This window comes from Gymnoscopelus microlampas, assembly GCF_963454915.1.
Source record: "Gymnoscopelus microlampas genome assembly, chromosome: 5".
Taxonomy (NCBI): domain Eukaryota; kingdom Metazoa; phylum Chordata; class Actinopteri; order Myctophiformes; family Myctophidae; genus Gymnoscopelus; species Gymnoscopelus microlampas.
The window spans coordinates 21,857,966-21,995,039 of record NC_139942.1 but is presented as its reverse complement, the minus strand read 5'-3'; the positions used below and the strand labels follow the sequence as shown (position 1 = coordinate 21,995,039).

The following is a 137,074-nucleotide window of genomic DNA, read 5'->3' as shown; positions in this document are numbered from 1 at the left end:
TCTTGGCCGGGTGGGCGAACTTACACTCCTGGTCTGAGCGCGAACACGTGCCCCTCTGGAATTCCCTGCACACCTCCAGAGTGAGCCACTTGGTGTCCCGCATGTGTGCCATGCTCATCGCCATGGCAACAAATTGGCACAAAAAAAGTATTCCCAGGTGAATTGGGTTAAAGGGTGATTGAAGTGCAGCTTTTTTTAATCCACAATCAACTTTGTGAGTTTGCCTCTCGCTTTATCTGCGTGGCGTACTGTTCGTGGTGCTCGCGTTACACAAATGTGAAACGAAAAAAGGTAGGTCGTTCTTATTGGCTGAGCGGACTCTCGCTCCGCGAATGTACCTGTCCAAAGGTGAAATGTTGCAGGACGACGTTTCTGCTCGTAGCGCTTAATGGGTCATTTTCCTGTTCAATCCGACTGTCAAAAGGAGAATAGATCCAGGAGACTGTCTTTGGCCTTGACTTGTCTCTCTCCCTCTCTCGTTTTTTAAGATTCTCTCTCAGTCTCACCTTTGGCACCAGACGACCCAAGGCCACAGACACAGAGAGAGAGGCGAGCCGAAGCGAGAGGAAACTGAATGGCAAGTTCGAGGTTCAAAAGGTTGAAGGCGAGAGTTAAAACAAGGCAGGGCGGGTGAGATGCTGCTGCTGCTGCTGCTGCTGTTGTTCGCTGTGGTAAAGCTGGCCTGGCCTGGTGGAGGTGGTGGGCAGCGTGGGGGGCTTGTCTGGCAGCGAGCGCTGGAGGCCTGGAGCCTGTCTGCGGTGATGGTGGGGCAGTGAGAGGGTGATGAGCGGGGCAAGCAGGGTCTGGGCGTTGGCCGCGCGCGGAAGGGTGTGGTCGCTGTCCTGTTGCGCTCGTGTTACTGTGGGCAGCAAGCGAGCGAGGCAGGCTGGGGCAGGGGTTGGGGTGGGGTGGGGTGGCGGGTCAGGAGTGGGCGGAGCTTCGGCTGTAGAAGCAGGTCAAAGCTGCAGCAAACGTCAGGGAAGGCACTTCCTCTGGGGAGAGAGAGAGAGAGAGAGGCAAAGAACAGAAATAGAAAGACAGGAGAGAGAGAGAGAGAGAATGAAAGATGGAGGCAAACAGAGAAAATGAAGAGATTAGCCCAGTGTTATCGCCTTTCAAAGAATACTTATGCAGTTTATTTCTTCTTCCCATTCATTTCTGATTGATGGTTGTGCTCGGCTCCCCTCTGACCTGGCAGCGGTATTCTAAGCTGTTCAGCTCATGCCATCGCAGAGCAGAGCTATGCAGCTGTGGGAACGAAGAATATTTAAAAATGTCAGCAATGTAGGGGTGTCTGCTAAAACAAATACAACTTTCACCCGCCCTGCACTCTAAACACACACCGCATGCACACGCGCGCGCGCACACTCAACACGCCACGCCACGCCACACCAACACACTCTCTCTCTCTCTCTCACACGCGCAGCAGCCAGAGACACAAGTGCACAATGTGGCCCATTCACAGCTTTCCACCACTTGCTTGGTCAAAGCAGGAAAAATCTAATCAAATCCCATATCACTTACAGTCGAGTATGGCAAAGCCGGCCACGGCAAATCTATTTAGAGAGAGGAGAAAAGAGAGAGAGAGAGAGAGAGAGGGGACGGGAGACGGAGAGAGAAGGAAGGCAGAGTGAAAGTAAAGGGGGAAGTGGAGGCAGGGCAGGAGGGAGGGTTTGTCATTTCCCTTCTTACGAAGCGGTGTGTGCTGAGCGGGAACCAATGACAGGCCGCGGAGTTGCAGCAACATTTCTGGGCTTAGCGCCAGGTGAGGGCAAGGGGGAGGAGCAAAGAAGAGGTTGACCTGCCTTGCCTGCTACTAGGAAGAAAGAGAGAGAGAGAGAGAGAGAGAGAGAGAGAGAGAGAGAGAGAGAGAGAGAGACATGAAGGAAAGTAAATGAGAGAGAGGAGAAAGTGAGAGAGACAGATAGAGAAACAGAAGTAGAGGAAGACCAAACAAACCACGCGTGTTGCTCTTGACAACTATCTGCTTTTTGGAAGCAGATGGTAATACACTATCTCATGTTTTCCCTCTTTGTGTGATCAACAGTTCACAACCTTATTTGGTGAGCGACACGCCACATTTCAGGTAAAAAAAAGTTACAGTCAAAGTAAATCCTTTGACAGTGAGACGTGACCTTCCTTTTTTGTCTTTTATTTGAGAAGTAGGCAGTTTCACAAAATACAGAATCCTTCTTTTTTCTTTTTTGAATATCCCATATACTTTTTTTATTTAAAACAAAAAAAAAAGTTTTTTCCTTTTTTTTTTACCCCTTTTTATCCCAATGCAGTCAGTGTGCCAATTCATTTCTCCCATTGCTTAGCCACTGCTGTTGTACCTTACTGGCTCACCTGCCAGTGAGGAGCCCCCACTGGGACGTGCCCCCACCACCTCCATCCTATACTCCTCCCGTTCAACATTCCCTGCTGACAGGCACCGTCCCAGCCCGTAGAAGTATGTGCGGTGACAAAGATTCCCCTCCCTTCCCCAGCTTCCCTCCCCCGAACATGGACAATTGTGTTTGTACTGTATAGATAGATGCTTCGGCAAGCCGGATGCACCATGCTGAATTCGAACCCCTAGACTCCGTGCTGGTGGACTGCTACTTTACCTTTTTTATTTTTACTTTGCTTGTAGATCTGCTAATGTTTCTATTAGATGAAATTTGCCCAAAATAGAGATGCCATTAATAAGGTTAATATGGTTAAATATCAACCATAATGTTTGTGCATACCTCTACTTAATCTGTTAGATTATGCCATTGACGCAAACGGCAAGTGAACCTCCAATATGATAATATGCAGTACAATATGTTATCATATTTACTATTCTACCTCCATTTCAACACCCTTAAATAATTCACAGATGAGTTGACGGGGAGAGGAAGGTATAGACAGTACAGTACAGTACGTTTCTCACCCAGTATGTCGTATACACACCAGTGAAAATATTGCATGGGTTTGGCGTAGGGGAATTTGAACATTTCGGGTCCCAGGGGGGCCCCTCTCTCTCTCTCTTATCACAAGGCCAGGGTAAACCACACCCTCGCCAGACACAGTGCTTTCCTAGAACACCATGTGTGCCTTCAGCAGCAGTGGTGGTAAGTATTAGTATCAAAAAGTACTTAAAGTACCAAAAGTAGGAATTACTCATTATACAGAATGTCCCATTTCAGTTAAGTTTTCAAAAGTATAAAATGTATACAAATCTTTTGGCTATTTTATTTCAAATGGCCGAAATATATATAGGGTTGAAATGATTAACGTATGTTTTGTAATAATAATCAAAATCTACAAAGTAGCTAGTAACTAAACTTTTCAAATAATTGTAGTGGAGTAAAAGTACAATATTTGCCAATGCGATGTAGTGAACTAGAAGTAAAAGTACCGAAAATTGGAAATACTCCAGTAAAGTAAAAGTACCTCAAACTTGTACTTAAGTACAGTACTTCAGTAAAGGTACTTAGTTACTTTACACCATTGTTCAGCAGCGCTATGCACCACAACCCAATACTGAATGCAACACAGTATATATATCGCCCTGCAGCAGCTCAGCCCCCGTCATGATGACCCAGCAGCGTGGAGGATATATGTTTAGGCAGAGAGAGAGCGAGAGAGAGAGAGAGACAGATGGACCTAGCTTACCTTGTGTGACCCATAGAAGTACCCCTAGTATATAGCAGCTGTACTGCTTGAAATGACCTTTTAGAATGATAAGAGCTGACACTCAGGCAGACACACGTGCATGTGTCCTTGTACACACACACGCACGCACAGGCACACACACACACACACACACACACACACACACACACACACACACACACACACACACACACACACACACACACACACACACACACACACACACACACACACACACACACACACACACACACACACACACACACACACCATATTATTTCTGTATCACAGAGGGGAAACTAGGCCAATCAGTATATAGTTGCTATCGGGCATATCTCCATATTATAACTTTTTGTTCCTTTCCTTTTTTTTCCGTAAATTAACGCCCTACTTGATCATACTACAGCGTCACACAAACACATCAAAAGTAGCAGATCCACAAGCTCGTGGTGAGTGGTTAGTGCACGTACTGTACAACACAGGCTCTAAAACATGACAGCAAGTCCCCAGTTCGATTCCTGGCCACGACCGGATTTGCTGCGTGTCAATTCAATTCAATTCAAAGGAGCTTTATTGGCATGAGAAAACATACGTTTACATTGCCAAAGCAAGTGTCAAAATATAATAAAAAACTGTTGAAAATGGGTTAAGTATATTGTCCATGTCACTCTTCTACTCTCTCTCAATGTTTCCTGTCTCTCTCCACTGTCCCTGTCAAATTAAAGGCTCAGAAAAGCCCCGCCCCCCAAAACACTTGCACTAAACACTATGGAACCATTGTGCATATCGTCTCACTGTCCTATATATACAGCATAAGAAAGTTATTCATTTATTTCACGGATTATCACATTCTCTAAACCGATTTCAAAGTCATTAAACAATTACTGTGGTCATTTTCCCTGACGGCTTCTCATTTTCACGGCAGAAGCATTAGAGTGGGTGTCAAGTGTTCCTTGTTGTGGACATTTCATTTTGAGAGCGGAACTCTGCAAACACAGACCGATACCGCTATTTGCTTGTGTTACTCCGGACATGCGTCTGAACTCCCCTGTTCATCAGTTGAGATGAATACGTCATGTCGGCCCATAGTCTAAAAACCTTCTGTGTGTAGACCTATGAGCCCCATGGTTTGTGGTTTCAACCTCAGATCATGTTGATGATGTGAAATGTATTTATTGCCATAAGCTACTCTCATAAGGCCTGGTGGATGTGCACCTTTCACATTGCCCAAATATACCAAATATAGTCATAAAATAGGGCTGCAATAGTTAATCTTATGAATTAATTTAATCGATTATATAAAAAAATACATTTTAATTATCTTTAACCAATTAAACCCTAAATACTTTGTTGACCGGAGTCCCACAGGGGTCTAAACTAGGCCTGATCCTTTTTTCCCTCTACAGCAGATATCTTCGCCAAAAATGGTCAATCCAACGGGTAGCGTTGCAACGCATTGTATGCTTGCAGATTATGCTGCTTTGCTGGATGACCCCCCCAGAAAAAGACGCTAGGCTAGGGTTCAATTAGTTAAATAGTAAATAATAACTTTTTGCTGGTGAACGTTACAAGACTGCATTATGGTGTGTGATAAGAAACTCAAGCTTGTAAATCATTCATCCATCCATCCATCCTTCCATATTATGTTAAAGAGCTTCTGGAAAAAACAAACAAACATTTCAGTCACTTCAGCTTTGCACATAATGGACAGTCCATTATGAGACCTTTGACATGATCTAAATGTCTCAACAGAAAAAAATACAACCACCCCAAAAGTTATGTTGTATTAACATACTCTACCATACAGATTGGACCAAATTACATTTTACTCATTAAAAGAAAGTGACTTAGTGCCACTTTAAATCAAACCAGAGAAATTGATGGCTTGATGAATAAAAGGCTGACAGCCGACAACCCCCCCCCCCCCCCCTCTCCCCCCAACCTTTCCTACTTCTTGTGTTCTAGCAGACCGTCTAATCTGTTGCCATGGTTTCTACATTGACCACTTGAACCCCAGCATCCATATTCAGGGGGGGAACATTAGCCAAAAATAGCCCATCTACAAGTAGATCGGCTATCTTTGGCAAAGAGGTTTGGTGTAGATGGGGGAAAGAAGCCATCCAGGTACACAGAGCCTATTCAGGTCCAAGTCCAGAGGGTTTAAGTGCTTTAAGCCCGCAGAACAGGTGTGTGCTACTGGCAGGCGGAAAAATGGCTCGGCCGCAGCACGAGGCATCTTCAGAGCAATACAAGGCCCCCCATTAGGATACATCATGTATGGACACGAGACGTGGATCCTTCTTCCTCTATTGATTTATTCATCGCACCGGCCTTTGCATGTCAGAAAGCCGCTCCCTTCATCTAATTTGACGTCAACTGTCTCTGCCTTCTGTCTCCAAGGCATCCATTTTCAAAGAGATTACTTTTATTCATACTTGATCGGTCTGGTCTGTTTTTTTTGTTTTTTTGTTGCTGTCTTCCCCTGGAGGTAACACCGTTGCCGCCTCAATCTTTCCAGTTCTTTCCACCCTCCCTCGAAGCTCTTCCTCCTCCACCCCACTCAACCCCCGTCCTTGTGCCCTCAATATGACTGTCTGTCTGGCAAGCACTCTTTCTCTCTCTCTCTCCCAGCATCCTTAGCAGCAGCAGCAGCAGCAGCAGCACACTCCTTCAGTCTCCAAGGTCTAACAAGTTGGTGCAAGGTCAATAAGACTGCTAGAGGATGACAAGACAGATAGAGATAGAGGAATAGATAGAGACACAGAAAGAGAGAGACGAGAGAGACAGACAGACAGACAGAGAGATACGTGGAGGAAGGGAGACAGAGCGATCAGAGTAAGGTGGGACAGACCGACTGAACAAGAGACCACCGTTTCCAGAGAAGCCCGTTGTTTTCTTCTGACCATGTGGCAAGAAGATGGTGAAATGGATTCAGAAAGAAGGAATGAACCGAGTGATAGGGGAAGGTGGAGAGAGAGACAGGCAGAGGGAGGAAGGGAGAGGAGAGAGAGAGAGGGAGGGAGAGGGAGAGGGAGAGGGAGAGAGAGAGAGAGAGAGAGAGAGAGAGAGAGAGAGAGAGAGAGAGAGAGAGAGAGACTGTGATTTCTGTGGACCATGTGGCAGGAACATGACGCGTCTGGGAGGAGAGGAAAGCATGTCGACAGAGCATTGCCTTCAGCTCATCATGGTCATCTGACACCAGAATCTCTCCGTACGCCTCAACGGCACAAAAACAAATTCTGACATGAAGCACAGGACCGCATGACTTTTACTTTCTGGGTTATGAGTCACTATCCGCTTTTCGCAACGAGTCACTAATAAAGACAGCGTGGTCTGAATCCACCCTTTGCCTACTATTGCGAAGGCACTTGGCCAGAAGTTTCGCACACAGTTGACGGTGATGAATGATGCACTAGATATTATGAGGTATCCTTGAACATAGAGAGGGGTTTTGTTTTGAAGGCACACAAGCCACGGCCAACGGAAAGTTACAGCTCTGCGGAGGCTGCTAGCTAGCTAACTAATCCTGGGCTGGTCTCAGAGTTGTCATTGTGACTAACTGCTACAGCCCGGCTCCCAGACAACAAGAAAGAGGGTGTGGTTCACAGTATGATAAGGCTTCCTGAGGAATGACTGAATCATGCATTATTAGCCTAGCTTTAACAACACGTTGCAGATGGGAATGTGTCGAATAAGTGTCGTATTCACCCAAAAAAATGGAAAACTGGTCTCTGTGGATGCAGTATAAGTTTAAAAATCTAAGTGAATCTCATAAAAGCAACATTAAAAGTTTTTTTAAAGTTTTTATTTCAATCACTTTAAACCTGGCTGGCATCCCTATTTTGGGCATGTCATTATAGGCAGAAATGTTCAAACATTTTCAAAAATGCAGACAATAACGGATAAGTTCTAAATCGGCTATTTTCGCTATTCATCGTACAATGAAGTATAGCCCCCCTTTTAGGGGGCTATACTTCATTGTACGTTAAGTTAACATAAAAGGTAATAGCTGGTATTGTCTCATCCCTCACAAAAGTAGCGCTAGCTGGCTTCACTAACAAAAGCCCGTAGCTGCTATTTTCAGCCTGACTGCAGAGAAAGAAGCCACAGTTTAAATCTCCCCTGGCTTTGGCGTTGTTCAGTAAAGCAGTGGTTTCAGCATATTGACAGAGGTGGAGTCAGGGTGACAGTGTGCTGAGACAGGTCATCACTGTGGAGGGCGTTGGAGGTAATGCAACACCGAAGGCCTCAAACTGCTGCTGCAACTGGTGCTGGGAGAGAGCGCTGCTGCGGTTCCATGTGTTTGCAATATCACATGCCAATAATGCCCTCCCTGACCCTGTACATACACATGTGAGCATGCATACACACACTAATCCACAGATTTACAGACAACAGCACACTATCTCTCTGTCTCACTGTCTTTCACGCCCTCACGCCCGGCGCTCGCACCCATGCACACACACGCACACACACACACACACACACGCACGCATGCACGCACGCACACACACACCCGCACGCACACACACAGCAGGAGCTGCCAGCCAGTCTATCCACTATTCCTCTCCTGTGACACACAGCTATACATCTCAGAGTAAACAGCGTTTCCTTGACAACGGCACTTCCCTTGTTGGTGGAGAGCTAAGAGACAGTGAGGTCCAGAAAAATGACCGCAGGCCAGGCCAAGGACAAGGGCTGAGGCTATACCACACAGCACAACGCCCTAACAGAGAAGAAAAAACACACACACACACACACACACACACACACACACACACACACTAGGGGTGGAGAGACCTCATAAAGGATTGATGTGCACTTCTCATGGATATGCTACTTATTTATTCACTGGGAATTTTTCCTATAGATAGGTCATATTGGCTCGTGGCGTCAGCAGGGAAGCACGCTATCAGTCCTCATTCAGTTTTTGTAAACCATAGGCAATGCTATTGTTGTCACTGTCCTCGTCGTCACCATTATGATCATCATTAACCAACCATTCCTTGGCAATTGCATTAGCCGATTGGTTTGTCACAGGATTAGCTAATGTGTCGGTGAAAGAGAGTTTGTGGTCAGGAACGCGCAACAAACAATGGCTATTGATGCGCCAGAGAGCTAACCTCTGGAGACAATGAGATCTGTTGTACAGCAAAATGGTGCGCGTGCACGCACACACACACACACACACACACACACACACACAGGCCATGCAAACACACGCATACAACAATGTGTTACTGATATATGCTTAGGCTTCTGTGTGGGTGTATGACTGTGTTTGTGTCAGTGTGCCCCTATAGCATCTGTGTGTCTGAGACATTTTGTGTCTATGCATCGTGTGTGTGTGTGTGTGTGTGTGTGTGTGTGTGTGTGTGTGTGTGTGTGTGTGTGTGTGTGTGTGTGTGTGTGTGTGTGTGTGTGTGTGTGTGTGTGTGTGTGTGTGTGTGTGTGTGTGTGTGTGCGTGCGTGCGTGCATGCATGCGAGCGAGCACGTGCGTGTGTGCGTGTGTGTTTAACTCAGCAAACATGGAGGATAATTGACCATATTCACTCGGCGGCCATTTTGCTCCTATGGTCAATAGCTTTCCTGATGGTTTAATGAGTGGGTCATTGGCTCACATTCATGTTTTCTGAATCATTATGATGAAAAATGGTCCAGTCTCCGCAGCTCAGCGACTGCATTCTCAATAACAGAGAACCTAGCGCTGCTGGCTTGTCTAGCTTGTGTAAAGTTAGCTTGTCTATCTAGGTTGCCATCTTCATCTTCTATATTGTTCTACAACAGAGAACAATTAAGCCCTGATTTATACCAACTTGCATGACGGTGTTGTGCATCGCAAATAGCAGATCTAGAAGCTCACAATGTGTCCAACTATAAATCAGGCATAAGTCTATTATACCTCTACGCCATACGGCAAATCTATATCTCTAGCTACTTACTGTACAGTACACATAATGTAACATGGGGACTTAACATAAAACCGCAGTTCTGTGCAATGAGCACAGAGCAGTAAGCCCACATGTGTGTTGTGACTGTAGCAAGTGTTATAATGACATGCCCTTTTAAACATGAGATCTATAGCTTTGTATCTACAGTGAGGATTTCATTTCCATATTGTACATACAGCCCGGGATTGAAGGCGATTCATTCATAGGCTTGTAGGCTACATAATTTAATCATGTATACCATATGCCACTGGGACATATTGTATAGCGTAGCACAAAGCCAAGCATCACTCATTGATGTAATAGTGGTCAATTTAATCTAGCGTCGGCCAACGTAATCTCTCGGACATTGGCGATCAATAGAATTTTCATATCAGACAATGTTTCTCTGTGAGGGAAGACTATGATCACTCTTGTATAATGTGCCACTGAACCGCCTGCGTAGCGCCACGGGCTATAATATATTTCTGTGACCAGAACAGGAAACGTGGTTTCCATGATAGAATTGTACCGTTTACTGCATCATAACAGAGAACCAGACAGAAAGAGAGAGAGAGGGTCCAAAGTGATGGTATCATTAAACTTTATAGGCTTCTGTTACTTTCCCTCAAAGGTATAGGTTTGATACGTGTGAGGTTTACTGTGGGGGGGGGGGGGGGGGGGGGGGGGGGGGGGGCGTGCAGGGGCTGATGTAACCAGGGTCCAGGGAAACAACGGTAGGCCTGTGTTGACACACAGAAAGAAAAACACTGACAAACCACTTAGCGCTGACTTCCATAACCAGCAGCACAGACATGACTTAATATTGCTATGCTATTCTTCAGTGTATAGCTCAACATTGTCATTGTGTCCACTATTAGGTGATGGCCTGCTGCAATGTTTATTTGTGACCCAAAAGTGTCTCGCAATAGGCTCTGACAGGGTCACTGACAAAAAGCCAATGTCAAAAGATTCATATTGTGTTATACTGTTATGTAATATGCTGGTTCTCGACTTTATGATCAAGTTGACCGGTTGTTCGCTAATTAATCTATTTAAAAAAAAGAATAGATACAGTCAATTGTCATAAGAGCATAGCATAATAGCAGCATATGCTAATAAATAATAGATTGAATTGGTTGTATAACAACATACCATAGTAGTGTCACAGATACAATTCAATCCGGTCTGTCAACACATACTGTGTGACAGACTACAATATGCATGTATAATTTAGGCATTTAGCAGACGCTCCTATCCAGAGCGACTTACATGTGCGAGATCAGAGTAAAGAATAGTTTAAGGCTGTAATGTGGTCGGTGACATGGATGATGGGTGGTTGTAAAGACAGTAGGAACATATCTGTAGAAAAGGAGTCATCTTGTTATAAAGGATTAACCTGTCAGTGAGATGCAGCCATCCACATAATCCTGTCTGTAGGGCAGAGCCCGGGCCGAATGTATGCAGAGATATATGCACAGGAAACACGTATAGCAGCTATATATCTTTCAGCCACACTGTCTTTGTGGTGTATTTAGGAGTTAGCATAGTCATTTAGCAACACGCTCCACAAGCTGTTACACAGACTTATGTCCGATTTATATTTAGCCGTGCGAGGGTGCCGTGTGCCGAAAATAGCAGATTTACAAGCTCACAACATGTCACAGCAAGGCGCTGCAACGCATTGTGAGCTTGTAGATCAGTTATTTTCGGCACGCGACGCCGGCGTGCAACTGAGTATAATGGGACTTTAAGTGGGACAGAGCTAGCCATCACTCAACAGCGCAATCAGTAGTACACCTGACCGTGAGTGTGTGTGTGTGTGGGTGTGTGTGTACAGTATGTCTGTACTGTATGTCTGGTCTTGTGTGGACAGACACTGTGTACTGTATGTCTGTCTCGTGTGGATGCGTCTGCTACCGTCTGAGCCACACACCAATCCCCTTAAGTCACAACAACAACATTCCTCATCATGGCCCCAACCACCGGCTCTCCACCGAGAGAGGAAACCCAGGGGAGGTGAGGGGTGTGTGTGTGTGTGTGTGTGTGTGTGTGTGTGTGTGTGTGTGTGTGTGTGTGTGTGTGTGTGTGTGTGTGTGTGTGTGTGTGTGTGTGTGTGTGTGTGTGTGTGTAGGGGGGGGTAGATCAACAAAGAGAGGGGAGAAGAACGAAAATGCAAGAAGCATATGAGGAAACAGTGTCACGCTAATGAACAGCCTGCACTTTGCCACAGTAACAACTCCATCTCTGGACAACATTAAGTCTCTCTCGTTATTCAAATGGTAGGTGAAGGAAGGCGTTGTCCGCTGACACAACAAAACCATGCGTCTGTGCGTGTGCGTGTGCGAGTGCAAGAGTGTGTGTGTGTGTGTGTGTGTGTAATATGAGCATTTTCACATGATAAATCTCTGTACTCTTGTATCTGCCAAATGAGCAACTATCGTTCCAATCAGTTTTTTATCTTGGACTCGCCAATACCATGGAGTAAAACTGAACTCAGAAAACCCATAACTCACACAGACACAGATAAGCAGGAAGGGACAATCTTCAAGAAAGTCGTTAATGTACTTACTTGTTTTACTGCTGTTTATAACACCGACAACAAGTAAAAACTTTACTCGATCTGCTTCTCTTTCTTTCTCACCCTCCCTCCCTCTCGTTCTTCCTTCTCTCTTAAACTTTCCTCCTCTCTCTGAGTTACTCCCCCTCTGTGAGACGCACATAAACACACACACACAAACACACGCACGCGCGTGTGCGTGCACACACACACACACACACACACACACACACACACACACACACACAGTCCCACAGACAGAGCCACCCTCTCACACTCACACTCTCTCATACACACACACACACACACTTTCTCTCTCTCTCCTCCTGTGACCCGGAATGCTTGGCGAGGTTCTACTGTACTGAAATACTGTGCTCGCCATATAAGGCAGTGGCAGCTTCACATGTCACACATAATTTACATGTGGCAGGCGGGAGTTCACCTTACATGGCACACGTACACACACAATTGCGAAAAAGCCACGCCGCTCCTTCAGGCTGACAGAGTTTCTTGAAGAGAAAGAAAGAAAGTCTTGTAGATCGAGAGAGTAGTATCAAATTATCCAATTATTCAAGTAGTTGAACTGTTTAACTAGTTAAACAAGCCCGAGCCGGGATAACTCCCAACACGTCCCAGAGTGAGTCAGACAGAGGGAATGAAAGCTGAGTGGGAGATCTATCGATCCACTTCACTGCTTCCTGGAACAACCACTGCCCTCACACACACACAACGCAACACACACGCACAGGCACACGCACGCATGCACCCACGTACACCAGTAAAATGTTCTTGCTAACTAGCACTACCCTCAGGAAGTAGCTATTGTGTGACCTTCTGCTTTCAGCCAGGAATGTGCCCCACTGCTGTGTGTGTGTGTGTGTGTGTGTGTGTGTGTGTGTGTGTGTGTGTGTGTGTGTGTGTGTGCGTGCGTGCGCGCGCGTGCGCGTGTGCATTGACATGTGTGCCTTTGTATGTGTGCCTGTGTCTAAAAAGACAAGCCACAACAAACAGATGTTAGCCATCACACTCTCTCTCACACACACACACACACACACACACACACACACACACACACACACACACACACACACAGACATACAGAGAGAGAGAGAGAGAGAGGGAGAGAGCGAGACAGCGAGACGCAGCAGACACTAAAGCAAACAACCTCCATATCTCTCCACCTTCTCTCCACCATACGGGCTCTACAGTACTTTGGAAAGTAAAACACTGCAGCACGCAGCGGAAAGAAAGATCTGGATGAATGACGAGAGCCTCAGAAACAGAGAGAGGAAAGAAAGACGAGAGAGAGAGAGAGAGAGAGAGAGAGAGAGAGAGAGAGAGAGAGAGAGAGAGAGGAATTTACACAGAGAGAAACAGGAGACCAGACAACGGTACAACTCACAGAACCCTTACCTCTCACATCGCTTTTCAGTTTCTGAGCCTGCTTCCGCTTGTCTGTCGACTCTGTGCGTGTGTGTCTGTGCGTGTGTGTGTGTGTGTGTGTGTGTTCAGACAGGCCGCGACAGCAGACCCCCAGGCACCGGCTGGACCATTCTGAGGCAGGAAGGCAGGCAGGCAAGAGCGCAGCGACCGACCGGCAGAATTACAAGAAGAAGAAGGGGACGACGAGGAAGAGGCAAGGCGATGAGGAAGAGGCAGGCAAAGTGAATCGGCGGTGAATGAGCACGAGAGCTGACCGCTGGAGTGTGTGAGAGAGAGTGTGTGTGTCCGTTGCAGCGTTGGCTCAGCGCGCTAGCGTCTCCCCCTCCCCTGCTCTCTCTCTCTCTCTCTCTCTCTCTCTCTCTCTCTGTAGTGACTGAGCTGTGCTGTGCCGTGCTGTGCTATCCTGTGCCGGGCTGGGCTGCCTGCGTGTGTGTGTGTGTGTGTGTGTGTGTGTGTGTGTGTGTGTGTGTCTCTCTGGACTCCCCAGCCTCTGGATCGTCTGTCTGCAGCCTGCAGGAGAGCAGTGCTCGCTGGGCGGCAGTAGCAACAGCTGTGGACGAAGAGGAGGAGGAGGAGGAGGAGTGGAGGACAGGAGAGGAGAACGAGGCAAAGGAGGAGGAGGAGGAGGGGGGGCTCTGACTGCACTGGGCATACAGATCCTGCAGTCTCCCCCGCAGAGCCCCCCCCCCCCCCCACCCCACCCTCCCCTCCCCTCCCCACCCCTCCCCTCCCCTCCCCACCCCTCCCCTCCCTCCTTTACTGAGGGCTGTGGCCACGCCCCCTAAAACAACACCAGGAAGTGCTGGCTCAGTTACAGCAACACTGGCCTTCCCTATATCCAGTCAGGCCGACGAAGGAGAGAGAGAGAAAACACACAGAGGGAGGGTGGAATGGGAAAAATAGAGCTAAGACAAGGGAAAGAAACTGGGCAGATTCCGAAAAAAAAAGAAAGAGAAAAAAAGAGAGAAACAAGGAATGAAGGGAGGGTTAGATGTATCATAAAGTGCCAGCAAAGACGGGGCGGAACGGAGGAAGAGAAAAATGAGGGAGGAGAGTGAAAGAAATGGGCGATGGGAAGGGGAGAAATGGTAGTGGGGGGAAGGAGTTGGAAAGAATCAAAAGATTTAGGGGAGTGAAGGAAATAATTATGGAAAAATTTACAGGGAGCTTGTGACAGATTACGTCTGGCTTCTCTCTCTATCTCCTCTCTCTCTCTGTTTTTCTGCTGTGGCATGCAACCCTCAGACACCTTGGCTCAGCCTCACTCACACACACACACACACACACACACACACACACACACACACACACACACACACACACACACACACACACACACACACACACACACACACACACACACACACACACACCTCCTGCCCACATGGTGGAAACGAATATATATATATAAATATATATATATGTATATATATGGAAAGATGTGGGCCAGTTCAATTTGCAATTACAGCTGCAGGTCAATGCTAATGCATAAAAGCTAAGTGGGACCACATTGAGAGGGAGTACTGCCTGCTTCTGTCTCAGTGTTCACTGCCTCCAGATCCCCCCCCCAGCCCCCCCCCCCCCCCCCCCCATTCGGAGGAAAAGCCACATGAGCTGGGGGAACCGACGGGTGCTAGATTTGGACCTGATGCCGCAATATCCGGTAGCCATGGAGATAGTGGCCTTGGCGTCCACGAGGATCGAGTCAGATTGTGAGCTGCATGCTAAAGCCAAGTTGTTGATCTGATCGCGTTGTCTCTTTGCTCTCTGAATATGACCGTGTTTATTTATTGGGAATGAGATTATAGTTACGAAGCAACACACTGCGATACTGCAGCGAGTTTAACGACTTTGTGAAACAGGCGGGAGAGTGACACTTTGCTCTGCGGTTTCATTTCCGATGACATCACACGCCAAAAATAAAAATTCAGTTCACTGCCCTGGCTCTATACTGCCACAGTTCTGACCTGTATTGAAGTGCAGTGCATATCTTGATGTTTAACCCATTTAGACCTGAGGCCGATTTGAAAAACGCTGTCTAAATCCTAACCTAAGTCGACTTTCAAAGAATTTGAAAAGAATCCTGTTGCTATACATAGCTAAATTTAAAATAACACAGATACTTTCCTGGTTTTAAAGGTATAACAACGTATAGGCTTTCCCCGGTCTTAAAGGGGCATACCACTCATTTTCAACATTGAACTATGTCTTTAATACACCTTAGAGCTGTTGTGTGGAAATAAGAAAAAAGCCCCCCCGTTCTATGTAGCCTAGAACTGGATAATATACGTTTTTTCTTATTTCCACACAACAGCTCTAAGATGTATTAAAGACATAGTTCAATGTTGAAAATGAGTGGTATTCCCCTTTAATGGGTTAAGCCTGATTGCAGGAGGATACATACCGTAATGACTCTTCACATCACATCATGTCTTCTTATTGAGTTATACTGAGTTAAGAATGAATGTTCATTGTTCAAAGAAGACTTAGGAAAATGTATCCATGCCTTTATCTCCAGCAGGTTAGACTATAATTGCCTTCTCTCAAGTCTCTTCCAACAAAGATATCAGACAGCTACAGCCCATTGAAAATGCAGTTCTCTAGAGTTCTAACTAGATCTGAGAACGCTGGACACATTACACCAATTCTCAGATCTATTCACTGGCTTCTGGATAGACATAGAATTGATTTTTACGGCATGGCACCTAAGGGGGCGAGCATCTATAAAAGGGGGTGTGAGTGTGTGTGTGTGTGAGTGTGTGTTCAACAGGGACGCCACGCCATTATTAGAACCCATGTTGACAAAATATTGATCATCATTAAATCACTCAACAGTTTCTAGGGCCAAATAAACTTGCCTTGCCTTAAAAAATGAATTGAAATGCATATAGAGATCAATATTTCTAGCTCATTTTCCAGCAGTGCGCAGCGCTATGCAGCGCTCCCAAATGCAGAGCTGGTGATAAGTCAGCTCAAATTCACACAGCTCGCCCCCTTAAACCCTGGGTGACAATGTGAGCCCCAGCTGTAGCGCTTCCACTTCACCCTAGATGATGGGCTCAAAATGTCTCCACGCAATAAAGGAACACAGTGCTTCTTAAATTGAATCAAATAAATAAAGGTGTCAAACAGAGTCAAGGGAATTTTTGGTTTCCAGTAGACGGTAAGAACACAAGCAGTGCAGAGTTCGATCCGTTTTACATGGAGCATACAGAGACAGGTTGAGAGATCACCTCCTGTGGAAATAAGCCCACTGGGCACAAAGATGGCTGTGTTTCAGATTAGCGCAGATACAATTCCGCATGACTACTGGTGTGGTGGGGGTCAGGGTTGGGGGGGGGGGGGGTGGGGGTGGCAGGGGGACAGGTCACTGCGACCCCCAAAACCAAGCCGATTGCTTTGACCCCAAAACGGAGAAACAAGGTGATTGATGTTGCTCTCCGGCTCCAAGGGGAGACACACAAACAACACACCCAAAGATCTGGGCTCGCTGTGAAACTCAGACATTGACGTGGAATTTCCCCTCTTTTTTACGCTGCTGACATCACACCAGTGCTTCTCTCTCTCTCTCTCTCTCTCTCTCTTTCTTTCTTGCCAGACCTTATTTCCTACTCATAGTAACTCATCTTTTGATACCTCAGTGCTTCTAGTAGCATCTCTTCACTCTCTCTCATATTTCCCTTTCTTGATATGGCTACATGTATTCCCCTAACGAACCACAACCACTGGTCTATTTGTCACCAACCACAGCGCTGTATTAGTTTAGTCTAATTAAGGGCATGAGTGAGTGTACTGAAAAGCTTCACAGTTACCAGATGGTTTACTCGTTCGGCTTTATAAGTGTGTCATTCCATATGTTTTATGATTAAATGTTAAAACAGAAGCCACTTTATAGGGAACATATTTTAGACTTCTTTTTTTTTTTTAATCTCAAGTGAAGTTTGTCATGTTTTTACTTTACTTTACTCGCTATTCGCCTTGTTCCTGGTTGATAAGATGGCAGCGTGACAGTTGTTCTAGAAAAGACCAGTGATCTCACAGGGCTGTGTTTCAGTATGAGAGGAGAGCATGCAACAGGACGCGTTGAGAAAACTGTTTTCGAAACCAGCAGGCGGTCACACAGATGAACGTTAACTGATAGAGAACAGGAAGAGGTGTGTGTGTGTGTGTGTGTGTGTGTGTGTGTGTGTGTGTGTGTGTGTGTGTGTGTGTGTGTGTGTGTGTGTGTGTGTGTGTGTGTGTGTGTGTGTGTGTGTGTGTGTGTGTTTGTGTGGTTGTCTGTATAGATAGGGCAGTGTGGTTGAAAAAGCACCTCAGTGACCTCAAAAAATAAGTAAGAAAAATCTCGCTTCATGGGGAAGCAGAGAACATTCTAGAACAGACTCCTCAAAATAGCCAACTGTCACTTTGATCTCACCGACGACTCATTGAGTATAACCCCACACTAACATGGTCAGTTATAACCTCCCCTCTCTTTTTGCCCATTTAAATCCTCCGTCTCATCCTCTTCCTCTCGGTTATTTTCTCTCCGACTTCCTTGGTTGAAGAACACAAGTCTCTACCCTAAGCTCTCCCTATAGTCTCAGCGTTTGACTATTTCCCAGCCTTCTGCAAATGACACTGGCTGGCTGATGTGAACTCTCACTCTACTGAGGAAATGTCCCAGAGCCTTTATGAGCCAAGCGCTGACGGCCCATCTATCACCAAGGCCACAGATACACATTACACTCCCATTACAGACCATCACAGTAACAACAGTACGCAGCCTCACAGTAAGGCCCCAAAGCACAACAACCGCAGAAGAGGAGCTATATTCAACGTCAGCCATTTTACAAACAGTTTGTGTTGGCGCTCACAGAATGACACAGCAGAATAAAGAGTAGGGGTATTTACTAACTACACGTACAGTAAAATGGCCACTGAATGTGTCATAACTCTTCTCAGTTCCACGCAGAGTTGCGAGTAATCAAGTTTTAAGCTCATATTATTTCCAGTTGAGGGTTAGGAAATGAGTTAAGTTATGGTTGCATAGATAAACAAAGCCAGCCAAGTGAGTTAAACGATTTAAGAATGTTAAGTAATAATATAAAAATGCAATTTAGTTATAAATGTGAGAGAAATAGGCAATGTTCATGCTAATTGCAAACAGGCATGTTCAATTTTAACAATAAAAGCTTTTGTTGATCTTTTGTAGACTACATCATGCCACAAGCACTTCTTTTGTAGTTTACCAGAATTTGCCGGTAGTTGTGTGAGTCCTTGCAGCCTACTGTGTGGTTCTCACTGAACGTTTTCCACTTTGACGCCGCGAAGGGAAGCAGGTGCTATTGAAGCTGTCAAGTTTGAAATACGGAGGGAGGAAATAGCATGCTGTATTGTCCCCGTCTGACACCACAGTATGTGTACTGTATGTGCCTGTTTCTCAGTGTTCACGCTTAGAGCTTATCTTGTAGATAAAATGAAAATTGATGGAAACACCCTAAGCAAAGAGGCCTTTCACTTGAGTTTCTGCCCTCGTGCCGTCTGCTGGTCAAATATAAAAGATCAAATACTTACACGAGCACACTCATATCTTTCACCACAAGACACAAGTTTACAGCCATGCACCACAATATTCCATACAGTGGCTTTACTATTGCATAAAAGGTAAACAATCATTTTTGAATGTCGGAAAAGTAAGTGCAACAACGTCGTTCAAATCCCTTGATTAAACACGCGATCAACAACAGGAAAACACTCAATAACTATACACATACAGTAACGATTATGAGTTGTTTCAAATAGTTTTAGCTATTTGAACGTAAGTAATCTTAGTTAGAGACATGTCTTACCTGGGGTGTCTGTCTAGCACTGACGTGCAACTGGGACAGACAGAGCTACTTCAACACAGGTCACGTTGCGGCAATGCATTGTGGGAACAAACATCTTGATCTCTCTGCAACTTCCGCTAACCAACCCCCCCTCACTCTCCCCTCCCCTTTTCTTGTTAAAACAGCGCCATTTGCTTGGTAACGGCCATATCACAAATGCGGTCGGGTTGACAGCGAGTCATCACTGCGCAACACCAAGTCGCCATGACAACGACTCCTAATCTCATTTGCATCTCCAGGCTTGTATTATCTGCCGATGCCAAATATGGTAACCCCCTTATATGTCCTGCCCCTTTACTGTTTCTCCTTTCTTGTCACTTCCGCTTTCCTTCCATTCTCAAAACATTGCGCACGCGTGCAAGTGTGTGTGTGTGTGTGTGTGTGTGTGTGTGTGTGTGTGTGTGTGTGTGTGTGTGTGTGTGTGTGTGTGTGTGTGTGTGTGTGTGTGTGTGTGTGTGTGTGTGTGTGTGTGTGTGTGTGTGTGTGTGTGTGTGTGTGTTTCGCAGGCACATATGCCACTTGTAGTCTATATGAGTGCGTGGAAAAGAGGAAGAGGTTGTGACATCTGACCAGCTTGCAGCCTCTCAGATAAGCTGTGAAACAGTTAAGTGAAACAGGAAGTGGGGTTCGACTACTGTGGAGAGAGACTGCGAAAGGGGAAGGGCATTTAGGTTATCCTAACCCCCCTGCCAGGTGCACTGTTAAAGGGTCTCACTCAGTGTTGGCACATTTTCGCAAGAGAAACAAGCGGTCAGGTCGACGGAAACAAGCCCAAAATAAGCTACTAGGACACACACAGCTATTTAAAAATAACCAATCTACTATTTTCAGAAAAATCTTGTAAAAGAAAAGTGAAATATTTGGAGTATTTTTTTAAACCACACAAATCTTGTATGGGAGGTCCCTGGCACAAATAATTTTCAGATGGCGGTCTACAGCCAAATACATATTAAAGCGGCACTATGTAACTTTTTTAAATGAATAAAATGTCATTTTATGTATGGTAGAGTATGTTACGTAATACAATATAACTTTTACAATTGGGGTGGTTGTATTTGGTCTCCCTGCTCTTCTATAGAGACATTTAGACCGTGTCAAATGCCATGTCTCACCTAGATACAGGATCTGACACGAATTTTGACCTGATGGTCAAGATCTAATTTCTTCCCTGAGCAAGCAGACAGGCTCTATTAGCTCAATGGTAAACGTTTCAGCACTTGTGCAGGAAACCGGGTTCAAATCTGGGGTAGAAGAGGAAAGTTACATTGTGCAGCTTTAATTTGGGGGTCCTTGACAAGAAAATGTTTGAGAACCACTGGTTTAAGGAAGGAAGCCCAAATAAGCAACTGCACTTTAGAAACAACCCCCCAAAAAAACGCAACCGGCAACTATCAATATTTAACAAGCAACTTTACAGAAAAACAAGCCCAAATGTCACTTATAATAAGCAGACTTGGCAACAATAGTTCAGCCCCGCCACCCCACACACCTTAGTTCCTCTTCAGTAGGGGTGGTGTGGGCAGATGGTCTCCTCCTCTTCTCCCCTCTGTGCCACGTCAGTCAAACTGTCACTGGTAGGTTGAGACGGGCTCCCTGGAGCCCAGACTCAGCAGTGCTCTGCTCAGCACCTGTCTGCCACTGCCAACACACACAGAGAGAGAGAGAGAGAGAGAGAGAGAGAGAGAGAGAGAGAGAGACAGACAGAGAGAGAGAGAGAGAGAGAGAGAGAGAGAGAGACAGTCAATCACCAAAGACAGGACAGGACAGGGATCAGGAATGGAAAATCAAAATCAATCAATCAATCAGAAGAGAACGGCATACAAAGATAACATCAGGAGAGCGTTAGATATGGTGAATTAAAATGATGTAAGCCACGTACCGCATCTGCATGCGGTACGTGGCGCTGTTTACTTAAGCCCTGTTCGAAATGTTCAAACATAGCTGACCTACAAGCTCACAAGGCATCATATCACGACAGCTTGTAGATCTGCTACTTTTGAAACTTTTTGGAAGTTTTCGCCCATAGTGACATGTCCCAAAAAAGGATGCCAGGTTGAAAATGGTTAACCACTTAAACTCCAGCATCCAAATTCTGGAGGGAACATTAGCCAAAAAATAGCCGATCTACAAGCGGGGAAGAGATTTCGTGTAGATGAAAAAAAGCAGCCCGAGTACTTTTGCAACTCAGGTGCGTTTCACTAAGAACAGAGGGTTAAAGTGGTGAACAAATCGCATCTAATGTCAAGGTTGCTCTTCCTCTTCGCTTTTAGCCTCTCGTCAGGACCGTCCGGAGCAACGCCGTCTCTCTGACTCTCTAACTTACCGTAACAGCTGGGGGAAAGAGCTGTGAAGCCGCAGCAGAGGCCCCCAAGTGATGGCCGGCCTTCGCTCCTCCAGGCTGCAGGGCTGCCAGGGCTCAGGGGACTGAAAGTCAATGAAACTGGGCCCAATTTAGCCTCCCTTCCTTCGGGGGCTGCCAAGAACCTGAGTGAGACTCCTTCCCTTTTCTAGGGCTCTCCGGACACTGCGGCTGGCCCGTGCTACAACAACCCTCCTTTAGCCTGCAACCCCAAAAGAACTGGGGAAAGATAGAGACACAGGGGATAGAGATGGGGGGTGGGGGGGATGATTAAAGTGAGGAGGGAATGCCAGAGTAAATTACTACATGAGAAATACAGAGCCATTGAGAAATACAGAGCCATCGTTAGCTATGTAGATCGTCACGTGAAACAATATCAGGCAGACACATCTCAAAGATTTAACCACTTGAACCCTAGCGTCCCTAATCTGGGGCGCACATAGCAGATGGACAAGCTCACAATGCGTCACAACATCAGAATCAGAATCAACTTCATTGTCACATCACAGGTTTACAGGTGTAAAACAGTGGGTGAAATTCGTTTTCGTACAGGCTCCATCATTTTTGCCATCCATTTCCATAAAAAAGAAAGAGAAGAAGAAGATGGAGGGGGCCAAGTTGGAAGAGAGAACAATCAACAAAAAACAATCTAATTTTCTACATATTTACACATAGTACCTGAGTTAAGACATAAAGGTGCTGTACATGATATGGACATTAGTGCGAGAAAGAAAAAACGAACATGGGATTAAGGTACATAGGTGCAACATGACACGCTGTGAGCTTGAAGATCAGCTATTTTTTGCATAGAAATTTGGTGTAGAGGCAAAAAAGGGAATAGACCCTCGTACAGAGCCCTGAGGGACTCCGGTCAACAAAGTATGTAGGGTTTAAGGCAGGGGTCTTCAACCGGGGGTCCGGGACCCCTAGGGGGTCCTCAGAGTTACTACAGGGGGGCCGCCAAATCTTTGTGTGATAGGATATTTTTTTGCATTAACCACTTGAACCCTAGTATCCCTATTCTGAGGAGAACTTTAGCCAAAAAATAGCAGATCTACAAGCGAGCTTGTAGATCGGCTATTTTCGGCAAAGAGGTTTGGTGTAGAGGGAAAGAAGAACAAACCAAGTACAGAGTGAAAGGTTAAGTTAAGTGTTGACAGTTTAAGTGGTTAAATGTCTGAAAAGACACATTAACATGAATCCAACACAACGCTTGACAGTACTGTCAAACAAGTCTATGAAGCGACCTATGAAACCTATGAAAACGTTTAATCAGACCCCTAGTTTAATGGATTAATCTTGTCATGATGGGACGTGTCAGTTCATTGATAATGAATTCCAACCTGAGGGATATACAACAGACACACCGCGGTGCTACTAATGAGTCAGACACTGGTGTCCAGGCAGGGCCCACTGTCACAACAGCTTCACAATATCACACCATTAATTAACTGTGAGCAATATACTGATTAGAGAGCCTATTCTTACACTAGCCACTCATCCAGCCTGACACAATGCCACGTTATGTTAAACACCCTGGCACCGAAACTAGATGCCGCTCAACTACCAGTGGGGTCATGTCTCCACTAGGGGTCGGGATCCGGAAACCTGAGGAACCGGATCCAACATCGAGGAACCGTAATCGATTCCATCGCATTTGGAACCGTTTCCGGAACTGGTTTATCACACCGTCAGAGCTGGTATGTGGACTTCACGTCTGCTATGCCATTACAATACCGTTGGTTCACAAACGTTTTCATTTCAAGGACGACCATAACTCTGCGAGTGTACAATGGTCCATTTGGTTCCATTTGTACACTCTCAGAGTTACAAACCTGTAAGGGTTCCTTAAAGGCGAACATTAAAATAAATCAAAATCTCATTACTTTTCAAAACATTTCTAAAATAGCGAAAATAGCATCGCATCACATCGCGACACGTTGTGAGCTTGTAGAACGGCTATTTTCATGCAACACAGTGGTATGGTGAAGTATAAAATAAGGCTTAAGTGGTTAAATTGAGAAACAGGGAGAGAGAAAGACAGAAAGAGGATTATTTAAATTGTATACATTTCATTTAATTATGTTTCTTAGAAAGGAAATTTGTTCCAATTACACCAAAAAGTCCAAATGTAATTATCACTCACAAACCACTTGATTCAATTCTTTGCCTCATGAAAACAAATCAGATTAAAATGCTTCACTGCAACATTAGTGATGGACACTTAAATTGAAAAACTGCACTCAGAAGGCATTTCTTTTGCAGAGTAAAGCCAGCTACGCAGCCAAGCAGCAAGCTGATGAATATGAGACATATCACAGCACAGGTGTTTTAAATAACTGGATTAGAGGAGGATTACGTTCTATTGTTTCTGTCGCCTTCCCGCCCCCTGCATTTCAAACCATTGGTGTGACCCTACATTTCTTATTTAAGGGGGCGATCATAAACCATAGTATGAACACAGAATAGGATTATCCACGTCAGCGCGCTTAAATCTCATCTTCTGCCCCCAACGCCAGCCCCCATGTGGAATCTACGAAATGTGTCTGCCATGTTATCATAACCCAGTGGGATGGCCCCGACAAAGCCCTAGTCACACTCACACACAATCCCATTAGCTACCCAGTGATCCCCATTCTGACCACCCTGCATAGAGAACGAGGAACCCGCATTTCATGAAGTAATCTCTTTTTGCCAGTGTAATGCACGCGACTAAATGTATACGTGATTTGCTTTCGTTCAAGAGTCGCAATTTACATTTTCAGAGAACTCTGCTGATTCATGAATTCTTTGGGGTCAGAGTCAGCCTCTTTAACAACAGTTATGACACTTTAAGCCCTGCTTATTCTTTCAAACAATGTGTAGCTGACCTCCACAGCCACACTGTGTTAATCCAGCCTCTCCACCCCCATGTGCACAGTGCAAACCTGATGTATCTATTCTCATTTATCAGTGAGAATCTCCAGCCATCATAGGGCTGGAGGATATAGACAAAATCAAATATAATATTTTGGACCAAATACCTTGATATAGATATTGTGACGATAATATTTGGTTATTTATTTTTTCAAAAATGTTCAAAAATAGCAGATCTACAACAACACTCACAGTGCAATGCATTGTGAGCTTGTAGATCATCTATTTTAGCTATTTTAGAAAGTTTTTGAACTTTTGTAGAAAATAGGGCTTAAGTGTCTAAAACCTGGAAAAAATAACACTCATGCCATATCACGATATCAATATAACATTGCCCAGCCCTAAGCCATCATCATCATCAGCTCAGCCATCATCGACCTGATCTGCAGTAACATAAAAACATCTGGGCCAGCAAGCTAGGAGCTATTGGAGTTAAAGCAACATCAATAAAACATGAAATTACAGACCTATCAACAGTGATCCCCGCTATGTTGAAGTTGGACGGGTTGTTGTGGGCTCATTCAAGATGAAAGCCTATTGATCCTGCGGCACACAACTGCATTGGTAATGGTTGTAGGCGGCTAAACTACAAGCCAGGAAACCAGGGTGGGTCATTTTGGGCCATGTTGACTTTAGCCCTGCATCAATTGCTCTGGTAAACATCAGTCAGGGTGATGGCAAAGGCTGAGTGACAGCTGCAAAGCACACAAGATACGTTTGTTTCCTGCTGCATAGCTTTACCATAATAGGGAAAATATAGCCGGGGGAGCCTGCTATTCCCAAATTCCAATGTTATAGAGGATTTTGGATTCCATACGCCTTACGCTGCTTCCTTTACACTCCCTACACACACAGGAGAACATATTTGGCCATGTCACCATGCGTGTCTAGTCCCTGGCCTGGCCTGTGCCATAGTTATGGTTTGTGTTGCCGTAGGGTGTGTCAGGGGTTAGCGTAAAGGAGGAGCAACAAGCCATCAAACATGTCGCTTGATCAAACAATTAATAAATAAATAAATAGAATTCCAAGAAGCAGAAGACTATTCCACTTAGTAACCTAGCAACTGGTGAACTCAACACTGCATCTACTGTAATGCTAAAACTAGCTAAGCCGAGCCGCAGACATAATTATATCTCTCCTCGACCAATCACATAAGGCCTTGAGCCATAAATAACAGACTGCTCCCCTACAGAGCTCCAGTCTGCACTGGAAAGTCAACAAACACTTTCTCCGGTAGCAGCATTAGCTCACTATTGGATTCCCCTCCCACCGAGGAAGACGTAGCACAGTGGGGGGAGAGAGAGAGAGAGGGAGGGGGGAGAGAAAGAGAGAGAGAGAGAGAGAGAGAGAGAGAGAGAGAGAGAGAGAGAGAGAGGGGAGGTAGGAGAGAGAGAGAGAGAGAGAGAGAGAGAGAAAAGAGGGAGGAAAACAGAGAGAAATGTAGCCTATGATTACTGGGTCATAATGAGAGCTGCTGGATGGGACTGTGGCTATGAGGTATGTCATTAAAGACATAGTCGAGTGCCTAGAGCCTTACATATCTCTGTTCCAAACACTGGCATGCTGGATAACAGAGAAATACACAGAACCCCATTCAAGACAAATCACTTCGGTCTGAGGAAAAGGAAAAAAAAGATCACATCTCACTAATGTAATACCATACATCACACAAATGTTATACCACTGCCGAAAATCCAAAATGCTTTACAGTGGCAGAAGCATTGCCATAAATGTCATACACTTTTATGTCTGAGGCTCATGTCGTGGACCTAATTACCTTGCCAGCCAGCCGCCCCGAAGTTCTGCAAAACAGCTTGGTCACTAAGGCCCTATATTTAGACTTTACGACCAATATTGAATTCCAATCCAAGATATTTCGACCAGGGTGATTTACAGTGTCACTTTCGGTGGGGCAAGGAGTTGCGGCCAGGTTACGACCACTACTTTCAGATCACATCTCATAAGCTGCTGCTCGATCCGAGGGGAGGACCTGGGGTAACGTCCTCACCCCATTAGGGTGAGGGTGTAAGGACAGTGGGTGTTCCTTTGTTCTTAATAATTATTTTTATCCAAAGGCTTTCCATAACTTCAATTTTGACATTGTATTGTTTAATGAAACTAAACTGATGTTTTTATTTCACACTGCATATTTTATAATTGTTTTGATTCTGTTGTTTGATTTGATTTACTTATTTATTCCGTTTTATGTAGAGCACTTTGTGTTTGTGACTTTGTTTTTGATAAGTGCTCTATAAATAAAGTCTAGTATTTACATTATTATTGCCCCTGGGTGATGAGAGAAGGGATTTTGAGATGTGTGTCTCTCAACACAGCACATTATTAATGTGTTATAACGGGACAAAAGGCTATTTTATGAATTTTATTTCAGTAATTTGTTCTAATCTAATCTACCCTCTCATTTTCATATCTGTTACAAGTTACAATGATGAAAGGGCAGCAAAAACAAAATGAATGTATCCATGAACGGCAGTTTCTTTTTGAGCGTCTCTTAACCGCCTAAGTCTGATACTGTATACTTCAATGAACGACAAATAGTGAAAATAGCCTATCTACAAGCTCACAACGCGTCATATTGCGAGTTGCGACGCGTTGTGAGCTTGTAGATCTGCTATTTTACAAACTCTTATGAAAAATGTTTTCGCATATAATGACATGCCCAAAATAGTGACGCCAGGGTTAATGTGGGGGCATACTGAAAATCATTCACTTCACCACACCAAGAGTAATCTATCTGTAATAGGATCGTCCTGTTATGTCCTCCCTGGATGAGCTAATCATGACTGATGGAAGTACCCGGACATGCCTTTGGTACTTATCAGAGAGCCTAATAAAAACAGATGTGTCGTGTCCTACATTTCTATTGCCTTACGTTTTGCGCTCTGTCCTTTTTATTTGGTGCCACTCAGACGGGTAGGTGACACTTTGTGACTTCAGCAGGATGCATCCAATGAGTCCCTGCACTGTAAAAGCCTGAGTATTAATTTGTCTCGGATTGTCATTTGTACACTACAGTAAATGAACACTGGTGATTTACTGGGTACAGTGCTCATAGACTATGTTTTATGATATGGGACAGTACATAAACATATTCTATTACATACTTGACACTAAGTCTGTGTATGGTCTCTTTGCCCATCCTGCAAAAAATGTATGGAATCTTTCAAAATATACCAAAACAATTGCCACCTATATGGCAAAATGTATGGTAACGCTATCTAAGAAGGCCTTATAATGCATTATAAACATACTGTATAATTATAGTTAAGAACTCATACATACACATCATGCTTAATAACAATAATGATTGATAACACATTATAAAGTACTTCATAATAACTTATAAGGTTTAACGTATAGCAAGTACCGGTAAGTAAGCATAATGTAATCTGTATTACAGCATTAAATCTATACAAGAACAACACTAAAGGTTTTTGCCTACACTTTGAGGAAGGTCATAACTTCACTTAAAGCACCTTAGCCTAATGACCACTTATGCAGTGATATAAGATTCGCACTATAATGCATTGTAATACATTCTAAAATTATTATAATATATTACAACTATGAGAATTATAATACACTATGATCCTTGCCAAAGAAATGTCTGAGTGTCCAGCAATTATATATTGTATTATAATAATTGACCATAATATTATGTCATTATAAAATGCTTCATGATGTATTATGATTATTATTGTTTACAAGTGCAATATGGGCTATTGGGCAAGTGCAATATCTAGTGGAAGGTTTCTCGTGGTCTAACATATTATTTTAAGATGTATTATTGTATGTATTATGGATGTTTTTATTTAACAGATTATGATGACTATGTTGACTATATGACGGACCTAACAGTGTATATGGCATAATGCTGTATCTGTATTTCTTTGTTGATGCTGCTATTTGATTTGATTTGAACGACATTTCGTTGTATGTTCCATACAGTGACAATAAACATCTTATTTTATTGTTTATTAAGAGTATATATGTGCGCTTATAACTATTATACAGTGCCAAAGGCAGATTATAATGCATTACAGTATAAGTAGCCTATGTTTAATGCATTATAGACGTGGGCTTCATAAGAAGTGTTACCAAATGTATAAGCAGCGAAAGGATGTGTATTCCTTTAACACTTTGAGATTTTCACAAAAGTGCATTATAAATAAAATCCATAATTATTATTATTATTATTCTAAAGCACTGTTTCGGAGACAATTTTTTATGGGTCTCAAGTAAATACCCCTTTATCTTTTGTTTCCTACATTTTGTTTTTAATTACTGTTATTTCAAAACATTCCCAAAACAATTAATGAATAAATAAAACATAAATCAAAGAAATTCCACAAATTAGAAAACAAATGTTTTAGAAATAGTGAAAATATCCGATCTACAAGCTCACAACGCTTAGATTTGCTATTTTCACTAGCTTGGGTCCTGGGGAGAATCTCTCTCGGGTCTTGAGCTATAAAGTTTGGGAACCAGTGGTCTAAAGCATAGAAATAATTATATCAACAATCCTATTTGTGTATATGCCTATAGGCCCTATTTTGGCTCTGTTGACATTATATTTTGGAACTAATAATAATAATAATAGTAGGTCTACATGTCAATTTATATGTGAATAGAGGGGGGGGGGTAGCTTAACAGTAATGTATCACTCCTTAACCTGGACCATAGAGCAGAACAGTGATGGAAAAAGTACTCAAATGTTTTACTAAAAGTATCAATACTGCAATGAAGAAGTAATAGTCTGGAATTCAAAATGTACTTGAGTAAAAGTACAAAAGTATTAAAATTATCAAAATGTACTTAAAGTACCAAAAGTAAAAGTACTAAAATGTTTGAAAATAGCGCGTTGTGAGCTTGTAGATCGGCTATTTTCAAATAGCCTAAGTGTAAAACAGGGCTAAAGTTGTTAATGTATGTTTTATAATGTAATAATTCATATCTGCAAAGTAACTAGTAGTAACTAAAGTTATACAAATAATTGTAGTGGAGTAAAAGTACAATATTTGCCTCTGAGATGTTGCAATGGGCCTGGTCTACAAGATACACTACACACCACAAACTGACACACCCATGTACCTGTCAAACTACTTCAAAAACGTCAAAGACGTCCATAAACACAACACCAGAGGGAGCTCCACTAATCACTTTCAACCCAGATTTGGCTCAAACAAGGGATTAAATTGGTTCTACTTCTATGCCACCAAAAATGTGGAATGCCCTACCAACAGTCATAAAAAAGTGTGAATCCTTACTCTCCTTCAAAACAGCTCTAAAAGAGCATTTACAGGTGGCTGCAATTCGGAACTGCACGGCCCCTGTAAAAAGTCCATGCCTATCACCAGAAATCCCCCCCCAGAACTGTTTACTGTACATATTATTCTTTCTTATTGAGTACATAAGGACCCTATTTGAAACAAGCAATTAGGCTTCCATGGGCTTTTTAATCCAATTAAGTTGGCCTTGTATTTAAACTGTACTATCATGTGCTTTTTTCCTGCACATTTCTAAATAGAGTATTCAATCAATCAATCAATCAATCAATCAATCAATCTTATTCCTACTCGTTTAAATGGTGTTTTTGCATAGTATTGTATATTTATCTGTCATTAAATGTTTCGATGAATTGAATACACATGGACCCCAATGGAAACAAGCCATATAGTGCTTTCTTGGGTTGTAATCCTTTTAGCAGACCTTGTAGGCTATTAAACTCCTACTTTCTGTGCTTTTTTGGGGGCAAACTGTTAATAAAGTATTCAATCAATCAATCAAATGTAGTGGAGTACAAGTAAACTAATTAGAAATACTCCAGTAAAGTAAAAGTACCTCAAAATTGTACTTAAGTACGGTACTTGAGTAAATGTACTTATAGTTACTTTACACCACTGGAGCAGAATGTAAGAAAAAAGAAGAAAAAAACGCAGAACAGGGTGACACATCACTGGTTCTCTCTCTCTCTCTCAGCTGCCTCAACCTTCTCTTCTAGCTTGTTCTCTGTCTATTGGGATTCTGTTAGCCTCAATTCTCCGCTTCAAGAGCTTCAAGGTCGAAGAGGAGGCTAAATTAAATTAGTCCTCTCCTCCTGTATTGTTGTGCTGGCGCCATGACAAAAAGTAAAGTTGTGCTGAAATGATGAGTCCAGGATTCTGTAGGAAGTAGCCTAGCATTTGTCCTCCTGACCCTCTGGTGTCATGTTTGCAAAGACAATTGCAAACGACGAAAAAAGGCTTGAATCAAAAGCAGTGCATTAAATTCTGCCTCTGTAATCATTTGCCGTTAGAAAATCCATTACCATTGGCTTTAAAATGCATTGCTTCCAGTTTTCTTTTGGCCCTTACCTGAGTTGTGCTCCTGCATACTGCACTCTGATGGAGGTTAGCTTGGCAAGTAGACTCTCAGAAACCAACACTACGCCGCCACCTGCCGGCCAAAGTAGGTATCACGTGATTAAGTAAGCAGAGAAGACCATCTATGAGACTGACTTTTTTTTAATACACAGAAATTGATGCAAGAGCAGGGATCATCGCCATGCTGTCTTGTGGTGGACATTTTTGTCAAAATAAGATTTCTGCCATTGACATGCAAATGAGTGGACAATAATACTAGGAGAAACACATAAAAAGCTAGCCCTAAATGACCATTACAGGTCTGTAACTCTGAGAGTGTACAAATGGACATTTGGTTCCATTTGTACACTCTCAGAGTTATGGGGGACCTTGAATATTAAAATAAAGTTTGAAAACCACTGTACTAGTGGACATACTTACAACATATTCTGAAGAAAACCGGGAGACTGACATTCAGTAATTGGGTCTTATGATCAAATAAATAAGAACATTATGGTGTTATGTAAAAATAAAATCTAAAATTTGCCACAGACAAGGCCAAGTCTTGCCACAGACACATTTGTCCGTGTATGGACATATCTGTGCAAGAGCCTCACTTGGTGTATTATCAATATGTGTGTTTGGCATGACATATCTCCTCTTCTGGCAATGTGATGCCTCTTACTACTTACTGTGAAAGCAGTTTATCTGTTTATCTGCTCTGTTGAATGGAAGGAAAGACTATCATGCAGTGCCAGTGATGTGTCAAACTTATCTTCTCAGAATCAGCCAGCTGAAACAGCCAAATCTCACTGCTCTATTCAAAATGGTGCTATGTGAACATTATAAAGAGGAACAAATGAAGGCAAGTTGGAGGCACTGTTGCCAACATGTCGATACAGATGTTTGAGAGTGATGATGCTGCATTCTCATTGTTACTGAGAGATAGTAATCTCTCAAGACACATTCTGCTAACAGCAGAATCTGCCAGCACCACTGCCCTATAGTGTTAGTAGGAATAAACACAGAAGCACCCGGGGGGAAGTGGACTAAGAAAGGGGAGGAGCCAAACCAAGTTCCCGTTTCTACACATAAAGGAGGTGGTGCCCCAGAGGCAAAAATAAAGTGGAGGGGGTATATTTGTTTCTTTTTTTTACCGAATGGGTTCCCAGATTGCTGAGTCAAACTGAATCTGGTAATCTGAACCCCCCCATCCACATATATTTCAGATAAATCAAGTCCTTGTGTTAGACACCACACACGTGATCGGATCTTTAACAAAACACTGATATGAAATTACCACTCTTCTTAACTGAACTGAATAGAAAAGATACAGACTAAGTCCCAGCTCATAAAGCCTTGGAAAGGAGCTGTCTGTCACTGCTGTCAATGAACAATACACACCACTTGTGCCCCCTAGTCTTTAAAAGCCTCTATCATCTATTTCTTCTGGTGGGAAAGGTTCTGAATACTCTCCAAGTCTGATTTAACAAGGGCAAACTAGGTAAAATGAATGGTAAATGGTGCATTTATATAGTGGCTTTCTCCAAAGTGCTTTAGAATGTGCATTACATTCATCCAATCACACTCACACTGACAGTGGAGGACACCATACATGCATGTAAGTACATTTTATTTATGTAGCACTTCTCACAGAGATCTCACAAAGTGCTTTAGTAGTAGTAAAAAATAAAGCATATAAGGCATTAAAACAATGAAATACAATGGAAAAAAGACAAGTGCAATTCATCTCAAAGCAAGACAGCAGACAAAATACACACGTGGAAGATCAAATCAAGGACCTTCCGCAAATGCTTGGTTGTCCCACAGCTCTCAAGACCTCAGGAAGTGCATTCCAAAGTTTGGGGGATACGGTACAGCCTGAAAGGCTCTGTCACTTTTTGCTTTTAATTTGGAATGGGGAGTGACTAGCAGACCCTGTTCATCAGACCTTAGGGTCCTGCTGGGCACATGACGTTAGAGCAGGTCAATGAAATATTCAGGGGCCTGACTACGCATAGCTCTATGTGAGCACCAGAACCTTGAATTGGACCCTAAAATGAACAGGAAGCCAGTGCAAGGCCAGGGCCAGAGGGACGTGGCACCTTCTGCTGGACCTGGTTAACAGTCTGGCAGCAGCATTTTGGACTAATTGGAGGCAGTCTATTTATGTTTTACTGAGGCAGGTGAAAAGTGATTTGCAGTAGTCCAGGCATGAGGAGACAAAGGCATGAATAATCATCTCTAACTCTGGGTGTGAGACAATTGACCTGAGCGTTGCAATGTTCCAATGCGGGAAGAAACATGTACAGGTCACTGACTTGATTGTGTGTGTGTCGAGGTGCATATTGATGCCCACCCTAACACTGGCAACCTTGTTCAAGGACATGACAAAATGATTGCAGTACTTGACAGAGAAGTCAGGTGGGTCAGGTGTTTGTGGCCTGACAATATTATTAATGGTGTCAAATAGGACTCTCTCGCCACCTTACCCATGGGATTAACAGGGCATGACATGGCATCCACCTGCTCACCCCTAGCTCTCTAAAATGATGTTCAGTGTCTTGCTCAAGGACACTTTGACATGCCAGGGGATCAAACCGGCCGCTCTACCTCTTGAGCCACTACAGCCACATACCCAGCATGTGAGTTGACAGGTAGTGAGTCTGACAGGCATGATTCAATTATGACCAGAGTATGACCCCCCACTATCTCTCTCTTTCCTCCAGGGATTTTCCTGCATAGAGGAATTTGTGGTGCACCCAAAGCAAAATCACCAGCACCAAACTTAGAAAAACGTAGAGATTAAAATATGTTTGCTTGGTGCCGGAGAAAGATGAGCTATTATTTGACTATCAACAAATCATTCAATAGGATTGTAGCTAATCACCTGCCCCTTCAAATTGTTTATAACATCTCACTCCCCTCCCCCATTTCAATGTTGGAAAAACCCTGTTTCTCCACTCACTTCCTCAGAACACAGACCCCCCGCCATGGTGGCGACAGTGTGCTACCATCCTCGCCCCCTCGCCGCCACCCTCCTCCCCCATGGCCACTTTCATGTACTGTGGTAAACTGCTTGTAGTTTTACGTATATAGGCTGTAGTATTATTATCTAAGCCAGGCCGGAACGGACGGAAGGCGGATATTATGTTTTCGCTCCTGTCTGTCCCCCCATCAACCGCTGGCCCGAACACTGTGAAACTTTGCATGAGATCATTTGAAAATATTATGAGGAATGAGGTGTTACAACAGGTACTCTGGGCAATTGTCCTGGAGCATTTTCAGTTTGCCTGCAGCAAAGACACCACTTTGATCTTTTATTCAGACATTTTGAGGGATCGAAGACTCATTCCAGGTTTTTATTCATAGATTTCTCTTCAGCTTTTAACACTGTCCAGTCACATTTACATGCAGAGAAGCTTGTGTCTCTTTTTATCTCCAAAAGGAGATCATACGTTTGCCAATGTGAGTGTGTCTGTGTCTGTCCACAGACCGATCAACCTCATATTTCTTGTGTATGTACAGTATGCTGACAGCAGGCCAAAGACCTCAATTCTCTAATATTTTTCAAATTGGTCAACAACAACTATGTCTTTTAAATATTTTATTGCAGAGAATTGGACACTTTGTCAGCCTTTTGATTGGACCCTGACCAACCCACCAGCAGCTCCCTTCCGCCTTGTTCTGCCCTGGTTCTGCCTCCTTATGGTTGTTTATGCTGAGTTTGCCTAAATTGTAAATCTTACTAAATCTATCTTAACTTCTGCTTTGTTACCTTGCATGGACATCTTCAATTGGTCAGATTGGCAAGCAAAATCACTGGGATGAACCAAGCACCGCTCGCTCAGTGACCTGTACCAAAAACAGGTCTTCAGGAATGGACTGTCCTCACGATCCTCTTTAGGAAGGAATTTGAGCTTCTGGGTGCCTGCAGCCGAAACAATGGGACTAGACCGCTTTGTCCCTGCTGCTATCATGGTGTTGAACTAAAAAAAGCTGACATTGCTATGAGTTCTAGTAAGATTAAGCTCCTTTTCGCTATATGTTCCCTTCTTGTGTCCTACTCCTATATGGTGCTTAAGCTTGATATGTAATGCTTGTTTTATATTCTTTTATGCTTGTCTTTTGACCCCTTGGATGCAAAATGAATATCAATACAATAAAGTATTGATTTGAACTGTATGCGTCACAGTGAATAATAGACAAGCTGCACAGCATGAACTGTCATAGTGTCAATCAAGGTCACCTTGCTGTAACTGGGGAGGGGGGAAATACATGCTTCCTTACTCCCAATCAACAAACACGCACACACACACACACACACACACGCATGCACACACACAATATGAACAAAACAAAACAAAACACAAACATCAACCGTTTCAAATTATATTTATTTCAGAATTGTTTCAATTTTGAAGGAGAAATGATTCACCCTATTTCACTGCAGCAGACTTGTATTCTGTGCTAGGTCATACAGGCTGTGGGCCAGCATCTCACTGTCCCAACTGCCTATTGTTGCTTTATGTTGACAGACTTGATGAATATTTAACAGGAGGAGTGAGAGTGGCAGGCATCCGGTCTCAAAGAAGAAAACAGCTCTCTCCTCATCATGTGACTGGACAGAATCAATGGCGTGATGAAGAACCGATTGCTTATTATTTGATCGTTTACTCTTAGAGGTTACTTTGTTGGAAAGATGAAATCCCACGCTTTTGTCAACTTATTTACTTTGAAATCACCTTAAAATAGAGGGAATAGAACGTGTTGCTCTTGCTCCTAGATATCCGCTTACAGGTCAAATGAGGGTGTGTGGTACGTCGTTGCCTTATGTGGGGTACATATACATGAAGCAGGTGCAATGCAATGCTGTGTTTCGCGTCTCAACACGGCACCATGGACAGCGAGGAGAAGCTCATACAGGTGATCAGACAGATGCATTCGGACATCAGAAAACTGGAGTTGGAGAACATGGGGCTGAAGAGGAGAGCTGGACCTCATTTTCTTAGGATTGCAACAGTTCCTACCTTTGCAGCAGAATATAGAAGTAGGCCCATTATGGAATATTATATTAGCTTGTTGTTGACAGCAATACAGCAGCACCGGCATCTAGCCTAATTCATGTCTTTCTCTTGGTTTATTTAGAGAGCATTGTCATGACGGTGAGGAGATATTCGGTTTTCCAGCCTTTGGTCTGTCAGTGGAATCTTCAAATAACCAACACTAAGAATGAAAGGTGGAACACGCAGAGAATCCATTACGATACACAGACGACTGGACTGGAGGACAGAGAAGATGAGGAGGGGCATGATGATCATCTTTTCTGACACTGACACGATGGATGGCCAACAATACACCACCTATTTAGTGTAGCGCAGGCTGTTGGGTTGGCTAATAAGTATTAGGCTATGATAATAGGCCTAGCATATTAACAAGATCTGCTTGGACATTTGAAATATATGATTCAATAAATAATGAGTTTCTGTCATTATTGTTAATGCATCTTAAGTCAATATTAGGCTGATTAATTTATTGCCATGTATTGCAGCACATTAAATATACATATATTCATAATATGAAAGAAAAAAAAATATATATACATATTTTGATTTATATATATATATATATATATATATATATATATATATATATATATATATATATATATATATATATATATATATATATATATATATATATATATATATATATATACATATGAGGAGTTTCCAATACAGCTGCGCCCAAATATGGAGTGTGTTGTCTTACTTGTCTAACCTCAAACAAATTAGTCAGTTCCATATATGGGCACAAAAGGGGGCATGCCCATATGGCATATACTGATGACATCAGGGACCTCAATATATTGGCATAAAAGGGACATGGATTGACACAGATACAGAGATCTCCATCTATGGGCATATCACCATGCCCATATGGGCATATCAAATTACTATCAAAAGGTGCACATCATGAATATGATATATATATGAATATATATATATATGTAACGCCCAGGATTCTAACCCAGGTCTCCCACGTGGGAAGCCAACATCTTAACCGCTAAGCCAAAGGCATATCCCTGTAGTTCAGGGGAGATATTAGACTTTCAGGCCATCAGGCTGAGGTAGTGAACCACTTTGTTACATATACACATACACATATGTACATATATACACACACATATATATATATATATATATATATATATATATATATATATATATATATATATATATATATATATATATATATATATATAATCAGTAATAATTGGGACGAGGTCTTCATTATCTACCTGTAGAACGCACCTGTCAGTCTCTTTGCCACAAGTTTCTTCTTCTTCTCGCGAGAGTTCGTCGCTCCTCGGCGTTGCTTGCTGCTGCAGTGGGAAGGTTGTTGTCCGCCATCACTGTGAGAACTAGCTAACGTTAGTTAGCTAAAACATTCACAGAGGAGGAGGAGGAGGAGGAGTGTGACAACAACAAGAAGGAGAAGAACAAACACAACACAACAACACACAACCGGACATTCATTTGAACGAAGGGGGGTTAAAGAGCGGTCGTAGGGAGTCTACTCCCTGCCCCAGAGTCCCCAGCGTTTATTATAAACCGACACAGGAGCGCGTGTGTTTTTCCATGTAGTTCTTTCATGTTGACGTAGAGAAACGAAACGAACAGTCGGTTCAAAAAACAACTCAAACTCTAAACATGTCCAACCTCAAAGGCGGCACCAAGAAGGACACCAAGATGAGGATACGAGCCTTCCCTGTGAGTGTTTTTAACCGTGGAGGGCCAGCTTATTATTCTGCGTCGCTCCCCTTCCTTCTCTCAACGGCAAAAAAAGAGACGTTATTTGCAAACTGAAAAGAGGGTCGGCCGCAACGAAATTAAGCTAGCAAGTTAAAGCTAATTGAAGCCTGTTTAATACATATACTTCGTCGTACGACGGTGGTGGTGGTGGTGGGGGGGAGAGCAGATCTACAAGCTCACCGCGCGTCGTGGACGCGCCGCGCTGTGAGCTTGTAGATCTGCTTCCGCGACACCGTTGTACGACGGGAGCATTAAGTTGGTTTGAAATGAAACACAGTCAGCGGGGCCTCCTCTCCTCTCTGTCAAGTCAACACAACTAATGTTTAACTACTTCGTTTTAAACCTCGCCGCGGCCGAACTGCTTAAATGTTCGGCCTGATTAAAGAGGACAACACGGGCTTTAGTATTAAAGTCTCTGTTTTTTTTACAAAAAAAATGTCCTCGTCATCTAGCGTTAGTTTGCTATAATAGCAATTTGCCAGGAAACGTCTTAACTGATGAGAGGCTAGTGGGTAGCTAAAGCTAGCAGGCCTCACTAGCTTCAGCTGAGTTGCACACACTCACACACACAGTCTGCAAATCACGCTGGTTAACGGTCGTTGTTACCGGTTCAGTTTTGGGTTATATCCACAACCCACCCCCAGACAGTTAAAGTTAGCGAGAGCTAGCCACTGTTACACCACTATGCTTGTGTTAACTGTGTTGAGAAGAGTGCATTGGTTAAACCAGCTTGTTGTGAGCTAACGTTGCACCATCTCCCAACTTTTCTACTAGGCTATATACCCTTAATGTGACATGTTTACGTAATGTAAAGTTATACCAACTTGGCTTGGACGCATGGTAGACCTATTCTGCCAGTCCACACATGACTTTTGTTGGTAGACTAATATTTGCCAGGTTGTAGAATCCTGCAGGCCGGTGTGCATACTGTAGGTGTTGACAACATCCATCACTGTTGAAGTTGGGGGGTGTCGTTTCTGACTGTGTTGTGTGAAGGCAACAATCACTGTCATTAAGAAATTGAGCATTATACGTTGTTGTATGGTGATCTGGTTATGGTCAGTCTGACTGAAAGATAATGATGGTTTATTAAACAAATGTTGAGATTGTGAGATTGTTTTGCCGCCCTCTTTCCTGATACTATAATGTTTACACTCATATCTTAACTTGTGAGAGCAGAAGTGAAGTCATAACATGCCCCTTTCCTTGTTATCAGTCATTGTGAACAAACTGTGGACTGGAAGACATCCAATTGACCCTTTGATCCAATGAATAGACATACACATAACAGCAACTGTGAAGAGACTGGACCCCCCACAAAGAAACTGTTTGACATCTTCAGTCTACTGTTGGACATGTCAAGCTTGACATGTCTTATTAGCCAAATGTAAAAGTTCCATAGAAGAAAATATATTAGTGACTGACTGTGGAAGTTGTATCATAAAAAAATGGACCCCATGATCAGTTGTCCAAATGCATGATTCTCACTGGCATTACTAGCTTATCACCTTTTGATTTATCTTTCTTTGTTTCATCTGTCTGTGTATCAGATGACGATGGACGAGAAGTATGTCAACAACATATGGGACCTTCTGAAGAATGCCATCCAGGAGATCCAGAGGAAGAACAACAGTGGGTTGAGCTTTGAGGAGCTGTACAGGAATGCCTACACAATGGTTCTCCACAAGCACGGAGAGAAGCTCTACACGGGCTTGCGGGAGGTCGTCACAGAGCATCTCATCAATAAAGTAAAGAACTGCAATATCTCCCACTCACACATTTGTTGACAAATAGTGCTTAAAAACTGGAAGTAGTCCTATAAGGCTAAAATGCCTGTCTCTAATAGATTCAAAAAGAGAGATTTCATCATAGACATTTCCAAATAAAATGGCAAATAACAAATGCCACACAATTGTATTTGGACAATGTCTTCAACTCATCCTTTGAAAAAACAATCTGCCGTCAATTTAAATACTTGATAGTCCTATAATCAAAAGAGCAATGAGGCACTAGGCTAAGAGTCCTGTTGCTGTCTTTTGATTACAAAGCACAATGGTTGACAGAACGCACACAGCATCCACTCAATGCAGCACTCTGACACAAGTGAATGTTGGCAAAATAAGTGATGTGGAGTTATTCCTTACAAAGTAAATGGAACTTTTACAGAGGGTAAAGTGTTTCCCTCAAGCATTAAGCAGCATATGTTATGTGTTACCACGGAATTCATTAGGGATGCACAATATTGACATTTTGGCCGATTATTTGCATGGTAATACAAATTTCAATCAATCAATGGTCAAATCGACTGATACCGATATTCCAATAGAAGTTTCCAATAGGCTTTACCGTACACACCTGTTATACAGTAACTTTGATTCAGGGTGCAGATACAGAATGTTTATGAACAGTGCATTCTCATTACCTGATTTATTAGGACTACTGATACACATATTGGTACAATGTAAATGTAGTCTTTATTAAAAAAGATCCAACTTGTTGATTATGGAAAGCTTCTCCAGAAAACACTGACATCACAAAAGGCTTTTTCAACTTCACCTTCAAACGTAAATATACCCGTCTATGTTGTGTATATGTCTGTTGGTTTTTTTTTTTTTTTTAAAGGAAGCAATCCATATGTATGAACAGAAATGTATAATATTACCCTGTGCTTCACAATAAAAAAGATTTGAAACCAAACATAAATATTATAAAATATATTATTTTGATATTGGTTCTGTACCAATGTAGAATTTTTAAGGCAGATATTGCCGATACCGATATGATGACAGATTAATCGTGCATTCCTAGTATTCAGCATCAATTCTGCGTATGAACAGCACAGGTTGACAGTTCCAAGATGAATCTTCTTAAGAGTCAAACCGGGACTACCTTAAAGGGTGACTAAGCCAATTCTTATCCTGAATCCTAGCATTCTATTTTGATATGCTTTCACAGGTGCAGGAAAATCTGCCAGCCTACATGAAGCGCACTGTTTCATGTGGCTGGTGGAGAATTTGCCCTTTAATAGGATTTGACTTCCAGGTAGCCTCAACAAATTTCTGATGCTCTCTGTCTATCATTACAGGTACGGGAAGACGTGTTAAACTCTCTCAACAATAACTTTCTGCAAACACTGAATCAAGCCTGGAATGACCATCAGACTGCCATGGTCATGATCAGAGACATCCTCATGTACATGGTAGGTGGGCTACTGTGCCCTTGTCATACTCACTTGGGTGTTTGCATAGAAGGTCCTCTGTTTTACAGGGGCGGTGCCTCTTACATAAGTTGGTTCTCAGTGGGAAGAGATTACCTAAAAATAAGATAAATTCTCCTCTGGCTTCTGTTCATTTTGAGGAGGATTCTTGTCCTTTAGCCCTGGCAAGAAAAATTGTGAAGGAATGTCCAGCGCTGCCCCCCTCCCCCCCCACCTACCTCCATCCCAGGTTGGACTTGGACTTTAAGACATGTTTTTTTTTGTTAGCTAAACAAAGAGCCTCTGTTGCTTTATTTATTCTTTTCCTTGAGCAACTGGCAAGACTGTTGATTTAGTGTAGCAAGCAAAAAGGGCGAAGTGTTTGTGAGAGTGAAAGTGAATGAGGGCCCTTAAAGTACGTGGAAGCATGGTCCCAAACAATGACAAAGCCTGCTACTGAAATGCAGCGCTATCTCAGGGGGTTCTATTGTTCGTTCCACTCTCCCTCCTTGCTTCCTCCATTTTTTTCTTTCCCTCCTTTACCCCCCCCCTGCAATCAGCCTTGTATTTGTTGAACTGCTGCAGTGCTCAGGTCAGCTTCACTTGTGCAATGATAGCAGCTTGCTTGCTCTGGCGTGCTGAACTCTGGAGGACAAATGGATAATCACCTGCTCCTGCGCCATTGTCAGCCAGGCAAATTCTTGGATTTATTGTACTCTGGGAATAAAGTCATTCAGATAATCACAGGAGTGCGGCTGTGCTCCAGTGGCCAATGTATTTGTACAATTTAGTTGTAATGCGGTATCTCTTGAACGCTATGCTAGTTTGTTTTCTTTGAAAAGTGTGAGCCCCTTGGAAGCAATGTAGTCAGCAACTCTTGCACAACACAGTTAGGAGTGTGCGGTGGATCTCATTTATCAGCCAGATATGTTTTGAACCATTTGATGTATTGGCCAAATGCTTTACAATTGTAAATTGGACTGCACACAGTTTTCAAAACCATTCATGTTTACCCTTGAGTAAATCACTGGCACATTTTTTACTTTACTTACCGAGTATATATGTAAACGGTGAGCCTGACTTTTGCCACTATACACCCTTTTCATTCTTTAGTACTCTCTGATGTCATTCCTAACTCTAACTTTTTTTATTTTTATTTTTTTATCGCAGGACCGAGTGTATGTTCAGCAGAATAATGTGGAGAATGTGTACAACCTGGGCCTTATCATCTTCAGGGACCAGGTGGTGCGCTACGGCTGTATTCGGGACCACCTCAGACAGACCTTGCTGGACATGATTGCACGAGAGAGGAAGGGAGAGGTGGTAGACCGGTAAGGAAATGGGGCTGCTGCTAACTCATTGGATGTATTGAGTCCTACTGTTTGTTTTCTTCTTTTCCTCATCTTACATAAACAATGCCACCATGTAACACTTGCAGAGGAGCGATCAGGAATGCCTGTCAGATGCTGATGATTCTTGGCCTGGAAGGCAGATCTGTGTATGAAGAAGACTTTGAGGGACCCTTCCTAGATATGTCTGCTGAATTCTTCCAGGTGGGGTGACCATATTTTGGCAAATTGTGTCTGTGTTTTTTGGGGGGGATAGGGGTTCTCTGTCATTTTGGGACCAGTGAAAGTCCTTAGGGCTTAAAACAACCTCCCAACATCCTCTCCAACAGATGGAGAGCCAGAAGTTCTTAGCGGAAAACAGTGCCAGCGTTTACATCAAGAAGGTGGAGGCCAGAATCAACGAGGAGATCGAGCGGGTCATGCACTGCTTGGACAAGACCACGGAGGAACCCATCGTCAAGGTGGTGGAGAGGGAGCTCATCTCCAAACACATGAAGACCATTGTGGAAATGGAGAACTCCGGCCTGGTTCACATGCTCAAAAACGGCAAGACCGAAGGTGAGGAACTTTGTTTTTGCACTGCCTCGTTGATGTTACCTTGCACATCATGTTGAAACAATACCTTTTGGATAGTTAGCATGCAGCAGCTGGTCAGCCGTTCACCAATACGTTAACCATTTGCTAAATTGCCTTGTGTATCTTTCTCTTCCTGCAGACCTGGGCTGCATGTACAAGCTGTTCAGTCGTGTGCCAAACGGCCTGAAGACCATGTGTGAGTGCATGAGCTCCTACCTGAGGGAGCAGGGCAAAGCTCTGGTGTCTGAGGAAGGAGAGGGCAAGAACCCAGTCGACTACATTCAGGTAAATTAGTCCTTCAGTTGTTGAGGTCCTGAAGTGGATCTTTTGTTTAATTATGTGTGTTCATGTCTCAAAGGAATAATAACACATTGTGATGTGAAGGGCCCTGCTTAGAATTGTAACGTGTTGTTTTTTTTGTTTTGTATTTTTATTACCATATCCATATATCGATCCTCACTGAATGTTATTATAGGATGTTATCATTTCTGTCTACACGGTCTGTGGAAAACTCAAAGATGTTCTAGCCAATTCACATAATCTATGTAATTTCATATTTCATTTCCGACATACTGTATGTTTTCCTTATTAGAATATATAACAAACCATTTATAGAAAACATAAATGGTTTACATACTCATCAACTTGTTTTCACAGGGCCTGCTGGACCTAAAGACAAGATTTGACCGTTTCCTGCTGGAATCCTTCAGCAACGACAGACTCTTCAAGCAAACCATTGCCGGGGACTTTGAATACTTCCTGAACCTGAACTCCCGGTCACCAGAATACCTCTCCCTCTTCATTGACGATAAGCTCAAGAAGGGAGTCAAAGGGGTATGTACAAATGCATTCGCTACAGTCGTACATTTTGAGCTATAGAACAATGGTGAAACCATGCCTTAGCGATGAAAATATATTAATAGGGGCGGGACTATTAAACTGAAATTCTTTGATTCATTCTAATTAGCTTGAAAATAACTGAACAACGCCATCTACAGGCGCTAGTTCACTTAAGTTGTCACTTGACTTTCTGAGATGCCACCTTCAGCGTTGTCAATCGGTGTGGGTGTGAAATAAATCCACAATGGTCCTTCCACCGCAACTGTTCAATCCTTCCAAGGGAAATTCCTAATCTGATTTGTTTATTGCACAGAACAGTGACTGGATAAAATACTAGGCACAGAAACACGAGTGCTAGTCGCCTATGCTCCCACTGTTTAGACAGCACTCTCCTCTGTATATTACAAAATTATCCAGTTTCATCTGTGCACAGTGAATAGAAACCAGTCTCCCAATCCCACAAGGTTATGGTGACGTCTGATCAAACATTAAATCAACCATGTCTTTTCACTTCGTCAGTTAACTATGTTTGATTATATAATGTTAATGCCTCCAGCTATATACAGTATATAATTATCAGTATATATATAATTAAATAAAATATAATTTATATATACAATGAAACTATCAAGACTTTTTTTGCCCCCTGTACATTTTGATTTACATTTTGTCCCACATCCCCGTTAATTTTGAGCCCTGGCTTTAGATAGAGGTTTGAGAGACAGGAAGCTGAGGGTAGAAGAGGGGTAAGACCCCAAGAAAACTCTCCGGACGGAAATGAAACGGGGACTGTGCTCATTGTTTGTTTTGTGTCTCTGTCCTCTCCTGTAATATGTCCAGTTGACGGAACAGGAGGTGGAGTCTATCCTGGACAAGGCCATGGTGTTGTTCAGGTTCATGCAGGAGAAGGACGTGTTTGAACGGTACTACAAACAACACTTGGCCCGCAGGCTGCTCACCAACAAGAGTGTCTCCGACGACTCTGAGAAGAACATGATCTCCAAGCTTAAGGTATGAGGCAGAGATGTTAGAATTGAGTGGCTGTGTTTTGGCTGTGTTTTTGTGAGTCCTGTCATGCACTCTCCCCGTTACCTTGGTGTGTCCCTTTGTTTACCCTTTCACAGTAGCAGCAGAAATGCTTTGCAAGTTTGGTTTGTAAGGAAAAACATGCTAGTTGAATTATAAACTGGGTATGAAATCATGCAACCTGATTAGTTGATGGGTGTGGTATAATCATATACCATGGTTATGAATTCAAATGTCTTGTACCTTCTGTATCACTCACCTTCTGTATCACTCAACTCCCAAGGTAGGCTGAAATCATCAAAATGAAAACTATTTTATTTAGGGTAGACAATTCTATTTTACCCCCTTTTTCTCACGATTAAGTTCCAGACTATATAGCATTCAGATATTGTGAATTAGAGCAGATGCTATGCGAGACTACTAGCACAGTGACAAAGATCACCCTCCCTGCCTGGCTTCCCTCCCTGAACACATGTAATTGTGTTAATATAGACGCTCATCTAAGTCAGACGCACCACGGTGGATTCAAACCGCAGCATTCAGGTTTGCAAAAAATGACAAACAAATTACAACATTTAAGGTAAACTTCGACCTACGTGGAGGCTTAACTATGGAGGAGTAGTTACTGGCTCGAGAAATGCATGTCTCAGAGAAAACATCCACTTTAAAAAGATGACACGCAGAACTATAGGAAGATGAGATTGAAACCCCCCAGAAATGAAGCAAAGCAAACGCTGTTAAGCAAATGAAACGTGAAATTGAATGCTTAGGTGAGCGGCGTTTATTATTAGATCTTCATATCGCATAGAAGTTCAATGAAGTTCTGTGAGATTTCTATGCCAGTATCAGAAACCTGTGAGATTTCTATGCCAGTATCAGAAACGGCAAAGGACAACATGCAGAGCTGCACAAAGATGAGATTGACCAACTTGAAGAAAAAAATCTAAACATAAATGTTGGCATAGCAAATGCTCTGGGATGTCTAAAATGTTGTTATATGTTGTTAATATGTTGCCATATTTGGTGACCGTTTTATAAAGGCAATAACTCATGACAGAGTATGGTGTATATTGTGATTATTACAGCTAATGGGCAATGTTCAGCGCATCATGTCTTTCCTTCTCTGTCCTCTTTACAGACGGAGTGCGGCTGTCAGTTCACCTCTAAACTGGAAGGAATGTTCAGGGACATGAGCATCTCCAACACAACCATGGATGAATTCAGGCAACACTTACAGTCCACAGGGGTAAGACAGGCTGATCCATAAGCACTTAAGCTGCTATTTTCCTTCTTGAAAATTGAAATCTTTTGAACATTTTAGCTTATGACATGCCCAAAAGAGGAACACCAGGTTGAAAGTGGTTAATGAGCTAAACTTATGGAAAACACACTTCCTGTAAATGTTCAATGTACCAGTGTTGCATTCAGGAAGTAGCTATTATGTGACTTTGTGCTTTCATACATAAATGCATGTGTGTATAAATTGGAACCCTATACAAAGCTATACAAAGAATTGAACGAGTACGAGCAAAAGAAACCAGACGCATTGGTAATTGCTAATTATCTTAAGTCAGGCTGGAGGTATAATTACTGGTTAGTCTATTGAGTCTGTGTTGAATCAATAATGCTGGTGTCTTGACACTCATTCTTAAAAACCTTGCATGCTTGTGTGTTGCTCAGGTGTCTCTGGGTGGTGTTGATCTCACAGTCAGAGTCCTCACTACCGGCTACTGGCCCACGCAGTCGGCCACACCCAAATGTACCATCCCTCCCTCTCCCAGACATGCCTTTGAGGTCTTTAGAAGGTAGGAATTGTTGTTTTGGCTTAACAACTGAGCTCTAGAGTGTATATCCAGAGTCCCATGGCTGTCCATTTACATACGTATATACTGCATATATTTTGTGTTGTATTTCAGGTTTTACCTGGCCAAGCACAGCGGTAGACAGCTCACACTCCAGCACCACATGGGCTCAGCAGACCTCAACGCGACCTTCTATGGCGTTGTCAAAAAGGTGAATCCACATGTATTTTTAAACCCGCATGGCAAAACTGCTTCACTATTAACAGTTGCACACAGACTAATACAACATGCGATAATTCTTTGTCTGATATGGAAAGGGAGTGTGAAATCATATTTGAGACTCATTTCTCAGTCTTTGTGTTTTGTCTTTACTGTGTTCCCAGGAGGATGGTTCGGAGGTAGTCGTAGGAGGGGCCCAGGTAACGGGCTCCAACACTCGCAAGCACATACTGCAGGTCTCCACCTTCCAGATGACCATCCTCATGCTCTTTAACAACAGAGAAAAGTCCACTTTTGAGGTCAGAACATAGGATGTGTGCCGCTCCTGTCAATCGCTCTCTCCCCATTGAATATTTGTCATAATTGTTATTCTTTTTTCCTGTCCACAGGAGATACAGCAGGAGACAGACATCCCAGAGAGGGAGCTGGTGCGGGCACTGCAGTCGCTGGCATGTGGGAAGCCCACTCAGAGAGTCCTCACCAAGGAGCCCAAGTCCAAGGAGATTGAGAATGGCCATGTGTTTACAGTCAATGATCAGTTTACTTCCAAACTGCACCGAGTTAAAATACAAACAGGTAATTGTGTGTATGTGTGTCACGCCTGCAAACCTGTCAACTTTTGGCAGAATTTCCCATTTTAAATACAAAATGTCATCCACATGTATTATGAAAGAGTTCCTAAATTGGGGGGTGTCTTATCTTATCTGCTGCCTGTCTTGAGTGAGATTCTTCCTTGGGGGATTCCCCTCTACACCAGCAGTTTTCTGTCATTCAGCCAATTGGCACCAAGATGAACTACATGCTTTGTCCTTTCTCTCTGCGGTCCAACTCCAGTATGTCTAAGTTTCCATGGGTTACCGCTAATTAGCCAAACTTGAGGTTTGGGTGACCTTGTTTGCCTCCGTAGTGCACCACTTACAGGCTGCTACAAGCAATGTTTAAAAAATACATGTCTCAACTTCTCTGTTTGAAAATCACTCAAAAGAAGTGTATTACTAAAGCTAGCTCTCCACCGCACCGACGTCGGCCACGGAAGGCGCTGGAAAGCGGCTCCTGCCGCCAAACTGTTGTAGATTGGGTCGGGACTTCTAGGATCTCGCCGACCGAACATGTCCGGTTGTGTACCGACAGCCACAGCCCGTTGTTAGCCGAGGGGGGAGAGGGGGGGTTAAGGGCTCCGTAGAGGGGACCTCTCGTCTGTTACTGGTGCAGATGACATTGCCCGTCACACATATTATCAACTCTAAATATCGATACCGATCGATCAACTCCAAAGCAAAGTAGTAGGCTACTATTGCAGTTTTGTTTTTGGTCCAAGGACCAAAACAAAACAACCGCAGGCACCGGTGTTGCCAGATTATGTGAGTGAAACAAGCGACCATGTCTATGAAAACAAGCCCAAAAGAAGCAACTACACTCCAGAAACGAGCCCAAACAAAAGCAACCTGCAACTATAAATATTTACAAGCGACTTTACAGGAAAACAAGCCCAGAGTCGCTCATAATAAGCAGACCTGGCAATCTGTCATACCATCTGCTTTCCTCTCTACGCTGACAGTTTGTGCAGAAATGTTGCCAACTTTTGCCAACAGACTTGTAGTCTGTTTGGTGGAGAGTCACCTTAACTCCCTATAATCTTAGTAGACAAACACCACTGTGAGTAGAAACGGAAGAACATCCATGTGACTGCCATGTTCAGCTGCCTTTTGATCATTCAAAAGCATTTGAGTGCAACTAGGGGAAAATTAAATACATCTGTGGTTATGTAAATTATTTTATCTTTACACCCTTTTGTAGCTAAAAGTTAAATCTAATGATGGTAACGTTAACGTAAACTAACAGTATTTGAGTATGGACTGAAGCCTAATTTATGCTCCGTAGTATGAAGGTGCAGCTTGCCAAAAAAAACAATCTACAATCTAATATGTAGCATCCAAGGTGTTTGGGTTTCAGATGTCCTCTTTATAGAAACAAGTGCTGCAGAACTTAATACACTTTGGAACGCCAGAACGTCTCCATTTATTGCATTTCACAAACACCATGCACAGAGCACAACAACTGTCCACTGCTTAAATCATAACTGGCCTGTGCCCTCCTCCAGGCATTGCTAATTGAATTCAGTGCGCCTGATTATTTTCTTCTTTCCCGAACACACTTTTGCACATAACCACGCCTCCAAGACTACCCTATTTGGTGATGGAGACGTGTCGGTAATTTCACTGGCAACAACCGATTATTTCAAAATTGCACATAGTACTTGACATTGAACGTAGGCTAAATGATGCTACATAAACGTTGAGAAAATGCCTGCATCTATCAATGTTGATATGAAATGCATTTCCTTTTCCCAATTAAAAAAAAGCTTCTAAATTAGCTGTAAGTATGAAATCAACCTATTTCTCACCTAAAATGTTCTGATAACACAGACTTCAGGGTGACTTGTTAAAAGTTCATCCATGCGTGATCCCAACACTAATCGGCACAACCCTAGAGTTGTATCTGTTTTACGCTGATATGGTTATCATGCCGTGCCCTGGTGTGGTTAAATGTCTTAAAAGAACACTATGTTGACCTGTCATGTCCACCCCAGGATTTTACAGTGTCTATATCTAATCTTGTCTTTGTCCCCACCTCCCAGTTGCTGCTAAACAGGGGGAGTCGGACCCCGAAAGGAAAGAGACGCGCCAGAAAGTGGATGATGACAGGAAGCACGAAATCGAGGCGGCCATTGTCCGCATTATGAAGTCCAGGAAGAAGATGCAGCACAATGTCCTGGTTGCAGAGGTAGGAAGGGACACTCCTATTATCTTGTCGGCCCTCAAACGTTAGTGTTCTTTTATTGTAGGTCAAACGTTAGTGTTCTTTTAGTGTAGGTTGATGGCTTACAAGTTGTATCACAGTATTTGCCTGATCTTGTTCAGATAGATCATGGTTTGTAATCATTTTGGGGCATGAGTTTGTGGTTACTACCCCAATACTGGCTTCTACTTACACCTTATCAATATCACTTACACCTCCTTTTACATGCACGTAATTCTTATTATAGTTCTTGGTGTGCACTTAAGTTTTTAGCTGCATGGCTGCAGCTAAAAATAATGTAAATGTTGAATTTTTCATAACTTTCATTAAAATCTTAAGATCTATCACATTACGTTGAAGGATTGCCTAGCAGTGGCACAATTTAATGCCCTTGGAGTTAACCCTATCTTACAAGTATGCTGGATGTGGCTGACTGGGCCTAGTACACTGGCTTTAAAAAGAAACGTTGAAAAATGTGTTTATTATTGCCATTGTTTTTGTCTCCTCAGGTCACTCAGCAGCTCCGGGCACGTTTCCTCCCCAGTCCTGTGGTCATCAAGAAACGTATAGAAGGACTAATAGAAAGAGAATACTTGGCGCGGACGCCTGAGGATCGTAAAGTCTACACTTACGTAGCGTAGAGGAACATCGGACGAGAGGAGACAGAGACTGGACGCGGCTGGGGAAAGGGGGGACAATTGGGTTTTTCTTTTTTCCTTTTTTTCTCCTCTTTGGACTGTTATTCGCATGGACTGGAAGTATTCTTTTAAAGATAAATGCTGGGAAATTAACTCCTCACCCCTTACACACACACATGAAAACACAACCTCTCCTCAATAAAACCACATGCAGAAAAGCAATGTCAACAAAGCGAAAAATCCACAGTGTTGCTAGATGATTTTAAAACCAGGCCCACTCTTCCTTTTTTTTGTTTTTTCTTTTTTTCCCTGTGAGGTTTAAACATGGATTGGATCCAGCTTCAAGCTTTTCACTGTTTTACCCTTGTAGAGAGCGACCTTACAAAGAATCCCTCGGGAAGAAATGTGAATGCACCGCATTATTTTTGTTTTTCAATACTGTGTAAAAAAATGAGAAAATTAATTATTAAAAACAAAAAACGCGGCAAATGTGGATTGTTACAAAAAGGAAATTAAAAAAAATCTATATTGAATGTGGATGTTCTGCACTTTACCACCACCTATCATCGAGTCTTAACATCCTGGTCCCTTCTAATGCTGTAAAGCTTAATTTATATTTTGTGGTATGACGAACAAAAATAACAGATTGTGAAAAATCTGTTTTTTGGTGAGTGATGCAGTCCGTCTTGGGTATTTAACTTTAAAAGACTTCATGGGTCATTTTAACGTCTACGGGGGCTTTTGTGTGCACCCACAGTTTTATGGTTGCTTGATTAGATATTTCATATTCATTAGATCAGACACACCTCCCTCCTGCATAAGCCCATTGAACTTCAAACCCAATTTTAACCATGGTGACTGATGTAGTCCTAATACGTGAGGGGGCTGTATTTTTCAAGTACTGGTACTTTTTTTCCTTTCTTTTAAGAATGCATTAAATGAAAGAAAAATATGCAAAATTAGAACAGCCGTATCAGTTACCAGAACCAGGGACGTGTTTTAGTTAAGTCTAACATGGTTAACATGGAGTTTGACGTTTAATGTACTTATGTAGGCAGGGGATAAATACAAAATGTCTAAATATTTAATGAAATAAAACAACTTAAAAACTGTCGGGTGCAAACAAGTTTAAAGGACCCTAGAAGTGTTTTATACTGAAACACCCCTTAAGTTATTTGCCTCGTTTCTGCACATGAGGTACATATTGGTCATAAAACGGCTCCCTCCCGCCCCATTATGATTACCATTACAACCACACAATAGAGCAGATTGTGCAGTGTGGCGTACAATCGCTGTATACGGATCACCAGTGTGACTTATGCACCCAATTTTGTGTTTTTGGCTCTTATCAAGGTACTGACTCGGCTGTAAGCTGGTGCGTCAGCGCTGCTGTCTCCCACACAGTCATCTTTTCTAACATCAACATTTTTTGCCTCTGTGGGCCATGACTCAGAAATCAACCGTAAAACATTCTGGAGAGATGATACAAATGTATTTATCAGTATGTTGAGAAACAGAAGTATAACGGGCACACTGAATAGTACACAACAGTCCAGTTAACGAGGCTGGTGACAAAAGGTATTGATGCTAATATAGGATGCACATCTACTCTCACAAAGCTGAGCTATATACTGTTAGGGAATTGCAGGCCGTGAATGTCACATGTCACTAACGCTTGAGTTGTACTTTGTTGCACATGTCGCACACCGAAATAGATATACAAGCTCACAATGCGATGTGTTGTGAGGTTGTAGATGTACTTTTGGTGTGCGACACAAGCTTGCAACTAAGTAAATCTGATGTATTAAATGGCTTGAAGAGCATTGATCGTAGGTTAGGCTGTGTAAAATGTGGTATTTAGTATTACAATCAAGTCTAGCCGTTTCTGGTTACTTTTTAGTCAACACTTTTCTGCTGCTCGTTACCTGTCCATTATCGGCCATACTGTTTATTGTAACTAGTCCCTAGCTGGACTTCTAGAACACTGTTCTCAAAGTGGGGCCCGGGGACCCCCATGGGGTCCTTGGAGGGGTTCCAGGGAATTCCCAGGTAAATGATTAATAGTTAGGAATAGTGTATAAATGGAAGCAAATGGACATGCCATTTGCTTCTATTTATACACTGTCAGAGTTAAATTATGATTCCATTTATACACGGTCTGAGTTAAACAGGATTTTACAGTGCACATTGGGGTCCCAGAGATATACAAATATTTCAAATGGCGGTCCGTGGCCTGATGCATATTAAACTGGGGTACTTGCATTGAAAACGTTTGAGAAACACTGTTCTAGAATACCATGGATGCCGATGAATAATCAGTGCCAGACCATCAGCACTAGGGGACCCTGAGGACCAATGTTGGTCACCACTGGTCAAAATGGATGTTAAATGTATCTGACTACGGTTAAAATGTGTTTCACATGATATATATGGTTCTCAGCTACATTTGAGGTGTAGCCAAACTCAAATCCAGGCCATCACTGGATTGAGTGTCTGCTTGACACAGGGCTACATCGGCCAGCTTTTCCAACTGGACCATAAAGTTGTGGATCTCTTCAGTAGAACTGTCGGTCCAAGCCAGCGGCAGATGGGTTGGAACAGCCTGTCGATCTGGAAAACACGGGTGCACTGTCTGTATAACTGATATGAAAGAAGTTGACAGCCGTGTACAGCTGCTGTTATGGACATTACAAGTCAGGCCTGGTCAGTGTTCAGGGACTGCAGGGGATCCATTTCACTATATTTTGTGTAAGTCAGCGGGAAAATGTAGAAAAATTACTTTTAATTGTAGATAGTTTTCACTATCTACAAACAGGTGGTATATGATATGGAATGTATAAGGTGTCAAGTACTAAAGAAGTAGTCTGATTTCATATGACCCACCTTGATAGAACTGTCCACTGGGGGTTCTGGCTGCAACCTTAGATAATGCCAACCACACTACAGTATCAGCTCCCTGCTCTGCACTGCGCAGACGGTCCCCCATCTTCTGGTGGAACTGGGGCATGGCTGTAGAAATAGCTACAAGGGAGTAAATCAGAAGACAGGACACTTATTGGTACTGTATGTGTGTGTCTGTGTAAGTTCTTATAATTGAGTTAACGTGTGGGAATCAAAGAAAGAGTACCTGGTGTATCAACCCAGCCAGGGTGCATCACAGAGAAGTGGATGGCAGGGTTGGCTATGGCCCACTGCTCTGTCAGCACCACCTGCTGTCTCTGAGAGCAAAGAGCACTTAATCACCACAGACAGCCACCAACTCAATATCTATATCATACCTTATTCTGTGGTTGCAACCTACTTTAAATAACTTCAAATGCTGAGTCAGTGTGGAAAGTTGACAGAAACCCAAAGATGTCGATATTAAGTATTAATTCATAAGAATGCACAAAAGATCCATTGAATTATATAAAGTAAATATAAAAAATAGGAAAAAGGTTCATTTTATTTTTCATATTGTGCTAATTTCCTTATACACTCAATAATAACATGTATCCCACTTCTTCAGTACCTTGTTCTGGGCATAGACCATGGTGCTATCAAAGTCTCCCCTGTTTGATTGGAGGTCATCAGTTTTGAGCTTCTGGACCAGCATGCCCCCTGACGACACTATGATCTGACAGGCATGGAGAAAAGAAAAGCAGTGTACTTAGAGAATGCTCACTGCAAAGCAAACAAAAGTGGCATTATGCCGTCTTGCTGATGCAGATGAGATGTGTGTGTGTGTGTGTGTGTGTGTGTGTGTGTGTGTGTGTGTGTGTGTGTGTGTGTGTGTGTGTGTGTGTGTGTGTGTGTGTGTGTGTGTGTGTGTGTGTGTGTGTGTGTGTGTGTGTGTGAGTGAGAGTGTGTGTGTGTGTGTGTGTGTGAGAGCAGAGAACCCACCACCCTCGGATCGCGGCTCTTCTGTATAAGTGGTAGAAGGCTCTGGGTGAGGACATACACGCCTGAAGGGAATGGAGAAAGAAGTCAATGTTTCCACATTCCGTACAAAACAAGCAGGTTGTGCTAACTGAAAGTAGAGACTTTACCCAGAGTGTTGGTAGCAAAGTTCTTCTCCAATCCTTCAGCATTCACCTCTCGCTTGTTCACCATACACCCTGCATTGTTTATCTGACACACACAAAAAAACAATGCTCAAACAATGAACATTGCAAATAACAACAAAGGCAATGTTGGATTGGATGGATTTTCTTATTAAGTAGAAGAGCAAAGGGAACATCTGGAGCCTACCAAAACGTTCAAGGATGAATATTGCTTCTTGAAGGCCTCTGCAAACTCCCACACCTTGCAGGTCTCTGACATGTCCAGAATATGCACATGTACCTCCTGGAGAAACAAGATCAAGTAATCAATACAGTTTTATTTCTCTCCAAGCAATAACTCCAAGCAATAACTCACCCACCCACTCACTCACTGACTCACTCACTCACTCACTCACTCACTCACTCACTCACTCACTCACTCACTCACTCACTCACTGTGTTCCCAGACTCTCTGACAATGTCCGTCCTGGCTGCCTCCGCTGCGTCTTTGTTCCTACATACCATATGTACGGTGCCACCTGGAAACAGAGTAAGAGACACGGTTGTTTATTCTTTACACAAGGATTAAGTGCTCTACCCCTTATAATAATAACTCATAAACTGGGTGCTGAATTACACAATAAAGGCCAAGAGAGCAGTCCCTTCCAGCGTTTGTGCAATAATAAAATACTATTATTGGGAATGCTGTCCTGGTCTTTGTTTATTATTCTTTACAGAATCAATGACAGCTTTCTGGGATTATCATGTAGTCTATGTACCTTTCTGTGCTATGACCATGGCAGTTGCTTTGCCAATTCCACTGTTGGCTCCAGTGATCATGAAGGACCTTCCCACCACAGATACATCTATGTCCTGGGCCACAAAGCTTTTAGACGCTATCTCATATCCATTTCTGTAGGCACACAAAGTCTGTAAACCAATACGTTTGTGCCTCAAGACTTTATTTTTTTTTCATGTAGTAAAAATAACCAAAGACTGGATTATTGTTTAAAACCACTTAGAATAGTTTTTCTTTCACTAGAATTGAGCTCTTATAAAATCTGTCAGCTATTGATGTGACTGTAACACTGATGACAAGGCACTTCATCTGACAGTGGAACTATTGTATTAGTGAAAAGGCGTGTGTGTGTGTGTGTGTGTGTGTGTGTGTGTGTGTGTGTGTGTGTGTGTGTGTGTGTGTGTGTGTGTGTGTGTGTGTGTGTGTGTGTGTGTGTGTGTGTGTGTGTCTTCATGCCAAGTAGGCTTCTGTACAGCCAGAACATTGCCATTCTTTTACATAAGGGCATATTGTCTATTGATGATTAAGGCAAATAGTTCCCATTTTCAAAAAATAAAATAATTAAAAAACGAGATTGTGAGTAACAAAGGTGACTAATTTATAAAATCACAGAACACATCTCAAAGTTGTTTCTAATCCAGTTGTAAAAAGTAAAAAATAAATAGGCTACTGTAAAACTAAACAAAATATAAAATGCATACAAATTGTAACTGACCTGGAGTATTCGTGGACTCCTTTCAAAAACCACATGATATTGCGATACAGAGACATATTGCTTTCCATGATATGCAAAATCCCGAAAGAGGTCTTTCCCAGTGTGGACACGGTGGTGATCAGATCAGCTTGCAGTTAACCAGTAGGCTAACCATTGTGCAGTGTTGTAAAGTAACTAAGTACATGTACTCAAGTACAGTACTTTAGTAACATTTTTAAAAGGCCTGTTGTAATAAGCAGGCATTCGTTTCTAAAACCTACACAATCTGGGGTTTTGCTAATTTAATATTTAGCTCAAAAGATAAGGACATTTTGTTAAGACGGCTTATAATATCATTTTGTGAAAGTCCAACAAATAGCAATGTTGTTGTTTTTTTTTTACTAGAGTATTTCCAATTTTCAATACTTCTACTTATGCTCAGGCAATATCAAATATTTTACTTTTACTCCACTACAATTAATTGAAAACTTTAGTTACTAGTTGTTTTGCACATATGCACATATAAATTATTATATTCTAAAGCACACATTAACCACTTTAGCCCTATTTTATACACAGGCTATTTGAAAATAGCCGATCTACAAGCTCACAACTGTCACATCAAACAAGTTGTGAGCTTGCAGATCTGCTTTTTTCAAACATTTTAGCACTATATTTTGATGCCAATACTTTTGTCCTTTTACTCAAGTAACATTTTTGAACACATGCCTTTTACTTGAACAGAGTATTTCTACATTGTGGTATTGCTACTTTTACTTAAGTAAAAATATCCGAGTAGGCTACTTCTTCCGCCACTGTCAATGACCAATCCACAGAACTAGTGACGCCTCAGTTCAGAGCAGTGCCAGGAGGAGGGAGGAGTTACATGGAGTGACTGGTTCAACGCACTATGTGGTTGACCGGACCATTTGACCCGCTGTTTTAAGGGTTGAAAACGCAGTGTTTCATAGTAGAACTGGACTGGTAGAGATCAGATCGGCCCACAGTGTCAACATGGTGAGTTGTTGCATCTTTATTAGATGATTGTTTTGCATGACTTTTACTTTATGATCATTGGTCTTTGTCTTTGTCGGTGACAAGACTGTGCTCACCTGTATGTCGTTGACAGGTAGGCTATGATCTACTAGCCTTGTAGCCTAAACAGTGGGCTACTAACTATATACACGTTAGACGTTATTCAACTATTCATGCTACTCGTATGCTGTCTGTATGGTGGATTGTGCCATAGATCTACAGTACATTAAGATGCATTGTGTGTGTGTATGTATCTTAAGCGACAGTCGGAAGTAAAGGTGTATGTTTCCTGAACCTGTTCCCCTCTGTAGAACAGGTTTCGTCACTTTCCAGACAACATGCCCTAGTGGCAGTTTGGTGCTTTACCTGATCATTTGCCTACCAGGCTGATACAGGATATATCAGCTGCAGCATTATTAATATGCAGTGGTGGGAAAGTACTCAAATGTTTTACTTAAGTAAAAGTATCAATACTGCAATTTAGAAATACTCTGTTGTAATTAAAATAAATGTATTCAGGGCTGAAGTGTTATACTCTATGTTTTGTAATAATAATCAAATTCTACAAAGTAACTAGTAAGTTTAACTAAAGTGGAGTAAGAGTACAATATTTGCCTCAGAAATGTAGTGGAGTAGAAGTTAAAGTACTGAAATACTCCAGTAAAGTAAAAAATACCTCAAAATTACAGTACTTAGGTAAATGTACTTAGTTACTGGATACAGGATATATATCAGCTGCAGCATTAATATGTGTGATCTGTGATAAGGGCTCTGTCATTGTGTTTTCTACCCTGTTGATAAACCTGTGATAGTTTTATTTTTTTCAATCTCCAGAACTTTCCACAGAAATGGATGCTATTATTACGTTTAAATTATGTTGTTATTTGGGATTTTGACCTATATCTCCTATTTGTCTGCAGTTGAATAGATCTTAAGAAGAGCCATTGCCAAAAATAATCTTTCATGTCCTTATTTTATCAAGAGCAAAACTCCCATTAATTAACACACTCATGAACTGACATGAACTCATGTTTAACTGAATCGTTTGCGTTGTATTTTTGATCATCTAAGGCTCTCTAATGTCAACAATGAGAGGAAGAGCTGAGGGCAGCCTTGCGGAAATTGTGTGGCAGCAGTTGCTAACGTAGAGCCTGAAAAAAGCAATCTGTTTTGACACGTAGCTTAACAAAGCTAGGAAACCCACTCTTTAAACACTGAAACACGACTCCTCACCTCTATTGAAAATGGAAAGAAAACACCGCACATTTCCCTCAGTCTTCCAGTGACCATGTTTGATATTTTTCCCTCTAACCCCCCACGCCCACTCCCACGCTTTCCCCCCCATGTTTCTTTGTCTTGTCGCTCTGCTCTGAGAAGTTACTCGTTAATGAACTGTGCCACCAACGATAAAGACCCCCCCCCCCTTTTTACCCCAGGGGGAGAGAGTTAATAATGGCCAGTAGAACAACTGACTCAGACTCAGGCCGCTGTGTGTGTGTGTGTGTGTGTGTGTGTGTGTGTGTGTGTGTGTGTGTGTGTGTGTGTGTGTGTGCGTGCGCGTGTGCGTGTGTGTGCGTGCGCCTTCGTGCAGACACATACATTACCCCCTTGTTTCAAACTAATAATAAATGCATCCCCCCTCCCTGGTCCCCTCATCTCATCTGTGGTCCCTTTTGCTCCACTGACCCAGTGGCGTCTGCTTATGTCTAACCTCATGTACATACTGTACCTGCTGGTTTATATGTCTAATTGTCTACCCCCCCTCCTCTTCTTTTCTTTTGTCTTTCTGAAAAGAAGACAAACACATTTCACCCATTTCTTTACACCCGTAAACCCGTGACGTGACAATAAAGTTGTCCGATTCAATAACGCGCATGTGATTCCCATTCAGATGCGCTTCTTGCTGCTCTTCAGTCGCCAGGGGAGGCTGCGGCTTCAGAAGTGGTTCACGCCCACTCCCGAACGGGAGAAGAAGAAGATCATCAGGGACATGACCACCCTGGTGCTGGCGAGGAAGCCACGCTCCTGTAACTTCCTCCACTGGAGGGACCTGAAGGTTGTTTACAAGAGGCGAGTACTGACACGCCCCCCCTAAACACACACACACACACACACACACACACACACACACACACACACACACACACACACACACACACACACACACACACACACACACACACACACACACACACACCTGGAAGCTTATCAAGGTTGTCCAAATTTCACACCAGTATCACTTTTCTCAGTGCCTCAACTCGAGTCTCTTTCCCCTCCTATCCCTCCCTTCTCCCTTCCTGGCGTTATATGACCTATATACCAGTGCATTTTGAACCAACAACGAATCATTTGTCCTCCATCTCTCCAGGTATGCTAGCTTGTATTTCTGCCTGGCGCTGGAGGACCAGGAGAACGAGCTGTTAGGTCTGGAGGTACTGCATCGATACGTGGAGCTGCTGGACAAATACTTTGGCAATGTAAGTTGTCTCCTCATATAGAGTATGACGATACTGGATTTTTGGGGGGTGATACGATAAGGAGTTTTAAAAAAAGTTCCAATATTTCATTCTGTAATGGGCTTGTGATTAGTATCAGGCCGTTATCAGCTGATTATATCGGTCGGACTCTAATGTTTACCTACTTTTAAATTCATACTTTGAAGCCTAATGTTTCCGATTTTTGTAAGCAATATATTGTACACTTTTTATATGCAACTGTTTTGTAAAAAATCTATAATAAAATGTGCATTAGTATTCACAGTACATACATATGTGCAGTGTGTTTGATGCTTCTCTCGAGTCATCATTTGTCATTAACTGGAGCCATATCCACTCAGGTGTGTGAGCTGGACCTAATATTTAACTTTGAGAAGGCCTACTTTATCCTGGACGAGTTCCTGATGGGAGGGGAGATACAGGAGACCTCCAAACAGATAGTGGCTCGCTCCATTGAGGCCTCGGACATGCTGCAGGAGGTAACACATGAAATGCATGCACGCAATGCCATGGACACATTCATACACGTATGCATGTCTGGGCACATGATCAACCAGACATTAGAATTTGTGTTATAAGTAGCTCTCATCTTAAGTCCAAAGGAACATTCGGAAAAGTTAATTAATAATAATCAATACTATCGTATTGTCGCTGTCGGGAGACCTCTTATCTCCATTGTTGAACTTTTTGTGTTTTTTAGTAAATTAATGCCCTGCTTGATACTACAGTGTCACACAAAAGTATCCAAAATAGCAGATCTACAAGCTCAAACGCGACGCGGAGCACACGTTTTGAGCTTGTAGATCTGTTATTTTTGCTATTTTTTTTTTATTAGAATCCTGAATAGTAACAGTTTTGGACATATGAGGTTTCCACCCAACAGAGACATAACGTATGCGTGTGTGTGGGTGTATTGTATTGTATTTATTATAGTATATACATGTATTTAAAAATAAAACATACATACTGTTGTACTGTATATACTGTATCTTCATTATAATAATTAACACCTATCATTTGTTTTACCAAGCTCCACTTTGCCTCCTCGTGAAGACTTCTTTGTCTTTGTTGTGTTTGTGTTTGTGTTTGAGTATGAGCGTGACTGCAAATGCTGCACACAAGTCAGTGTCATAATGAGTCCAATTAACAACAGTGGTGCTGCTGATTCCCCTGGTTTCTCTTCTTCTTTGTCAGCGCCAGCTAATAGACTTGTTTGGTTGACCCTTATAGGCAGGGACTACTGTGTATTAATAGACCCCCCCTCTCTCTCTGTCTGTGGGCGTTTGTCTGTATTATTGTCTCGCTTTACTTCCTCTCTCTCTCTCTCTCTCTGCGCCAACGTTATTGCGAGTGAGAGACAGATCTCCCTGAAACTTTTAGTAGGTTTTAGACTTTGTCTGACACTTTCTACTCTTTTAATATACACTTACTATACTGTATAGTATATAGTGTTTATTTTAAGAGTGGTAATACTGGGTCTGTAACTGGGTCTGTTGTACCCCCCCCCCCCCCCTGTGCTTTTGAGGTAAAGAGATGTCTTGACCCTGCTTTAGACTTTGCCTGATACCTTCTACTCTCTTAATATACACTTACTACAGTATACAGTGTTTATTGTAAGAGTGGTAATGCTGGGTCTGTGGTCTGTTACTGGGTCTGTTGTACCCCCCCCCCCCCTGTGCTTTTGAGTTAAAGAGATGTCTTGACCCTGCGATGTAGAGTGCCGTTAACGTGTAGCGCATAGCCTCCCATTCATTTTTCACCATTATCACTCCAGCCTCTCCAGGATGACAACAGTGAATGGTTTGAGGTGGAGCTGTTTGGATGACCTTGAATATGGACAGAAAGGTTAGAAGCTGTGCTTGTGTTAGTACAAAAACAAAAACGTGTGTCAGTGCTCTCTGCATTCAATAACGTCAGTAGACGTGTGACTGTGTGTGTGTGTGTGTATATAGCTTAAAATGTTGTTGTTTTTTTCTTCCCGCCCTTTGATTAGGAAACGGAACACTTCATTTTTTGTTTTCTGTGCTCTTTCCCTAGACCATGGAGGAGTATATGAGCAAACCTGCATTCTGAGACTCGGAGAAGAGCACGTAACATCAGGAAGGAAAAGAATGCAGCAGCGATGAGTCATAGAAGCTCTGAATTATGGAAAACGGGTTCTACTTTTGTCCTGCTGAACTTTTTTTAACCAAAACTAGAAGGAAACGTGTGCTCATGGCCTGTCGGAAGCATTGCTGTCACTTTAAATGCAACTTTGATTTGAATATTTATCCATAGTTCTGTCAAATGAAGGAAAGAGAATGAGGCATAGTATGACACTTCCTCAGATAAGAATCAATGAAGTAGTTACTGCAGATCAGGGACATGGTCATAATCAAGAAAGGCATTTAGATTTATAGTCATGTTGATTTTTATATTTTAATATAAATATTGTATTTAAGATGTATTGGAAGTGTAGATGTGCTCATTTGTTTGTTTGCTTTTTAGATGTAGATGTTTTTCATAAACTTGAAGGACCATTGACCTTTAAAGTGAGCGGTTAGTGTCTGGGAGAGGATATAGTTTTATATGATATACAGTAGGCTATACATAATGTAATTTTTGAATTTGGAGCTCATGATTAAAATGTATTTTGATAAATAATGTTCTACGTTGACCTTTTTATATTTTTTTATTTTTCCTTTTTATGTATTTCTTTGTTCATCAAGAGCTGTCCAAATGCTGAAATCTACTATCTGCCTGAATGCGTAATTGCTATAAAAAGAAAGTAGAACAAGGCTATCATGGGGGGCACAGCAAATTGAGCAAAATCCTGTTCATTTAACCATGATAGTTCAAAATGGACCTTAAAGTTAAATGAAGACTCACAGTGGTGGAAAAAGTACTCAATTGCTTTACTTAAAATTGCTTTACGTAAAAGTACCAATACTGCGAGGTAGAAGTACTCTGTTACAAGTAAAAGTCCGGAATTCAAAATTGACTTGAGTAAAAGTGCAAAAGTATTGGCATCAAAATGTACTTAAAAGTACCAAAAGTAAAAGTACTAAAATATAGCCTAGGTATAAAATAGAGCTAAAGTGGTTAACGTATGTTTCCTAATAAAATAATTTATATCTGCAGAACTAAAGTTTTCAAATAATTGTAGTGGAGTAAAAGTACAATATTTGCCTCTGAGATGTAGTGGAGTAGAAGTAAAAGTATTGAACATTGGAAATACTCAAGTAAAGTACAAATACCTCAAAGTTGTACTTAAGTACAGTACTTAAGTAAATTTACTTATAGTTACTTTCCACCACTGAACACTCATTACTTTAGCCTATAGCTGTTGGCCAAACTCCTTTTGCGTCTGCAGTGTAGTGATGTAATAAGGCAACACATGCAACAAGAAGAAAAATAATACGGCTGATCCTTTATTTATCTCTTGATTTCATTACACGTTATTTGAACACGTACAAAATGGTTTAAAAATGAATAGAGCACAACAACTGGTATAGGCCAACAATACAGAGCTTTTGCATTATGAAAGGGTTGGAAGGCAGGCGACGGTCTGCTTTGTATAGATCAGTATAGGCTAAATATAATCTTAATAGGCTATAATCTTAACATTAAATCCACGAACCCTGAATATATCACGAGTCACATCAAACACTCGTCAGCCCAGCACATTGGTATTGGCAATACCGGCTAAAATCCATATAATATACAAATTTGTCATGTAAACTAGATCACCTCAACCAGACTGGTTATTGTTATTTTCTTTTATAGATATAAACCAGTGGTTCCCAAACTTTTTAGCTCAAGACCCAAAAGAGAAATGCCAGGTACCCAAACTAGTGAAAATAGCAGATCTACTAGTGAAATCAGCAGATCTAAGCTCACAATGCATAGCTTTTCGCTGCATTGTGAGCTTTTTTTTTCATCCATTAAATTCTTTTGAAAAATCATTGAATTTGTTTTTAATTCATAAAAATGGGTCCCGACCCACTGTTTGGGAACCAGTGGTATAAACGTCATAGTCATACTGTAAGTGGACATCTCGTTACTACATTCCTGCAATCTGTTTAATACCGCGATGCTCTTTCTCCTCTTCGTCTGCGGTCTGTGGGGCGACCGTCTTGAGAGCCACCTCGTTATTTGCCGTGGGTTCGAGTTCGATCGCCTCCTCCTCCTCCTCCGGAGGCTGATCGCTCTCCGTTTCTCTCTTGGCAACTCTGCCTTTGTTGCCAGTGTCCGCTTGGTCCATGAAGTCCTTCATCGCCTGCTCATAGAGCTCATAGGGGAACTGATGGGCCTGCTGGGTGTCTCGCTTGGAGATGCTCTGAGGAGGATACTCTGTGAGGATCTTCGCTGCCAGGTACGTCGTCACCTCGTCTTCCACGTCGTCATCGTCGTCATCTGCCTGTCGCTTCAGGGGCATCTTGTTGAGTTCGGATAAGAACAAGTTCTCCCTGCGGCCGGAGGATGAGGGGATCTTAGCTGGAACGGCCACTGGAATTGCAGCTGGGGCGGGGGGTGGCACAGGGGCTCTGGCCGGGGACGCAGCGGGGGTCTTCAGGGGTCTCTGTTGCCTGACGGGATACTCGTTGCTGATGGTCTCCACGCCGATGATGTCCAGAAAGTCCTCCCTGTCCATGTCCTCGGGGTAGGGCTGTCACGATTACATTTTAAGTTGACAATTAATTGTCACACACATAATTGCGATCAACGATTTCATTGTGTTTTTTTACATTGAACATTGAAACATATGAATATAAATTACATTTCTGTTTGCCTTTTAGGCTTCATAAACAAAAAAATGCACAGATATGACTAATAACTTATAGCCTACAAAGAAATTACTGACATTTAAAAAGGTTTCCAAATACATTTTTAAAAAATGGTTGCGGAAATAGCTGATCTACAAGCTTACAACACATCATGAAGTAACATGTTGTAAGCTTGTAGATCTGCTATTTCCGCTATTTTTGGAAAATGAGAACGCATGAACATTTCTCAACATGGAAACGATGACGATCATGCAAAAATAATTGCGATTATCTCAAATGATTGCGATCAGACGATTATGTAATAATTGTTGTGACAGGCCTACCTCGGGGGCGACTTTGCTCTTCACAGGCAGTCTCCTGCTGTAGTATCTGATCTTAGGTGTTTGGCCGGTCCTGAAGTGAGTGGTGGTGGCCGTTTGGGGGTGATGGCGGTGCAGCTTCCTGAGCTCGTCTGTGATCAGCAGATCGATCAGGTCCTGGGGCGGGACGTGGAGCCTCAAGGAGAGCTCCAGCAGCTCTTTGATTGTCCGGGGATCGACGAGGGAAGGGCGGATGAGCCTCTTCCTCTGTTCTCCGGTCTGATCTCCCCTCTTCTGTGTCTGGTCGCTCATCTCCAGGACCTTCAGCAGGTAGTAGTCCACCAGCTTGGTGTCGTCATCGGCCTCCTCGTCGTTCTGGCTCGCTGCCCGGCGTTGCATCTCCTCTCGCTCCGCTCCGTCCAGGTCAGAGTCCTCCAGGTTCAGATCCCTCTCGTACTCGTCGTGGCTTCCGTTGACCAGCTCCTCCGTCTCCATCCTCTCCTCCACGGGGACCCAGTCCTCGCCTCCGGCCACGTCCTCGTAGGCCAGATTTCGGAGGCTGAACATGTCCTCGTCGTCATCGTCGTCCCCGAAGAAGCCGTCTCTTTTCTGGCCGTTCATGGTGGCGGTGCTGGGCATCCGCCCCAGCTCGTCGAAGATGGAGCGCAGGTTGGCGAGGCTCTGCGGGGTGTACTGCTCGTCCAGGTCCTCTGTGGCCCGCTTGAACGCGTCCCGGTTCTCCTCGTCCTCGAACATCAGCGGGTACTTCTTGTGGGGTCTCGGGAAGTTACCGTAGTCTCCTCCGGGAGGTGCGCTCTGCGCGGCGGGGCCGCCGGTCTCCTCCGCGCGGTGTCTGTGCTGCACGCGTCGGTCACTCCCGGCCCCGGGTGCCACTGAATAATAATGATAATAATAATATACACTTTATTTGTATGGAACCTTTCATGACATCAAATGCAAAATTAAAACAATACAAGAAAATAGAAAGAACAAAACATCACTTTAGAAAGATTACAGACTCTAGACCTATTCAAAAACGTATTAACCTATATCTACATTTACAGGGCACAGAATTCCCTCAGGTAGTGATTCATTGATTGATTGGTTGATTCATTGATTGATTGGTTGATTGAATTAATACTTTATTAACACTTTGCAAAAAAACAATAACAGAAAGTACAGTTCTAATTTCTAAAGGTCAAGTCACACAGATCTCTCACCTGAAGCGGGTTTCGCGTCCCTCCCGGCCTGCTGGTCCTGGAGGGACTTGAGCAGGACTTTGACCAGCTGCTCGGCTGGAAGGTCCTGTCTCTGCTGGACAGCAGGAGCAGGAGGAGGAGGAGGAGGAGGTTGGGACTGGCGATCAGTTGCCGACGCCAGTTGGAGCAGCACACGGATCTTGTCCACTTCATCGTAATCCACCGGTTGCTCTTTGATCGCCCCGTTTTTCTGCTTTAGATTCTCAATGTACTCCAGCGCCTTCATCATGTCGGAGCTGGGCGGTGGGTAGGCGGCGGGGGGGCGCCCCTCGGTGTACCTGCTGTGGTAGCGGGGGACGGACGCGCCCTGCACGGTGGAGGAGGATGCCAGGAGGAGGATCAAGGCGAGCAGGGCAGCGGATCCTCCCGCCGGCAACTTGAGGTGGAAATGCAGCATTTTATAAGGCTATGTACCTGCAGGATGGAGGGAGAAAGAAAAAACAAACAAACACAATGCTGTTGAAGTTTTGGGCGTTTTAATCTGCACAGATATTTATTGCCAGCCTGTTCTTTGCTAGAGTTTGACAGATCGGCAGCCAGCGAGAATATTATATAGCTATAGCCCAGTGGTTCTCAACCTATTCAGGCTGCGAACCCCCGAAAATAATCATATTTGAACTGCCCCCCCCCCCCCGTCCTAATAAGCACTTGGAATGTAGGAGTTGATGCATTACATTTAGTTTGACTTATATTTATATACTATACTTATACTAAATATTGTGAAAATAGCAGATCTGCAAATTCACAGCAAGGCGTTGTGAGCTTGTAGATCGGGATTTTTGCCTCTTTTATAGCCTATTATTTGACAATTTGGCCAATGTTTGACCAGCTGTTATGCTTACTTTGATTCAGTAATGGTCTTTTTTCTGTTCTTTCTTTTTTTATTTAGTTATTAAAAGGGTCTTAAAAGTCCTTAAATTGTCACTTCACTGTCATCTGGGGACCCCCCAACCCAACATCATGTGGGGACCCCCCCTGGGATCCCGACCCACAGGTTGAGAACCACTGCTATAGCCTTCTGTTGAGCAAAAGAAAAAAAACAAGGTGCGAACTAATACAACGTGCATGGCTGCATGTTTTCACCTGGTTCTGTGGCCGCTGGTATTGTTTTGTTTATCAGGACGGATAGCCTCCTATACTTGACGATGCTGAAGTGATGTCACAGATACAGCCATGGATGAGTCACTCACTCCCCGTGTTGTTATGGGCAACCTGACTGAGCATCCCATTTCTTTGTTCACAATATAACCCGCCGTAGAATAGTTTATTACATTATCCTAATTACTTAAATAAATGAATTGATCTCATCCGTTTCAAAATGCCTAGCAGCTTATACTGTATAGGCTGCTAAAACATGTAACAGCCTAACGTTTCCTGCACTATCTGCATCAAACGCGATTGTTTTTTAAATACATTTTTTTTAAATAAAGTCAGTACAAATATCTAAATCTAAAATTAGCGTTTTACAGGCTGAGATGATCAAAAGATGATGATCAGAATGATGTTTCTTACCTTTGGCAATGAAGCTCAAGCAGCAGTGAAGGCGTGTAGCATCTCCTCTGGATCTGTGGTGTTTTCAGCACTTGGACAGCTCCCCCTGCTGTATATGAGGCAACACCTGACTCCCGCGTCATCGTAGGACACACGCACTATAGCAAGTCTTAAGAAATCCATATTTAAAAGATTTTGGTTAATAATATGGCATGCTGAGGAATACATGCACAGCCATGGATAGTTTATGTTGATTTCATATAGGCCTATAGGCTATTCATTAGAACTAATCTTTATTTTAAAAACATGTATGAGGGCCAAATGAGACTCATGATTAGTATAATGGAATCAATAGATTATAATAATATTTCAGAATGCATGGATAAACGTGCAACTCATAAATCACAATGATACTGTAAATGTAAGATTAGGCTATACTGTAGCCTAATCTTACATTTACAGTATCATTGTGGTTTTCAAGAAGCATTCATTCACACACTGGATCTTTACTAATCCTGTGTTATAATTCAACAACGAGAGTGTACAGATGGGATGGAATGTTTCTATTTGTTCACACTCTCGGGCTTAAACTGATGTGATGTGATGTGATTCTGATCTGATCTGATGTGCAGCGCACAGCAGGTGAAGAGTTAAACCCACCGGCGATGACTCACACTCCTAAACCTTCCACGAGATCCGCTGTCGCAATTGACTCCTCTCTGCGGAGAGAGAGAGAGAGAGAGAGAGAGAGAGAGAGAGAGAGGGGGGGGGGGAAGAGAGAGAGAGAGAGAGAGGGGGGGGGGGGGGGAGAGGAGGGGGAGTGAGAGAGGGAGAGAGAGAGAGAGAGAGAGAGAAGAGAGGTGAGGAGAGAGAGAGAGAGAGAGAGAGAGAGAGAGAGAGAGAGAGGGGGGGGGGGGGGAGGAGAGAGAGAGAGAGAGAGAGAGAGAGAGAGAGAGAGAGAGAGAGAGAGAGAGAGAGAGAGATGAACTATGATGAACGACCTGAACGACTGGACCTGATGCTCTGTCCGCAGGTGGGACCACAACGACCCGTCACATAAAGGTCATTGTTGCATGACAAGTTGACAACAAAAAAGTATAACGAGATTAACACCTTATCAGAAACTTATATATTATACATTAGCCTTGATACAAGACTAAGCCTACATTATCCTGTCAGTGTCACCAAATGGCAATAAACCATCTCGATTGTAGATGATAGTGAATAATTCCGTTTATTTATGTTTGATGTTTTTATTTATTATTTGTTCTTCCTTCATATTATTGATTACGACGATTTTTTAATGCTCATTGGTGTGCTCCTACAACCTGTCAAGGCTCAATAATATCCTCTAGTTTTAAAGTTTTAAGTGACTCGGCGCCTCCTCGCACAATCACCCCCCCCAACCCCCCCCCCCCTCATTCAAACTGCAATCCATTTCCATCCCACACAAAAAAATCCTCCCACGTGTTTCTCACTTAGAATAGGTTATGAGTCCTTCAAAGTCTGCAGCACATGACATGCATATCTATGGGCTGCCTGCCATGGTGGTTCTCCAAGTTATTGAGCAGCCTATGTTTGTTTGTTTGCAGTCAGTCAGTCAGTCAGTCAGTCAGTCAGCCAGTCAGCCAGCCAGTCAGCCAGCCAGCCAGTCAGCCAGTCAGCCAGTCAGCCAGTCAGTCAGCCAGCTACAGAGCAGGACACTAGCGGGTCGATCTGCAAGTGGTGCAAGTGAGCACGGCCCGCCCCGGTACTGTGTGTGTGTGTGTGTGTGTGTGTGTGTTGTGTGTGTGTGTGTGTGTGTGTGTGTGTGTGTGTGTGTGTGTGTGTGTGTGGTGTGTGTGTGTGTGTGTATCACAACTGTGATGTCACACCAGTCCATTCATAAAAGCCCAGCCTCTTCCTGAGAAACATTAATGAATGTTGAAAGTCACTGTGGTAGGAGGATAGGAGATCAGCTTAAACGTTCCACCAGCTAAATACATGTTTGATGAAGATCGATGGGTCATTTTCTGCATCTAATTCTACATTGAAAGAAAATACGTGTTTAGCCATTGTAGCTGTTCCAGAGAGTGGTTGAATTTTGTGGTATTGATTTTATTATTTTTCTGAAAATATGAAAAGTGAATATTGTTTATTTTGGGTAATATGCTGTGTATTGTATGGAGTATGGTGATGTAGTGCCCTTCTACTGTTCTCTGCATTGTGGCCTGCTGTAGCAGATATCACGTGACACCAATCACGCAGCATTGGGTTCACCTGTGTGTGCTAAGGTGCTGGTAATCAGAACTAACAGGGTTTCAGAGCTGTGAGGAGCTCTGTGTCTGTGTCAAGAAGAAAATATATAAAATGATAAAAAGTACTAACACTCCTGAGCATATCTGGGCAGAAGGCGCACACGGTATGTCCCTTGTTTATTTTGTTGGTCTGTACAATGATTGCTTGTTGTTGTTTTGTTGTGTGTTTATGCAACTAAAAATGGACATTTCATGTGTTATGTGGACATTTCATGGACATTTAAAAAGAATACAGCATGGCTGTCAACAAGGACATAATTCATGTTTATAATTCATTGTGTTAAAAAATATTATTTGTTTTATGTCATTTCATTCACAGTTTTTCACGTTGTCTACACATTGGGGTTAAAATAAAAAGCCCTTGTGAACATCAGTTGGAGCGTGGTCTACTCTGCCTCAGAAAAATACAGTTTAGGAGCAGTTATAGCCATAAACATTTTGGTCTACAAGATACAGTATATTGGCTTATCTTCACTTCAAGTCAAACTATACTATAGCTTATTTTATCAGGATTTCTTTACAGTGCCCAGTTGATGGCCTAAACAGTGTGTGCGCATGTGAGCATGTTATTAATGATATTGTCAAACGTTTCAAGTTTTCTTTGGTGTCACTACCAAATAATCACCACCAATCAATAGCGATTAACTTATATTCAGGTACATATATAGCAAAGTTCAACATCAGTTTAAAGAAACACTTGCCAAGTGCACAGCTTGTGGATTGGTCAGTAGAGCAATATTCTCTACCACCCAATCACAAGCTGAATGAGTGTCCAAGTCTTCATTAAACCTATTGTTGTTGGCACTCTCATGAATGCACACACCCACAGACACCCTTTTATTGACGCTTTTATTGTCTGTATATGAACAGGGAAACTGTTGACTGAAATGGTAGGCTTTCACAGCTCGCTAAAAATAGCCTGCTGTGGATGCTGTGACGTGTTTGTGTGTGCGTGCAAATACTTGTAGGAAGAATTCAGCTGGGATTTTGTTATGCTTCAGTTGCAGAGAGAGGATGCTGCTTAAAAATAGATGGCGATGAGAAGATCGCATTGTGGATCAGAGGGAATATGCAATTTAGTGGGAAAAATGTATTCCTCATTACCTCTGACACAACAAAACAGTGGATAGACAGGATGTTGGCATTGATGGCCATCCACAATATCAAAATATCTAGTAGCCAAAACGTTAAGATTCAGCTGGACAAAAAGGTTATAGACTAACGGTGGATTATCTGGTGAGTATGATGCCAATTTCCTTTGAGGAAGACAATGAACCTGTCTGTTTGGCAACATATACGTACAGCATTATGCGAATACATTCTGTGTGTCTCAAAGAAGGAAAACAACATTTTTATATTTGCATTGCACTGGGCGAATTTGTATGCGTTGACACACCAGCGCTTTTGGCTGATAACTAGCCCATCTGTCTATCTGTTCACTGGTTTGTGATGCTACATCTCAGCCACCCCACCCCTCCTACCCCTCAAAGCAAACGGACCCCAGTGTAGTAGATGAAAGCCCAGGGATAGAAGACCTACTGTGTGGGTGATAGGCTACATACAGTTTCCTCCTGCCTTTGTCATGTGTGTATCAATGTGGACCCATGCACACCATGCCATTATTCATGTGGGTTGTTCCTATGTTGAGGTGTTGGCTCAGTTTATCCTCATCTCCTTGCAGATACAACTGAGCATCTTCTTGATTGTGTTTGGATTAGTACATGTCTGCTCATGGTAAACATTTACTAATCGCACGTTGACTCAGTATATCACTCAGGCTATTTTACTCTCTCTTGGTAACAGATAAGATGCTAGTGTTGGATGTGGCTCCACAGCAACACAGATGTTACAGATGTGGTGTGTCTGGTGCCTGTAAAAGAAAACATTGACTCTGCTTCCTGGCTCACGTTTATTTGTTTACGGCTTTCGCTTTCTCTCTCTCGCTTGCATCCCACAACCGTCTTCTCTTAATTGGTTCTCTCCATGATCCTGTCATAACAGTCTCCCTCCCATCTCTAAAGCTACAGCAGTGTATTGAGACACTGTCTCTGTTTACGTTCACGTCAATCAAAGCTATGTGGAAGGAAGACTTGGGTGATCGGATGGCTCACACACTCTATTTCAAAGCTTCTTATTCCTTTATGAGTTTTCAATATTTGGTCAGGTATGCAAGGCATGAATGTTGACTTTAATTTCACTGAGCAGTCAAAAGCAGGGGGTGTGGAGGTGTGGAGCACTTCAGCTGAATATTCGTGGGCCTTCGGATTCCTTCGTGAAGGTTGTTCCATTCAATCATATCTTAATGTCATGGTCCCACTGGTAATCACAGGACCCGTGCAGGAGACAGCGGAGTGTTAAGATCATCACATTGGCTGCAAGACAAAGTAAAACGGTTTGGGAGGGGAGGAAGTGAGGGACATGTGTGGCTGTAGCATTGTCTCTGTCACAAGGAAGGAATCATTCTCCGTCTCTCTTTTTCTCCATCTCACCCACTCTCTGTTTGTTTTCATGTATTGCTTTGTCTCATGATCCCCCCGACACACACACACACGCACGGTGGGATGAATAAATGTACGTACCTACGCTCGTTCTCAAGGCTCACCTCCTTTTGAACTGGTATCTCCATGGCGACGCTGCCTCACAAATGGGAGAGGGGCCCCCTCCCTTTCCACCTATCAACAATGGCCTCTTCACACTCACACGCATACATGCACGCACCCGTCCCTCACACACATGCATGCACCCTCACACACGCACATATGCACACACATACAGAAGTGTGTAGGGTTGTAGGGTAAAAGCATCTCTATGGGTAAAAGGGTTTTCCTATACAGCAGCAAGGTGGGCTTGATGATGAAGTTGGGGCTGGAATAAGCTGTGTAGTGTAGGAAAGGGAAGTTCAGATTGTAGTGATAGAGAGAGAGAGATGAGAGGAGCGGAGAGGAGAGGAGAGGAGGAGTGTTCATTATCGACACCGACTCATTTAGACGCACTCATAGACTTTCTCAAAAGGGCAAATGTCCATGTAGCGCCAGCAGAATCCAACAGAAAGTCATGCTCCATTGGGCTAAGCATCCCTGCATTAATGAGACTTGAGATGGACAGTCGTGCCTTTACCCGCTCTGTCATCACACAGTCAAATATGGAGTGTCTCTGCTGGGTCCAAGAGAGTTAAATTAAGACTTATTTTGGATCATCTGTGGTGGACAGCTCAGACTTTACTCAACTACAGGTGAAAGTTGATCAGTCAAGTTGTACTTGAGTTGAAGTACTTGTTTGAAAAAATACTTAAATATTCAAAAGTACAAATTTCAAACTACTAATATGAATGCATTGCTGTATTACAATTCAGAGAGTGCATAGTTTGACTATCGTCTGAATCATCCCTACTCTCTTTTGTGTGTGTGTGTGTGTGTGTGTGTGTGTGTGTGTGTGTGTGTGTGTGTGTGTGTGTGTGTGTGTGTGTGTGTGTGTGTGTGTGTGTGTGTGTGTGTGTGTGTGTGTGTGTGTGTGTGTGTGTGTGTGTGTGTGTGTGTGTACGTGTGCTCTTGTGTATAATGTTGGTGTGCTGCTCTGTGATACGGCAGTCAGTGTGACGCACTGGCTCACGTCACAGAGCCATGCAGCCAGGGGGAGAAGTGTGCCTGCTAACGAGGTTCTGCCTAAGATACTGCTTCCACCACAGCTAAGACAGCCTCGTCACAACAGGAGAGAAATTACATGTCACCTCTGAGTTGACCATATTAATGTGTCTCTAATATGTATACTAGTAAACACCCACATAATGATGCTATTGTTCCTAAAAGAGGTGGTTCTCAAACCTTTTCATGTCAAGGACCCCAAAATAAATATGTATTTGGCTGTGGACCCCCATTTGAAAATATTCTGTGCCAGGGACCCCCATACAAGAGTTGTGTTGTTAAAAGGTTTCAAAAGATTCAAAATGTCTCACATTTCCACTAGGGATGCCACAATCTGACCTTCAGCCAATTCGAAATTCGGACAGCCCTGGCGAATATTTTTCGATTATTCGACGGTGCCGTTTTTTGAAAAAAAAAAATCAATTTTTTTTTTTTTTTTTTTTTTTTTTTACATTTTTTTTTTTTTTTTGCTCCTGTTTTAGCATTATTATGGTCATTTCCGGGTTGCGCGGCCCAATTATTAGTTACGTTAATGTTTGGGCTGGGATGCTTTCCAGCAGGGGCCTCAGTGCGGCTGCAGAGTTCATGTTTGGGCTGGGCTGAAACAGTGAAACGCTCTGAAACTGTGGCCATTTAGAATTATTAAGACTATAATATTACTATTATTAGTATTAGCATATATTTTGATTGAAACTAAGGCATACAAAAGTAAAAAGTAAAAAAAAAAAAAAAAGTAAAAAGTAAAAAAAAATTTTTTTTTTAAAAAATATTAATAAAAAATGTATATAATTAAAATCGAATTTTAAAAATCATTTTCGATTATGGAGACTGTAACGAATATTCGAAAATTCGAATATTCGGTGGCATCCCTAATTTCCACAAGCTCACAATGCGTTGCATTTGCTGGGGACCCTCTGGAACCCCCTCAAGGACCCCTGGGGGTCCCTGGACCCCACTTTTAGAACCACTGCCTAAAAGGACATGCATCATGTTTATCTGCTATTACACATGCTATCTGTATAGCTGAGAACCCCCTTGAAAACAAGATGCTGCATCTCAAGAGGCTTATCCTCTTGTTAAATCGTTTGTATTTATTTATTTATATACAGTATGTATATCTATGATTATTTGACCTTGTATCCTGTGTTTGTTTCTTTTCTTCTTTCTCTACAAATGATAGAGCGCACCCCCCCCGCCCCCCAAAAAAAGAAAGAAAAAGAAAACATGATTCATTCATGATTCATATTCTAATGAACACTTCCCTAAAGTTCAGGTATTAATGGTTTGTTTCATCAACATGGTGAACAGCATCTACTGTATATGCGTTTATATTTGAGAAAACAAGTCATAGTATGCATGGTCACACTTAATTTATGATCATTTCTTTCCTCGCTCTGGTTTGGTGCAACCACAGAAGAGAAGAAAAGCCCTTCTGAATGGTACACTGGAAAGTCTTGAACGTTGAATTTAACTATGTGAGTGTAAGCATTTACCCACAAGGGACACTAATTAACATTCAGGACTTTGCAGAGTAGTCTGGGCTACTGTGGTGATTACTCTGTCTTCCACTTCTCTTCCACTTCCCTCCATCTCTGTCACAGTGTGACGATGTGAGGCACATCTGGTGCTTATATGCATGTGTGCACGCCTAGTCGCGCGTGTGTGTGTGTAAAAACCCAAAATTCAAAGAGTGTTATGTGTCAGCATCACGCTGCAGAGACCACACTGGGGATAGCTCATTAGCTGAGAATATAACCGCTGATAAAATGCATTGTAAGTGACACACTGCCTCATCGCACTCACGAACAGCTCTGTAGGGTGCCACACCCTGCTTTCTTTTGGAGAATTGTTTGTTTGTTTGTTTGTATGTATAACCACTTTGTATTTTGGCATGTCAGTATTTCAAAGAATTTCAAAAACAGCAGGTCTACAATCTTGTAGATCTGCTATTATATTTTTTAAATACAAAAAAAGAGGTTAGAATAGCTGCCTCTTCATCTCTTCGGCTCTCTATTATTTGTCTCCCTCTATCCATTCCTTACAGTCAGTGCCATTCATCTTTTCCATTTTCCACTCCTATCTAAACGCGCTGTCTTGCTTCTGCTCTCCCCTATATCTCCTCCCTCTCCTCTTCCGCCTCCAGTTTTTCTGCCCTCTTCTCTTCACTTTCTTTTATTTCTTTCTCTCTCTGTTACTTTAACTTTGATGCTGTCTGTCCTCCACTCCCCCAGCAGGCAGTGCAATGACGTTGCCCTGGCATCCTTCCCAAACCGCTTGCCCTGGTACCTCTCGCCACGCTCCTCCGCCAGCCCCCACCCCCCCCCCCCCCCCATCCCGGTGCTATAAATACCCAGTGCCGGTGAGTCATCGCCCAGACGTATCAGTGGCTACCCCCCCCCCCCCCCCGCACCACTACCACCACCACCACCACCCCTCCTTCCTCCTCCTCCTCCTCCTCTGCTCTCCTGCCTCGCTCCATCTCAGACTCATTAGCAGATCTCACACATGCTGCCCACCTTCGCTTCTTTGGCCCGCTCGCCACACGAGCCGAGTGCCCATCATGGTGTGGCGGCGGCCAAGCGCTGCCAAAGGTCAGCTTGGCACAGTTTGGTTCGACCAATAATAAAGACAGCAGGACGGCAGGCACACGTCTATTAATTATACGTGGAATGAGGCAACATTAAAAAGGGGAGGGGGGCCTTATTTTAGTAACATAACTTTTTCCCCCTCTTGTATCTTTCTGTGGGTTATGGCAAATGGACTGAATGTATTTATTTTAGTGCTTTTACAGTCTTCCAACAAACAAAATGGTTTGCATGCCTCACATTCACACGCAGACGTTGCTCAGTGGGAACAGCTATGAGTTCAGCGTCTTGCTCAAGGGCACTTCAACACAATGCCAGGAGCCGAATCAGGCTCTGAATACACCTCCTTTGTGCCTCTGAGTTTCTGTATCTCAGTTAACTTCATCTCTTCTATTCATCTGCGTTACATTGAAGCTCCATAGCGACGAAACCAACCCAGTCCCCTGGACCATTCAGTCCAGGTATCTCCCCCCCAGAACCCCATCACTGCTACACAGGATGGAGAGGCATGATTTGGGGGGCGGCGGGTGGCCAACGGCAGTTCAGTTCGGCTGAACTAAACTGCTTTGGGTAAACTCCAAAATGGCTAATTGGATCACACTGACACTGGAGTGTGTGTGCATGGGTGCAAACAGAACAAAAACTCTTTTGACTGAGTCATAAAGACAGAGGTGGGAGGGCGAGGGGCAGAGGGAGGTGGAGGAAAAGTTGGAAAGGTACAGTATAGATGAGCACAGAAACAACACACCTACAAAATGACACCCATAACATTGTGGAAGCTGTCCTTCTCGAGCGCCCGCCGGTTGCTGCTGTTATTGTCAGCGGGGCGGAGCCACTCGGATGTATGAATGTGCGTCAGCAGGCTGGTGCACGTTACACTCCTCTGACTCACACACAGCTCTCATGGGGATTGGAGGGACAGAGCGAGGAGCTGAGGAGAAGCACTTGACTCTCTCAATATTCTCCATGTGTTTCGTTGCCTCTTTTGGTGATGATGTGCAATCACCGCCTATCACTGTAATCACATTCCCCTTGATCACCTTTTCATTAACGTGATCAGAGGGAATCACTTGTAGTGAGTGAGGGAAGAATATTTTAATGGTTTGCTTTTCTCTGTGTAGAGAATGAAGAATGTGGGGTGGGCGTTTTATTAAACTGGAAACTTTAAAGCCTGGAGTTGGGAAATAAGTTTTTTTTAAATATTTTATGAGCTATTGCAATTCAATATACTGGTCTTTTTCTTTGTATCACAAACACGAATTGAAAAACTAATTCAGCATCACAGCACACTTCTGTCCTGCTGGTATTAGTATTACTTTGGGCGCCCCTGTGGCTCACCTGTTAAGAGCACTTACCACATAAATAAAGCTGTAGTACTTCTTATTGGCTGGCCTGGGTCCAAATCCCATCTTAAGGCACTTTACTGCATGTCATCCCCCCTCTCTCCCTGCCTTTCCTGTCTCTCTGTTCACTGTCTGAAATAAAGCATTAACTTCCAAAAAGTGTAAGTTCTATCAAATGCTCAAATCCTCTTATAGATGTGCTATTTTTGCAATGTGTTTTATTTGTTTGTGCTTATGACATGCCCAAAATAGGAACACTGGGTTGAAAGTGGTATAGGTTTAAGTGCTCTGTCAGAGGGTATCAAGGAATTGCACTTTTTTGCTTTCTCTGTTCACTTTCACTGTTAGGCAAGGCCTTACTGCCTTTCCAGGCACGTGTACTAGACTGACCGACTAGCATGTGAGGATGTCATTCATCTTTCATGCTGATTTGACACAGGTTTTCAAAGTAGACCAATTGGAGAGGAATGAATAAACAAACAAATAAATAAATACATATAACGTATGTGTGTGTGTGATCTGCTACACTGATGCAAAACGGATTAAAGAATATTTTCCATAACCTTCATTCAAATCCCAGATTAAAAATGATTTGTGTCCCTGGCACAAAATCTTTTCAGATGGGGTCCAAGCGTACACACACACACACACACACACACACACATACATACACACATACACACATACACACATACACATACACACACACACACACACACACACACACACACACACACACACACACACACACACACACACACACACACACACACACACACACACACACACACACACACACACACACACACACACACACACAATCTGGGAACCCATTCGGTAAACACAAAAACAACTTTGTGTTGAACAGGAACTCAGGTTTGTCTCGTTCCCTTTTGATGTCACTTCCTTTCAAGTGCTTCTGTGTTTATTCCTACTAACAACAACATTACATGTTTAAGGCAGTAGTGCTGCTAACAGATTCTGCCATCAGAATCTGTCCTGAGAGATTACCATGATACTGATATAATACTGACATGATACTGAACATGATTCTCGGTCGCAGTTCACATGGTCAGAATAACCTTGTTCTCTAAGCATTTCTGCTTTTCAGAAACACTACATTGCTGCCCACATGTAGGCTATGTAAGGTGATGGCCACAGTTGGGAGGAAGCAGTGTTGGGGTACAGCGTGCTTTCACATAGGAAGGCCCAAACACCAGAAGGGTGCTTTTTTTCTAGTACATATCAAATTGGGGGTCCATGGCATGTTTGAGAGCCACTGGCCTATACTATGGCAAGGTTCTACCAAAGTTCTCTTTTAAGGATCAGAGGAAGAAGCATTTGAGTTGACCTTTGTGTGGAAGAATTTCTTCCTTAGAAAGGTTATCTTTGTGCCAAGATCTCTTTGGTGTATATACATAAGTAATATACGTAGACTGTAAATATACTGAAGGGCATAAATACTATAGATGACAGACTTATAAAGTCATTCTGTTGATGTCAGGCATCTGCCTGACATCAACAGAATGACCTTATAAGTCTGTTATATCTAAGGATCACTCCAGCCTTATGTTCATATAATTAGTCCTCACTAATGCTCATTATAAAATAGCACAATGTCTTGTCAATTGGAGTGCTATGGACATTTCAGAAACCTGCCGACCAATGTGGATGTGCTAAAAAAAGATCCTGGTGCGTTAAAGGATAAATGAGCTGGCCAGATGTATGGAGAATCAAGATGATTGGAGGCGCCGATGTAGGGCTCGTCTGAGGACGATGTAGAGAGAGACAATGACATTATCGAGGATTCCAAGCTAGAAACTATACAGCCTTTTTCTTCCTGCAATGTTAGTACGCTGAAATAGAAGCCATGGTGCTTACATTAATACAAAAAAAAAAAGGTTGAAATGACCAAACCTGCCTGCTAATGATGTCACTGATAGGCAGGTTTCGGAACTGTCCACAGCCTTGGTGTAGAGAGAAATGGTACCGGAGTCTTATAATGAGCATTAATGAGGACCAATTACATGAAGATAGGTTGAAAATGACTGAAGTGGTCCTTTAAGTGAAAACACTGACTTCAGCCTGAAAGGAAAGCATGATTACTAGGGCTTATGATGTTCACCTGCAGAACTGCCTATTCTATTTGTGTCAATTAATAACGCATCACACTACACAGTCCAAACACAGACACAGGCAGGCCTTCGTTGCCATAGAAACTCGCGTTTTCAGGATATGATTTTAATCAAGTCGCTAATCGTATTATTCTGTGCCGGATGGAAGGCACAGGTGTTCAACATGCACATGCATACACACACATGCACGCTCACACACGCACGCGTACACACACACACACACGCACACACGCACACACGCACTTACTGTCTAAAACAGTAATTACAAAGCCTCATATAACTGCTATTCTCATGCCTTTCCCAGTTTGCTGATACCAAAACAAATGGCAAATTAGAACACAAATCTTTATTCTTATTACATACTTATCAAGGCCAAATTATAAATAAATAAGGAAGGAGACACTTGCGATAGCCCGCCTCGTGGGGGGCACTTACCCACATACAAAGGAAAAAAAGACCCCAAAAACTGGTCAATAACAAAGATTATTAAATAGGTTTAAAAGAGGTTTTACACCTGTACAACTGGATGCATCGGTTAACTTTGATCGTCACTCCCTCCAGCCTATATTTACAATGAGTTAAATCAACCGTGGACTGTCTCTCATCTCCTCTTATGTAGCAATTCAGATGGATTTCACTACTAAGACATGAGACTCCTCATTAACAAAATACTTCATTTTCCTATGACCTGCGAGGACAGCTCAGTGTGTGTTGAAAGGCAACTAGCCACCTTTAGTCAGGCAAAGAAGAGCAGCAAACAGGACTGTTAAAGAGTATAGGCTGTCTAATGAAATGTCAGGAGAAAGTGACACACAACAGTGACTGGGTTCGTAGTTTGTCAGTGTAATTTCATTTACATGCTAAAATAGTATATTCTCAGTTACGCAATGAGACCTCTGATAAGAAAAAACGACTTGTACCTTTTGCATTGCAATTAATCTTCTGTATAAGCAAGGCTGGACTGGCATACCAAGAGGCCGTTTTCTAAGAATATAACTTCTCCATTTGCGGTGTCTGTAGGTTGAGGCTTGTACTGCCCACTGACCAAATGTCACTTCATCTACCGTTCGCAGGCCTAAGCGATGAGAGAATTAGACACAAGCATAGAGAGACACAGTTGAGGGTCAGGTTATAAAACAGGAGTTATAGGGGCGCCAGTACATCACTCCCCTTGATGACATTCAGAGAATATCAGCGCTGATTCTGGATGTCAAGAAACATGGTTTTCATTTTATGCTTTCAAATGCTCAGTAGTTAATTAAAATTGTTGTTAGTGTCATATACGTAAACTGATCTGGAGATAAAATATAGCCTTTAACATTCTTGGACTCTTATGCAAAAAAAAAGCAACCCAATCCTCATTTTCATTTACAATTAAATTTCAGGCTACATATTCTCACAATCATACAAGGAGTGTAATGAGAAGGAATTAGGTTTCATAGTCAGTTGTTAAAATGGAGGGTCATACAAATTTCTTTCCATATAAATGACATATGTCCAAGTGCTTTGGTAAATTTGCACCTTGTCTCCATCATGCATCTTCTTTTGTTACTTCTTCTTCTTTTTACAATGCCAAATATCTAGTTTCACGTTACAGGTCTGAAAAGAATTGAAATTGACCACAGTACGTTCAAAAACCTTTTTAAAAATGGGCTACATCTAAACATTCTAATCCTCCCACCCCTACCTCTCCTCTTTCTGTATTCACACAGAGGTTTCCTTTTTTTACTGTACATTGGCGTGGAAAGCAACAGGCCCGCACATTCATACACTGTGGAGGGGGGGCTATCTGTGCACTTTTCCTTTACATACTTTAGTTTGATTTTTTTTTCTTTTTTTGTATAAATATTGCACATTCAATTTGTAGTTCATATTCATAGGTTAAGAATAACAGCAACTAGATCTACTGTATGACGAAACAAAAAACAACAGGATACAATGTACCAAAAAGGACTTGGGCAAACAACCACTGAATGAATACTGTAAATGTGCCTCGAAAAAAAAACCAACAACTGTATTTAATTAAAAAAATGCTATCTTTTGTTACTAAATATCTGGGCTAGGCTCGGTTCCCTTGGAGACATCAGTATGGTGCATTGGTCATGAAAGGAGGAATACGTTGTCAGATGTGGTAGGAGGAGGGCTATATCGATGAACAAAACAACCCTCTGGAAAGTGGAACAAAGTAACAGATGGAACATGGAATGAAAGTCATCCTGATGCCTGGCAGACAGTGGGTAGAGGGGCTGGTCCAGGGCAGTAGGGAACTCTCTAAAGTAAGAAACTGAACCTTCACCTTCTCTCAAGTCTGTAAACAAACATACACTCAAGATGTACAAACTTTGGGACACAGGTAAATGAGGGAAATGAGAGGAGCTCGTAACAAAAGCTTATATATGTATAAAAAAAACATCCTATAGGCAGAGAAATATTGAAAAGGCAAAAACAAACAAACAAACAAACCCTTAAAAACAGGACTGTAATCAAAATCCTCAGAATAACACGATAACCAACAGAAAAGTAAGAAAAGCATTTAAACAAAAAAAAAAAACATGTTTTGGGTTCAATCTCTCATGGCTTTTGCGACACCGATTTCCTCAAGGACACTGACGACGAAATGGGTTTGAAAAACGACAAACCGACTCAAACAAGAAGAAAATAACAAGAAGATACAAAAAAAAAGTACTCACCAACAAATAATCATGAAATAAAAAGAGATCCCTGCATAGAATCAAACCTGAATTTTGACCCAAAACTCCCAGAGGGCATCCCTCTTTGAGATCACAGTCACACTGACGCATAATTTATACCTGGTTGTGCGGCATGAATAGCCGATCTAGAAGCTCACAAAAGCAAGCTTGTAGTTCAGCTATTTTAGACGCACGGCACCGGCTTGAGCCTTTCCCTAGGATATCTGCACTACAAGCAAAGTCCAGAAAGGAGCCAAGTTGAAGAGACAGGAGGAGGTGGGGCACACGGATGTCAGTCCCAAGCAGGTCTGGTTGTGCAAAATGTGTCATTTCTTTCTTTCCGCCTCGAGTCACGCAGACATCCAGACCTCGGGACGCCGCGGTCGTCATAGCAACTGAAACAGCTAAAAAACCGTTGAAGAGAGCGCCGCGTACTGCGTCTGTATGGATCAGCTCGGCTATCGAGCTCCTTCAGCCATTTTATCTGGATCGACAGATCTCAAATGGATTCAAGTGTTTAACTACCCCCCCCTCCCCCTTCTCTCTCTGATCGAATCTTGTCGCAGGGCAGCCGAGAGGGTGAGGTGCTTGGGTTTGGTTTGGTGTCTGTACTCTGTATGTCGGTATGTGTGTATGTAAGCATATTATTACCTGTATCTATGAAATCCTCTCAGTGAGAAATTCTGGTAGTGGCTTCTGTCAGTATATATATATATATATATATATATATATTGTATATACATATTTATATATATGTTTATATACAGCATATACTTATGTGTATGTATATATAAATATATATATATATATTTATGTGTACGTATGTCAGTGTGTGTTTGCGTGCTATTTGCCACCGAACATCCTCTCAATGTCTTCCTGGTAGTGCGACTTCAGCTCCTTGCGTTTCAGCTTGAATGCGTCGGTGACAAGGCCGGTCTCCGGAGTCCAGGCCTCGGCACTCAGACGGATCTTCTTGGGGATCTCAAAGCGCTCCAGTTGACCTGGAGGGGCGGGACAGAGTGTCACACATTAGAAAGACAGATACCAGCACAAACGCTGCTGTTACTTAGGAGTACTTACTATCAGTGGTGGTAGAAGTCAGATTATTGTATGGGGCAGTCAGGAGCGAGATTCAAAAGGTTCAGAAAAATAGCAAAAACGGCAGATACACAAGCTTACAACGCACATCTGCTATTGACATTTTTGACAAAGACTAAAATTAAGGACATTTTCTGTATGAGTTAGTTTTAGTTTGTTTTGAACTTGAATACAGTTTCAGTTATGGTTTCTTTTTGTAAAGCCTCGTTTTTATTTTTGTTTCAGTTAACTAAATGTTTTTCCAATTCTATTTCAATTATTCTATTTTAATTGATTCTATTTCAATTCTGTTTGTTTTTATAAAGTTGTTATTTTGTTAGTTTTAGTTTTTAGTTAACTATAATAACGCTGCTTTCATACTGTATGCTCCCACCCATCTACCTACTTCATCTGCTTTCTGTCTCAGTTCCTACCTGTGACGGCGGCCTCAGTGACGATGCGGAGGACCTCCCTCTCCATCTCCGGGTTGTTGCAGATGTCCTCCATGGAACCCTTCACATGCTTTTGCTCCGCCAGGGCCATCAGCTGCTTGTGGTTTGGCACCACAAAGCTTATCACATACGACTGGTCACTAGAAAATAGAAAGAATGATGATCAATGACTCAGTGCTTGTTTGTGTCGGAGTTAAAAGGGTTTCCACTTCATCAGCATCTGGGTGAAAAGACATTGAGAAATAGAATGCGACACACTGGAAATGTCTCCCACAGAGTGACACAAACAAGCATGCAATTTGTGATGAGCAGCGCCCAGCATAATTGAATTAGGACATATGTACAGACATATATACATCATAAATACATCTAGATCCATGTTAATATGTTATGTGTGTAACCCGGTTGGGTATATATAAGTTTTGATTTCATGTTTACTGGTTGAGAAAAAGAAATGTATACTCACCTTTTATTTATCTGTAATGTTTTATTTTACCTGTTACTGTAAAGGGTTTTATTTTACTTACCCGTATTTTCCGCCCTATATATGAAAATAATACATTTATTGAAGGTGCGCCTTATACTCAGATGCGCCTTATAGTCCGGAAAATACGGTAATTGAAGGAAGGGAAGAGTGTGTGTGTGTGTGTGTGTGAGTGTGAGATTGGACACAGGTGCAGGGCATGAGTAATCAGTGTGTGTGTGTGTGTGTGTGTGTGTGAGGTGAACACAGGTGTGGGGAATGAGTAATCAAGGGGGAGAGGGGAGGCTAGCAGACAGACAGAGTGAAGGAAGGGGAAATGTTTGATGAAGAGAATTAATGTAACACATTGTTTTATAGAGTCTTTACCAGATTGGTGACAAAGCAATCTGTACTGTAGAGTTGCAAGTGTTGGACTGGTTCATGCACAGTGAATTCGACGAGGAGTTACTATGACATTTATCAGCTTCACTGTGACTATGGTTATGCTGTTTGGATGCTAGTTGGCTAAGCTAGCTGGACAGTGTATTCATTATAGTAGGAGGAGGTAGCCTGTTAGCTAACTCAGCCAAGGTACAGCTACTAAAACCTTCTGAAGAGGACGTCGGCTGAAGCAAGACATCCCAGATAGCGGGTTGAGCTACCAGGCAACGCTCAACCTTCCTCTGGCAACGTGGGTTTTGCCCCTCATCAGATTGACCACCCAAAGTCACCTGCACGTGTGGACCACCCATGCATCATTCACACACAGAGCTCTCACACCACCACCATTCACCTGACCTGTAAGTCTGCCCTTTTTTGCTCACCAGAGTGAAGATATATTTTTGGAAATTAAGGTATCAGGCCTGCAACGGGGGGGTTTGAGTACTCATTTTGTTTGTTTTATTGTCATATGCCGGCTTAGATAGGAGATCTAAGGTTCAAGGTTTTCAATAATTGTGTATTCACACAGGTTATTGTATTGGGAAGTGAAACAGTGAACATTGCATTTTCCTGACTGTTGATTCTGTATTGCACAAAAGCCTAATTGATAACTTTCATTTCATTTTATTTTAATTCATTTTTAAGTAAAATTACAAAAGACATATGGTTGCTTGTTCACTTGCTTAATTAAGGATTTCATGATAAGGTGTACATTTGAAAAGGTTTAAAAAGGTTAAAAACTGGTGATTTAATGGTAATTAGTTAATAAGGGAACTCAAGCTTATATTAAAAGTTTAAAAAAGCTAGGTACTTTTGAGTTAAAAGAACTTAGGGGCCCTGCCCATAAGTCATAAGGGGTAAAAGGGGCTACATGTGTTATGTTAGGCTAAACAGCCACAGGGATGTCCACCAGTTATTTTGTAATGTGGTAGCATTTTGGACCAACGGCTTACGTGCAGTTAAAAAGTGAAACTGATGTTGTGTGAGAGAAAGTGTGAATGAGAGATGAAGTGGGATAGAAAGAGAACATCAGTTTGTTGTTACCTGTTGGCATAGGCACAGATGTTGTCTATAAGCGAGCAGTTCTTCAGCACAGCCTCCACCTTTCCCAAAGAGACATATTCTCCTGCCTGCAATTTCACCAGGTCCTTCTTACGATCTGCAGGGGGAGAACACAGTTTGAAAATGACCAAGTCACTGCTATACCATAAGTACGGTAAATCTCAAGTCTTAATCTTTGTGTTTCAAGTACCGAGTCATGAAGGGCAAGTCCCAAATCATCAAATTTCAGGTGTCTTTTTAAGTGTGTACAGTATATCAGAGAGCAGACAGCATAAATATTGGGCAAAAGTCTCTCAAAGCCATCCATCTGAAGTCCAAGTCACAGACATGCAAGTCTTAATCAAGTCTCAAGTATTTTTTGTTTAAACCAAATCTGAAGTCACCCAAATTGTGAATTAGGTCTGAGCTCAAGTCAAGTCTCAAGTTCACAACCCTGGAACACACGCATCAATTATATATGCATACGCAAACGCAAACAAAACACTGCTTTTCTACAGAGCCCTTACCAATGATCTTGACGCAGCCGTCGGGGTGGACCTCACCAATATCTCCTGTGCAGAACCACCGCTGGCCGTTCTCGTCCAGGAAGAAGTCTTCGCGGTTCTTAGCGTCGTTCTTGTAATAACCCATAGTCACGTTGGGCCCGCCAATCAGAATCTCCCCCCGTGGGTTGGGCTTATCTGTACTGTAGTAACCTCCTGGAGGAACATCAGGCTTTATATTAATAAGAGCGAGCAAAGAAGAAGGCAGAAGTACATATTGTCTTTGTCCACTCGGCTGTTCCTTTTCAGTCCAACTCACCCTCTTCCCAGTCCTTGAGTGTGATTTCCGAGCAAACGAGAGGAGCCCCCACACGTCCTGTGCTGTAGTCCCACACTGAAACACACAAACAAACACATGCGTGACCATTAGTATGCTTAACTAACATTTAAATATACTACCCAGTACCCATTCATCCTAAAACCCCTACTCACCCACCAACCCCACAAAACATATTATAATAACAGCATGGCCTGCCTGTCCTAGCCTGGTAAACCCTCCCTCCGGAAATCTCATTTCAATTCGATTTCAGAAAGGAGTCTGGTCTGAAACGCCTTTCTGCAATAATCGCTGTGGGCTGGAGTTGGGCGGGAGTAATACCGTTGACTGACAACCCCTTCAACCAATGATCGTTTTTCCCCTTCAGCCAATGAGCAGTTCAATTTGACGAGCTCCAGACTATGTGACGCAACGGGACTTTTGGGACGGCCATGCCGAAAATAGGTTGCCTTATTGGGATACATGCGTGTCACTCCCCGCCCCTGCCGGTTCTCTAAATTTATATTTTTAAATAGGCTCTGTCATGATTAATTGACCACATATATGAAGTTAAACAACTAAATTCTATCCAAACGATATCTTATAAGTAAATTCCGTGCCTCAAAAAAGAAGTTTGAAAGCGTTATAAAACTGAAAGTAAGAAGTGAAGGCACTCGCACAAACAACAATGGCTGCCGTTCGTCTTTTTTCGGCGGCTCTCAGGCTGCACTCGGGTTCATTCGGGCTCACTCGAACTCGCCACCTGATTGGCCAACTGTCGCTGTCAATCACAGAACAATGAGCGACGACGCTGATAGGCTCGTCGGCTCGGCGAGCAGAGCGATTATTGGAGAAAGGCGTTTCAGACCAGACTCCTTTCTGAAATCGAATTGAAATGAGATTTCCGGAGGGAGGGTTTACCAGGCTATGCCTGTCCATTCTTTAGCTATCAATTTGTGTAGTTTGTGAACTCAACACGATTCCGCGTTCAATGGAACAGGCTGGCTGCATGTAGGCATGTCAACTTATGTGGCAATGATCTACGTCTCAGTTGGGCAAATGGAAATAGCGATCTTAACAAATACCTCACCTAAATGAACAAAAGTTCTTCACCGAGAACAATATTTGTGTAACTAAGAGATTCACTCAAAAACAACAACATACAAATAATACATGCACTATGTGGATATATATTTTATACTATAGACTTTCACACTCTTGATGAGTTTCACTGTCACTTCACCAGGCATTTCCTGGATGTGCAGACTGTTAATGCTGTGTTCGTTTATGGCCGGAGGTGCTCATGTTTCGTGATGTCATGCACATGTGGTTGTTATTGAGGGGACAGACAAACCCTGTTCCAGACCGGTTAGGTGGTTCTCAAAGTGGGGTCAGGGGTCCTTGGGGGGTGGGGGGGGGGGGGGTTCCAGTTCATTCCACTCCAAAGTAGTTAATACAGCATCACAATAATTTTAACCACTTTATCCATTTATACGTTAGCTATTCAAAAATAGGAGATGCACAAGCTCAAAGCATTTTTGATTTTAATATAAATCTTCTCTTCTGGGGGCGGGGAGGGGGGCCTGGCACAAAAAAAATCTGATGGGGGTCCGCGGCCAAATACATATCAATTTGGGGGGGTCCTTGACATGAAAATATTTGAGAACCATCGTTCAATCTAAAAACAATCTAAGTATTTAAAATGTCCTGATCCCTTCCCTCTACTAAAGCAATGTGTTACTCTTACTCTCGCTGATGGAGCCCGCTCCGCAGGTCTCCGTGAGGCCGTAACCCTGGCCCACGGGGCAGCAGAGGCAGATGTTCATGAAGCGCTGGGTGGCGGCTGAGAGAGGAGCACCACCAGACAGCAGCACCCGCGTCTTCCCTCCCAACAGCGAACGCACCCGTTTAAACACCAGGCTGGAATGAAAAAACAGAAACAAAGTAAAAAAAACTATGAGAAAAGCGGATACAAGAGTCTGACAGATACAGTGTATCAGCCAGCTTTATTTTTTACTGATACTCAACTTAAATATTATATACAGTATATACATATACAAACAAATAGTACACATGTGTATGTTCGGAACGTGATTATAAATTGGCCTTAATTAAAGCATATCAAAAGTTAAATTAAAGAAATGGTCAAATCTTACTACCAGGGTTTGGGGCCCTTGTTTAACCCATTAAGACCGGGAACGCATCTGTGTGTAACCACTTAAACCATTGTTTTATACTTTGGCTATTCAAAAATAGAAGATATACAAGCTCATAGCGCGGCAAGATCTGCTATTTTTTGAAAAATCGTGAAGATTTGTGCAAATCTTTGAATATATATATATTTTTTAAAACATGTTTTACTCAAATCTTTGCTTCTGCTTCTGGGGGTACAACATATTTTGAGATGGGGTCTGCGGCCAAATATATATCATTTTGGGGGTCCTTGACATGAAAAAGTTTGAGAACCACTGATATTGAACATTTTTTTCTAGAAACTGTTAGGATTTAGAAGGCATTTTGTAGAATCGGCCTCAGGTCTCAATGGGTTAAGGCGTGTGATCTGTACAGTACTGTTACCTGTCACAGAGTGGTGTGCTGTATCCTTTGGAGATCTGCTCCATCTTGTAGTTGTAGGCCAACACAAAGAGTGTCCTCTGGAAGCTGCTCATCTCCTCCACTTTGGTCATCACATTCTTATAGATACGGTCCATGATCTCCTACACAGGGCAGATGGGTCAAAGGAAATAAGCTACGTAAAACGGCATACTTTCTGTGTTTGGAGCTGTTCATCTTATTTATTTTGTTAATTTAGCAGGGACAATGGACAGTTCAATAACTGTCCCAGAACTAGCTACGTAACTAAATCCCACCTGTGAAGGGCTGTCCACACCAAGAATGACTATAAAGATAAATATAAACTAGACTGAAGCGAGGTCATGTTTAGCTTGTTAGCTTCGAGTGCTAGCATGCACACTCCTCTTCTTCTTGTTTCTGGTGTGTTTCTTTATTTCGTCTGTCCTGGTTTCTAGTACTCTGTCTTCTGCTCATTTCCCATCAGTTTATAGTTTTATAGTTGTAGCGTAGTTTTAAATAAGTTGGTATAAGGGAGCTCACAACTTATGCAACCATCCTGTTCGCCGCCATTTGGTGTATTATTTTAATTTATTCTGCCATGACCAAATTTTGTTCCGTATTGTATGGAATGACAATAAAACTCCCTAAAAATCTTGACCCTTGCTTGAACGTGGTCGCAGATTGCTCGTGGCAGGCACCCTATAGACAAGGCAAATCCTATCACTATTTGATAAAAGGGTGTACCAAACTTGTGGTGAATCCATTTCTGCATTGTACATTTTTCTATCATGCATATTTAATGAGACAATTTGCATGTTTTAATAAATCAGGATAAATAATGTATATTTATTTTTACAAATATTTGTATTCCTGTACCTCTGATCACTATAGAGACAGTAAATATCACAATCAAATATTATTTGTCCATGTAATAAGCTAAGACACTGGGAGGCATCTGGGAACGTGCTGCGGTAGACCTCGCCTAGAGCAGCGAACAGGGCAGCGGTGAGCTTGATAGCGTGAGGCTTTATTTCTTGATCGGCTTTGTTGATTGGCCAAGCCTTGCGTGACATTTGTGCCACTGACGAAATATAAGCGATAAACGCGCACATTAGGACTCCAGTGTCGTTCAGAGCGAGTCTTTACAGGTACGATCAGATCTACAGTGTGAGAGATGTTCCGCTGGACGGTACATGTGAATGGAGGACCAGAAGGATCCTATTGTGCTGCTGCTGCAGTGCAGCACGAGGTGTATGCCTTTGAACGTCGGAGTTATTACATTGGACTAGAGATTCATGCCCACGTTTTCAACACAGAGTCTTTACGCTGGAGGAATCTGACCACAGTGACAGCTGGAGAAGAATATCCACTTTGTTGGAGTGACTTCAGTAGTCATGATGGCCACACAGCTGTGCTGATAGAATATATTATCTACATCTGGGGAGGGAGTCCTCCTTACAGCAACATGCTTTATGCGTTTGATGTCAACACCCACAGCTGGTCCAAACCCAGGGTGTCTGGGACTGTACCAGAGGGGAGGACGGACCACTCAGCCTGTGTCTTCAGGAAGGTCATGTATATTCATGGTGGATACGCGGAGCTGACTGGAGGACGTACTCGTACTAATGACATCTACAAGTTGGACACCACCACAATGGTCTGGTCTTTCATTTACACTAGAGGCACTCCCCCACCTGCGTCATCAGAACACTCTGCCACCATCATCGGGACAAAGATGTTTGTCTTTGGGGGTGAAAGGGACCACAACCACATCAGAGTGTTTGACACTGAGACCAACTTCTGGCTGAACACAACTTCTACACAGCTTTGTCCAGGACCACACTGCTGGTTGCGTTCATCCTTTGCCTACAATGGAGAGCTGTACATAATTCGTGGTGACAGACGAAGGGTGAGGGAAACTACCTTAAGTGAACTGTGGAAATTCAACCCAGAGACTTTTTCCTGGACGAAGGTTGAGCCCAAGGGGAAAGGCCCATCTTGGTCTACTATGCGCTGTTGCATGGTGGGAGATCGCATCATCCTCTTTGGAGGATCCTGCCGTACCAATGACCTGCAAATCCTAGACTTGAGTCCTACTCTGAAGACGTTATGCAAGCTGGCAGTTATTCAGTACGGTGTGAAACAGTCAGAACTCCCACACGACATCAGGTGGGAACTCAGAGCCATGACTGACCGCCAGACGCGTTGCTAGGTCTCTACTAGGTTGGGGGCTTAGCCCCCCAGGCAACGGACTGCGTGCATGTTTCCCCCCGTGCGGATTTCGGCGGATTTGGGTACTTTCGGTTTTAGGGGTAGGGTTATAGATAATATATAATCCAAAAATAAATTTAAAAAAACTTTTTTTTTTCACCCTTGTTTGTCCCTACTGCAATCTCACACTCAATGACTTTGTCCATCATCTGCACCACCTCCATTCTGGTGCCGTTCCTGAGAGTGCGTTCGGGACCTTGCAGGTTTCTAAGCAGCATGGCTGGGGCTCCTAGTTTCAGCTTCAGATTATGGTCAGTGACTCCAGAGGGTGGTCAGTGAATTTAGGCACAGAGTTCTTGTGGTTGTCCGCCTTAATTGAGTCAGCTGAAAAGTACACTCTGTCTTCTCCAGGGAACTCAGCCATGCACCTGTTGTTGATTTCTCGGATATCGTTGTTCAGCGGAGTGTATACAGTGCCTTTGAGAAGATTGTGTTTGCCGATATATCCATTCTGCAGGTCAGGGAAGGTGTGTGAAATTTGTGTATTCAAATCCTTAACCAAGTGGTGTGGTGGAATGTGGATCTGGACTTCAGTGTGTCCATGTGCAAGTTTGTCTTCGTCTAATTCAAGGAGAAGTCCTTCTCAGCCATATAAATATGTCAGTTAAATTGTTCTAACTCAACTGGATGGCAGAGTCCACGCCACAACTATAACGACAATGACAGTGGTGAATGACATCGTTGGGATCCCTTTCAGAGGGATTTGATGAAGGATAGAAACTCAGACAGACGAAAAATCCATACCACTTGACAGGGCATCACGTTCAACACGTCACGGTCAACACATCGCTCACGTTCAACATGTTTACAGAATGTTATCGTTCATCACAGTAGATGCGCAAATCAATATCGTTAACTTTATTTGTAGTTATCATTCTTGGACAGCCCCTTAGTCCCTTAATAGCCCTTAAAAGGCTTGATCTAGAAACAGACATAGATGTACATCAGTAAGTGGGCTTGTGTGATAAGAAACATACCGGTACGGCAGCCATGAGTGTAGGTTTCAGCACGCTGGTATCTCCTTTACTGCCTTTCTTTATCTTGGTTGACTGATGATTGAAAAAAAAAAAAGATAAGACAGAGAAAAGAACGTGGGCTCTCAGAGACCTGGCTTCATGCACGAAGGTGTCAACCTCAATAATAGATGATCTCTGATTGTAATGCATCCATGAGAGAGAGCTTTAACTACATTACTTCAACAGATAATTAATTGGATACGTGATGTGCGTGTGGCAGCAACACTCACCTGGTCGGCTAGCGTTTGAGGTGAGGAGTAGCCAATGCGGCACCCATGAGAGATACACACCAGTTCAGCACTGAGCTCCAGAACATGAGCCAGGGGCAGGTAGCCAATGTAGGTGTCTGTTTCACTGCCGGGCAGAAATAGTGACTGGTTAATAGCCATAATGGATACTTTAGAAGCTAAAATACCAAATGTACAGTAGGACACTAATGCCGGGTTTCCATATAGCACAACCTGCACCGCACCGGACGACACTGCCTGCATTTGCGGTCGTTTCCGTATAAAAGGGTCCAGCCTTTTGAGGGCGAACGGGAGTCGTAAAGGGTGCCAATTTTGACCCCACTCGGCCAACGTTCTTTTGGTGGTGTACTAGAACTAGATGGTGATGTGTAAAGTTTGAGACTACTGATTGGTCGGAGAATCCTTACAACTGTGTCTTCAACACAAAGCCAACAACTTGTGCAGATACAGATATACAGATATTAGCCTGTTTGTTTTTAAATTTGTATTTTTGGATCTGTGAGGATGTGTTTAATTGCTGGCGTTAGAAATGCGGTTCGATTAGACTGCATTCTGTTTGCTAGTGCTGCTGACTGTTGAGATTCCACGAAGCACCGAGAACACACTAACCAACAACTACAAACACAAGACGGACAAATCGATTGTCGCGAGTCACCATAAATTACGGCCACACGTTATTGTTTTACATTATGTTTTTTGGATCTTCTCAGTGAGATGTCTCCCGTGTGTAAGTGCTGGTGTAGAATGGGTGAAAGACTCCATTGTGTGTATTTGCTCTGGCAGTGTACAGAACCACAAATGGACCCAGCAGTTCCTTTAACACACTCATAAATAATATAGCACGGTAGTGCAGTGTAGGTATGCTATATCAAAACGCAGCTTAAGGGGTGCCAGGCGTCAGAGATGAATATGAATGTAGGCAAATATACCATCCATTCATCCTAAAAAAAAAAGAAACAAAAAAACTAGTCCATTGATACTTAGTTACTACGTGCACAGTTTGTGAATGAAGCCACGCAAATCCCCATGCTGTATTCAGTGATGAAACTTCACAATACAGTATATGCGTGTGAATGCTAGAGTGGTGATGGCCAAATGGAAAGGGATCTTCATAAGTACTAATAACAAAAGTGCTTCACAAGAACAATGATAGTTTAACTAAGAGATTAGACAAAAACTATGGCCCAACATTAACACTCTTCATGTTTCACTTTCACATAATCAGACTTTCATGGCCAATGGTGGTTTTGTCTTGTGATGTAAGTGAGAGACTGAATAACAAAAGGGAAAGAGACTAAAAGGAGAAAGAGATATGACGAAAACAAACAGCTGAAGCCGAGGAGAGGAGAGGGGAATAAGGGAGGCAAGTGGTCTGAGAAAAGGATTTATATGGCATCGGCGTACTTGAGATTGGGGATGCGCTCAGCCATGCCGGTGATACCAGCGATGATGTTGCTGTGGGAGATCATGACGCCCTTGGGGACGCCTGTAGAGCCGCTGGTGTACATGATGACGGCGATGTCAGAGGGCTCTGGATGTCTGCGAGACACTGCCACTAAAGAGGATGACAAGGACAGGTCAGGTTAGAAAGGAAAACAGTCTACACACCAGGGGTGTTTCCCCACGACCCAAAATAACAAAAATACATAACAAATGAATAACCTATTTCCAAAATAGTTAAAATAACAGATCTACGAGCTCTCAACGTGTCGATGTGTTGTGAGGTTGTAGCTCTGCTATTTTCACTATTTTTTTGTTTTGATTAATGGAATGCTTTTGGGAACGTTTTTGAAATTCTTTTGAAATAAGTGTACGTATAGGAAACTTAAAAAAGGGGATAATTACCCACGAGCCATAAAAATGGTTCCGTGACCCAAAAATGGGACCCAACCCATCGTTTGTGGAATTCTGGTCTTACATGGTACACTCCCGTACTGTTCGACATCTACCGCTAACCGTTTGTGTGCTACGGAATCATAGAGGCGCTGTACTCGATAATGGAAGCGGAGTGCAAAATGAGGCCGACGTTGCTTACTGTGGTCAGGCTGGGCTCCCATCTCCTGCACAGTGTCCATGTTATATACCATGATGCCCCTGGGCATGTCTGGCCAGCTGGTGGGTTTCCTGTCCACCACGATGATGTGCTGCAGCCTGGGTACCTTGGCTAGGATCGCCTGGGAGATAAGAGGGGGGGACTAATTACTAGATGCAAACAGCAGTGAGCTCTTCATAAAGTGCTAATCTCTCTCTCACACACACACGCGCGCACACGCACACACGCACACGCACACGCACACGCACGCCTATGCACAAGCACACACACACACACACAGACACACACACACACACACACGCACAAATTAGTGTAGCGCCACTGAATTTAATTAAATCCATTTATAAAGAAAGCAACTGGTGCAGGCTTGTGCAACATGGCTAGATTGTCTACCGGAATTGATATGACATGCTAAACAGTCAGCGGAGCCCGTAGGGAGCGTGCCCAGGCGGGGTGTGCACAGACGGTGCGTGCCGTGTACCTTGAGTCGGCCCTGCAGCAGGTCTTTACTGGTGATGATGTGTGTGACCTCCGTCTCGTTCAGGCCGTGTTCGATGGCCGCCGGTCCCAGAGTGGAGTACAGGGTCACGACTGTCACAGAACACAACACAGACAGTGGAGTTGGGAGAGTCAGTCACGTCACGTGATATAGCAGTGCTTTTGAGTTAGGGCATGTGCGGTTCTGAATCCTGGTTCACGGATGGTGTGTGTGTGTGTGTGTGTGTGTGTGTGTGTGTGTGTGTGTGTGTGTGTGTGTGTGTGTGTGTGTGTGTGTGTGTGTGTGTGTGTGTGTGTGTGTGTGTGTGTGTGTGTGTGTGTGTGTGTGTGTGTGTGTGTGTGTGTGTGTGTGTACACTTTTTGCCACCACTCACGTGGGAAGTTGTACATGAAGCAGGCCTGTGCTGTTATCATCCATTCTGCCCTGGTTTCACAGAAGATCGCAATGTTACACTGGGCTTTCTGTCCCAGAGCTGCCAGTCCACTGCCAAAGCACATGGCTGCCTGGTAGGCGTCCTCGTACGAAAGCCAGTTATATTGCCCCAGAATGACCTAAACACACACACATTAAGTCAAGTTTTAAAATGGACTGCGGTGTTCATGTGCCGCTTGTCTATCAGCCACTGAAAATCACCACTTAAGCCTGATACTTCTGTACGATGAAAATAGCAGCTCTACAAGCTGAGTTTGTAGAGCTGCTATTTTTTCCATGCAACACCAGCATACAATGTGCATAAAATAAGCATAATAGGCCTAGGCTATTCTTGAGAACTTTCCCCTAATGTCATGCCAAAAATAGTCATTAAGACACTTTTGTCTGGCGATCATAGTTCTGCAGTGCATTTTCCCACCCACACGCCTAATACCACAGTCGCTAGAATAACCTTCAAATGGCGTCACCATGAATGGGAATATTCTATGCCAGACCATATTTTCTGCACTAGAAAATGAAGAGAGGCGGAAGAAGATTAAGGCCATTTAATACAACACCGGGTGACGCATAGCCCTTGACTGCTGTTGGTAGCACAGGAATTAATTATAAGCTACAGTGCTCTAAGTGTTGAATTTGAAGGATGTCTGACGTTGTTATTACCATTTAAACAATAATAACACTGTAATATAACACTCTAATATCGAGTCAGCCAGCACCCTCTGTGGAACCTTTGCTGATACTGCAGGTTGAGTTGAAGAGGCTTGCAGTCGGGGACAAAAGAGCACTAAAACTGCACTCTGAGTTTGCTCCGCCACCCACATTCCACACACTAACCACAACCTCTCAGACACTGACCCGACTTCCTGTAATTCCACTGACTGACATTATCAAGGCTGACTAGGCAATAGGCAGTGTGAGGGACATGGAAATGTAAGGCGGTGAGGGACACAGAGTGCATTGGTGTTGTAGCCATGCAATTGTCTTTTTTTTTTTTTTAGTAAAATGTCTACTAAACTAAACTAAACTAATCTAAACAATGAAGATGAATATCTGTTCCTGTGTACATTTTTGTTTTTAATTTAAGAGTCTTCAACCACTTTCAACCTGGTGTCTATATTTTGGGCAGGTCATTATAGTTGAAAATTTTAATTTCTTCCCCCAAACATGTCCAAACATTTAAAACATTTCTACAAGCTCATAATGAGCGTGTAGATCGACTATTTCCAATATGGCTTAAAGTGATTAAAGAAACTATCTAGTGTCCACCAGCAACAGCGTGGGGTCGACACCATACTTCCACTGACGCGTCTCATACCTTCTTGAAGATCTTGCCGTTGGGCTGGGGCTCATCCTCCTCGCTCAGCACCTGCCTGGTTCCCAGACAGTCTCTCTCGGGGAACCTCCTGGTGGAGTACTCTAACACTTTGTCCAGGGTGTCCACGCCGGGGTGCATCCACGCCGCCAGCTTCTGCTGGCTGTTGACGGCCCTGTAGGGCCCCGCCGGGAGCCTGCTGACCGAGCGCGCCTTGAGCCGCCGCGACCGCTCCAGGTTGGCGCCGGCGCCAGTGAAGAAGTACCACGGCAGGAAGGTGATGACGGAGTACACCCAGACCACGGAGCGGAACACCTGCAGCAGCAGAGGGTTCATGTCCTCCTTCAGCTTCATCCTTACGCCAAGGTCAACGGGGGTCAGAGGTGAAGGTGGAGCAAGGAGGGGCGGAGGGACAGGGGTCGGGGGGAGCGAGTGTTCCGGCGAAACAACACGGCCGCCGCTCTCTGCTCGCTGGGTAGAGCGAGTATTGGACGTGATGTACCGTCTCTCGACTTATTCCGAGGCCCGGGAGGTGGTCGCTGGTTGGTGGTCTTTGTAGAGCAGCCCTGCAATCTGGAGACACAACGGCACGCCGTTAGAAATTGTTGTGGAGAAATCTGGATGGGAACTGAATCAAAAGTTCGAGACAAATAAGGCAGAGACAATTCAAAGTTTCAAGAAGAATGAGTGTTATAATTTGATATCAAATGGAGTTACACACTTACAATCACAGCATTACAGCACAGATTTCGGAATGACCAGTCAGCAAGAACTCAAAGGACACACTGACTGACTCAGGGTTAAATACCCCACTCAAAGGAACCCCCTTCTGTTTACAGACATACCTAGCCAACACCTTTTCTCCTGCAACCCAACATAGTAACAAAAGAAAATGCTAATATTCAGGTGCCAAGGAGTCTACAACAGATATAGACCCCTTAACAGACGACGTCACACTGATAAGAACCAGTATGCGTGAAACCAGTATGCTCTTAATGAAACCCATTCTGTCAGGTCTCGCTAGGACGCGCCTCACTAGCCAACACACAAGAGGGGGTTGGGGTGTGCTGAAACCAGCGCACCCCGAAACAATAGGTTGAGAATTGATTCCGTGAAACAATCACCTGTGCATCAAGTCTCACTGTTAGTAAACAAATAATTGGTCTATAGCAAATGCCATTGAAAGAGAGGAGCACTCAGACATAGTTACATTAAACCATAATTATTTTCAAATGTTTACTTAATTTCCAAATTACTTTGACAAAATACGACCTGAATTGAAGCTTTAGTTTTCAGCATGTTTGAGAGTAGGGTGATGACGGCTGACGTGAGCCTTGACAGGCACACACTTGCGCACGCACAAACACAGACACACACACAGGTCCACACACACACAAACACGCAGATAAATCAATGCTTGCTTGGGGACAGGGCGTCAGGGCCTATCCTTAGCTTGTTCCTTAATCAGCACTATTTGTCTCTCCAGTCCCTCAGGCCCAAGGGCACACACAGAGATGCCAGCCTTGGGGGAGTGGGGATTGTAATGGAGAAATTCAGCATTGCAGAGGAAGAACAGGTCTAAATGTCACTTTATTTTTAGTATTAGTATTTAAAAATAACTTTTTTAACCCAATACATTTTGACCTAAATCCTTCCGTTCTACCACAGGTTAGCACATGTACCATACTCTTTTACCTAGTAGAAAAATGTGCAGTCGCAGCATCAACACCATTTGGGTTTGACTCGTTGTTGCTCTTGAGTCATACTCCCGGGTTTAGTTGTACTGCTGTACTGAGAGAAGGCCTTTGAGTGAGGTCTGACAGTGTTTCAGTCAGCTAGCTTAGGAAGCTATTGCTGGGCTATAATTGCGGGTCAGAGTGTAACTAGGTGTATCCCCAGTTCCCCACTAGCCAGTGAACCTGAGCAAGTAGCAGTGATACATTCCACAGCTGAATTGGGGAGGTCTGCAGGTCAGGAGAGTAGTAGCCCAGCGACCAATCGTGACGGTGCTATAAGTGACCCTTCCCCCTTAAGGAATCTAACACTGACTGATGAGACTGAGTCACTGAGAGCTACGCCTAAACCTTCTACTAGCCTCTACTAGCCTTGAAGCTGCATTGCACAGCAGTTATGATAATGAACCCTTTGCAAGCTACAAGCTCACAACACAATCATTTTAATCAATTAAAACACATCCACCGTACGCGTTTTAATAAATTAACTGTACGCTGTACAGTTCTACAGACAGAAGATATGCATGAATTAAAATAAAGGGGCCAGGATAACACATAGCTAAAGAAGATGTTTCAATTGTGATAAAGTAGTATTTTAACCACTCACGCCCTAATTTCATACATCATCGTACGATGGTGTCACGCTGCGAAATTAGCCGATCTACAAGCTCACAACGTGTCTCGATGCGACACGTTGTGAGCTTGTAGAATCGTTAATTCTAGAGAGCTGCTTTGTGACGCGTTGATCGGCGTGTTGAGGTTTTGGACCCAGTATTGGTCTGGTTATTGCGTGGGTGAAATTGTCTCTCTCCCCCCCCTCCCTCTCTCTCTCTCTCTCTCTCTCTCTCTCTCTCTCTCACACAGATCGAGCTCTGGTCTCAAGTCACACGTGACAACAGCAATCTGCACTTCTAGTTGCCTAACAACGCAGATTTGTGCTGACGTCTGGCACTTCCAGACCATATATGGGCATATCTGCACGCCCGCCACAGACAGGCAGACGGCGCCACAACTTCAACTTTATATAGTAGATACTTCCTCTAATCACAGCATGATACATGTTGTTCACAAGTGTCAGTGTTTCTGTTTAGCCTTCATGTTACAATAACTGAGAGCTTGTGAGGATTTCTCCATTTTGATTATATTATTGATTATTAGTATTCTTTGGAGTGGAGGGGGCATTGGGGTACTATTAGCCCTCTACAGCTTCTGACTGCATTCACATTAAGAAGAAAACATTTATGAAGTCATAGTAACACAATGCTTGTAATAGTGAAACTACCGGAGAGGTTATTTTGGTACAGTCCAAATATAATGTATTTAACCACTTAAGGCCCCTTATAGCTGATCTACAATCTTGTAAACTTGCGCTATTTCTCAAAATGTTTGACTATTTTGGACAATATAATGAGATGCCCTATATAGGGTTGCCAGGTTGAAAGTGGTTAATATAATTTCACTACCAAATCGAAATGACTAAATTATGTGGGTCACAGCCTAAAATGTGAGTCAGAGAACACTGAGTCAGTGGAAATAAAACAAAAATAAATCTGTCTGTACAACTTCAAAGCAACCTAAACACAGTCTGCCTTGTGCACTCGGGGTCATGTGAGCAAAACATGACGCCGCGTTTGTCTTGTGTGTCCAATATTTGCCACATTAAAATGGTTTGCTTGTGCAGAACATTGGTACACCCATGGGTGTACCATGTACCATGTCTCTCCATCCATCCGGCTCACAGAGGCACAGTCAAATCACAGCCATTACAGACCATTGCTCAAAGACACTCAATGGTGCCAAGAAGCACAATGAGCAATAAAGGCATTAAGAAAATGATCAAAACATATTTTCCCACCAGAAGTCATCATAATCAATAATCATGATTATGATATTAAGCGAAACTAATTGGGATTATCATTTTAGACAGAATCAGAATCAGAAATTCTGATTATTGCACTAATCATGCAGCACTAATACCTAATAAGCTTCTGTGGGAAAAAATGTTATCTCAGGATTCATTCAAAAATCCATAGGCTACAACTACTAGCTAGGTGCTGGACATAAAAATAATAGAAAGCAGGTAGCATGCATGATAGAGCCTTCTGTCTATAACCATGAGCAGATCTCACTTATATGCTATGTTGTAGATGTTCTCGGGGGGGGCAAAACTTGCAAGTAGGTTAAGATAATTTGGAAAGTATGTTATGACAACGGTCTTCAAATATTACTGCAATTAGACTCCCCTCCTGGGGAAGGAGGCTGCTAAAACAGTCCCACACTTGGCCTTTCCAGCCATTATGCACACGCCAATAGCACAGGATCACGTTTGGCACATGAAGGCAGGCAGAATAACCAACTAGAGGCCTGTCATCAAGTCCACACAAAAGACAATCCAGACTGAGCCAAAAATGCAGTGTCACTTCTGAAACTGCCCTGGATTAATAGTACCACTACCTTCTCGAGTGTTTCGATACCGATACCAGTTATCACATGATATCTAATTTACAGTAATATTTTTTATACTTCAGATGATGCTGCACCAATGTTTTATACTCTTACTGTACTATTTACATTATTGTTTTACTAACTGTAGCTGCACTTGAACTATTATTAATGTATTTATTTTGTATTTATTCCTAGATCAGTGGTTCTCAAACTTTTTAATTTCAAGGCCCCCATAACTCGGGTCCATTTGGTTCCATTTGTTCACTCTGAGTTACAGATCTGTACGGGTCCATTTGGAACCCTCTCATGACCTGGACCACACTTTGAGAACCACTGTCCTCGATTTTTTTAAATTACACACTGGTATCGTATCAGATCGGTACTCAGTATCGACCGATACGCAAGTTGTAGGTATCGGAATCAGTTTCGGGAAGGAACGTTTTTTATGGGTACATCTCTACTACCTTCTCATATATAGTCTCAACTTGCCACCTGAGACCTGTTCTACAGGAAGGTCCAGATACTTTACTGTGTCTACTGTACACTGTCTGGTAGTAGGATGAACACATCCCTCTACAAACTAAGACATATGCCTGACTGAAACCAGTTTTTATTTAATAGCACTTGAGGCTGCAAGAGTTACTACAAGACAATGGCATTGTTCTCATGTTATAATGCAGTAAGAACTACACATTGACAATGTTTACTTTTAACACAACCGCTTCAGTAAACAGTAGAGGCCAGATCAGAATAGCTGATAACTCATATAGCTGCTGGTTGGTGTACAGACTAGTAAGTAACCCATAGGCATAAATACCATAGGGCCGTTGATGTGTTACGTTATGTAAGTCAACATTCATTCACCCGCATGACCGGCTTTAAAGATCAACACTCGCTTTTTCTAATGAGACGCCATACTTCACAGAGGTAGCCTATCAGTCAGTGGTGTAATGTAACTGTAAAGTGCATTTACTCAAGTATGTACTTAAGTACAATTTTGAGGTATTTTTTACTTTACTGGAGTATTTCCAATTTACAGGACTTTTACTTCTACTCCACTACATCTCAGAGGCAAATATTATACTTTTACTCCACTACAATTATTTGAAAACTTTAGTTACTGGTTTGGCCTACTTTGTAGATTTTGATAATTATCACAAAACATACATTACCCACTTCAGCCCAATATACATTTCGACCATTTGAAAATAGCTACTATGGTACTTTAAGAACATTTTGATACCAATACTTTTGTACTACTTTTGTAGATTTTGAATTCCGGACTTTTACTTGTAACAGAGTATTTCTACATTGCAGTATTGATAATTTACTTAAGTAAAAAATCCTTAGGCTACTCCATAGATGAGATGATCAATAGATGTTAAAGGTTAACAGTTAACACACACATTCTCTAGAACAGTGGTTTTCGACATGTGGGTCGAGAACCCCTGTTTGTTTGTTTTTTACCTTTTTAAATCCTCAAAAAGAAAAAAAAGAAAAAAAACATTGCTGCATCAAAAGTAATCAACAAACTATACTATAAAAACTGGTCAAATTGTCAAAATATCAGAAAGAGGCAAAAATTGTGAAAATAGCCAATCTACATGTGAGCTGTCAGCTGGTAGATCTGTTATTTTCACAATATTTATCTGTGGAACCGAGTCAAACTAAATGTTTGACTCTACAATTCCAAGTGCTTGTCAGGGTGGGGGGTCCCCAGTTCAAATATGATTATTTAGGGGGGTCCCCGGTTCAAATATGATTATTTTGGGGGGTCCCCGGTTCAAATATGATTATTTTGGGGGGGTCCCCAGTTCAAATATGATTATTTTAGGGGGACCCCAGTTCAAATATGATTATTTTAGGGGGACCCCAGTTCAAATATGATTATTTAGGGGGGTCCCCAGTTGAAATATGATTATTTTGGGGGGTCCCCAGTTGAAATATGATTATTTTGGGGGGTCACGGCCTGAAAAGGTTGAGAACCACTGCTCTAGACACACTGACTGGGCAGTTATTAACATTTGCACATAGCTTGTTGTGTGTAACATCATCATCAAAGCATTTGGGAGCGATCTGAAGTACAAGAAGCCATTTTCTCCTCCACCACATATTGTGGCTATCAGGACCCCAATGGAGACAAGCCATAGTGCTTTCTTGGGTTTAATCCTTTTAGCATCTTTGAATAAAACTGTACCTCTGTGCTTTTTTTTCTCTCTTTTTTTTCCTAAACAAACTGTTAATAAAGTAATCAATCAATCAATCAATCAATCAATCAATCAATCAACCAACCAATCAATCAATCAGGACTAATAGCAACAGCAGCAACACGCACTAGCAAAGCAAATGGAAAAGCTAAAATGTGAGCCTAGCCCACAAAGCTAACCCACCCATACAGCTGCTGAATGAAAAATCACAATGAATCACATGAGATCACATTTCGTATTAAACATCCTATTAAACATGGACGATCAGCACGTTATTACGTCTGATATAACGCGTCAGATCACATTTATAGTCAACATCTGCAGCAGCAGCAGACAATACAACATCCTCCTCACCTCTTGATCAACCGCTACTTCAGATCCACTGTATTTGTCATATTTATCACATGATCCTCTCATTATAATAAGCCATTTATAATAATGAATGGCATCTCTTGCTATGAAACAAACTATCAAATCTGACTTATTAAAAAACAGAGAGAATGGAATTGTATGACAATAGTATTACAAAAAAATGAAAAAAATCTGTGAGCATCACCACCACCACCGTGCGTGTTTATCATCCCGGAAGTGACGTATGACGTGGACTCGAGACGGTTAAAGTCTAGCGATTGGACGACTGGAGGTGGCGCGTGCTTGAGGCCAGCGTTGCCATGTCGGCTTGTTATAAGCGATTTTGGGCTTCTTTTTCTGTAAAGTTGCTTGTAAACATTGGTAGTTGAGGGTTGCGGTTTTTTGGGCTTGTTTCTAAAGTGTAGTTGCTTGCTTCCAAAGTTTTTTTAAATCATTATTTAAACCAGTGGTTCTCAAATATTTTCATGAAAATGTTTTGTGCCAGTGAGCATTTGTGTGGTTGGTTAGAATGTTTAAAAATAAATAATCCAATAAATAATAATCCAAATATTCCACATTTTATTGCAAGAGTTTTTGAAAATAGCCATCGGCCGATGCACAATAGGTTTAAAGTGCTCACGTGGCCTAAGTTGCTTCTTTTGGGCTTGTTTTCATATACCTGATTGCTTATTTCTCTCACACAACCTGGCAACGCTGCTTGAGGTGGCTGTGACGTCATCGGGGGTTACTTTCGGTCACAGACAGTCAGCGTTCAGCGCTTGAAGGTTCCTTTTTAACAGCCATGGTTGAAGCCTGCACGCCTGTGTTTATTGTACTTCGCCGTACCACGGGGTCGAATTGCGGAAACTAGCAGATCTACAAGCTCACAGCGCGCCGCATGTTGTCAGCTTATAGATCTGCTAGTTTCGGGACGCATCGTCGTTGAGTTTTACGGACAGCAAGCAGGGCAGAGCCACCGAAGCGTCGCCATATAGACTAGAGATGAGAGCGTCAAAAATGGGAAAACGGCGCCCCCTGTTGGTGACTCGTACCTTCTCAAGAACATCTTTCATTTTACAATGGACTTTTATTGTCTTGACCCAGTGGTGGAAAAAGTACTCACATGTTTTACTTAAGTAAAAGTATCAATACTGCAATATAGAAATACTCTGTTACAAATAAAAGTCCGGAATTCAAAATGTACTTGTGTAAAAGACAAATATTGTGAAAATAACAGATCTACCAGCTGACAGCTCACAAGTAGATTGGCTATTTTCACAATTTTTGCCTCTTTCTGATATTTTGACAATTTGACCAGTTTTTATAGTATAGTTTGTTGATTACTTTTGATGCAGCAATGTTTTTTTTCTTTTTGAGGATTTAAAAAGGTAAAAAACAAACAAACAGGGGTTCTCGACCCACATGTCGAGAACCACTGGTCTAGAGAATGTGTGTGTTAACGTGTTAACCTTTAACGTCTATTGATCATCTCATCTATGGAGTAGCCTAAGGATTTTTTACTTAAGTAAATTATCAATACTGCAATGTAGAAATACTCTGTTACAAGTTTTAAAGTCCGGAATTCAAAATCTACTTGAGTAAAAGTACAAAAGTATTGGCATCAAAATGTACTTAAAGAACCAAAAGTTGAAAGTACTCATTATGCAGAATGTCCCATTTCAAGTTTTGCAAATGTAAAAAGCTTTTGAAAATAGCAGTTCTACAAGCTCACAATGCGATGCAACACATTGTGAGCTTGTAGATGGCCGAAATGTAGGGCTGAAGTGGTTAATGCATGTCTTGTGGTAATAATCTAAATCTGCAAAGTAACTAAAGCTGTCAAATAATTGTAGTGGAGTAAAAGTACAATATTTGCCTCTGAGGTTTAGTGGAGTAGAAGTAAAAGTACAGAAATTTGGAAATACTCCGGTAAAGTAAAAATACCTCAAAATTGTACTTAAGTACAGTACTAAAGTAAATGTACTTTACACCACTGGGCAAGACTGATTAACTGTATTATTATGAACGTTACCCGAGTTTAAAAATAAATAAATAAATAATAATAAGTATTATTATTTTAAATCTATATGGTTATAGAAAGTGTACTTTCACTACATTGTAAATTGTAACCCTGGCCCTAAAAGGCAGCAAAAATGTTTTATATTAATTATTCACTTTTTTCCTTGCTGCACTTCCACTGGCACACACCAGGGGGAGTGCGAGGAAGTAAATACATGTTTATTATCATTGTGGGCTATTCTCTTTCAGAACCACCTGAGGAGATATGACACAAAGTGAGAGGAAACATAGAATCCATTGCTTTGATGAGAGACCTCATAATATGTATGTTTGTAAGACAATGGTTCTCAATCTTTTTTAATTTCAAGGACCCCCAGTTTGATATGCATGAGGCCAAGGACCCCCATTTGACAACATTCCATCTTATGGGACCATAATAATCTACTATAAGATCCTAACTCTGAGAGTGTACAAATGTACCCTTACGGGTCCATTCGGTTCCATTTGCACACTCTCAGAGTTACAGACCACTGCTAAGAGATACACATATATGCTATTTAACCTCTTGAGTTAATCATGTAATAACAAAATGTTATTGTTGTCTCCTTCTACCCTCTCTATACCCCTCTCCCCATAAAGACTGTGCTCTTTTCCCCTCCATCCTCTGTGGGTGCCACTGTGTAAATGTGTGCACCAGAAGGTTCCTGTGTGTTTCCCCTCCGGGACAGCTTCTGAAGCACAACTCAGCGAAAGCGTAATGGCCTTGGCCAGGTAAGGCCCTTTTTGACACACTGACCCTGCATGGCCAATCATCCCTATACACTCCCTGGTCCTCAGGGTGTTTGCATGCTTGTAAGGCCATATGTGTGTGTGTGTGCACAGACCAAATGTAGGCTACTGGCAAACACTCATGACCATGCGTGAACACTTTAATGCACATTACCCCCCCCCCCCCCCCCTACCCCCCACCCCCAAACACACATACACAACCACATGATGACATGAGTCATGTCAGTGTGTGTACACAGGGTGCTCGTAATAGCCATCCTAGGGCTATGTCTGCTGAGGTCATCTTGATTGGACACAAGCCATGAGAGGGCAGATGTTACAAGCAAAGGGAAGACTTTCATCTTCTCTGTCAATTATGTATGTCCAATCCGATGATGACATAGGGACACATGCTGTGCACACTTAGGGATAACCTTAAAACAGGGGGCGGGCGACCCATGGAATAAAGAGAGGAAATATGTGCTATATCCTGGGACAGACTGTCTCTGGGCAAGGGTGACTGACCTCTATACCTTCCTGACAGCATGCAGAAGGACCACTGGAGGGTCCCCTGGGAGACAACCTGACAAGCACTTGACTGGTGTCATCCGGTTTCGCTTGGTGGTGAATGATAAGTCTATCTTTTCCTAGGCCTGTCACAATTAATACATAATGGTCTGATCGCAATTATTTGAGATAATCACAATTATTTTGCATAATCGTCATAACCGCTTTCATAAAGTTTTCATAAATGTTTAAACAGCAGATCTATAAGCTCACAATGTGGCACAATGCGACATGTTGTGAGTGTGTAGATTGGCTATTTCCACTATAAATTTGTTTTCTATTATAAATTAGGATATACGTTATTAAATGTCAGTAATTTCTTTGTATATCTAAGTTATTTGTCATATCTGCTCTGTGCTTTGTATGATTGATTGATTGAATACTTTATTAACAGTTTGCAAAGACAAGCACAGGGAGGCACAGTTCAATACAAGGTCTGTTAAGAGGATTTTAAACCCAAGAAAGCACTATGGCTTGTTTCCATTGGGGTCCTTGGTACTCAATTCATCGAAAGCAATTGTTCTTTATGAAGCCTAAACAGAAATGTACTTTTTATTTACATGTTCCAATGTTCAATGTCAAAAACCCAATGAAATCGTTAATCACAATTATTTGTGTGACAATGAATTGTCCAGTAAAATGTCATAATCGTGACAGCCCTATCTTTTCCTTGACATCCTTGCATTGCAAAAATTGTTAAAACAAAATTTGCAAGGGTTATATTCTTTGAGTGGTGCATTGGTCCTGAAAAGTAATGGACACTGAGTAATTATAAGTAAAAGCTAGAAACAAAATGTATTTGAATACAAATTAGAATCCAGAAGACTATAATCAACAGTGCCACTACTGGCCTGCTTTTTACTACTTGTGACAAGCATAATTTTAACTTTGTTGTGCAACAGTTTAGCTTGCGAAAAACAAACAACAAAAAAACAACCTTGTTTTCAACTGAAAAAAAGGAGCTACAATGTATACATTTGGGTTTGGTTGAAGATTGGATAACTTGAGCGTTCACTTTAACAAGAGAGAGATGATATGGCACGATTAATGCATTTCTTTATTTTGTGAATGGAATGAGCAGAATATGATAACCAGTGCCTATGTCAAATTGTGCTTAAAATATGCCTGAGGAGGGGAAGGGGATTGGGGGGGGGGGTCACGGGGGTGTGAGGGGGATTAGGGAACAAAAGGATCCTTCTATGTCATCAAAGAGGATCTTCTCCCAACTCATCCGCTGTTCTCTGGCGGCAGGTTCTTTAGTTTTTGAGAGAGGGAGGGTTGTGTCGAGTGGGGAGAGTTTGGCGGTGAGGAGGAGAGGGAGGGGGTTGCAGATTTCAAAGTAATCTTTAACTTTAAGCCCCACAGCCCCTCTGAAATGAAGCCCTCTGTCCCAGACACAGTGTTTTCTATGGGCTCCCAGTAGAAGCCTGCCGCCCCTTCTTTCTTCTCGAGCTTTTGTCACGGTGGCGTTTAAGTGGCATTATTCACCGGCTGGATGACCAAGTGAAGGAGTCCCTTTGAGAGACCTGAAAGAGGCGGACTTTAACTCCAGAGAGTCTCAGAGTCTCCTCTTAAAACAACTGGAGACAAATACCCACTTTGTTGTTGGGATTCATTCATACATATTTGAACCCGTGGGACACATAAAAAACAGAGCTAATAGCTATACACACATCAATGTAAGGTGCTTGGCTGGAAAGGTAACAGATAAGGTAAAGCCAACACACTTAAAACTCCCCTTTAATACACTTTTAATGTATTATATTGAAATGGATCCTAAAGGGTCTCTATAATGTCCCCGAAGAGTCCATTTGGGTACATTCCTTGGTAAATTATTACAAAAACAAATGAACACTGAGGATTTTACAGTTTTTTTGGGGGTCTATGCTTAAAAATAGTAACTTTGATAGGAGTGTTTGTGAGACATGCTGCTTCCTCATAAGTGAGTTAACCACAAATTTAGTGGCAAAAAAAGGAAAAAGATGGAGTTGTGTTCATAGCTTTTTCACTGTGTGACAATACACACTGAAGCCATTAGATGTCAGTGTTATGCATTTAGGTGTTTATAGACCTTTGTTTATAGGGTAAGGGCTACTAGCCTTGGTTGTGAATGCAGAATTCACTGTTATCTTCAAACATTCTAAAATAATTTGGAGGAAGGGCGATTCATTAGTGACAGACTAATCTGCCACATGCATGACTACTTTCCCACCGATCCATGTTGTTTATGACTCAAGAGAGCAAAAATAAGTCCATCCATAGGAGGTTCTTGCCAATGGAATCACACTGATATAGTCATGAGGGTTATCAGGTTCTAATGCCTGCAGTGGGCCCCAGATGTGGTAGGAAAGGATAGGATTTAGGGTTGTTAATTTGCAGGCCACCTTTTGCAGGTTATTGAAAGTGTCAGTAAGAACTTGTACGCAAAATTACCCAAAAATATTTTTTTCTACAAGTTTTTATTTTATTTTCACGTCCAAGCAGATGATGCATCTGTGAGCTGATCTCTGGAGAATTGGAGGCAATTTGGGCACTCTTTGCAGGAGGCACAGCTTTTGGTGACCATGTCCATGTCCTCATCCTGTAACTTTAGGCAACCATCCCTTCCCTTCCATATCTGAGCAGGACGGTCCTATACGCCAAAGTAGGCTAATTCACATAATTCTGCACGTATAGCCTGTCTCTCATCTCGACGGTGAACGAGATGGATGGTTCACGCAGCACCAATGAAAAGGAGTGTGGACTTGAGTCACTTGATGTCACACTACACTGTTTAGAAGCTGGAGCGTGAAATGTAGGATAATGCTACCCTTGGGGAATATATTTTTTGGTTCATTTTGATTTTCTCGTTCTCACAAGTTCCTAACTGGTGAGATGTGTGAAAATCAAAATTACCCTTTTTTTCTACAAGTTTTTATTTTATTTTCATTAACGTGAGAACAATGGCTGCATACTAACTTTCCTAGGAATAGAAAGCCTGCCGTTTCTATTTGCTTGGATTCCCCATCGATGATGTCACTGGTAGGCGAGTTTCTGAAATGTCCACAGCCGTCCTCTGAGACACAGACAGAGTAGACACAAATGGTACCATATTATAATGAGCATTAGTGAGGACCAATTATATGAAGATACGTTGAAAATGGGTGAAGTCGTCCTTTAATTCAAGATGGCATATCCACTGACATCCAAAAGGTGGAATGTTTTCCATCCAACTGCATACGACGCAGTACATAAAGTGCCAGACCAATGCTCAGTTGTTCCTCTGTATGTGACTGATGTTGTCAGTGAGAGGCTTGTCACAGTGGTCCGGTGCAGCACGTCCACATGGAACTGCTTCATCAAGTTTTCTAACCGTGGTCCTTGGAACTTGAAACTGGACACAAGCCTGTGGGCATTACAGAGGCTTCTCTGCACTGCTGGCACCACAGTCCCCAACCATGTGCATGTAGTGCTATGCACATGTCCTCAATCTCATGCTGTCTGATACCACTCAAATAGTGATTAAGAGTGGATTGCTGATTGATCTCCTCAATGACACCACAGTGTTCATCGGGGAGTCATATCAGAGAGTGAAACTGTGGGAAAAGGGGAGCTATCACAAAAGATACAGGCGCATCACTCCAAATGATCCGAAGAGCTCTCCCTAAATATGCGCTTGAACGGTTGACAACCTGTAGCCGGAGTTGAAAAGCTTATAGCAGGCCGGTGTTACAAGCTGAAATAATCACCACTGGATGAATATGCAACCAGGACAGTGGAGGATAGACTCGGTGGAAAGGATGAGGTCATGGAAATTGTCACCAAAAGCTGTGCCTCCTGCAAAGAGTGCCCACTGTCCTGCTATCAAATTCTCCAGAGATTCAACATCAGCTCACAGATGCATCACCTGCTTGGAGTTCTTACTGACACGTTCAATAACCCAGGTGGCCTGATCCCTAAATCCTATCCTATCCTACCACATCTGGGGCCCACTGCAGGCATTAGAACCTGATAACCCTCATGACTATATCAGTGTGATTCCATTGGCTCTCCATGGGGAGGGTTAGATCTGTAGGGGCCAGTCCCCGAGGGGACATGAGCCTGAGTCTACACAAGATGAGACAAATAACTTTGGGGTAGGGGGCCAAAATAAGCAGTGCACTGAAGCAGTAAGATAATGGAGGTGCAAAGAACCTCCTATGGATTGATTTCTTTTTGCTCTCCTGTGTCATAAACAACATGGATCTGTGGGAAAGTAGTCATGCATGTGGCAGAAAATTGCCCTTTCTCCAAATAATTCAGAATGTTTAAACAGTGAAGTCTGTATTCACAACAATAGAATGGCTAATAGCAGTTACCCTTTAAACAAAGGTGACATATAATGCGTTTAGTGTGTATTATACTATTCTTCCTCGTTTCTATATAAACTAACTAAATATTTTATTACATTGTATAAACCGTATGCGCAGTTAGTTATAATTTTATCATATATCATGCACACAACAAGCAGAGTTGCCAAAATATTATTAAACTTTTACAGTTTCAACTGAACACTTCCGGTCTTTCTGAAACGCTGCTGACACTGAAATCTTACTACTGTGTGTGTGTGTGAGTTTGATCACTGGGTTTGATTGCTAACACCTGAATAGTCAAGACACGCCCCCTCATTAACAAATGTTTGAAGAAATACAGAAAAAGGTGAGGAAATATAGAAATAAATAGAGAACTAAATAAACAGGGAAATAAATAAATAAACATATTGAGGAATAAATACATTTGGGAGTGAATGAATACAAAAATATGTAATTTATCACACATATAAATACATTTATTTATTTTCCGTTTCTGTGCATATTTATTTATTTTCAAATTAACCTGCAGTTCAATTAATTCCTTTTTTTGTTTTTGTTTTAATATGGCTAGCCCATAGCTCATATCCTAGGTGAGTTATAAGGTGTGTTACTTGACAAACATTTGTCAAACACATGTTGTTAACTTGTTGCCCCAAACATACGCTTCCATTCTCTGTGGAGAATTATTATTATCTACTGACATTTGAGTCGGACAGTCACAGTGCAGATAGCAGATTCATGCATGGGTCTGAAGCCAGCGCCTTAACCATAAGAGCACAACAGCTGAGACCATGGCAAGTACTATTATACCAAATGATAAACAAATGGGACCTGGGGGGAAAGTTGCCTCGAAATTATAAAAGATGACCACAAATATCAACACTAGCATGGCGAGGGGAGAGAATATTGCGCACACACAACACGTAGTTACAGCAACGTTTTTGCAGATTGGATTGCTTTCGTGGGTAATAGAGTTTGTGTCAGAGTCCTCTAGTGGAAGTGACCATTCTGACCAAGCGTCAGCATGTCGGTGTGTATATATGACCGCTAGATGAGATGACAGGCTGTCCGACTCTCCCGTGTCCAGTGGCAAGGCTCTGGTCAGCTCTGTGTTATTGGGGAGGTTCTGGACGCAGAACTCCGGTACCGGGGTACGGTGACGACAGACAGGGCAGGGGATCCTCCGTCTTTGACCCTCATGGAGGTGGAGTTTACTCAGGCAGTCTTCGCAGAATGTGTGTAAACATTCCAATAGTTTGGGAATGCGACGGCCCAAGTCGAAGTTGTTGTAACATATTTTGCACTCATAATCGTTGTTCGAGTCAACGCTGCAGCGCGCAGTTCCAGCATCAGGTGTATTTTCTGCCTCTGTCATTGTTTGCCTGAATTCCGCACGTCAGTAGCTAAACTTTAGACAATCATCCCTCCAGTGGGTCTGGACCATAGTTACTGGACAGAGAGCAGGACGGTCCGACTCCGACAATATTTCACCTATTATTACTAAATGAATGTTGGGAATAAAGCTAACCATACTCGAGATGATGATCGATTCATACAGCCGTCTCGTCGATTCGCCATACGCCTCCAGACAACGTTAAAATACCACACTCTCGTTCATTATGTCTTACGTCGTTGGTTTTAGCAGTTGACATGTAATAGGCCTAATTCCAAACATTGTTACGAGGGCTACTGCTCACCGCGTGATGCTAATGAATCTTTAATTACAGGAAAAGGAGCGAATGGAAGGTTCTGTTTCAACTGTGAGCAAAACGCAGCGCCACCGAGCAGTGCCCAATATCAACCACTAGGGAACAACCAACAGTGGACATGAATCGTAGGCCTGGCTACATGTCACGTCATATATGACACGGTAGGTTTGACACTACATTATATCATTGTAGAAGGCTTTATTGGCATATTTTAATGCTTAAAGCTATCAATGGGCAACTTCCTGCATTCTTTTTAAATTGTAAATCTAATTTCTTGAGTTTGTTTAATGTGTTTTTGCTTTGTTTTGTATTCTATGTTGTTGGCTAATCCCTGCTTGTTGCTTCCGTGGCCAAATAAAAAAATAAAACAAAGGCGAAAGAAAAAAGTTAAGCAATAACATTTTTTTTCACGTTTAGTAGGCAATAACAAACACAGTGTTGTTTTTTTCCCCGCACCTCTGGTTTCAGCACCACTGGTGGTGGACAGCGCCAACATAGCAATATGACAACCACAGAGTCAACAATGTTGCAGTAGCCTACGTTTAAATAGGCTCTATGCACAGCAGCCATATTATCACTTCCTTCACAGGTGTTACCAGTGATACTAATGAAGGCTCTGTTCCATTTAGTGTAGCACAGTAGTTCTGAGAGTGTACAAATGTAAATTTGTACACTCTCAGAGTTACACACCCGTAAAGGGCCATTTGGGAGTGTTTCCAGTGAGCCAACATGCACAATATCAGCACCCTGACTCCCTCTGAGAATGGAACAGAGCCTTCATTACTTACGGGTCCATTTGGTTCCATTTGTACACTCAGAGTTACACACCCGTAATTTAAAGGGCCATTTGGGAGTGTTTCCAGTGAGCCAACATGCACAATATCAGCACCCTGACTCCGTCTGACCAGAATGGAACAGAGCCTTCATTAGTACCATTGGTAACACTGTGAATGTCTTACAATATGGCTGCTGTGCATAGAGCCTATTGCTTGGTGTTGCTGTTTATCTGCACCTTCATGTGGTAGGCATATTAAGGTCAAAGTCCCCAAATCAGCATGCACATTGATGTAATTGTTCTATATATCAAAATCTATTACTCCTCTCTGAACATTAATATAAAACAAAAAGCTGATCTATATATTAAACCTATTGCAATATTCATCATCAATATGAAACTTGTATGAACTGATTAGTTTAATGAAATAAGATGGAAAAGCTCCATGCATCAATTGAATAAACAACTGCCACTGTGTGGTATTGTTCTTTGTCATGGAATTCCAACAATTAATGACCTGAATATATAATCATACTGAGTAACGTTTTATGGCCATTTAAACTTAAACATTATGATTTCATGTGTAAGGCTGGTCCTTTTGATTTGTAATGTTATGTCCACGCCCACTTATTGCCATGGTGATGTCTTTGATTAGTTGCCTTGATGACCCTGATCCTCAGCACCTGAGCTGATATAGAGCCATAAGAGCAGAGTCTGTGATTCATTCATACAGCAGTAGCCTCGGAAACCTACAGCAGTGACTAAGGTCCGATGACCGAAACGTTTGCTGCTTTTTTTTTTTTTTTACACCTTTCACTTTGAGCACAGAGCACTTTATGAGCATGATAAAATAAAATAAAAAATATTTTCTTATATTCTCTGTATCAGGATAATCCTTAAAGTTTTTGTGGAGTGAAGTCTTCTTCTGCCAGTTTTCCTTTAATACACTTTGTCCCCTTCTTTCCTTTCAAACCTTAAAATTGAATATTTTGCCCATACATGAGCATTTAAAGGAATCATTTAAAGAGCTAAAGTTTTACTTTAGATTTAGATTTTCAAGTCATTGAAATTATGTACAAAACTTCGTATGAACACAAATATAATATTTGTGATATACAATTAAAGGAATGAGTACGGCGCACACACAAACTATAATGAAAGCCACCCACACGTATAGAGGTATTTGAATTCTGTGCAGTCTTCTGTGGGGATCAGAGTTTGCGTTGGAGTCCTCTGGAAGTGGCCGAGCATCAGCAGCATATCGGTGTGAATATATGACCGCTAGGTGAAATGACACGCTGTCCGACACGCGCACTCCCGTGTTCAGTAGCAAGGCTCTGGTCAACTCTGGGTTATTGGGGAGGTTCTGGACGCAGAGCTCCGGTACCGGGGTGAGGTGACGACATAAAGGGCAGGGGATCCCGATCCTCCGTCCTCCTCCACCCGGACTGAGACTGTGGAGTTTCCTCAGGCAGTCTGCGCAGAATGTGTGCAAGCATTCCAATCTTTTGGGAATGTGACGGCCCAAGTCGAAGTTGTTGTAACATATTTTGCATTCATATTCCTCCATGGTCGGCTTCTGGTTAGAAAAGGTGGACCCAACACAGGGCGCCGTTCCAGCAACAGGTGTACTATGTCCTGGTGCCTCTGCCATGTTTTCCTTCCGCACGTCGTATGCCTACAACTTTAGACAACCATCCCTTCCCTTCCCTTCCATATCTGAGCAGGACGTTCCTATATACGCGAAGTAGGCTAATTCACACAATTCTGCACATATAGCCTGTCTCTCAGCTGGACGGTGAACGAGATGGATGGTTCACGCAGTGCACTAGTGTTGAAAGGAAGAGTGGACTTGAGTCACTTGATGTCACACTACACTGTTTAGCTGGGGGGTGAAATGTAGGATAATGTTACCCTCAGGTGATCTATAAGATTACGGAGCCCTTAAAGGGATATTTGTAGGCCTATAGGTAAAACATTTTTAGTGTTGGTTTATTTTTTTCAGCGTTGGGTTTATGTAAGGGTGCAGGAGAAAAAAGTGCATACATTTAAAAAGTGTGTGGAAAAAAAATATTTTTTGAGATTTTTGGGGTCATTTTGATTTTCTTGTTCTCACAAGTTCCTATCTGGTGAGACATATGAGAAAATCTAAAGGACCCATTTTTTATATCAAATTATTTTTTCTTCATTAACGTGAGAACAATGGCTTCCATTATAGCACATAACTTTCCAGGAATAGAAAGCCTGTTTCTAGCTTGGATTCCCCATCAATGATGTCACTGGTAGACGGTTTTCTGAAATGTCCACAGCTCTCCTCTGAGACACAGACTGAGTAGACACAAATGGTATCATATTATAATGAGCATTAGTGAGGACCAATTATATGAAGATAAGTTGAAAATGGGTGAAGTCATCCTTTAATTCAAGATAGCATATCCATAGACATCCAGAAAGCTGGAATGTTAGCCATCCAACTACATACAAGTACATAAAGTGCCAGACCAATGCTCAGTTGTTTTGATGTGACTGTTTGTCAATGAGAGGCTTGTCACAGTGGTCCTGTGCAACATATCGACATGACACTGCTTTATTTAAGACCCCCCCCCCCAAAAAAAACATAATCATCAGGTATTATGGTTATACTAGGAGGAAGATTTTTTTCAAAAAAGTGTACAGAAATTGTTGTTTAAATTATGTTTTTATGTGGACACGCCTCCAGTTCATTAAGTATACCTGGTTCTCACCTTAGCACCTCCTCCACCACCTTAGCACCACCCACCTGTCCTAGTCCCTCCTCTTTTATATTTTTATGTAAAACCCTCAAGGTTTCAGCCTCCAGGTAGAAACTCAAAATAGTCAGAGAAGACATAAAACACAATAAAAACACCACCAGGGGGCTTAATGAAGTTCTATCAACCTCATAGACACATGAAAAACAGAAAAAGTGCAAAACCATGGCACCACCTCTTTAAGTGTTCTAACCGTGGTTATTGAGCATTTGAAACTGGACACTAGTCCATGGTCTTCAAAGCCTTACAGAGGCTTCTCTGCACTGCTGGCACCACAGTCCCCAACCATGTGCATGTATAGTGCTATGCACATGTCCTCAATCTCATGCTGTCTGATACCACTCAAATAGTGATTAAGAGTGGATTGCCGTTTGATATCCTATCCTGATATGAGAGTCATATCAAACCTTGGGCAAAGGAGAGCTATCTATCACAAAAGACACAGGCGCAATCCAAAGCGCTCTCCCTAAATCTGCGCTTTAAGACCCCAGGAGGTTTCTGGTTAAATTTGACAGTATAGGTCAGGACAACAGTTGACAACCTGTAGCCGGAGTTGAAAAGCTTAGCAGGCCGGTGTGATTCGGTGTGATATATCAGTGTGATTCCATTGGCTCTCCATCGGGAGGGTTAGATCTGTAGGGGCCAGTGGCCCCCGAGGGGACATGAACCTGAGTCTACACAAGATTAGAGAAATAACTTTTGGGTAGGGGCCACAATAAGCAGTGTAATAAAGCAGTAATGGAGGTGCAAATAACCTCCTATGGATGGGCTCATGGAGTCATAAACAACAAGGATCTGTGGGAAAGTAGTCATGCATGTGGCAGATTAGTCAGTCACTAATGAATCGCCCTTCCTCCAAATCATTTCATAATTTTTAAGGTAGTAGTGAAGTCTGTATTCACAACAATAGAAAGGCTAGTGGCAGTTACCCTATAAACAAAGGTCTTTAAACACCTAAATGCTTAACACTGACATCTAATGGCTTTAGTGTGTATTAATTTATCACACAGTGAGTGTGTATCAGATATTCTTCCTCTTTTCTATGTAAATAAACATTTATACATATTTATTTCCTTTATGTTTTATTATATTTTATAAACTGTATGTGCAGTTAGTTTTCATTTTATCATATATCATGCAACACAGCAAGCAGAGTTGCCAAAATATTATTACACTTTTACAGTTTCACCTGACACTGAAATCTTACTACCATGTGTGTGAGTTTGATCACTCTGGGTTTAATTGCTAATACCTGAATTGTCAAGACACACCCCTCATTAACATATGGTTGAAGAAATACAAAAATAGGTGAGGAAATAAAGAAATAAATAGAGAACTAAATAAACAGGGAAATAAATAAATTAATATATTGGGGAATAAATACATTTGGAAATGAATGAATACCAAAATAAGTGATTTGTCACACACATGAATATATTTATTTATTTTCTATGTATGTGCATATTTATTTATTTTCAAATTAATCTGCACTTTTATTTCTACATTTATTTCTTTATTACTCCATTTATTCCTTTATTATTATTATTATTATTTTTAAATATGGCAGCTCTAGCCCTCCATAGCTCATATCCTAGATGAGTTATAACGTGTGTTACTTGACAAACATTTGTCAAACACATGTTGCTTATATGCTTCCATTCTCTGTGGAGAATTACGCTCTTATTATCTGCTGACATTTGAGTCGGACGGTGCAGATTCATGCGGTGACTTAAGCCAGCACACTAACCATGCGAGAACAACTGAGACCATGGCGAGTACACTACCCACTGATAAACAAATGAGACCTATGGGATAAGTAGAGTCATTGAAATGATGTACAAATATTATGCCCACAAATAACAACACTAGCATGGTGAGGGGAGAGACTATGGCGCACACACAACACATAGTTATAGCAACTTTTTTGTAGATGGGATTGCTTTCGTGGGTATTATTAGAGTTTGCGCTGGAGTCCTCTGGAAGTGACCAAGCGTCAGCATGTCGGTGTGTATATATGACCGCTAGATGAGATGACAGGCTGTCGAACTCTCCCGTCAGTGGCAAGGCTCTGGTCAGCTCTATGTTATTGGGGAGGTTCTGGACGCAGAACTCCGGTACCGGGGTACGGTGACGACAGACAGGGCAGGGGATCCTCCGTCTTTGACCCTCATGGAGGTGAAGTTTACTCAGGCAGTCTTCGCAGAATGTGTGTGAACATTCCAATATTTTGGGAATGCGACGGCCCAAGTCGAAGTTGTTGTAACATATTTTGCACTCATATTCCTCCACGGTCAGCGCCTGGTTAGAAACAACACAGGGCGTCGTTCCAGCAACAGGTGTAGGCCTACTATGTCCTGGTGCTTCTGCCATGTTTTCCTTCCGCACGTCGTACAAGGTCTACAACTTTAGACAGCCATCCCTTTCCTTCCACATCTGAGCAGGACGGTCCTATCTAATTCACATTCAGCATGTATAGCCTGTCTCTCGTCTCGACGGTGAACGAGATGGACGGTTCATTCAGCACTGTGTTCCGCCGTTTCGCTTTTAACCTATACTAATCTAGTCTAATTTCAAACCAGCGTTATTTAGATCACTCTCGCCCCCTAAGCCCCTTTGTCAGCGTCGTTTTAGAAGTGAGATGTTCTGTCATGATTCCGAAACATTGTTTACGATGATATTATAGCTACCGGCAACCATGTGATGTGGATGAATTCTTCATTGAAAGGACAGGCAGGGAGTGAGTGAAATGATCTGAAGAAAACCCAGCAGTGCCCCTGCTGTTGTGCTCAGCACCAGCCGGGCCAGAGCAGTGTCTTTCTACCAATCGGGAGCACACATTTGCAACTAGCAACATGTAATCCTCTTTACATCCGACATTGCCTAATCAAGTCAGATGGATTAATACTTGTAAGAAGCCTATTTATTAATGTCACTATTAAGTTAAGTTAAATGTCATGTGAGTACGCAGTGACAACAAGTTATAGTCATATCACGACGTTGCGGTTTTTTCGCACCTCTGGTTTTCAGCACCTCTGGTGGTGGACAGCGCCAAACACTTTAAAGTCACTGATATGGCAGTGTTTATGCAATTGATGGAGCTTGTCCATCTTATTTTCATTATACTAATCAGTTCTTACAAGTTTCATATTGATGATGCATATTGCAATAGGTTTAATATATATATCAGCTTTTTGTTTTATATTAATGTTCAGAGAGGAGTAATAGATCTTGATATATAGGACAATATAAAATCAATGTGCATATTGATTTGGGGAGCTTGACCTATACAGTTAATGTGCCTATACCACATGAAGGTGAAGATAAACAGCAACACCAAACAATTAAAACTTACTGCAACATTGTTGGCTCTGTTGTTGTCTTATATTGTTATGTTGGTGCTGTCCACCACCAGTGGTGCTGAAACCAGAGGTGAGGAAAAAAACAGCAACGTATTTGCTATTGCTTACAATGCCTACTCAACGTGACAAAAAGTTATATCTTTCTTTATCCTTTATTTAAACAGGTGAGTCCCATTGAGATGGTTGTCTCTTTTACCAGGGAACACTGAGACACTTCTTATTTTCTTTTTTTACAAGAGAGCCCTGGCCAAGGAAGCAAAAAGTAGGGATTACAACATAAAATACAAAACAAAGCAAAAACACATATCTAGCAGATTCAAGAAAAACATCTGCAAGTAAAACTGTTAAAATCATCCAAAGGGATCATGTGCTGAAGATGAATGCATATTAAATCTGGAGCTGATTCCATGGAAAGCCATGCATCTTCCCAGAAAAGTAAATGGCAGGTTCTGGGAGTGGAGGTTAGATTCCCAATTTAGAAGCATGCAGGAACTTGCCCATTGATGGCTTTATAAATTTAAAAAAATGCCAATATGCCAATAAAGCCTTCTTGACCTTCCGTGTCATAGGCCTACATGAAAGTGATGTGGGGCTGTATGGGATTTGGAATTTGAAATAAAACGAGGCATAATAAATACTTTACTATTAATCCTGTTATGACTAAATTGTTAGGTTATCTTAGAGGATTAATTCAAATCTGGCCACGTATACTGTTGGTTGTTCCCTGGTGGTTGATATTGGGCACTGCTCGGTGGCCCTGCATTTTGCTCACAGTTGTAACAGAACCTTCCATTCGCTCCCTTTCCTTTAATTAAAGATTCATTAGCATCACGCGGTCGGCAGTAGTCCTCGTTACAATGTTTGGAATTAGTCCCTTGTCAACTGCTATCTGCTAATGTGCTAAAAACCAACGACGTATGACATAATGAACAAGAGTGGTATTTTAACGTTGTCTGGAGAAGCATGGCGACAGAAGCGAACCGAGACTGCTGTATGAATCGATCATCATCTCGATTATGGTTAGCTTTATTCCCAATCCCAGCATTCATTAAGTTTGTTCATATAGGTGAACTATACTTGTCTATACTTCCTTTGGGAGTCGGACCGTCCTGCTCCCTGTCCAGATCCACTGGAAGGGATGATTGTCTAAAGTTACTAAATTGTGTGATCAGGCTGAAGGTTTAGCAACTGACGTGCGGAAGGCAAACAATGACAGAGGCAGAAAATACACCTGATGCTGGAACTGCGCGCTGCAGCGTTGACTCGACCAACGAATATGAGTGCAAAATATGTTACAACAACTTCGACTTGGGCCGTCGCATTCCCAAAATATTGGGATGTTTACACACATTCTGCGAAGACTGCCTGAGTAAACTCCACCTCCATGAGGGTCGAGGACGGAGGATCCCCTGCCCTGTCTGTCGTCACCGTACCCCGGTACCGGAGTTCTGCGTCCAGAACCTCCCCAATAACACAAAGCTGACCAGAGCCTTGCCACTGACGGGAGAGACGGACAGCCTGTCATCTCATCTAGCGGTCATATATACACACCAACACCAAGCAGCTGATGCTGGACTTCCAGGGAACGGGGACCACAACGAAAACTCTACTTACGAAAGAAGAAAATGCGCTTTAACTCTGGGTTATTATGTGTGCGCCATTGCCTCTTTCATTTCCATGCTAGTCTTTTTATTTGTGGGCATCTTTTTTGTACAATGGGATCTCGCAGGTCCCATTTGTTTATCAGTGGGTAGTGTACTGGCCATTGTCTCAATTGTTCTAGCATGGTGGCTGAACACATACATCCCACGTGAAGGGGTTTCCTGGCCACGCTGAATGGAAGCATGTGGACAACAAGTTATGACAAGTACAACACGCGTATAAGTCGCCCAGGATAAGAGCAATCCATATTGGTTAGGATTTACTGTGTACCCAATGACATATTAAGTCAGGGTCTATTTACTGGTGATGCAAAATTGTTCGGAATTCGACAATCAGGATGGAATATGAAAAATCAGACTGATTCGTCTTGATTACTTGACTATATAGTAGCATAGCACCACCATGAGGCCAATTTAAAATTGGGTGGAGTGACTTCCTCGGCCTACTGTGCATTTTCAGAGATTAGCTCCGGACACACGCACGCACGCACGCATGCATGCAGTGTTTTGACCATAATAATTTGTTGATGTCTCACCTGTGACTTAGCAACATGTAATCCTCTTTACATCCGACATTGCCTAATCAAGTCAGATGGATTAATACTTGTAAGAAGCCTGTTTATTAATGTCACTATTAAGTTAAGTTAAATGTCATGTGAGTAGCCTACGCAGTGACAACAAGTTATAGAATAGTCATATCACGACGTTGCGGGTTTTTCGCACCTCTGGTGGTGGACAGCGCCAAACACTTTAAAGTCACTGATATGGCAGTGTTTATGCAATTGATGGAGCTTGTCCATCTTATTTTCATTATACTAATCAGTTCTTACAAGTTTCATATTGATGATGCATATTGCAATAGGTTTAATATATAGATCAGCTTTTTGTTTCATATTAATGTTCAGAGAGGGGTAATAGATCTTGATGTATAGGACAATATAAAATCAATGTGCATATTGATTTGGGGAGCTTGACCTATACAGTTAATGCGCCTATACCACATGAAGGTGAAGATAAACAGCAACACCAAACAATTAAAACTTACTGCAACATTGTTGGCTCTGTTGTTGTCTTATATTGTTATGTTGGTGCTGTCCACCACCAGTGGTGCTGAAACCAGAGGTGAGGAAAAAAACAGCAACGTATTTGCTATTGCTTACAATGCCTACTCAACGTGACAAAAAGTTATATCTTTCTTTATCCTTTATTTAAACAGGTGAGTCCCATTGAGATGGTTGTCTCTTTTACCAGGGAACACTGAGACACTTCTTATTTTCTTTTTTTTTACAAGTGAGCCCTGCATGGCCAAGGAAGCAAAAAGTAGGGATTACAACATAAAATACAAAACAAAGTAAAAACACATATCTAGCAGATTCAAGAAAAACATCTGCAAGTAAAACTGTTAAAATCATCCAAAGGGATCATGTGCTGAAGATGAATGCATATTAAATCTGGAGCTGATTCCATGGAAAGCCATGCATCTTCCCAGAAAAGTAAGTGGCAGGTTCTGGGAGTGGAGGTTAGATTCCCAATTTTAAAAGCATGCAGGAACTTGCCCATTGATGGCTATACATTTTTAAAAATGCCAATATGCCAATAAAGCCTTCTTGACCTTCCGTGTCATAGGCCTACATGAAAGTGATGTGGGGCTGTATGGGATTTGGCATTTCAAATAAAACGAGGCATAATAAATACTTTACTATTAATCCTGTTATGACTAAAGTGTTAGGTTATCTTAGATGTATAATTCAAATCTGGCCACGTATACTGTTGGTTGTTCCCTGGTGGTTGATATTGGGCACTGCTCGGTGGCCCTGCGTTTTGCTCACAGTTGTAACAGAACCTTCCATTCGCTCCCTTTCCTTTAATTAAAGATTCATTAGCATCACGCGGTCGGCAGTAGTCCTCGTTACAATGTTTGGAATTAGTCCCTTGTCAACTGCTATCTGCTAATGTGCTAAAAACCAACGACGTATGACATAATGAACAAGAGTGGTATTTTAACGTTGTCTGGAGAAGCATGGCGACAGAAGCGAACCTATGAGACTGCTGTATGAATCGATCATCATCTCGATTATGGTTAGCTTTATTCCCAATCCCAACATTCATTAAGTTTGTTCATATGTGAACTATACTTGTCTACACTTCCTTTGGGAGTCGGACCGTCCTGCTCCCTGTCCAGATCCACTGGAAGGGATGATTGTCTAAAGTTACTAAATTGTGTGAGATCAGGCTGAAGGTTAAGCAACTGACGTGCGGAAGGCAAACAATGACAGAGGCAGAAAATACACCTGATGCTGGAACTGCGCGCTGCAGCGTTGACTCGACCAACGAATATGAGTGCAAAATATGTTACAACAACTTCGACTTGGGCCGTCGCATTCCCAAAATATTGGGATGTTTACACACATTCTGCGAAGACTGCCTGAGTAAACTCCACCTCCATGAGGGTCGAGGACGGAGGATCCCCTGCCCTGTCTGTCGTCACCGTACCCCGGTACCGGAGTTCTGCGTCCAGAACCTCCCCAATAACACAGAGCTGACCAGAGCCTTGCCACTGACGGGAGAGACGGACAGCCTGTTATCTCATCTAGCGGTCATATATACACACCAACACCAAGCAGCTGATGCTGGACTTCCAGGGAACGGGGACCACAACGAAAACTCTACTTACGAAAGAAGAAAATTCGCTTTAACTCTGGGTTATGTGTGCGCCATTGCCTCTTTCATTTCCATGCTAGTCTTTTTATTTGTGGGCATCTTTTTTGTACAGAATTTCAATGAGTCTACTTTTCTCGCAGGTCCCATTTGTTTATCAGTGGGTAGTGTACTGGCCATTGTCTCAATTGTTCTAGCATGGTGGCTGAACACATACATCCCACCTATATCTGCGTGAAGGGGTTTCCTGGCCACGCAGAATGGAAGCATGCGGACAACAAGTTATGACAAGTACAACACGCGTTATAAGTCGCCCAGGATAAGAGCAATCCCTATTGGTTAGGATTTACTGTGTACCCAATGACATATTAAGTCAGGGTCTATTTACTGGTGATGCAAAATTGTTCGGAATTCGACAATCAGGATGGAATATGAAAAATCAGACGGATTCGTCTTGATTACTTGACTATATAGTAGCATAGCACCACCATGAGGCCAATTTAAAATTGGGTGGAGTGACTTCCTCGGCCTACTGTGCATTTTCAGAGATTAGCTCCGGACACACGCACGCACGCACGCATGCATGCAGTGTTTTGACCATAATAATTTGTTGATGTCTCACCTGTGACTTATACAATATGTCTGCAGCAGCCAAATACAAACCACTACTCTATATGATGTTTTTGCATATTATTGTTTGTCTTTAAATGTTTCAATGAATTGAATACACAGGACCCCAATGGAAACAAGCCATAGTGCTTTCTTGGGTTATCCTTTTATCATCCTTTTGTATGAAACTGTACCTCCGTGCTATTCAATCAATCTTTATTTATTTACATGTGGATAAATGACACCTTTTGTGGGCTTGTGTTGTAGAGATTGCCTGAGACTATGCTCCCGTAGGACAGTGTTTTTTAAAGTGGGGTCCTTAAGGGGGTTCCATGGGGTCCCCAGCTAAATGTGTTAATATACCATCAAATTCTGTTTACTGTAACCACTTCAACCTTACATAGACTATTTGAAAATAGCCGATGTGCAAGCTCACAATGTGTTGTATCGTGAGATTCGCAAAAGGTTGTGAGCTTGCAGGTCTGCTATTTCAAAAAGTCTTGAAAGAATATAAAAATATATATAGCTGCAAGCAGCGATAATACGGGGCCAGTGAATAGAGAGAGAGAGAGACATGGAAACGGAATAGATTGAAGAGAGAGAGAGAGTGACATGGAAACAATAGATTGATGAGAGAGAGAGATGGAAACATAATGGTTTGATTGGACATCTCAACCTACTGCCATTAACAGGATTCGAACTCTCAACCTTCAGACTAATAGGCTGCAACACTACCTATAGTGCTATAGCTTTGTCCAGGCTGATAATGGCCGGGTTTCCCAAAGAGCTCGTGCGTAGAGCATCGTCGCAGGTCCGACGACGGGTCTAACGTGTGACGTCACATGCTTCGCAGTACCATAGCAGGCACGTAGATTTCAGGTCATGCGTGGCCGTACGCAGCTTGCGCAAGCGTCTCCTACACAGCTGGGACTCGGCCAAACCTACGCTCTACCCTCATTAGTAGCAGGTGGTTGTGCCCCTGCGTGCCATCTAAACTGGCTGCGTGTGTGGTAAAAGTACATTCGTGAGACAGAATGCGCGCAGCATACTCCCCGCCCACAGTAGGAGGGGAGTACTGTCCTACGAAGCATTTTGTTACGAGCGCCCTGGGCCGCCTGTAACACCCATCGTTCTATGAAATCTATGAAAAGACCGACACACACACACACACACACACACACACACACACACACACACACACACACGTGTGTATGTATATATATATATATTACGGCCGGGCCGGGCCGGTGCGTAAAAGGGCGAGCGGCTGCAGTGCTTCGTCCTCTATGCATGAACCCGAAGTTTACAAATCGTACTCTCACGGATGATCCGATCATCTAATAAAAATATTAAGCACATGCCAAGTTAACTAAAGGTATATAAATGATGCTGAGCTAAATATGTTTCCTTAATTTCGAAGTTTTATAGTTAAACGTTATGATGAAAGTGCAGTTCCTCTCACAAAGTGACAGCTGTTGCGCTCGGCGAGCGCAACAGCTCGCCATGTTTATGAATGGTTAAAACATCTTTTGAAAATAGCAGATCTACAAGCTTGTGACACGTTGTGAGCTTGTAGATCTGCTATTTTCAAAAGATGTTTTAACCATTCATAAACATGGCGAGCTGTTGCGCTCGCCGAGCGCAACCGAGCTGTCACTTTGTGAGAGGAACTGCACTTTCATCATAACGTTTAACTATAAAACTTCGAAATTAAGGAAACATATTTAGCTCAGCATCATTTATATACCTTTAGTTAACTTGGCATGTGCTTAATATTTTTATTAGATGATCGGATTATCCGTGAGAGTACGATTTGTAAACTTCGGGTTCATGCATAGAGGACGAAGCACTGCAGCCGCTCGCCCTACCCAAAATAACAGATCTGCAAGCTATCAACACGGCATGTCGCAGTGTGTTTGTTGTATATATGTCTGTTTTTTTGGGGAGGCGTCGCCCGTTACGCGTTAAGCTGTCAATCATGCAGGGGGACGCCCCCTCTATCCTCTGAATTTTTTTGAACGGCGAACAATGGCCGCAGTGTTTATTTAAGATCATTGAAATGTCACCTTAAAAAAATGCATTTTAATACATTACAGAATGTACCTATAAAAATGTAAGTGTCCAATTCATATAAAGGTAAGTTAGATAAAGGTGCGACTTTATCTTAGTATTTTTGCAAAATCCTGTATATATAGATATATGTATGCAAAGGGTGTTTAAACTATAGTAGGATAGCACTACGTAGTTGACGTAGGCTTTACGTAGGCTACGTCCAGGATCTCTTCACGTGCATGCTGTCTCACGAATGTAGTTTTAGCACAGACGAAACGGAACCTACGAAGATGGTGTCTACTGAAGCCAATTTAGATGAGACGTTGGGCACACACAGCTGCTACTAACGAAGATAGTGCGCAGCGGGGTTGCTACTGCGCAGATGCGTGGAGGCACCTACGCAGCTTCTAGGCTACGCAGGAGCTCAAATTCGTTTGGGAAACGCGGCCATTGTCTGTTGAAGATCATAAACTCTTGCCTTCTTTCATGAACCAAGCCCCTGTTTCACTAACACTAAGATCACTCGTTCACAAACCATTTACCAATGAAGAAATTGTACATCTCCTCAGAACCAAAACTAGTGAAAGTAGCCGATCTACAAGCTCACAAACCATGAAAAGTTGTGAGATTGTAGATCAGCTATTTTCAGAATGAAGTATGTCATACGTTGAAAAAACGTACTCTCAAATAAGCATTTCAGGTTATCTTTACCATTTGCACATGTATTCATTGATACAGTCATGTTGTTTGCAATTCAACTTAAATTATGTCTGCATCAAGTGAGGCTTGAACTGGCGACCTTGAGATTGTGAGGCATTCATTTAAGGGAGACGCCATTGGCCCAACAGACAAGTAACTGTGAAAAAGGAGATCACACAGATGATACAGTTTCACGCAAATAGCTGAAAAATCCTGGGTTTAAGTGTTTTTCAAACTGCTCAAAATTGCGGACAATCTAAGGGCGGAGCTTACTGGTCAAAGCGATAGATGTGTTCCTCATGAGTCAAGGCACAAGTGTAAGCAAGTTTCACGACTTTCGGCCAAACGAGGCATGACTTATGCCTGTTTAAAGTCTGCCTTTTCAAAAAATTGCTATAGCGCCCCCTTTTGGCCAATTGGAGTAAGATTGGTTTCAGTGATATTTGGAATGACCCTGTACATTTCTGCAAAGTTTCAAAGAAATGTGAGTCTGCATGTATGTTTTAGGCACAGATGAATAATTTTCATAAAACTGTAATAGTTCAAATCTATCTCCTCCTGGGATTTTTGAGCAATCTGCACGAAACGTTTACCACTTGAACTTTGGACCTCTGCCTACAAAAATTTCCAACGGATTTTCCATAAGTGAAAAAATGCAGAAGTTAGGAGCCAATGACTGTTTTTCATATAATTCAAAATGGTGGGAGATCTAAAGGTCAGAGGTCAAAAGTCAGACCACGAAAGTTGTCGGGAATGAAGAGACGCATGTGTGTATCGAAGTTTCATGGTTGTAGGTCAAACAGGGCATGAGTTGTACCTGTTCAAAGTTGGCACTTTCAATTGAGTGCTATAGCGCCACCCTTTGACGAATGAGTGTGAGAATTATTTCTTGGTAGTTTTTCATGAGCATCTACCATATGGCCGAGTTTCGTAAAAAGCGTATGCACGGTTAAGCCAGAACTGGCAAAAACAAGTATTTTTCAAACTGCTCAAAATTGCGGAAAATCTAAGGGCGGAGCTTAATGGTCAAATCGATACGTGTGTTCCTCATGAGTCAAGGCACACGTGTAAGCAAGTTTCACGACTTTCGGCCAAACGAGGCATGACTTATGCCTGTTTAAAGTCTGCCTTTTCAAAAAATTGCTATAGCGCCCCCTTTTGGCCAATTGGAGTAAGATTGGTTTCAGTGATATTTGGAATGACCCTGTACATTTCTGCAAAGTTTCAAAGAAATGTGAGTCTGCATGTATGTTTTAGGCACAGATGAATAATTTTCTTTAAACTGTAATAGTTAAAATCTATCTCCTCCTGGGATTTTTGAGCAATCTGCACGAAACGTTTAGCACTTGAACCTTGGACCACTGCCTACAAAAATTTCCAACGGATTTTCCATAAGTGAAAAAATGCAGAAGTTAGGAGCCAATGACTGTTTTTCATATAATTCAAAATGGTGGGAGATCTAAAGGTCAGAGGTCAAAAGTCAGAGGGTGAAAGTTGTTCAGCATGAGGAGACGCATATGTGTATCCAAGTTTCATGGCTGTAGGTCAAACAGGGCATGAGTTGTACCTGGTCAAAGTTGGCATTTTCAATTGAGTGCTATAGCGCCACCTTTGGACGAAAGATTGTGAGAATTATTTTTTGATCGTTTTTCATGACCATCTACCATATGGCCGAGTTTCGTAAAAAGCGACAGCGCGGTTCAGCCAGAACTGCGAAAAGTGGCAGAAGAAGAAGAAGTGACAGAATACTGCCAATAACAATACGTGTCCAGAGCAGAGCTCTGGCCCCGTAAAAAGACAGACTCTTCTATGGGGTTCCCTGGCATAACATATTTTCAGATATTTGGGGGTCCTTGACATGCAAATGTTTGAGAAGTTTTCCCTTTGACTTACTCATAAATGTCTAGTTTCCCAATAGGACCTTGGGACACTAGCAGCTTGGGGTGCTTTTTTGTTGTTTTATTAGGGGCAAACACATAAGGGAAACCCATTTTGGCTTCCCTGAGGGTTCAAATATCATCTTAAATCACATATACATAAAGTAAATGTTGCACCAATAATGCATTTCTATTTATTGTCCCAACAAAACCTAAATCCTCTCCTAACACAATGATCCATGTTTTAAAAACATGGATCATTGTTGATATGACTCAAAACTAACACAATCTATGAACAAATTGAAACACAAACATACTTTAGGTTCAGTTTGCCAATGCACTAAGTCATTAAGTTCAGATGAATATCCCAGCAAACAGATTCAAGCTGGTTTCTTAGTATATGTGAAAGAATATACGACTCTACCTTGATATGGGCTGCTGCAATGTTGCTTGCTACAACATGACAATAAAACACCAAAGTTGAACCTTGAAACATAAAATGTGACTATACCAGTGACAGTCGATCTGTCTGTGTATGAAACCATACACAGTAAGCTCACACATGCCCTCTTGTGGTTGCACATATTAATGCTTTTCAGTCTTCTAGATGTCTATAACTGTACTGTACATAGAAAATCATTTTCTATGCATAATATTTGGTTTACAGGGAAGATCTGGAATGATGTTTGGGCAGAAAAGTTGATGTGTCAGGTGTCACAAACCTTGAAAACGAAACTATTCTAAAAGTGTTGGAACAGCATGAGAGCTGAATAGTCTGTTTTTCAAGCTGATTACTTAATCAAATTGTTTCCTATGGTAAACCCTTTATAAGCATTTGGAAAATACATTGTAATAATATTCAAAATGTTACTATCAAATGTTATTCTTTTCTCTGCTCTGTGATTAGAAATTCTGAAGAAAAAAATCCAACAACGCAGGTTCTGCCAATGCATAAAAGAACTAGTCCTGGTACTTGGTACTGGTGGCTGTATTCATGTTAAAGTATATTAGCTCTAGCTCAGAGGTTTTCAAAGTGCAGTCTGGGGATGCCCAGGGCTCCTTGAGGGAGTTTCAGGGGGTCACACACTCCCAGCCAAGTAATGAAATTATAATTCAATTGATTATAAATTATTACAATAAAAAAACTGCATGAGTGGCTGTTCTAACCATTTGTTTCAGGATCACCACTATAAAACTTTATTTTCATGTACAATTATGACTATTTCAGATTTAGTAGACTCATATGATATCCTCTTATCCAGAATGACTTACAAAGTGCAAGATTAGTGTAAAATTACATGAACCAGTCAACAAATGACATGGTAAATAGACATGGAAGTTGAGTTAAAAGAAAACAATTAAGTACTACAAAGTACTGTAACTAGGATACCAGACGAACATCAAACCTAGCATCTGTCTAAACAGCATGCTATCTAAATAACATCATTTGTGGTCAAGAAAACAATAACAGTAACCAACATCTGCACATTAGATGCAATTTACTTTAAACCAAAACAAAAAAGTTGGGATATTATGAGCATTTTCAGCTATGTCTGGACATTTTGGGAGCATGGTGACATGCATATTTTGTGATTTGAGCTCAAAATGGGAAAATACTCACATGATATTGATCTATTACTTCCCTGCTGAAATGTCCATAGACTCATATCCCATGCACTCTATCAGTTTATCTATGTCAACCTTTTCAGGCCGTGACCTGACCCCCCAAAATAATCATATTTTGAACTGGGGACCCCCAATTTGTTCCTCAGAAAAATAATGTGAAAATAGCAATGAGCTTGTAGATTGGCTATTTTCATTTTTTTTTACCTCTTTCTTATAATATTTGACCATTTTTTAAAGTCCTTAAATCGTCACTTCACTATCATCTGCCCCCCCCCCCCCCCCCCCCCACCCCCCCCTGTGTGAGTCCCGCCCACAGGTTGAGAACCACAGCACTATATCGTCTGTCATGGTTGGAGCCCTGTCAAAGTCAATGTGGCACACTGTAATAAATGACTGTAACATATAGGAGCTTCCTAGAACCAACACGTTGCTGGATTTTATCAGCTGTGCTCCTCAGACTCTGCTTCCTGTGGTGAAGTAGGAAATCTAACTGTGAGGGACGATATCAGATGACATATTTAGGAGATCAGCACTGTTGCACGGTAAACACTCTCGCTCCCTTAAAATACACACGGATGCATGCACCCATGCGTGCAGTGCAAAGCCACACACGCATGCAAACACAACACACACGCGCACGCGCACGCGCACGCGCACACACATTAATTGAACTTACATGCAGTATGAGTCAGTTTTTTTTACATTCTGGGTTAAATTCAATATTAAGTTCATTAGTTCATTAACTAAGGATTTGACTGTGTGGGTAACACCCAGTGTCACACTAGGAGTTCATCATGGGGGCAATAAACTCATGATTCGCTCTGCATCTAGAGACCTGTTGAAATAACCTTGCATGCCCCAAGGCTGTATGGTTAACAAATGCACCACATCTCTCTGTCTTTTCTCTTGTAATGGTAAGGAGTGCTCGGTTTGAGTTCCCATTCAAGTGTTGTGGGTCACACGTTTTTTTGCTAACATCAAACGCATCACAAAATGGTATGTGTTTTGTAAGTATATAAGACAGAAGCCATTAGTGAATAGATTTCCCTTCTTCTATAGAGATGCGATGTGTTTGAGATGTTTATCTAAATGCATGTATGTAATTCTAATGTCTTTCTCCGTCCCAAGGCAAGGTTCTGTAGTCTTTGTGATGCACAGTACTGCTTGTGAGTTGTCACTGACATGCAGGTTACTCACAGGCTAATGGAGACACACACAACACAACATTATCTTAACAGATTGGGTTGAGTGCAACTATATGAGGGAGACGTTTCAAGGCAGGCTTTGTTCCAGCTTAAGATCAGATTTCCAACAAAAATACTTTAAAACATAAACAGTGATGATGCATCTGGTGCACAGTAAAGAGTATAAGTAAACACTCAGAGTGTAAAAATTCACTCAGTGGACAATGGACAAAAACATAAACAGTGATGCATCTGGTGCACAGTAAGAGTAAGTAAACACTCTGAAAATGATTAAACATTCTGAGAAAGATTGACTCAATGGACAAGGGTCAAAATTTGGGTCAATTTTAGCACGTGCAGTTCTGGGGGGGGGGGGGGGGGGGGGGGGTGGAACTCCTCCATAACATTTAAACATCTATGTCAGCTACCTGCTTATATATTAACAAGCCTATATACTTTATTGTATGACATTGCCTACAAATTAGATGCTTGCATCAGATGGCTGTCCTCAGTTATGTACACTGACTCTATCTGTCCCTATGGTTGTAAATAAATAGGCAGTAGTGATTGTACTCTAAGTCAAGGTCTCAAACGACCTGTGACAGCTATCCTCACATATTTAGCAGTGCATTGTTTTAAATGCCCCTTTGAGACTCTTTATTGGCTATAATAAACGGGTTTTGTGCTTATAGGACAGATACACTTTTAAATGACAGATAGTATGCAGTATACTCCTTGCTGCTCTAGAAAGTCATTCAAAACTTAACCACTTAAACCCCAGCATCAGCAATAGCAGATCGACAAGCTCACAAAGTCATTGTGAACTTGTCGATCGGCTATTTCCAGTAAAGGTTCCCCCACAATAACAGAAAACAGAAAATACACTAGTATTAAGTCCTGAGGGACTCCGGTTACCCATATGGGGTTTAAGTGGTTATAACCATGTTGTACCCAAAGCACATCTTTCTTATAAGAAAGATGTTCTTTGGAGACAACGTCGTGCACTTTATCACAAAAGCATATGAGGCTTAAGAGAGTGAAACTATTTATCAACATTAATTCGTTTTATGTATAACATTTTAGTTAGGCTATATAGGCATAAGCCTACTGCTTACTCTTATACTTCTTTGTTATTAGGCCCATGTAGGTCCTCCTAGCCACAGACATATATAGTGAGGTATTATTCATTGCTTTTCTTCTGTTTTTTACATTAAACGAGTTCAGAAATACTACTGGTAGAAAGTGCCCCGAGTTATTTTGGGTCTTGTTATAGGCCTACACACTTTTCTCAGGCATTTTTGGTCTTTTATTTTCGGTGCATTTTGTGCACCAACAGAGCACAGTTCTGACTTGGATTTCCCTCCCCTAATTGATTTGACATGGTAGATCCAATATCCTTTTCATGATGGCCAAACTTCGTATGATAACTTTGTTTTTCTCCCATTCCGTCTTTTATGGACATATAAAGTTTCCTCGAGGTTTCTGTGTCCACTAAATCTATTTTTCTAATGGGAAAAGATCTCACCTTAGTCCTAAGAGGGAAAATATATTACCAGGCCGCATGCTGTGGCTCGCCGCAATAAAAAAAAGTACAAAAAACTGTGAAAGGGAGAACAAGTCTTTACTTTCTTTCTTTCTTTCTTTCTTTCTTTCTTTCTTTCTTTCTGTTGATATAAAGCAATGCTAATAACAAAGCTATAAGAATACAAAATATTTGGGTGATACATTTTAGATTATATAAATCATATTTTAAATATAAGTGAGAAAATAGAATCAATTTGAATTTGGCTTAATTTAAATGTATAAATAGCACAAAAAAAGTTTTCACTTTAGAATACATTGATTTTTGGTAAATACCATAGTTAAGCATATTGGCCAGTGTGGCTGATCAATGATCATCAGTTATTTGGTTACTACTGCATGTAATGTAGATTTGATGATTGTTTGGTCTGTGGCTACAGATCGCACATTTCTGCCCACGCGCAATTTCTCACCTTTTGCACAGTTGCACTCATATTTCATTTACTTTCTAGATTTACAGTTCTATTGTATTGTAGTCTGTATTGTTGAAGTTATAGCCAGATTAGTGCACTGATATAATACAACAACTTGTATTGGTATTGTACATGTTAAGTAGGTCTATGCAGTGTGCACACACACTGTTGTCTTGTTTAACATAGCCTATGATTGCCCCTCGGGGACAAATCAGGTTTTTGAATTGAATTGAATTGAATAGCTAGTGGTGTAAAGCAACTAAGTACATTTACTCAAGTACTGTACTTAAGTACAATTTTGAGGTATTTTTTACTTTAATGGAGTATTTCCAACTTCCAATACTCTCTACTCCACTGCTTATCAGAGGCAAATATTATATTTTTTGACTATACACTACAATTATTTGCAAACTTTACTAGTTACTTTGTAGATTTTGATTATTACAAAACATACAATAACCACTTCAGCCGTAGTATATACATTTCGGCCATTTGAAAATAGCCAATCTACAAACACATTGTGAGCTTAATTGTAGATCTGCTGTTTTCAAAATATTTTTTTTAATACATTTGAAAAGTTGTGAAATTGGATATTCTGCATAATGACTTTCTGCTTTTGGTACATTTTGTAATTTTACTCAAGATTACCGGACTTTTACTTGTAACAGACTACATTGCAGTATTGGTACTTTTACTTGAGTAAAAAAAAAAGTACTTTTTCCACCACTGCTTATAACCGCATCTACGGACCCTATATGTTTGAGTTTGCGGATATATGGGCCTAACGAATTAGAGACCTACATACTAGGGCTATCTCTGGAAAATACCACATTCGCCCATTAAACACGGCTAATTATCTCAACTCAACAAGGCTTCAGAAAAGTCAAGTGATCCCTCATGTGGTTGCGTGTCAATAATCGTCCATTTGCACGGATGTGTTACACTAACGTGTGGCTGAACCACGGGTCTTGGTAGCGCCTATTGTTGAATTAGTCCTACCATTGGGTAACCGTGGAGTTACTGAGCGAGGGTGATGGAACTGGGGCAAAAAGAGCAATTTCTCCCTTTACACGCTTGTGGGACTCCCGCATCCATCCCACATTAGGCCTCCTGCGTGCGTCCCATTGTCTGTGCGTTCCAGAGGAGAGGAAACGTTCCCACACAGAGGCTGCAGCTCACACTCTCTTTCCCTTCTTTGTCTTTTTATTTTAACATTTTACACTGGAGTGAGGATGAACCCCGATGACTCTGTAAAAATCATTATGGTTTTGTGCATTGAATTATATATTACATCGAATTATAGGCTAATCCAGCGATTAGCCTATGCTGCCAATAATGAATCAAAAATGATTCTCAAATGTTTTGAGCTATTTATAAAGCCTCTGAAACAAATCACCTGTTGCACCGCATGGATATTGCCAGCTAGCTGTGTATATATATACTATAGACTACTTGGAACTATTTTGCATATCAATCAACTGGTCAGTTAATCAAACAAGGACAACTGAATTTAGTAGCCTATAAATTCAGCAGTGGTGTTAATTAGCTATAAGTACATTTACTCAATTACTGTACTTAAGTACACTTTTTAGTTTTTTTTTGCTTTACTGGATTGTTTCCAATGCTTTTACTTCTATTCCACTACATCTCAGAGGCAAATTTTGTACTTTTGACACAACTACAATTATTTGACAACTTTAGTTACTTTTGATTAATTTAGTATGTTTTTATTAATTAATTTAGATTATTATTACACAACCTGCATTAACCACTTCAGCCCTAATGCGAATACTTTTGTACTTTTACTCAAGTTAATATTTGAATACTGGACTTTTATTTGCAACAGAGTATTTCTACATTGTGGTATTGGTAATGTGATTACTTCTTCCACCACTGAAGTTCAGTAGCCTGAACCCTTTTCTACATAATGATTACTGTTGTCCCTCGCTGCTCTGTGCCTCGTGGCCTACATGGAGATTCTTTGTGGATTGCGGCCTGCACAGATTTTAATCCGGTTAGCTCGCACCTGGGACCTGGTTGCACAAAATAAATGCTCATTGTGGCGCGTGACAGTGTGCAGTGTCTCTAATATTTTAGACCTGAATAATGACTTGACCTGCAGGGGAAACTTTGTTAACAAGTTATGAACAATGATGATGGTAATAATAATAATAATAATGATAATAATAATAATAAAAATACATGAATAAAAATACAATAATAATAATACAAATAATAATAATAACAACAACAACAATATGCTAATAATAATAATAATAATAATAATAATAATAATAATAATAATAATAATAATAATAATAATAGGCTAATACAACAAAACACAACTCCCTGCCTTATAATGTGCTGTACAAATAAAGCTTTGTATTAGATATCGTTACCTTTAACTGACAACTGTGACATTTTTTTCCTTTGTGTGGTTATAAATAATGTTTTGACACAATTGCACTGTCTGTCTGTCTGCAGACAACTTTTACAGCACTGTCGGCGTCGTTTCCTGCTGCGTCTATCGCGTCCCTTTATTGTAATTAGGCGTTAACATTATGGGCTGACTAAATAGGTGTACAATAAATTCCTCGCCTCTATAACATCCGATTTCTGTGCAGACTGATAATTAGTTATGAAGCCAAATTTGCATTGATTACTGATGTTTGTTTGCCTATGTTTTTATTTATTTTAATTACAATATCACATGTTAATTTACGCATTTGTTCAATTATGGTTTATTCACATTTGACTCAGTTATGTACCATACTTTGTGAAAAGTTTATTGCATCAAAAGTTGAGTGGTGAGGTCAACCCAGAGAGAGAGAGAGAGAGAGAGAGAGAGAGAGAGAGAGAGAGAGAGAGAGAGAGAGAGAGAGAGAGAGAGAGAGAGAGAGAGAGAGAGAGAGAGAGAGAGAGAGAGAGAGAGAGAGAGAGAGAGAGAGAGAGAGAGCCAGAGAGCCAGAAGAGAGAGAGAGAGAAAGAGAAGTTCCTGTCGTCCAATCAGGAGGCTCCTGCAGCCCCTGGACGGTCCAGTCTCTAGACCAATCAGAAGGCACACCGCGGAGTCAG

The 137,074-nt window shown here is 42.1% G+C and overlaps 6 protein-coding genes across 19 annotated transcripts in view; 2 read left to right on the top strand and 4 right to left on the bottom strand.

Moving 5' to 3' along the window:
• The window catches only part of mbnl1 (muscleblind-like splicing regulator 1), a 59,273-nt gene extending 39,849 nt beyond the window's left edge, over positions 1-19,424 (bottom strand). For 3 of the 11 annotated variants that reach the window (XM_084058528.1, XM_084058529.1, XM_084058531.1), the window contains exons 1-2: positions 13,544-14,096; positions 1-992 (exon numbers count right to left, since the gene is read on the bottom strand). The exon at positions 1-992 is cut by the window's left edge and continues 50 nt beyond it. In XM_084058528.1, the coding sequence (XP_083914654.1) occupies positions 1-124 (124 nt within the window). In that variant the 5' untranslated portion in view covers positions 125-992; positions 13,544-14,096. Of the gene's footprint in view, positions 993-12,142; positions 12,339-13,543; positions 14,102-19,404 lie in introns of those variants that run through there. The other 8 variants (XM_084058530.1, XM_084058532.1, XM_084058533.1 and 5 more) reach the window with 6 other exon arrangements.
• An 18,030-nt stretch (positions 19,425-37,454) lies between these two features.
• LOC311046303 (cullin-3) lies at positions 37,455-50,870 on the top strand. Of its 3 annotated transcripts, none has more exons than XM_084058519.1 (16): positions 37,455-37,850; positions 39,443-39,640; positions 40,978-41,091; positions 42,259-42,419; positions 42,527-42,641; positions 42,767-42,995; positions 43,153-43,298; positions 43,671-43,847; positions 44,694-44,864; positions 46,018-46,125; positions 46,560-46,684; positions 46,796-46,904; positions 47,068-47,199; positions 47,290-47,476; positions 49,539-49,684; positions 50,209-50,870. In XM_084058519.1, the coding sequence occupies exons 1-16, from the start codon at positions 37,791-37,793 to the stop codon at positions 50,338-50,340; spliced, it is 2,310 nt and encodes a 769-aa protein (XP_083914645.1). In that variant the 5' UTR covers positions 37,455-37,790; the 3' UTR covers positions 50,341-50,870. The 3 variants fall into 3 exon arrangements, with proteins under 3 accessions (XP_083914645.1, XP_083914646.1, XP_083914644.1); XM_084058520.1 differs by having other exon boundaries at positions 37,456-37,850; positions 46,796-46,892; positions 47,065-47,199; XM_084058518.1 differs by having other exon boundaries at positions 37,456-37,850; positions 46,796-46,892; positions 47,056-47,199.
• A 1,907-nt stretch (positions 50,871-52,777) lies between these two features.
• Positions 52,778-55,929, bottom strand: dhrs12lb (dehydrogenase/reductase (SDR family) member 12-like b; the record flags this gene model as incomplete). Its single annotated transcript, XM_084056792.1, has 10 exons — positions 52,778-52,947; positions 53,221-53,358; positions 53,465-53,555; positions 53,849-53,953; positions 54,220-54,281; positions 54,366-54,447; positions 54,568-54,663; positions 54,816-54,898; positions 55,139-55,272; positions 55,874-55,929. The coding sequence occupies 10 exons, from the start codon at positions 55,927-55,929 to the stop codon at positions 52,778-52,780; spliced, it is 1,017 nt and encodes a 338-aa protein (XP_083912918.1).
• A 797-nt stretch (positions 55,930-56,726) lies between these two features.
• LOC311046311 (AP-1 complex subunit sigma-3-like) lies at positions 56,727-62,019 on the top strand. Of its 2 annotated transcripts, XM_084058539.1 has the most exons (6): positions 56,727-56,869; positions 58,779-58,957; positions 59,256-59,364; positions 59,724-59,861; positions 61,157-61,227; positions 61,420-62,019. In XM_084058539.1, exons 1-5 carry the CDS (start codon positions 56,867-56,869, stop codon positions 61,205-61,207), a joined length of 480 nt encoding a protein of 159 aa, XP_083914665.1. In that variant the 5' UTR covers positions 56,727-56,866; the 3' UTR covers positions 61,208-61,227; positions 61,420-62,019. The 2 variants fall into 2 exon arrangements, with proteins under 2 accessions (XP_083914665.1, XP_083914666.1); XM_084058540.1 differs by lacking the exon at positions 61,157-61,227.
• A 1,405-nt stretch (positions 62,020-63,424) lies between these two features.
• On the bottom strand, positions 63,425-66,103 carry scg2b (secretogranin II b; the record flags this gene model as incomplete). Its single annotated transcript, XM_084058521.1, has 3 exons — positions 63,425-64,030; positions 64,484-65,340; positions 65,668-66,103. The coding sequence occupies 3 exons, from the start codon at positions 66,101-66,103 to the stop codon at positions 63,425-63,427; spliced, it is 1,899 nt and encodes a 632-aa protein (XP_083914647.1).
• A 13,426-nt stretch (positions 66,104-79,529) lies between these two features.
• Positions 79,530-103,548, bottom strand: acsl3b (acyl-CoA synthetase long chain family member 3b). The gene is made up of 15 exons (XM_084056407.1): positions 103,326-103,548; positions 96,590-97,159; positions 95,216-95,393; positions 94,825-94,934; positions 94,326-94,464; positions 93,695-93,845; positions 92,273-92,396; positions 92,004-92,075; positions 88,759-88,898; positions 87,929-88,101; positions 86,185-86,259; positions 85,890-86,081; positions 85,366-85,480; positions 83,400-83,557; positions 79,530-82,889 (listed from the first exon to the last, which is right to left on the bottom strand). The coding sequence occupies exons 2-15, from the start codon at positions 96,938-96,940 to the stop codon at positions 82,732-82,734; spliced, it is 2,136 nt and encodes a 711-aa protein (XP_083912533.1). The 5' UTR covers positions 96,941-97,159; positions 103,326-103,548; the 3' UTR covers positions 79,530-82,731.
• Between the last annotated feature and the right edge of the window lie 33,526 nt (positions 103,549-137,074).

Excerpts from the sequence above, each read along its gene's own strand:
- LOC311046303 (XM_084058519.1), top strand. The coding sequence starts at position 37,791 with ATGTCCAACCTCAAAGGCGGCACCAAGAAGGACACCAAGATGAGGATA. Across the intron at positions 44,865-46,017 it reads ACATGATCTCCAAGCTTAAG|ACGGAGTGCGGCTGTCAGTT; the intron begins GTATGAGGCAGA and ends TCCTCTTTACAG. Across the intron at positions 46,126-46,559 it reads AACACTTACAGTCCACAGGG|GTGTCTCTGGGTGGTGTTGA; the intron begins GTAAGACAGGCT and ends TGTGTTGCTCAG.
- LOC311046311 (XM_084058539.1), top strand. Across the intron at positions 58,958-59,255 it reads CTGAAGGTTGTTTACAAGAG|GTATGCTAGCTTGTATTTCT; the intron begins GCGAGTACTGAC and ends CCATCTCTCCAG. Across the intron at positions 59,365-59,723 it reads TGGACAAATACTTTGGCAAT|GTGTGTGAGCTGGACCTAAT; the intron begins GTAAGTTGTCTC and ends ATATCCACTCAG.
- acsl3b (XM_084056407.1), bottom strand. The coding sequence starts at position 96,940 with ATGAAGCTGAAGGAGGACATGAACCCTCTGCTGCTGCAGGTGTTCCGC. Across the intron at positions 86,260-87,928 it reads AGCGGGCTCCATCAGCGAGA|TGTGGGACTACAGCACAGGA; the intron begins GTAAGAGTAACA and ends TGTGTGTTTCAG. Across the intron at positions 83,558-85,365 it reads ATCTGTGCCTATGCCAACAG|TGACCAGTCGTATGTGATAA; the intron begins GTAACAACAAAC and ends TCTATTTTCTAG.